Consider the following 144179-nt stretch of genomic DNA (forward strand, 5'->3'; position numbering starts at 1 on the left):
ACTCTGTCATTGAACGGGATACTACTTGATGTTTCAATTTTCTACAGTTATGTAAGTAACTTTTAATGCAGCCTCACATTTCTTTTTTTCATTCTAATATTATGTGTGTTTATAATAAACCCCAGTTCCCTTGATCCATTCTTTCATTCATGGGGGTTACGGGTTCATGCCTTTCTGTCCTTTCGCTTCCCTTTGTCTACGCACGGATCCAGCTCCGAGCTGTTTTAGCTCGTTCCAGTCCATCCACGGCAATTTACGAAGAGAGGTAAGCGAGGTAAGTATCTGCGCGTAAATGTCGTGTACTGTGTTGATGTGTAATGGTAGCAGGGTATGGGGGAGGTGGAGGGCTGATCTGGAAAAGGACGAAAGACAATACTTTGGTTATGCCCGCATTACACGTGAAACATTTCTATATAAAATGTACAATATTAGTTAAAGAAACGTTTCACCTGGAAACGTCTCACTGTAATTTTGAGGCAAACAATGCTAATTTTGAAATGGCAAGCTGGACAATTTCTCCCCCTTATATTTACCTTTTTCAATTTTAACATTAATTTCCTAATTCCCGCCCTGGCAATGGATATTCTCTTATCCGATCGTATGTTTTGTAACAGTCCGCCTCTGTGGTGTAGTGGTTAGCGTGATTAGCTGCCACTCTCGGAGGCCCGTGTTCGATTCCCGGCTCTGCCACGAATGAAATAATAGTATGAGGGCTGGAACGGGGTCCACTCAGCCTCGAGAGCTCAACCGAGTACAGGTGGGTTCGGTTCCCACCTCAGCCATCCTCGAAGTGTTTCTCCGTGGTTTCCTACTATTTCTCCAGGCAAGTGAGAAATTAGAAAACATACATCGATGGATATATTCAGTTTCGGCCACGGCCGCATCCTTGTCTGTCCCTACCAATCTTCCCATCCCTCCACAAAGCCCCTGTTCAGCATAGCAGGTGGGGCAGCCTGGTCCTCTTCCCCAATTGTATCCCCAGACCCAATGTCTCGCGCTCCTTGAGGCGGTACAGTTAAGATCCTTGGGACAGGCCAACCATGGAGTTTAAACGGATTCAGAAAGTGAGGAAGATATTTTGTAACAGCGAGATTCTCTCGTCAGTGCCATGAAGCCATAGCACACGGGAGTGTCGCTGTCAACTCTCAGATATGAGAAACTGCATCTTTATTTTCTATAATTCAAACACTGGAGGCAATGATTTATTATATACGGCACTTTTAGGACATATTTTACAAAAAAAGAATCAGACGTAGGTATGAAGTGATCGGACGGCAAAGTATAAATTTTGCTAGAGATTTTTAATAAGTATATTCGTGTCCTCATCCTGAGGTGGTGCAGCTCTTTTCAGGCACATCCCCATTGGAGGTGAGCTGCATGTACCATTTCAACCGCATACCAGCACTCCTGCCATTCTTAAATTTCTAGCTGTACCGCGAATCGAATCCAGGCCACCGAGGACGACAGGTAACCGTTACGCTACGGAGACAGACAAATTTTTAAATGAAAATTACACTTTGAACTTGTAAATAATCTTCAGATACAAAAATCAAGTAAAGTGGTATAAAATGAATAACTATATAACATTTACCTGCTCACCCATTTCTCTAGCCACCTCATTCCATAACAACTTTCGCACATCCCACAGGTGGTAATGAGACTATCGCCGGTCCCACAAATACTTCCCATCTTATACCGGAAGTATGATGACAAAACGCAGCTCTTCGGCCGAAAAGTCATAACCAATCTGGATAGTTCGCAGGTGTTCGTGAGTTCACTGACGAACAGCGCCGGTTCCAATGGGCGTAGTCCCGCTTGAGTTCAGCGGTTCGGTTCGTTCATCTCCGTGCGTTTTCGTACGAATTCTTTATCGCAGCTTTTCGCTGGTTTCCGTTTCCAATAGACGAGAGGCCTAGCCCGCTCTACACACACAACAACCTTCCTATCGGATGTATCAGCAATTACTGTAGCTTGTCCGGATCCATGGCTAAATGGTTAGCGTGCTGGACTTTGGTCACAGGGATCTCGGGTTCGATTCCCGGCAGGGTCGGGAATTTTAACCATTACTGGTTAATTTCTCTGGCACGGGTGCTGGGTGTATGTGTTGTCTTCATCATCATGACGCGCAGGTCACCTACGCGAGCCGTACCTGTCCTCGGATACTCCCGGCACTGCCTCGTAGCGATGATTACTTACCGCTCTCTTTTCTTACTTCAGGATTGCATTCGCCTTCTCAGGGTGCATAAGGGAACATAGTCTGCGGGCTATGCTACTTGAAATAATACCAACCAGACTGGTTTAAATAACTAATTTATTAACAAAGGCGAAATATAATATAACTGAATCAAATAAAAACATAAAAAACTGAAATAATCGAAATTAATTCAAAGAATTGAAAAAATTAATTACAATGAAAATTACTTAGACACAAAATGTTAAAACACTACAAAATAGTGTAATAAAGAAATCAAAGTATTAACTCTTTGAGCGCCAAGGTAACTCGCCTGAAGTACCAGGAATGATATATCATCCCTCGTGCAGACTTGTTTAGACACCGTAGTAGTTCTTTCTTTTCCGGTAGATGGTAGCACATACCAGTATATTATTATCAAGGAAGGTGTGTAGTTTCCGAATTTATCACTAGGAGTTTCCTAACATAGTTTGTTTTCGTGTGGCGAATATTTAAACATGTGAAGGTCATGCACATATCTCAAGCTCATGCCAACAGTGATGGCTGGCTTACGCGACGACGTGTTTGCAACCGATGCTGAAACAGTTGATTATAGTTTAGGGAATGACGATGATTATGAACAGGAACTTCGTAGTAGTGTAGATTTTTCTGGTGAGGTTTTAGTCAGTGAGAGTGATTCTGAAAATGATTTCATAAATGGAACACCGCAAATTGCTGTAATTAGTGATAGTTCGGAAAGTGACGAATATTTCAACTATAATATCGGTTTTAACACTAATACAAACGCATTGCCATGATTCAGTGAAGTTACCCCTGGTAGTGATTTACAATAACAACCGTATCACGCTTTCCTTGAGTGACCTTGACTGAAGCATGAGGCTGAACCTATAGCTTATTATTCCCTATTCTTCACCATCACACTGTGGAATCTCATGGCAACAGAAACGAACAGATATGCATACCAGTTCTTTTCAAAATTACAACCATCGCGACATCCCAGACCTGTGAGATTAAGAGAAATGAGGGCTCTTGTGGCTGTCTTACCCGCAGACCTATCATTTTTGTTATTGGACTAAAACCTCAAGGCAAATCCCCTGGTTCTCTACAATGTTCTCCAGAAACATATTTCAACTGATTCTTAAGTTTTTTCACCTGGCGACCCACAATACGACCCATGTACAAGATCTGATCCAGCTGCCCAACATGCAAATTTATTATACCGAAATAATTACATCCCATACCAGCACCTCATCATTGGTCAGTCAATAGTTGGAACCAAATGTCATTCCACACTGATGCAATGTTTACCAAAGAAGAAGCATCACAAGTGGGGTATTAAATTTTGGATTATGTTCGATTCAGTTGTACATTATTGTCTGGGTTCTATTTGCTACCGTGAGGCTAGAAATAGCACAATACGGACTTGCTCATGTTGCGACAAAGTTTTTAATGATAGGCGATTATCTAGGGAAAGGTTACAATGTCATCACTGATAACTTCTTCACAAGTATTCCTCAGGCTAGAACAAGGCACTGACCTTACTGGAACCCTATGAAGAAATAGGAAGGAAATCCCTTTGCCACTGAAAGGGAAGTTTGGTGTGAGGGACATAAAGTATTTCAGAGACACGGAAGTTCTAGTATGTGGTTACAGGGAGAAGAAAACCCAGAAAAATCCAGTTTTACTTCTGTCAACACACACACACACACACACACACACACAGAAGCAAAAAAATAAAACTACTGCCAAAAACACAAGAATACAGCCTCATGAAGTCACTAAGCCTACTATAGTTCACAATTACAACAAAGGGCACTAGGAAAGTTTTGCAATGTGAGTGAACGCTTTAGACTTCTTCCAAATAATTTCCACCTCACTCAATAAATTTCTCTATACGTCGAAACCAGTCACTGAAGCAAATCTGCCACTTTTCTTTGGTTACATTTTCACACTCTAGATCCCATGCTGCCAGAAGCTCCTCGTCGGATGCAAAACGCCGCCCTTTCAGCTTCATCTTCACTTCTGGGAAGAGTGCGAAGTCACATGGGGCAAGATCAAGACTGTGTTGAAAGTGATCGAGCACAGTCAACCCTGAACTGACAAGAAAATCCATTGTTACACTAGCACGATATGCTGCAGCATTGTCGTGATGCATGAGCCAAGTGCTGAGCCGTGACTTTGGACGGATCTGCTTCAAAGCATGGACGACCTGAGGCAGACAGGTCTCACTGTACAACTTCGCAGTAACTGTCCATTTTGTATCTAGCAAAACCCGAGTCAGGATGCCCCGTTTAGTAAAGAATAAAACAAGCATCCTTTTTTCAGTGACCTTGACTTTCGCAGAGTCACAGGAGCACCCTCATCTTCAAACAGCCACACCTTGTTCTGGGATTTTGTTGGGACATCGTAATAACAAAGCCAAGTTTTACCACCTGTAGCGATGCTATTGACGTTACGCGAAGTCCCATTTACAAACTGTTTTAGCATTTTTCGGCACCATTTCACTCGATGTGCCCTTTGTTCCGCTGAAAGTGAATGGGACACCCAAAGGGAACAAACCTTTTTAATATGGAGATGGTCGTGTAGAATTGAATGAATAGCTGGTGCAGGGATGTGGAGGGTCTCTTCTACCTGCCGACATGTCAGTCGCCTCTCTTGCCGCAACATTTTCCTCACAGCTTCAATGTTTTCCTCAGTCACTGATTCAGCCAGTCGTCCAGAATAAGGATCGCCTTCGACCCCAAAAATTTCCCCTCTGAAACTCTTTGTACCAGCGGAAAATTTTTGTCCAATGTGGACAGTCTTTCCCCAGCTCAGGAGTCATTTCCTCCAGGCACTGGTCAACAGTTGATCCACGAGCGAAATTCTAGCGGATAATTACGCGATATTCACCTTTAGACCACACTGACATCTTAAATTTCTTGCAATCCCACTGCTTGGTAACAACAGGTGTGAAGATCGTGCATTGCTGTCTTCTAGACCGGTTTTCACACCTCTTTTCATCCCTCACAATAACAGAGGTGTCCATCCGACCCTTTTTGCGTATTGCAACTCTTTCCTAGTGCCCTTTGTACATGGGTGGGTTAGATGCATCAGACATGATGCTCTATACTTAAGTTACTTAGATAAAAGGAGAACATTAAAATTCTGGAAGAAGGTAGTATTCAGTACCTTTGCAAGGATGGTACTAGATTCATGTATAATTTACAAAGAAGATGGTAGAAAAAATCCACGATGAGACCAAAATTTACCTCTTGTACCATAGAAGCAGTAGAAAGAGAATGGCTATGTGAAAACCATACAACAGCCAGTACAATTTCATATCACACTATACTGGAAAGGGAAGTACTGAAGAATCGTAACCTGAAACGTTGTGCAGTTTGCAGCAGAAAGTATCTCACACTCAATGTGTAAAATGTGACAAGGGACTACATGGAATATGTCTTGGATTCCGTAAGTGCCAAGACTGAAGTGTAAATTTAGTATTGAAGTGAATGGTTAATTTAGGTTTGAAGATGCGTGCAGTAATATTATATTTTGAACTTTTTGACATATTATCATTCTAAATAACTTCATTTTACCCAAAATGACAGTTAATAAGGTTCTACACGAAATACAAACTGATGGTGTGTTAATCTTATTTTCAGAACAACATATTTGTCTTAAAAAGTGGATTTTCATTAATTGAATCTTTAATTTTTTAAATCTTGAATTATTTTAATTTTAAGGTGACACTATAATGAAATTTCATAGTTTTCGAGGAAAATATCGAAATTGGGTTTAGAACTCTAAAAACTACCCTGATGTGTGTTCTTTCGAAAAATGCTTTCATTTTTTAAATGCTGCCATTTTTAAAGCCCACAGCACCTCCTTTAAGCGGTGCTGCGCTAGTAATTAACTGTCCCATGCTCTACTGAACACGATCTTCCAGTTGCTGCTAAGAAAACCTCCCTTTCTCACATCTCTCTCATTTTGATTTCAAATGTAATCTAAGAATTGAGTAGCAGATGTGGTATTGTATATGATGTAGTTTTAAAAATAATGCAGTAGATGCACTGCTACAAAGGTGCACAAAAGGGATGACACAAAATCTGAATGAGAGCCTTCACAGTGTTCTTTGGAATAATTGTCCAAAAGAAGTATTTGTTACTACGAATAAACTTCAGCTTGGTATTGTAAGTGCTGTGAGTTCAATATGGGGTGTGTTAGAAAACTTTAAGTCCTTCAACCCATCAGATGGAAGCCAGTACCAACTTCTGCTGTGGACATCAGTCACCAGCGAGACCAAATGCGCATATACAGCAAAGCAGGTAGAGGAGCTCAGGTGAAAGCAAAGAGCTAAGGAAAAAGAATAAGGTGATGAAAATATCGCTGGAGGAGAGAAGAAAGAAGTCTGAAAGGCATACTTATTGTGCAGGACAGTTCTAAAGTGAGTAAAGTTGCATCAATTTTTATATTGCATTTTATGGCTTAGCAAAATTTTCATGATTTCTTTCAGAAAAATAATCCCTTACCATGCAATTTTTGTCTTATGTAGGTGAAAGTTTAAACAGTATTAGTTAGACAGTTGGTCCATAAATATCAGTGTGCATTTTGCTGTTTAAGGTGATTCAATTTTTTTACCTTCAAAATGTTATGTGTATACACATTTTTATAAAAAATTTCAACATTAAAATTTAAAAAAATCTACAGGCCAATATATTTCTCAAACAACTCTGATGCTGATGTTTGTTGGCATAACTATACAGCATATTTGTGAAAAATTTGGTGCCAAATGGAAATATATTGTGATACAAGAGACTTTTTTAATGATGCTGGTAAAAGGAAAGTGAAAAATTCCTATTCAAAAAGTTGTATAGGTACAGTATTGAAAGTTGGTTGCATTACTATATCTGAGGAGTTACACCTCAGAAAAAATAATGGTAAAAATTCATTGAAAAATATAGAAGTTAGAAATTTCACTACAGTGTCCCCTTAACTATAAATGTCTTTAGATATAAAGTGTCATTCCTCTTATATAAAATAAAAAAAATCACTGAAATTGTGTATAAATTGAAAGACGAATGAACTTTTATCTAGAGAGTTGCATATCGGACAAAAGGTGTGCGGCACTTTTAGCTAGTACCTTAGAAATACGCGACGCACTGACAGGGTTAAAATTATATGACACATTGTAGTGCCTCTGTTATAAACTCAAATTATTCACATTTAAATCTTGAGCCATTTTACTTAATCAAACTTGGTAATTTCTAAAAATGTACAATGATCGACAACTAGATAATTCACAACAAAGTATTTATTTTCCACCTAGTCGTACAATGATTGCCTAAGGCAATTTAATGGTTAAAAGTGGTACATGTTTCGTATATTATCAACATCTTCAGCCACATAACTCTGTTTAGATGAAAAATACATAAATTGACAAAGTAATGCTTTGGAGGAAGTGTCCTTAAAATTAACATAAGATTGACAAACAATCATTCAATAAATACGCCGACAGGCATAGAAACACGATCGGGGGAGAGAAGTTCCCCCATCTTGATAAGCAGAAGGGCAAGAAAACTGAATAACAACGCGTTTAAGCAATGAAATCTCTTGCGGTTTACAGAATGTATGCAGTTTGAGACACTCCAACTATAACCTGCATCATGCAACTTATTGAAATTACTTCTTTAGACAATCGTACTGTCAGTAAAGACGTAAATTTCTCTTTATCAAGAACTATAAAAAGAAGCATTACTCACTGTAGAAGTGCATGCTGGAATAGGGCTGAAGTTACTAATTGAAAATCATAAATGTCTGAATACTAAGGTAATTAGCCTAGTTTAAAACAGATATATTCTATTCAGACATCACGACTAAACAAAAGCTCTTGTGGACAGCAACAATATCAGGCCTCCTTTTTCAAGCAGTGATTTATCCAAATAAATAACTAACTGAAATTGCATCAATTACTGTTGAATAGGAAAACTTTAACAGCTACTACCGACTTATTCAAAACACGACTTGAAAACCTCGCACACAAGGAAAAGTTAACATTTGGAATTGCATTATAGACAGCAAATAATTACATACAGTACTTATTTGTCTACGTAATAACTTGTCGCACCGTAACTGCAATTGACCGTATGAAACATGCAGCGGTAGCTCTGTTTTCTAACAACCAGGTGTAAACAAGTGATAGATCATTTTATTCATTCCCACGAAACCTCTCATGTTCTTTCCTTCAACAACAGACTACACTTCCAACAGTTGTCAGCTTGCTTGTTAAACAAAGCACTGAAGCTTAACACAAACTCCTATATGAGAAACATCAAGGAGCCTACGTTCAGTCGGGTAATCAAATCTCCTCGCACATGTTTGCAGGAGTACACACTATATTTCTGAGTAGAGTCGCCAGCTGTGAGGATTTGATCCTGAGTTTGCAGGTTTGGTTTCCAATTCCAGGTTCAACTACAATTTATCTGGGTAAAATATTTAACAATAATGTTATTGACATCGCATAGTCCGCCTGGTAGCCATGATCGTTAAGGCGTTGAAGTCTGAACGGTCTGACACCGTGGTTATCCAGTTAGAGTCCCGTTGGTAGAAAAAATTTCACCATCAGTACGTTGATGCACAGATTGCGTGCAAAAAGCCTGGATTAAATTCCAAAACTCTCCGCAGAGCTCATATGGTGCGAGGGATATGACGCTGTTAATGGTGATCCAACCGTCGGATGAAAATGTTAAGCCATGAGCAGAACCATTGGTGTAATTCGACAGGAGTAGCCTACGTGCCAGTACCGGGTATCACCCGCTCCCTTCCTACTATCATATATCACGTCATTCACTTCATCTCATTAACTCCTCTGATGAAGTTGATGTCAGGACGGGCATCCGGTCATGAAATCTTGCCACGACATATTCAGCTCACCTCATACCCAACCCGTAGAGAAACGGGATAAGAGCTGCACAAACAAAGCAAAATTACTCACTTTACGTCCCACTAACTACTTCTTAGGTTTTCGGAAACGCAGTTGCGCCAGAATTTAGTCCCGCAGAAGTTATTTTATGTGCCAGTGCTACCAACAGGAGTCTGACGTACTTGGGCACCTTGAAATTCCACCGAACTGAGCCAGGATACAACCTGCCACGTTGGGGTCAGTCTGAGCCACAGAGCCCGGCAAAATACTGATTAGTGTTGAAAGGAAAATACATACATTTATTTTCGTCTGTTATTGTGAGATGATGTAATCTACGTGTGTTTTTTTACCTGATTTGTTGGAATTAAAACAATTATAAACACGTAATGATAGGTTTATAATCAACAACTAGTGCTACGCCATTCTAAGTAGTAAAGTTTAAAACACAGAAGGTAGATATCATGTCTCTTATGAGAACAAATCAGGCAAAATTCCTACTTCAATAAAAAACATTCGATCTATTGTATCGTATTCAACGTTCAATTCATCGTCATCGCTGAGGAACGAGCGAAAACAGTACGTCCTCTAATTTGAATATTACTCGTGTGGCGACAAATAAGCTTGTAAAGATTAGGCAGTAAAAACAAATACCTTCACTGCAAAATATCGAAGGTGCAACAACCCATCCTCTGTTAATCATAACTTGACCGGATATCATAGCATTCCAGGATAACTGTGACTTGGGTGTTCCACGACAAGTGTAGGGAACTCCGCACACTGCCCTAGAGAAGAATTCCAAGTACAAGAAGTGGCTCGATAATGTACACCTATATTTTATTCTTACGGATCTTCTTCATACAATCCTCGAATTCATGTCGGTGTCACTACAATCTTCTCCATCATAGTGAGGAATTACGATGTATAACTACGTATATAGGTACATTATCGGAGAAAATCCCTGTGTTATCTGCAAGATTAGATACATACCATGATTAACTTTACGTAAGCGAAAGGTTCAACAATGTTACATGGTTGTAATAATCTGAAAAAGTGTTACAACTAATAATGCATGCCTTTCAATTTAAGAAAAGCGACGAATGGCAGAAAAATGAAAACCATTTGTTTTTTCTTTGACCACATTGCACAACACTTCAAAAAATTGTCACCTGCGGTGTTGGGTTACTTTTTCACTACTTCCCCAATTATGGTAATTGGAAGTTGAGACGATTCCATTGCATAGTTTTTATGCTACTTTGCATTACGTCGCACCGAGTCAGATAGGTTTTATGGCGACGATGGGATAGGAAAGGCCTAGTAATGGGAAGGAAGCGGCCGTGGCCTGAATTAACGTACAGCCGCAGCATTTGCCTGGTGTGAAAATGGAAAACCACGGAAAACCATCTTCAGGGCTGCCGACAGTGGGGTTCGAGCCTACTATGTCCCGGATGCGAGCTCAAAGTTGCACGCTTCTAACGCACGGCCAACTCGCCCGGTCCATTGCATAGGACCTTGTAGGAAAATTTCCATAATGTTTCTTTGTCTTGTGGATGGTCTGAACTCAGCACTTGTACAACTGTAAATGTAGCCGAATCTTCAGAATTTAATGAATAAATGCCTTGCATGGTTTCACTTTAATATTCTGTGGAATAAAGATCAGCGTTAGCTCATTTGCCTCGTCTAGTATTTGCAAGCTGAGCTGGGTAAGGAATATGCTGTTCAATTTTCTTACAAATCAATATTCCTGCTTGAATTTTCATGTCATCTCTAATTATGGCCATCATATTACCACAAGAAACAGGTATTATTGATAGGCCTGGAATTGAACTCAGGGATTATGAAACTGGAATTGCAGCTGAATCTTCAGCATTTAATGTATAAATAATTTGTGAGATTTCACTGTGATGTTCTGTGTATTACAAATCAGCTTTAAATAAAGTGCCTAATCTTGTAGCTACAGAGGAAAATAACGTAAGATCTACAAAAGTTTAAAATAAGGAGTAATCAAAATATTTCCGTTCGACGGCCATACAGTCCTGAATTCTGATGTCAATCGAGAAAGAACGCCGTGAGCACTGAGGTACTCAATCCATTCGACGCACCACATTGAAGATTACCATACAGTTAAACACTTTGTCCTGCTGCATGAAGTAGACCGTAAGCGCCTCCTGTAATACCCGTCCGACAGTAAGCGCCGACCTTTCAAGACCTTCTTGAGGGGAATGAAGGTGTAATAATCGCATGGTTTATAATGATACTAATATTATTATTATTGGCTTTACGTTACACTAACTACATTTAGGGTTTTCTGAGATACCAAAGTACCAGAATGTAATCCCGCAGGACTTCTTGTAGGTACCACTAAATCTACCTACATGTCTAATATATCGATTACCTTCAAAACACTTGACTGAGTCAGGATCGCACATGGCACGTTAGGGTCAGGAAGCCTGCACATCTACCGTTATGTTTAAGAAAGGACATATTCGAAAACATGACACTGCATACATGAGAAAAGTGCGGCCTTGCACGTGAATTAGAAGACTGGTAACACCAACGATTGTACTACTGAGAAAATTTACCACTGTATATATAACTATGGATTGACATTAGCGCAGAACGAGTTAACAGTCATCACGCAAGATGAGACTTCAGACCTTAACATATTTGCACATTGAACACAAGGGTGCAACCATTCTATTATAATCCCTTTTAAGATTAGGAATTTCTGAAAATAACACTGAAAACATGATGGGCGTTATTGGTATTGTATAAACGTATGTTCCTCGGGAGAGTAGTTCGAAATGGAAGTAATCAGATTGAGACACCACTCTGTTGGAAGATGAGACGTGGGGGAAAACGTTTTATAATTCATGTACTAAAATGGTGGGTTGGTTCCGCAGTGTTAGTGACTACGAATTTGCTATGAATACTAAGAAAATGTACCACCCCACTCCTTACACAAAAGTAGTTATAACCAGGGAGTGAGAGAGCGGATATTAAATGGAATTAACTTACAATAAACCTTCTACCACATTTGTTACACCAGTGCATGAGAAATTTTTACCATCTTGGTGTGAGGAACTATTAGCAAATTCGGAACGACAGTGTGAGAAAGATTGACCAAATCCGTGTAGGGAATATCCCCTTTCTACAGAAAGAGTCAGCATATGTAATTTAATACCTGGTTGAGAAAATTTATCTTCACACGAATATCTACAGCTTAGTCATAGTATGGAATAACAGGCCCGGCATTTCAACTTTAAACTTGTACCTCATTTGTACCAACCGTGAGCATCTTCCAGGATAAGTAAGCAGGTATATTTGAAAGCTAGATTTTTGATGAAAAGTTACTACCACATTCATTTACAAATTTGGGCGCTATCAAGTGTGCGTGAACATGTCCTTTCGAAGATTATAGTTAAGAGAAAATGCACGTCAACAATCATGACATGCGAGTGAATACTCTCCAGTATATGCAAAAAGTTATTTATTTACCATGCTCCAATTACAAAATATTTTACCACAATAATATCAACACACTCCAAGTATGAGTGATTAGTGGTCTTTCAAGATTACACTTACGGGAAAACGTACTACCATTCATCAGTTCGCAAACTCTTCGGTGAGTGAATGCAGGTGTTTATAAAGCGCACCCTTCCAACGAAGCAGTTTACCACAATGGTTACATTGTGCGGTCGTTTATCAGTACGAGTAAAGATGTGTTCACCTAGCCTGGCTTTTAGGGCTTTACCTCCTACCACGTTTGTAACAATCATGTAGTCGCACTTAACTATGAATGAGCATATGTTTACGTAGTGTCTTCGCAGAGCGGTATCTCTTACCACAATCCTTACAACCATGCAGCCGTTCTTCACTATGAGTGAGCATGTGTGATTTAAGGCCTCTATTCTTGCGAAACCCCTTACCGCACAAGCTGCAACAAAGTGGCGGATGAAGAGTGTGAGTGAGTAGGTGTTTTCGAAGATGCGATTTGTGTGAAAACTTCCTACCACATTCATTACAATAGGGGACCAACTGTATAACAGAATGGTTTGGACTTTCCCCCGACTGCAATAATTGCAGTACGTCACCTACATTATGATGTGGCAAATCACACAACAGATCACTTCCTTTTGCCAATATCTTGGAGCTACTATCACCTGTATCCACCGGAACACTAGAACAAAGAAAACTAAAAAGTAATACCTTTTAAAGAGTAAGATAATAACATCAAATGCAGAATCCAAAAACAAACTCCAAATGGATACCAAAATTATGCTCTTCAAATTACAAAACAACTGTCACAGAGAATCTAATAAGCCTTACACCACCATGGGTAGACAGACTCACATAAAAATGAGGTTGTCTTGAAAGCATAACTTCGGATATGTAAAAAGCTAGGATGTTTACCCACAGTGAGAAATGTTACCCAAGGCAAAGCTCAAAGGAAAAACTGATACTTCGTACAGTCACGAGTTGGCAGGGTGGTAGGTAAATAAATACTGGACTGGTAACTTCTATCTAAGATTTATTATCTAGTTGCTTATTCTGCACAATAACACAGACTTACCGAGAACACACACCAAAAGAACATGACGCACAGATAAACAGATACACTTGCTAGGGCTCTCCACTTCTGCATGTCCCCTCTACAATGTATTCAATGTATTGCCGCATAGTTTACAGATACCATGCATCAAAACTCAGACTTACATGCTCATGCAAGGTGGTCCAATTGAATCATGTCAAAATTACGTTATTTGCAAATGAGGTGTCTACCTCGGTGGCCAATGATACAAAGAATACATTATAATCAAGCATTTATTTTTAAATTAAAAAAGACAATTCCTGAAAATATAGTAGCATACAAGTTACAGTAATACTTTTTCTATTAAACACACAGCTCATTCTTAAAAATTGATATTATTTACAAAATTCTGCTCATAATACCTATGGACAGTCTCCTATTGCTGCTGTTCAATCTCCGTAGACAAAGGAATGGAAAAATAATATATTCACTAAAATTCGTTATACACAATAACATGCAACCAGCTGGATGCCCTCAAATATTTCATCTCATTTCTCTGTTGCAGTTTATTCTTTTCTTGAATATCTCTAAAGATAATGGAAAACAATGGAACATTTACCCTGGTAAACTGTTCCACACATTCAAACCCTTCCCAGTCAAGGAAAAATTACTTCAAACACTTGTGCTGAAACCCGTTGTAGTCTTATACTTGCCAGCCATGCCAACATAACTATTTTCCAAATGATGACTCTCTCAGATATCACCTCCCACCCCTACCTCAGGTCCTTTCCTATATAGGCTCTATATAATTTTATAAGATTAGTTCTCTCTCTTCTCTTACTTAAGGCTTCCCACAAAGTTTATCTAATATTTCTGATACATTACTTTTTCTCTTGAAATCCGCTGTTACAAATCTTGCTGCCTTTCTCTGCACACAATCTATTTCTTTTATTAGGTATTCGTGGTGTGTATACCAAACAATGCTTGCATATTCCAACAATGGATGATCCATACGTATGGAAATTCACCTGCAGCTCCATTCCATTCAACTTGAAGCAAGTTTAGATCTCCCCCAATTAATACCATATCATTATTAATGTTTTAATTTGTATAAGCTATTACTTTCTCAAATATTTCAATGTCCCTTTCCTCTCTTCCTGGCCTATATGTTTCAATAAATCCCACCTCCTGAAAATTATCACAAACTAATCTTATCCTTAATATTTCATCCCTCTTATCAGTAAATCAATCAATAAGCAATAAGTCCCCTCTGACAGAATAAACATCCCCGTACAATATCTTATATCCCCAGTCTCTGTGATAGAGAGTACAACCTTCTGGAAATTCCTCTGTAATTTCAGTATGTCTATTGGGAACTACATCACTATCAGTAAAATAATCATCTTGAACATGCTCCATATGTCTCCCAAGAAGATCTCACTTACATGGAAGATTCAATAACACTCAATAACACACTGCTTCAAGATACAAGGTTCCCCAAGACTCCTGGCTTATCAATCAATCAATCAATCAATCAATCAATCAATCAATCAAGATATGCATTTAATGCAGTCGCCATCATAGCAGATTCCCTACCTCGTGTGAGCATTGTGTCTGTCTGCTGCAAGCATGGATGTGGGATGCATACTGTATTTATACCATGTCATGAATGCACCTGATACAATGAAACCTGGCTGAATTCAATTATACACTGCGTTTAATACCCAGGATCAATTTTTTTCCTGAAACACCTTCATCTACTTATATTTAATTATGTGATTGTCCTCAAGCCTTGTCGCTGTAAGTTATGACATGTGCCTTGGAATTCCTGCTACATCTCCAAGACTAAGTTTTGACAATTGTGATTTTGTTTTGGAAACACCTCCGTTATACAGCTACTTTTATTTCTACAAAGTTTTATCAACCGTCAGAAAAGTGCTGTGCATGTGATATTCCAAAAATTTTAATATAAATATGTGGATAACACAATCTGAGAGCTCGCATTAGTGGACTATTAATATTAATTGTTTAGCAATTCATGTACAAATTGTAAAATTATAATAATAATATTATTAATAAAGTAATTGTAAATTATCTACCCCTGTGCTTTATATTGGTAAATGGCAGGTTATTAAGCGAGGCAGTTTTCAGAGAGATTTATGTGTTTGAAGTTTCATGAACTCTCTTATTTAATTTGCTTTTCCCCTTTATTTTTAGAGGACTTGCTTTTCTGATTTTCTTTTGCTCCTAATCTGTTTGCATTATTGCACTTCTGCTTGGGGAGTGGCCCAGCCCTTTCCAAAGTGGGCATGCTTGTTGTTGTCATTGATTACTATTAATTTTCGAATGGTAATCTGTTTAATGCTGGTTGAAGATCGAACTTACTAAATTTACTGAAAGTAATTTCAGTATGATTGTGTTATAAACATTCAATCCCCATAATTCACTTCTGATATTGGTCAACTATTGTATGATTTAATTCCTTTTACATAATTGGATTATGTTATTTTATTCTTCTGGGGAATGTGTGTTAATTTTCCTTGTGAGAACTCCTCAGTCTACCTAAAGTCTTAAATTTGGTTTATAACAAAATTTTCAAGGGTACGAAACTGTCATTTAGTACAGAATTTCAAGTGAATGGTTTAGCAAATTGGATGTTAAGACTAAATTAAATTGACACAAAAGGTACTGTGGCCGTAAGCATGAGTTTTTTAAGTTTTATTAATCCATAAATTAAAAGCAGTATGGTCCCAATTTATTAACACATTCGCGGCCGATGACGACACGTATGCGCCATGATTCCATTTTCACTCAGTGCCGATGATGACACACGTGACACACTCCGCATCAAATATTAAAGCTAGTATTTCCGCACATATGTATGTAAACATACATCATTAACGTGTTATTAATCATATGTGCAATTCCGGGCATGAGATCTGTTACCGAGTTTTCGTGGATGTGCAGAGGTGAAAGAAGGAAGGTGCGGGGGTGAACAGGTCTCAAACTACGAAATTAAAGTGAAGATAAAATTTAACAAGGTTATATTTTCTTATCAAGATCAAGAAATAACGAGAATAACAGAAACACAGTTGAATATCAATAATTTAAGAATGTACAATTACAGTTTTTACAGAATTTGGGCTTCGAGTCCCGGACTAACAATTCTTGAGCAATTAGCCCAACTTTACCTACAAGGTTCGACAAAGGGGCAGAAAACCCCAATTATACCTAGGAGCACTTGCTCCCAATTACAAATTAAAGCCTCCTAGAGGCACGCAGAAACGAATTTTAAGAAATAGCAACCCGCTCTTACGTTCAAGCCTATCAAAGGCCACACCAAACTCCACGTTCAAGCTGTCCTCCAAGGACATAGACACAGGGGTAAAAATACCCAACCTACTTAGGCCTATTTAGTGAAGAAATAGAAATATTACATTGCCTCGACAAAACCAACTTGAGAGGAGGCAAAACTGCACTCCTAATATACTTCTTTATTAAAACCTAATCTGGCACTAGGCCGCTAATGCAAGGGCTAATCCCATACTAAAGAGGTGACTTATATAAGCAGACAATTTACATTACGTTAAGGAAGAAACGGTTGAGAAAATAAGTTCACCTCGAAGCAATATGAGTGGGAGCTCGAGAGGGATAAGCACTCTCTATCCCAATTTGTAGTTTAAACAGAAAGAATTGATACCGAGAGTCTTTACATTTTAGAGGAAAGTTACATGGAAAAGGCTTCGGACCTGCCCCGAGAGTTAACCTGCTGAGCTAGCAAGAAAAGAAGTTATTAAAAGGCCATTACCTTGTGGTTGAACTGCTGCCCGAAGAAAGAGGCGCTTCCCGCCCTCTGCTACGTACTTTACACACTGATAGCTGTTACTGAAGTGGCACGGAGACCCAAAAATCAGCAGTTTATATACCCTCGTGGAAAGTTCGAGGCGTTTAAGGAATGAGAACACCTGCCCACAATCATTTTATTGGTTAATAACGAAAACCCCTGCACTAGCTGAAGAAGAAACACATTATTGGTGGAAAATTAATTATAGAAATTCTTGATTGGTCAAATTCAAAACAAGGGGAAAGAAAGGGTTAATATTGCCAACATAAACAATGACTGAAAGAAATTTAACAAAGAGCAAACTTTTGAACCCAAAATTTCTCCAAAAAAAAAGTTCTTTCACTTCGCACTAGGGTGCACAATTGTAATTCTTCATTAGTGTCCTCTAGAAGAGAATGTTCACACTTCTTACTACAGGCAAAACAAAAATACATCGAAAATGACATAGTTCAGAAACTTCAAAATTTACGAGTAGGGACATCTTCTGAGAAATTTGTAAATTAACACTGTAGATAAAGTTCAGGTTTCCTCCAGTAGGGGAGTTTCAACTGGCGCAAAGTTTGAATTAGCAGCGTGGAGGTGTACCACCCGGTACAGGCCTCCCCCCCACAAAAAACCCTCCAAGGGGTAACACAGAAGAACAAACTTTTGTTTCAAAACAAGTTATGATGTTGATATAGAAGTTAATTGCAGAAGTATTTACAAACAAGTTTTCTTCAAGTGATTGGATCCAGTTTCAAAATTCTTGTAGTAACTTTTGAAGTAATGTCTTTATGTTTGTAGAAGTTGAATTCAGAAGGAAACTTTTAGTTTTCAAAGTTAAGGAAAAATTTTCTAAGTCCACCAGATATTGCAGTAAAATCCAAAAAAAGGTAGTAATTGTTGAATTGGAATGTCCATATAGCTGAATAAGTACTTTAAACGTTGATAAGTTTGACGGCCAGACCAGCCGCCGCTGCTTGAATTCAGATGAGGCCGCTCGGACCCCTCAAGTACCCTAAGATACCGCTCGCCCGCACTATGAGAGGAGTAGTGGAGATGAAGCACGCCGCGCCCGCGGCGAACATGCAGGTCGCGGGCAAGTTGCAGGTTGTGCGCCGCACATCAGCCTTGGCCGGGAGGAGGGCTCCGGCTCGCCGTACACGGGTTGGCCTCACTGAAGAGGAGCGGGCCCATACCCCACCTCAGTGGCGGTACAGCGCCGCGCTGCTGCGGGGGCACTGAAACATTAAGATCTCGGCGGCAGAATTTGTTGGACCATCATTCTTTTAGGGCACAGGCTTTGAGGAGAGGTTGAGGGACCAGCGGCGTGGAGATATTCATTTCATATACAAGCCACTGTGTGTTGTTTAGCAGGAGACAGGAGCGTGGTAATGGCCGTGGTAAGGACAGGATGGCAGTTTAACTGGTCGGGGAAGGTTTACAATAAGTGCTTAAATATAAAAACATTATTGAAGGGGCAGAAGGCCTTGAAAGTGAAACCCCTCAAAAAAATATAACCTTCCTATTTCTTTCAAAATTATATGAAGCAAGTTAGCACAGAAATTATACAGGTTTCACCTGCGACAGGTGAACCCTAAATATCCTCTCGGTGGCTGGATTGCTTAGCAATAAGGTAACGGGTGTAAGGAAATCGAGAATAGTACACGGCCCATAAAATCTGGGGGCAAGCTTGCCCGCGGGAACAAAATTCTTGACCATCACCTGGTCCCCTACCTTCAAATTGGTGGGTCTCCGTCCACGATCATATCTTTCCCTAACTTTTTCATGAGACACTTTAAGATTGGCTTTAGCCTTCTTCCAAAGATCTTTAATATTATCTGGATCTATTGTCTCGGGTAGAATGTCATTCAGAGACCAGAGGTTAGAGAGCGGCGTGTTGGGAACAAACTTGAACATCAACGAAGCTGGAGTACATTTATGAGATTCATGAACCGCCGAATTCAAAGCAAAAACTAACCAATGCAGGGACGTGTCCCACCGGGAATGATCTTCATGATGATAGGCAATAAGGGCCGACCTGAGATTACGATTAACCCGTTCAGCCAGAGATGGTTGAGGATAAGCAGAAGTTGTCACATGAGAAATGGACAGGTCAAAACAGAATTTACGAAATAGATTAGATGTGAAAGCCTTAGCATTATCAGACACAACTTATTGACACGGACCAAAAGAAGCAAAGATAGAATTTAGGCAAGTAATGGTGGACTGAGCGGTAGCCAGCTTAGTCGGAAATAACCAGGAAAATCTTGTAAAACCATCTACACATACAAAGATGAACTTGTTGGCATTCCCCTTTGACTGGGGGAAGGGTCCTACATAATCAATACACAGGCGTTCCATAGGGCGCGACGCTTGATGAGAAGACAAAAGGCCTACCTTGGTAGACATGGTGGGTTTACTAAGCAAGCAAGATTTACAAGCCTTTACTAGTTCACGGATTTCACCGTCCATACCCTTCCAGATGAACCTTTCACGAATCTTTTCACGAGTTTTAAAGATGCCTAGATGCCCCCCTAATGGGGTCTCATGATAGTACTTGAAGATCATAGGTACAAGAACAGCTGGGACGACAACTTTCATCGTCTTATCATGCCTCGAAGGGCAACATAGAACACCATTCCTCAAGACATAAGGGACAACATGTTCCCCGGAAGAAAGAGTTTCCATTATCGGAGCCAGCGTCGGATCTTCACGTTGGTATTTCTCAATGTCCCTAAAGAACATGGGAGCATCTGTTAAGATGGCATTAACCTCCGGTAGTATGGATTCGGGAGGTGATGAACTATCGACCGGTTCATGGGTCTCGACGTCGTTGGAAAACATACGGCTGAGTCCGTCTGCGACAACATTTTCAGTACCTCTGATATGCCTGACATCAAATTCGAAGGCAGAAATTCGAATGGCCCAACGGGCTATACGACCAGTGCGACGCGGCCTACCTATGACCCAGCTTAAGGCTTGATTATCCGTCTCCAGGTCGAATTTGACATGTTCCAGATAGAGACGGAACTTTTCTAAGGCAAATAAGACTGCCAAACCTTCGAACTCATAAATGGAATACTTGGCTTCTTGAGCCGATAGAGTCCTAGATGCATAGGCGATGGGTCGCCTCCCTAGTTCCGTCTCTTGAAGAAGGACTGAAGCTACCGCCGACGACGACGCGTCGGTTTGGACGATGAATTTCTTCGAGAAATCAGGCATAGCAAGGACAGGGGCATTACAGAGAGCTAATTTAAGATCTTCAAAAGCGGCTTGTTGAGAAGGTCCCCACTCAAATTTGATGCCTTTCCTACGAAGAAGGTTCAAGGACGCCGCTCTATTAGCGAAGTTAGGAATAAACTTCCTGAAGAAATTCACCATACCAATGAACCTGGCGATACCTTTGATGTCCTTGGGAGGTTTAAAATCACGGATGGCCTGTGTTCTAGAATGATCGACTGCAACACCATCAGGCGACACAATATGCCCTAGGAATGACATGGAGGGCTTAGCAAAGGCCACCTTGGATAACTTCACAGTTAACCCAGCCTTACGAAGGCGATTGAGAACTTCTCGCAGATGATCTAGATGTTCTTCGAAAGTCTCCGAAAATACGACGACATCATCAAGATAGTGATACAAGTACTCGAATTTGATGTCGGAGAAGACCCTATCTAGCAGTCTAGTGAGTACAGCTGCTCCCGTGGGGAGCCCGAAAGGCACGCGGTTGTATTCATACAAATTCCAATCCGTGGCAAACGCTGTAAGGTGTTTAAGACTCTTCCGCTAGGGGAATTTGATTTTAGGCCTGATTCAGGTTCAAGATGGTAAAGAATTTAGCTTTACGAAACCATGAAAAACAAGAATGAAGGTCAGGAAGGGGCACAGATTGTAACACCACCTTCCGATTGAGAGCCCTATAATCAATGACAGGCCTGAAGCCACCTTGGGGTTTCGGGACTAGAAAAATAGGTGAAGAATACGCCGACTTAGAGGGCCTAATAATACCATCCTTTAACATTTGATCAATGATTTCTTTCAGAGCCTTCATTTTAGGTAGGGATAGCCTATAAGGAGGAAAACGGACAGGAATCGAATCCGTGACCTCAATTTTGTATTCGATCAGGTCAGTAACACCAAGAGTATCAGAGAACACCTCTGGAAACGACTGACACAACTTGCGAATACTATCAGCCTGCTCCTCAGGTAGATGTCTAAGGTCTAACAACATCTCATCCTGGGTAGGCGAAATAGATGAACATGATGCAGGATTACATTTCAATAATGGGATTTTACAATTAGATGCAAATTTGAAAGTGCACGACCTACTCTGAAGATCGAGCACAAGACCAGTGTGAGAAATGAAGTCAGCTCCCAATATTATGGGGCAAGACAAGTGCTTGGCCACAAACAATTTAACTTTCCACGTAAATTTGAAAATACGAATTTTGACATTTAAAGAACCTAGAATTTCTAATGCAGATGAATTAGCCGAAACATATTGGACCGAAGACGAACAATAGTCAGGAAGCTTACAAACAGATTTCAATTTTGAATACCATTCAGCCGAAATAATAGAACAAACACTGCCTGAATCTAATAGAGCTGTTATAGGCTCATTATTTAACTCAATTTTGAGAAAAGGCACAGGTACGGGGGTATCCGCCGCAATCCTAAGACATTCTTTGGGGCACTCAAAAGATAAATTAGAATACTGAATATTCCCTGAATTTTCGACCTGTTTACCAGGGGCTGAGCCTCGGGAAGATGGATTAGTCGACTCAGCCGAAGCCACTAGTCACTTATTCTTATTGGCATTGGTGGAAGTTGCACCAGAAGTTGAGCAGGAGGGGGTGCTATTCAAATTTGGGCAATTCTTGGCGATATGTGAGAAAGCCCCACATTTAAAACAGCCTTGTGATGAACCAGCTCCATTATTTGCCCTACTAGATTTGATCAATGGACACTTATTGCGAAGATGGTCAGACGACCCGCAAGCATAACACTTACGGAGTGTGACTTTTCGGCGAGGTGGAGGCCGAGGATTACTAAAAGAAGGAGGGGGTTCTTTCGCGACACGCAAGGAATCGGCGTATCTAACTCCTTCCGCTGAGACGGCCAATGCTTCAAGTTCAGAGAAGGTTTGCGGGCACGCCGCGAAACACAAATATGACCTATAGGATGGTGAAATACCTTCCACAATAGCCTGTACAATCTGATCTTCAGGGAAGTGAAGAGCAAACACCCTAGTATAGAACTTAATATCTTGGATGAAATCCGCCAAGTTTTCATCCAACCGCTGTACACGATAATAGTACTTCTGAATAAGTGAGGACCTTGCCCTAGCCGGAATGAAGTTAGCTAGCAAGTGGGCGTGGAAGTCTTCAATAGATGATTGCTCGGCAATGGCTCTTACTATTTTGTCTGAGAGAATACCAATTGCATAGGGATAGATGATTTGCAAAATCTGACATGGAGAAAGAGAAAAAACAAGGGCATGATCCTAAATTCAACTAAAAACCTTATGAATGAAATAACTTCACTGGTAGTGTTAACAGAAAACTTAGAAATACCTCTGAGCAACATTGCTAATGGATGGGGTAAACTGCTGAACCCCGGAGACGTAGTAGGAAGGGGCCTACGTGGCGGAGAAGTAGATTCGGAAGGAGCATTATTTAACACAAAGGGAGGAATGGACTTGCGACGATCTGACATAGTTTCTAATGGGGCAGATGTACGTTGGGTAGTCGCCTCAGTACTACTTCCTTCCTCTTTCGAGGAGTCCTCCCCACTAACAGTATTTACTACCATAGGTTGGTCGACTTTAGGGATGGCAGATCCAGATAACAACTGACTAACCTTACTAGACATTTGGGACAAGTTTTCGGCAAGGACGCTAGCTTCCTTACCCTGAACGTCATTTAACTTCAGAGACAATAGATCACATACCCTATTATAAAAGTGGTACAACCTAGCCTGTACTCTTTTGAGTTGATTAGGAGATGGATCACTTACTTCAAAAAAACTAACTACAGATGCTAGCACAGTAGTATTGTTATTGATCGTGGAGAGAGCATCGTCAATCTCTTTCTCTCCCAAAGTCGGGATGGAAATAGGCAAATCAAGGGAATCTTTTAGTTTATTGGAGTCGATTGCAACCGTGCCTCCAGATTGAACATTTCTGAGAGATAGTTCGTAAATTAATTCCTCTTTACGCAAATAGAAAGGATGAAGAACCTCGCGAGGGCCGAACATGATGACAGAACAATTTTGAAAAAGGAAAAAACAAAAATTCCAGCAACTGAGAAAATTGTTAGAGTTCGAATCAAAGCAATGTTTAGCCGTCAAAAGGGGCTAATTGAGACCCATTCAACCACGCTCTGCTACCACTTGTTACCGAGTTTTCGTGGATGTGCAGAGGTGAAGGAAGGTGCGGGGGTGAACAGGTCTCAAACTACGAAATTAAAGTTAAGATAAAATTTAACAAGGTTATATTTTCTTATCAAGATCAAGAAATAACGAGAATAACAGAAACACAGTTGAATATCAATAATTTAAGAATGTACAATTACAGTTTTTACAGAATTTGGGTTTCGAGCCCCGGACTCACAATTCTTGAGCAATTAGCCCAACTTTACCTACAAGGTTCGACAAAGGGGCAGAAAACCCCAATTATACCTAGGAGCACTTGCTCCCAATTACACATTAAAGCCTCCTAGAGGCACGCAGAAACGAATTTTAAGAAAGAGCAACCCGCTCTTACGTTCAAGCCTATCAAAGGCCACACCAAACTCCACGTTCAAGCTGTCCTCCAAGGACATAGACACAGGGGTAAAAATACCCAACCTACTGAGGCCTATTTAGTGAAGAAATAGAAATATTACATTGCCTCGACAAAACCAACTTGAGAGGAGGCAAAACTGCACTCCTAATATACTTCTTTATTAAAACCTAATCTGGCACTAGGCCCCTAATGCAAGGGCTAATCCCATACTGAAGAGGTGACTTATATAAGCAGACAATTTACATTACGTTAAGGAAGAAACGGTTGAGAAAATAAGTTCACCTCGAAGCAATATGAGTGGGAGCTCGAGAGGAATAAGCACTCTCTATCCCAATTTGTAGTTTAAACAGAAAGAATTGATACCGAGAGTCTTTACATTTTAGAGGAAAGTTACATGGAAAAGGCTTCGGACCTGCCCCGAGAGTTAACCTGCTGAGCTAGCAAGAAAAGAAGTTATTAAAAAGCCATTACCTTGTGGTTGAACTGCTGCCCGAAGAAAGAGGCGCTTCCCGCCCCCTGCTACGTACTTTACACACCGATAGCTGTTACTGAAGTGGCACGGAGACCCAAAAAACAGCAGTTTATATACCCTCGTGGAAAGTTCGAGGCGTTTAAGGAATGAGAACACCTGCCCACAATCATTTTATTGGTTAATAACGAAAACCCCTACACTAGCTGAAGAAGAAACACATTATTGGTGGAAAATTAATTATAGAAATTCTTGATTGGTCAAATTCAAAACAAGGGGAAAGAAAGGGTTAATATTGCCAACATAAACAATGACTGAAAGAAATTTAACAAAGAACAAACTTTTGAACCCAAAATTTCTCCAAAAAAAAGTTCTTTCACTTCGCACTAGGGTGCACAATTGTAATTCTTCAGTAGTGTCCTCTAGAAGAGAATGTTCACACTTCTTACTACAGGCAAAACAAAAATACATCGAAAACGACATAGTTCAGAAACTTCAAAATTTACGAGTAGGGACATCTTCTGAGAAATTTGAAAATTAACACTGTAGATAAAGTTCAGGTTTCCTCCCGTAGGGGAGTTTCAACTGGCGCAAAGTTTGAATTAGCGGCATGGAGGTGTACCACCCAGTACAAGATCAATTGTTAGTTACAATCTTTGTAGCAATTACAAGTCGGCATATATTTCTGCGATGCCAAGAGAGAACAGTGAAGTCTCAGAACCTTCTCACTACAAGAAAACCCGTTAGCAGGATTAACAGGCGATTTGCAATTAATGATGGTAGTCCGGAAGCTCTCCTGAACGCTAGTGACAGTGACAGCGTTGATAGTGACCACAGTGATGACAAGGATGACAGTGTGAAAAGTGACTGTAGCCACCTGAGTGAGAATTTTAATTACGGATGTGTGTGTCGATTCTCACATTACAGAAGATGAGGAAGACATAAGTAATATCTCATCTACAAATCGCCTGCCACATAACATTGGCAATATTTCAGGGGTCATTTCTTGGAGTTAAGATTTGTCCTCAATGATACAAAGAAACTTTATTGGTTGGCCGGGAATGAAGTTTCCACTGCCAAGTGACGCAAAACCAATTATTATTGCTTGCTTGCAGATGACAACTTGCCGAATAACACTGTCACTGAATCTAACGCATTTGCAGAAGAGTTACTTCTGTGAGGAAATGTCACTGAAAAGTCAAGGATTACGGACCGGTACGATGTCACCGTGGCCAAGTTCCGTGTACTTTTAGGACTTCACATAGGTATTGTGCAAGTGTCTCGTATTAGGGATTACTGGAAAATGCACCGGTTAATTAACATTCCATGTTTTAGAAACTACATGAATAGACATAAATTTGTACTTCTACTGAAATGCCTCCATTTTGCAAGAAACCCAGCTGTGGGAGATAAAAAACTGACAGATCATTGGTATAAAATACGACCAATGATTGAGTACTTCAATGAAAAAATGAAAGAGATATATGTACCTAGTAGGGCACTGTGTATTGATGAATCCATGATGTTGTGGCATGGTAGGCTTATGTTTCGTCGATACACGAAAAATAAGAGACATATACAGTATATGGCATCAAGCTCTAAATGCTCATGGAGCCGGTTGTAATGGTTATAAATTTTACTGTATACACTGGGATAACAGGTGACATAGGTGGGAAAGGCCATGCTGCAAATATAGTGCTCAATCTTATGCAAGGCCGGCTAAATTTGGGACATGCACTCTATATGGGCAATTTCTATAATAGCTGTTCTTTATTTACTACTCATCTCAGTAATGGGACATATTCTACTGGTACGCTCAGAGCTGGCAGGCAGGAAACACCAGCCAGTGTAGTTCAGAGCAAACTATAAGTTGGCAAAGTTGTCTGTTTTTATGCTAACAGCATAGCCGTGGGAAAGTCGCGGGATAAGCGCGAGGTACAATTCATTTCCACAGAATATGAGCTTGACATGGTGTTCAGCAACAAGAGAGAGGCCAAAAAACTGAAGCCTAAAGCGATAGTAGAGTATAATAGTCATATGTCAGGCACAGATCGCCATGACCAAATGATTTCCTGCTACCCTTTCACAAGAAAAGCTAAGAAGTGATATTGAGAACTAGGCATTGATGTGGTTGAAATGATATTATACAATTCCTACATGCTGCACAAGTTCTCTGTAAAGAAGGTATCACTGTACGACTTTTGACTGGCGATAATTGAGGAGTTATCACCAGCTGACTACAGGCCACCGTTTCGTAGCCTCCCATAATTTCTCACACCGCTTACAAGTACTCATGATGCCAGTAACTGTGCAGCTAAGGAGAATGGATATAGACTGAGGAAACGGTACAAACAGTGTTACAAAGAAGGGCGGTGCATGGACAGCATCTTCTACCGTAACGAGTGTGCAGGACAGCCAGGCTTGTGCCTTGTGAAATGTTCCATGGAATTCCACAAGAGACAGAAATAACTGACCACAAACAATGGCATGTCTACCTGTGTTTGTTGTAGCACACTGTATTGAATAGTTACATTGTACAGCTTATGGAGTGATGTAAGTATACATTGTTCACACAGCAATAGATTCTACAGCAGAGTATTTTTGTGTGAAATGTTCAAAAACTTATTTTTCTGTTCTAAAGAAGTTCTACAATTGAACAAAACATTATTTTCCTCATTTCAATTCATTACCAGTCATGACGCACATGCTACATCATACCAATATAAATGGTCCGTTATTGGACATTATAAATTTTCCAGCTAACTCATTCCTGGTTGCCAGTGTTTCGCCCTCGTGTGCTAGGTTGGGCTCATTAGTTGGTACCTAGCACACCTATGTCATAGAAAGAAAGAGATCCACCTTATCAATACTAAATTTATTAATGTTTTTATAACAGGACCGGTTTCGACTTTTCACAAGTCATCCTCAGCTGTCATATACATACACATTAGAATACATGTTTTAACAGTTGTATCTTACAAATAAATATGTCATATTTGATAGACATTAGGTAGTATGTCTAGAAGTGAAATTCTGCTTCTTACGTCTAAGTTTTAGAGGATCAAGAATATATTAAAAAGATATCTATCTTTAACATATTAAAAGAATTGCAACACATGATAAAATTAGTTGTTTACACCTGACCTTGAATATAGCATTAACGTTCAAGTTTTACCAGTAAAAGTTCTTTAAAAAGACTTTCATATTGCGTTGTTTTTAGTCGACTAAATATGCTTAAATGTAGCTGTATGTGCTTATGCAGTACACTTTTTATTAGGCTTAAACTTTGTCAAAATGAGTAATGTGAATCTGAATTTGAAATTACGATGACAAAGTGAAATGCATTTTGAAATAACAGTAATCTAGGTAATTGAAACCTGTGTTGAATGACTCCTTCAATTATATGCTATTTAAAATATATTACATGCAAATAAGACAATAGCACAATTCAATATGTAAAAGTTAAAAGATATAAGACAACTTTGTCAACTTTCACATTATTTATTTTGACAAAGTTTATATAAAATATACTACCCCATTTGAACTTGACACATACGCATGAAGAAAGAACAATACTTCATATGAATTTCACAAAACTTACATGATTGTCTTATATCTTTTAACTTTTACATATTGAAGTGTGCTATTGTCTTATTTGCATGTAATGTATTTTAAATAGCATATAATTGAAGGAGTCATTCAACACAAGTTTCAATTACCTAGCTTACTGTTATTTCAAAATGCATTTCACTTTGTCATCATAATTTCAAATTCAGATTCACATTACTCATTTTGACAAAGTTTAAGCCTAATAAAAAGTGTACTGTGTAAGTACATGCAGCTACATTTAAGCATATTTAGTCGACTAAAAACAACGCAATATGAAAGTCTTTTTAAAGAACTTTTACTGGTAAAACTTGAACGTTAATGCTATATTCAAGGTCAGGTGAAACAACTAATTATATCATGTGTTGTAATTATTTTAATATGTTAAAGATAGGTATCTTTTTAATATATTCTTGATCTTCTAAAACTTAGACTAAGAAGCAGAATTTCACTTCTAGACATCCTACCTAATGTCTATCAAATATGACATATTTATTTGTAAGATACAACTGTTAAAACATGTATTCTAATGTGTATTTAAAGTTAAAAACTTCATTATTGTTCCGTATTGAATAGAGAAATAAAATGTACAATATTTTAGGGCAGGATCCACCTTTCAATACTCCGTAATAAGATGGTAAAAAGTAGTTACAACCTGTTTATTGGGACCGGTTTCAACACATTTCAAGTGTCATCATCAGCCAATTAGCGAAGATCTTAAAACAAATAGCACATTGAATACAGGCAAAAAATTAACATTGTATCATAACGTAGCAATTCAGTAAATGTTCAAAACACAATAATCACAGTCAAGAGAGTAAACAGATCATCACTATCTTGCGCCGAAAACAAATATAGCTGAAGTTCATAAGCAGGTCAAGTATGCGCTTATGTAAAGTCGTTGCTAGGCAGGTCTTGTAGGCATTTGTTTCTCCGGCCGAAGAGCAAAAGGTGACGTGAGTGAAGTCCTAGGAAAACAGTGTAGGATTTAATTTCGTCAAATTCAAAGTGGATATAAAGGTTTTTAAAATAATTTAAAACGTTAAAAAAGAATAAAGCCAAATAAAAATATATTTAAAAAATAGGAAGAAATAATGAAAGAAATACGAGGTTCAACTCGAAACAACTTGCCGTAGTAATTGATAAAGAAATGATAAATAGAGAAAGGGGAGGGGGGGGACGTTAATTAGAGGGTGGTGATGGTGGTGGTGGTGGTTATTGTTATTAGAGGAAATACAATTGGGCAACCGATATCTTCATTTTTCGAAGTGTCGGTTCTCTTTCTTTTTTCTTCGAATTATTGTTATATTAAGGATTGTTGCCCAATTGTATTTCCTCTAATAACAATAACCACCACCACCACCATCACCACCCTCTAATTAACGTCCCCCCCCTCCCCTTTCTCTATTTATCATTTCTTTATCAATTACTACGGCAAGTTGTTTCGAGTTGAACCTCGTATTTCTTTCATTATTTCTTCCTATTTTTTAAATATATTTTTATTTGGCTTTATTCTTTTTTAACGTTTTAAATTATTTTAAAAACCTTTATATCCACTTTGAATTTGACGAAATTAAATCCTACACTGTTTTCCTAGGACTTCACTCACGTCACCTTTTGCTCTTCGGCCGGAGAAACAAATGCCTACAAGACCTGCCTAGCAACGACTTTACATAAGCGCATACTTGACCTGCTTATGAACTTCAGCTATATTTGTTTTCGGCGCAAGATAGTGATGTTCTGTTTACTCTCTTGACTGTGATTATTGTGTTTTGAACATTTACTGAATTGCTACGTTATGATACAATGTTAATTTTTTGCCTGTATTCAATGTGCTATTTGTTTTAAGATCTTCGCTAATTGGCTGATGATGACACTTGAAATGTGTTGAAACCGGTCCCAATAAACAGGTTGTAACTACTTTTTACCATCTTATTACGGAGTATTGAAAGGTGGATCCTGCCCTAAAATATTGTACATTTTATTCTAATGTGTATGTATATGACAGCTGAGGATGACTTGTGAAAAGTCAAAACCGGTCCTGTTTTAAAAACATTAATAAATTTAGTATTGATAAGGTGGATCCCTTTCTTTCTATGGCATACTATAGATATCAATACGGAACATCATGAAATTTATTAATCAAGACCTAGCACACCTACCAAGACGCTGGCTAGTACATACTGTGGAGGCCACTGCATAGGCCACTTGGAGCCACCGGCAGTGCCAATGCACTATGAGAGACTTTGTCTCATTACCAAAAATTGATGCCTGCTTGGCCATCAGATGATATAGATGTTGATTCCCATAGGGAATAGCACACGAGGGCGAATCGCTGGCAACCAGGAATGAGTTAGCTGGAAAATTTTTAATGTCCAATAGCGGACCATTTATATTGGTATTATAAATTTACTCATTCGGGACAAATGTTTCCGATTCCCTATGGGAATCAACATCTATATCACATGCTACATCAAACGGAACCAAAGGCGAAAAGCTCATCAGTAGTGCCGCTGATGCAGCGTGTGCATCATGGCTCGTATGCAGATAATTAATATTAAAATAATTAAAATAATAATGTAAAATGCAAAAGGACACAGAAATGAACTCCTTCAAACAAAAAAGTATTACGGTACCACGGTAATGGTTGCCGATATCCGAGCGGCCGCGAACGTGTTAATCAGGATCGGCTGATCACTAGAACAGATCTGTTAGTTTAACATTATTCTTTTCTTTGTGTCTTGAAGTTTTCCACTAATATTTCTAATAATATTTTAAAATAAAAATTGCCTAATTTTTTTAGAAAAGAAACATGGTGTTGTCTTTCTTGTTAATTTCATAAAATTCCATACAGTGACGCATTTAATTTTTCTTCCACGGTTTGTGGTCACCTGCATAGTTTAGAGTAAGTAACTGCTGTTTTCCTTGTGTTACGCATTTTAAAGGTGGCATTCGCTTCCACTTGTTTGTTCCTGCCCTTACTTCTTGTAAGGTCCATATTATTTATGCTGGCAGTGTGGGCAATTTGGGGGATGTTGTCTGACTGTTGCAGTGAGTTGTAGAATAGCTTAAGTTGATTCAATGCTTATGTTCAGTGTCTCATTTTTATTTTTTCATGTTTTTGAAATCAGTTGCTGTGAACGTTAGCAGAGCCATGTTTATTGTGTTTCTTATGCTCATAGCTGACTGTTTATTTAATTGCAACCCCCTCCTTGACATGGTCACTGCATGATTTTGAGTGGCTTAACAGTTCAAAGAAAGACAAGTAGAGTACTACTACAAAACATTACTGTAACAGGAAGTGCCTTTATTTTAAGTAATCTCTTGATTTTGTTGTTACATGTCTACTGCGATGTCCCGTGTGGTGATCTTCCAACATCAGCTTTGTAAAGCGGAGCTTGAGTATGAGCTCCAAATCCGTGGAGTTAAACCAGCTAAGTACGTTGCTGAGTGTGCCAATCTCCTGTCCACTAATTCTCAGGTGCCTATTAACCCTTCTCTCATCTTACCGTGCGATGTTAGTGAGTGTTTGAACCTCATTACAAATTCATTAACTGAATTAGATATCATCCAAGAAGAATTTCTTGCCCAACCTCCCTCCAAGAGTCAAATAAATTGACTGAAAGCTAGGGTGAATCACTACATAGGGCGAAAGCGGGACTTATTGTCAATCCACCCTGAGGCAGAATTTGTCTCAGAATCTGTTAAATTGTTGAGCGTTCATCTCCAACGAACTTGACGTAATGATAGCAAGTAGGGGTATAGAAAATTTATCGACTACTCCTGAAGCTTCCCCTAGTCAGGTCGTTTTCTCTTGCAATCAACAGTCCTTACGTTGTACTACCTACCCTGTCTTAGAAAACCTGGTATGATGGTTGAATTCTACACTCTCTTATAACCCATTAAAGGACCTTTTTCTTGGAGTGAAGAACTTTTCTGTGAATTCAATTGAGGAGAGTGTAAAATTTCTGCGTTTCTTAGTCGAGTTGACCAAATCTGGTAATGTCTATTCTGTGGATGATCTGGGTACACTTCAAGCTCTCTTCCCCCATAGTGAGGAAATTTTGAAAACAGAGATCTTGGAAGCTATTACTACGAATCTGAAAATTAATGATTTGCACGAAATGGTTCTCAATAAAAACATTCTGTCTTTAGCTCTCCAGAGCTTAACTCCCAAACATTTCTTTAGAACTCAATTCCTGCTTCAAAATCTGTTGAGCTGTCTGGGACCTTAAGTTCTATTGAAAAGTTTAAAAAATTTCAGTGCCTGAGGAAAAGATGGTGGCTAGAAACTTGAAACGAATTTCACCTGCGTATAGGTCCTACCTACACCAGAATCAGACAGTTTAGACTCACCTATGCAAATTAATAATTTTCTCAAATAATAGTTTTCTGTGTGATTATAAGTGGCACTTTAGTTCTGTTACTTATGTATGGATGCTTTCAGTACTTTCATAAAGCAATTTCAGTGCATTTTGCAAAATTTTACTTTGTCTTTCCAAAGAAGTTGACAGATTTACGGTCCCCAGCTCTTACTGCCTGCTTCTACCTGGATATCTTCCGGCCATTTCCCAGGTAATAAACATAACTCTCTCACGTGATTACTTGGATAACTTCTATCCCTTTTCCAAGTAATAAACATGCCTCTCTCACGTGATTACTTGTCCTTCCTGATTCCTCGCTGTCTTGGAAGTCGACAGCCTACAGAAGTTATCCTGAGCAGTTGTATGTTGTTCTCTTACCAGCTTGTTTCTTTTCTACATTGTTGTTATCTGGGCTCAACTACAGTAACAAAACCCATAAATCGAATATGGGGAAGAAGGTTAATATCACCCAAGAAAATACAGCCAAGTTTTGTGCGTATAAAGAAATTGGGTGGTCGAAGTGAAAAATTGCGGAAAAATTGAAAATTTCAGAGTGCAGCATTTGCAGAGCAGTGAAACGCAGAGAGTAAATGGGTAGTCTTGAGGATCAACCACACAGTGGAGGTCCAAGGAGGACTTCAACAATTGAAGATAACTGTACTTTAATCCTCAGCAAGTGTGACAGAATGCGTATAGCAGTAGATATTTGCTCAGAGACAAGTAATACAAGGGAAGAACATGTGTCTGTGACAACAGTGAAAAATCGTCTGCTTGAGGCGGGATTGTTAGGTCGCGTAGGAGCACGGAAACCTTTGTTAAAAGCTGTTGACAAGCAGAAAAGGCTAGTATTGGCCAAAATGCATGCTAACTGGACCGCTGAACAATGGAAAAGGGTGCTTTGGATAGATGAATCTAAATTTGAAAAATTCGGTTCCTGTTGTCGCCACCTCGGCAAAAGGGTTACGGAATTCTGCATAATTCGGTCTGTGAAGCATGGTGCAGGAAATGTGATGATGTGGGGATGATTTGGAAATAATCAGGTTGGTAATTTGGTGAAAATAGAGGGAATGCTGAAGAAGAAATAATATCACTATATCCTTTCGCGCAATGCCGTGCCATCTGGAATGAAGCTGATTTGTGAAGGATTTGTTCTACAGTAGGACAATGATGATAAACAAATCTCTCATTTGCATAAGCAGTATCTGGAAAAGAAACATTCTGAAGGAAAATTGCAATTAATGGTCTGGCCTCCTCAATCTCCTGATCTGTCACCTATTGAACTTTCGTGTGAAGAACTTGACAGCAAAGTCTAAGAAAAAGCACCAGGCAGTGTGGATGGGTTGTGGGAATGTCTGTTAGAACCCTGGGTATGTATAAATACCAAGACTTTGTAAAACTTAACAGCTAGAATGCCATGCATCTGTAAAGCAGTAATCAAATCAAAGGGTGGACACACTGATGAAGAACAGGCCGTGTGATTGCTTAAGATGATGTGATAGTGTTTGTAGCTCCCTGTGCATGATCAGTATAAAGGAAAATCTAGTGAAATGTGTAATAAAACAAGTTAATTCTAAAAACATAGGTATTTCCATGTTGATTTTCAACAAATAGCCTCTATCTGACATGGTAAGTGAAAATTCATGGGTGAGTCTAAACTTTCTGACACTACTGTATCTTTGACTAAGTGCTAACAAATTTCCATGAATTAGACACTGCGTGTTCGCTCGCGAAGAATATTAAACACGGAGATGCATCCAGACTAACTCACCATCCCCCTCCTGCCAACCCTGTATATCCTGTTCCCCATGAATTACCTAAAAATTGTAATAATAAAAAGTGCTTCAACTGCGGAGCCAAAGATCACCTGAGGAATGCTTGCCCTTCTGTAAGGTGGAACACGGTTATTTACTGTTATCTATGTGGATCGAGGCAACACTCCACAAATAATTGCCCCTCATCCTTTCGCAACAGTGGCCAATGATTAAACACTACAGTTGAACGATATGAATTTAGAGACGCTGAACATTTTAGTAATTGTAACACTGTAGTATGTCCACAAGGATGTGACAGAATCGCTGGGAATGTTATGTCCAATGGGACCTTCGTCCATGTTGAGGTAAAAATGAACAATTGGTTGCACTAATAGATTTGGACAGTGTTGTATATGTCACTGATACTAATTGGCGCTATCAAATGAGTTCCCCCTGTACACTACCTCATTTGCAAAATATTGAAATCAAGTATGTTACGGCTAATAGAAAGAAAATGGAAATTTTAGGTGTTATTACGGTAAAACTTAGAATTGGTAGTTTTCCTTGGAACATTTCATGTCTTGTTTCCCCTAAACATTTGTGTAGCCTGATTTTAGGTACTGACTTCTTGTCTAGTGTGGGGCTGGTTTCGGTTCTAAGAGATAGAAATTATTTCTTTAAATGTTCCCCACATTATAAATTTGATTTAATTGATGCCCCCTTCAAGGTCACTAATGTTTTTGATGTTGCTAACCTTACCCAAGAAGAGACTAGTGATGTTGACCAACTAAATCTCAATCCTTTAAGTGAGGAAAAGGCTGAGCAAATCTGTGCTCTCTGTAAGCAAATTTCCTGAAGTGTTCATCAGTAAACTGGATTTGACTGATGTTTTGGAATATGAAATTTAGCTGTCTGACAACCCCCTTTCGAGTCTCCCCACCATGCATGCTTGAGTAAAAAAAGATCATTGAACAGATGCTGAGTGAGGGTGTCATTAGACCTTGTACCTCACCATACAACCCTCCTGTATTCCTGGTGCCTAAGCACTCTAGTGGCTTCAGAGCAGTTGTTGATTACCATGCTCTGAACTGCAAGGTCATTTTGCAATCCATCCCCTTACCGGACTTGCACACTTGTTTTGGGTGGTTTCCTGGGGCAAAAGTCAACCAGGCCTACTATCACGTGCTGCTGTCAAAGTTATCTATTCCCCTTACTGCTTTCATCACAGTTGGAACCTCTACGAATTTTTAAGGATGCCTTTCGGTCCATCATGTGGGGCTGCTGTTCTTACTGGGTGGTTGAATTCTATCCCTTTGAATATTATATTCAATTTCATCTTCAATTATTTAGACGATTTAATTATTTTCTCCAACACCTTTGAAGAGCAAGTGAATAGTGTATGGGTAGTTTTGGAACATCTGAAAAAGCTGGCCTTCCAGTCAAATTATCTAGAGTTGCATTCGCTAAGCCAATATATCCTTTTTTGGGCATATTATGTCATCCAATGCGGTCTCAGTAGACCATTCTAGAACAAAGGCCATCAGAGACTTTCAATCCCCTAGGGATGTTAAAGGTGTTGCCTGCTCCATCGGTGTGGTGAATTTTTTCTGAAATTCATTCCCAACTTTGCTGAAATTGCTGCTCCTCTGAATTATCTCAGATGTAAAGATGTCAAGTTTTCATGGGATAGTCTTCAACAAGAATCCTTCGACTCACTGAAACTTGCTCTCATTCATGCCCCAATCTTAGCCATCCCAGATTTCAATCGCCATTTCATTGTCCAGACTGATGCCTCAGGCAAGGCTATCGCTGGATTTCTACTTCAAGAATAGGATGGTCGTAAAGCTGTGGCCTATGTGTTGAGGATTCTCACCAGCCTAGAAAGTAAATACTCTGTATATGAGCTGGAGTGTCTTGCAGTTCTGTTTACACTTGATAAATTTAGGCCTTTCTCGAGCATGTCAATTTGGACCTAGAAACTGATACTCAAGCTCTCTCATAGGTATTAAATCATCCCAAGAGAACAGGAAGGCTCACTAGATGGGCTCTTCAAACTTTTGCTTTCAAAAGTTTGCCGTATCAGGGGAACTGAGAATGCCATCGCCGACAGCCTAAGTCAGAATATCCATGGTGATAATATGACTGAGGAAAAATCTGATTCTGGGAATCGTGAAGTAATTAATATGATTGGTGTTAGTGCCATTCTTTCAGACCTTCCGTTGCTATACCATAACTGAGTGATCATCAAAAATCAGGCCCCTAATTGAACAAAATTATTAATAAAATTAATGATGGAACTGAGGTAAAACCTGACTTTATATCTAAGGGTGTACTTTGTTGTAAAAGTCAGAATGACCATAATATCAAAACTGTTGTCCCTAAGGTCCTCGTGCTGGTCATATTTAAGTATTACCACTGTTCTCCTACCGGTGGTCATTTTGGTATATTCAAAACCAGGCAGAAAATCAAACAAGTCTTTATCTGGAAGAAGATGACAACAATATCAGAACTATCGTTAAATCTTGTAAAACTTGTGCAGTTAGTAAAGGTAACCTGAACAACCGTGTAGTGTTATTGTCATCTTTGCAAGCCTCTAGCACTAGGGAAAGGCTATTTGTTGAGTATGTCGGTAACATGCCTACTTCCTCATTGGGGAATACTCAGATCTTTGTAGCTATTGGAGCGTCTTGTTTATGCTGGATTTTGCCTACTAGATCTACCAATTCTCAAATCACTATCAGTTACCTGAATTCTTTGCATTTTTTGGTCTGCTCACGTACTTAGTTTCTGATAATGACAGTGCATTCAATAGCCTTTCATTTAAGAAGTATCTGTTTGAACTCTGCATCTCGCATGTCACCATTACTCCCTATTATCCCAACTCTTCCTATGCTGAGAGAATGAACTGCAATCTGAAGTCTGCACTGATCGCAGATCATCATGATAATCAGACAAAATGGGACTCTTGCTTTAACTGGTCACCCTATGCTTTCAATTCTGCGGTGCATGAATCTGACTGTAAAACTCCTATGTCCCTCATGTTCTGCTATATCCCATATACTCAGATGTCCAATGTTCTTCATATTGAGGATCTTCTACCTGCTCTAACTACACCTAATGATGTTCGTAGGATTTGGGATGAAGGTAAGAAGAAATTGGCTGTATCATATGAGAAGGTCAAGAATACGTATAAGAAAGGTAGAAAATAAACTAGGTTGAAAGTTGGAGATCAAGTCTTTGTCAAGTGTTACCCCATCAGTAAGGCTGTCAATAAGTTTTCAGCTATGCTTGCCCTAGATATCAAGGCCCCTTTACTGTATTACAGTTTTTATCTCCAGTACCTGTGTGGGTGAATGATCCCATTGCCAAACAGATCAGAAGAGTTCATATGTCCCAAATTAAGCCTAGTTAATGAGTGTCGTCTGTTATGTTCAATGAAGTCTTGCCTCTGTTTGCTTGTCTGATGCTGGTATAGAGTTATAATCGTAATTGGGGATGGTTTGGTTGTACCAGTCTTATATTGCAGGGGGGTTGCACTCCTTTATTATTCATGTTATTGTTGCAAGTTGGTGTCTGGCTTGTGCCTGTTCTTAGACTTGGGTATTCGGGCCACCATCTCAGATATCTAATTAACTAGGCGTAGCTAAGTGATGCTATTCTATCTTTCCTTACGTACAAAGTTTGTTTGTTAAACATTATCAAATGTGATGTCCAAAGTTATATGAATTTTCTATGTGATTATTTGTCCTAATAAAATGCATCAGTTCTCTGTCTTCTAATACTATTTCTCAGGTATTGTGCTTCTGTAGTCTGTATGCTACCTTTGGGTTATGTTCCTTGTGTAATATTTAACCTGTTATTCATCCCTTAAAAAAGATTTCTGGTTTAGATTTTGAAAACCACAGTAACAAACATGCTAGATTAACACACATCTACAACACCTAAAACAGGAAATTATAGTTACATAAGCAGTACCGTTGTAAATTGAAAGCCTGTGTTTCTTAAGTTTTATTAATCAGTAAATTAAAAGCAATTGGGACCCAGTTTATTAATCAGGATTGGCCGATCACTAGAATAGATCTGTTGATGTGCTCAACATTATTCTTTTTTCCTCGTGTCTAGAAGTTGTCCAGTAATTAATTGTTCTAATAATATTTTAAATTTAAAATTGCCTAATTCTTTTAGAAAAGAAACAGTGCTTTCTTTCTTGTTAATGTTTTAAAATTCCATTCAGTGATGTATTTAATTTTTCTTCCTCAGTTTGTGGTCACCTGCATAGTTTAGGGTAACTAACTTCTGATTTTCTTGTGTTGTGCATTTTTAAGGCGACGTTCGCTTTCACATGCTGTTTGTTCCTACCCTTACTTCTTGTAAGGTAGGTATTATTTATGCTGGCAGTGTGGGCAATTAGAGGATGTTGTCCGATTGTTGCAGAGCGTGAGGGGCCAACGATTCTGTACCTGGTTTCTACCTATACATTCAATGAGAACATATTCTGAGCGTGACTGAACATGATGAGGATTTTCATCACTCCAAATATCAGTGATAAGAAAAATGCAAATTCTATAATGTGTGCAACATGATTCATCAGCAGGAATTATTCTTGGGAGAAAATCCACTTGTCTCTTCAAAAACCATTGACAAAACCAACTGATATCACAGAATGAAGATATCTGCGAAATGTCACTAGTAAAAGAAAATATAGTTCGATAGAAGAATGCAGAGACGTACACAAATATGAAAGGACACAGAATCACGTGTCTAAATCATGGCAGGTTGATTCACTGGACTGGTCATGTTGTAAGAATGGCCAAAAGCAAGGTCATGGTCAACCAGACACATCCCCTGGAAATCACTTAATACAATATGGAGAACAGAACTGAGATCGTAATTTTAATAATCTTTTTACCGACTCAGCTACCAAGTGGTGACATCTAGGCAGCCAGCTAATCATTAGATACTAGGGGTAGAGTTATTTTAATTTTGCGGGATTTCTATCACACCACAATCCAAGTGGATGGACCTGTGCTGGCTTTGAACCCTCGATATTGGCTTCTCGAGTTCTTCAGTCGACCACTTGTCCGAAGGTGAAGCTACTGAAAATGTAAATAGCAAATTTCATGTAGTCAAGTGTTAGGGGTGTAATATTGAATTAAGCTAAACTGCACTTACATGTCTTCTTTGAGACAAGCAACCAGCTGACCAACTGCGAGTTCATCTACACATATTTCATCCTTAATATGGGTAGAAGGCTGTAAGGGACAAATATGCAACGCAAGGTAAGAAATGTAGAGTAAACAGATAACTAGAGTAAATGTTTTTAAATATACATGATCTACCTAACAATTTAAATTTCATATTTGCACAATAAAAACATAAATATATTCTCCCGATGTAAAAATGAACAACATATGTCAAGTCATAATTATATGAAGAACAGGAGGAAGAAAAGGAGCTCATAATAGGATAAAGAGGACAACTCTACAAGAGGGAGTAATAGAAGAACACAAACTACAAGGATAAGTATAATCCCCATATCTCTTTTTCTCTCTTCCAACATCCTGTCATTGTGTCCATCCTATTTAATCTTCTTAAATGACTTATCATTTGTTTGTGCCTTGTGTTCCCACAGATAACTCATTGTCAAAGAAACATACATTGGATCTCAACCTTCTTGCCTACCATGTCCAGTTTCGCTTAACAAATTGTCAGTTGTTGGACTAAATACTGTAGAACCCTATATATTTCATTACCCAGAGAAGAGGGAATCTAAACATTCACGATGTGGATACAACAGTAAATGTTATAAATCTTTTTTTTTTTTTTTTTTTTTTTTTGCAAATTGCTTTACTTCAAACCAAGAGGGATAGGTTTTGGGGAGACGATGGGGCTGGAAAGGACTAGGAGTGGAAAGAAACAGGTGTGGCCTTAATTACAGTACAGCCCCTATATTTGACTGGTGTAACAATGGAAAACCCTATTCAGGGCTGCCAACAGTGGGGTTTAAACCCACTGCTCTTGTGGTTGAGGCATAATAAAAAAAGAGAAGTACTCCACACAAAGAACTGTCGATCTGAACTCATCAAGACAATTAAAATGAGGAGGCTGAAATATATGGGTCACAATATGAGGACTCCTGAAAAGTACAAGTAATACAAGGTGTCAGGTTAGAGGTATAATAATATAAAATTTAATAACTTCAGAAATAATGGAGATATTTATTGACGACTTTTTCTACGACTAGGGTAACTCAAAATATTTTCTGTGTTCACTTGCGGTAGCAGTGGTACCACATGCGCATAACTGCATTGTTCATGAGAAGCACGCCAGTAAACATGTGGACTCCACAGCAAAAGGTGTTCTGTGTGCTTTCGCTCGTGGAGTTAAAATCTATTGCAATAGTACAGGGATGGCGAACCTATGCCATGCGTGTCACTGGATGACACGCGAACATGATTTCGGTGGCACGCCACATCAACGTGTTTTTATATACGTCTTGTACTACAGACAATACATATTGAACCTATGACCTTTGTGCCCTAAGAATTTTAAGTATGAAAAGTTACTACATTTCTGAACATTTCTTGACATTACGGGAGTGACACGTGGCAACGGGGTAGCTACTTTCCGTCCCACGCTCTGGGATACGTGACGATACCTGCACGTGTCGTATGTGGAGGGATACAGAAGAAGGTTTATGTTGAATAAATATAATTAAATGAAAGAATTAGTGGTGAACGCAATATATTGAGAGTCCTGTATTCATCTATGAGACAACTGGTCTTCAGCAAGCCAGATTTGAGACTGCTAAGCCATTTTGGTGGATTGTTTCAGAAGGCCGCGTGTGTCTAGCGTCCCCACGCAAAGTCGACAGAAAAGTATAGCTACAGTGGAAATTCTGATTAAAGTTCTATATAGTGGTATTTAGTTTACAGAATGTCAGCTCATGGTTAGCGAATACGATCGAGATCTTCATGGTTTGACACAGGTATTTTACCAGTTCCCTGCTTAATATAAATTATGCCATCCTTCGACCACACGTTCTGCACACTGAATTTACTTATAGCGTCCTGCAGAAGCCGCAGTCTGTCTGGTGTTAGGTCCTCTGTAATTGTTTTATTTGTACCTTTGAGTTTCTTTTTGTTTATAAACATCGCATTTCTTTTCTGGTATGAAACAAACTTCACAATTATGGGTCTTGGACGGCCAGTTTGACTTTTCCCAACCCTATGCGATCTCTCTGTTTCGCCCACTGAGAGTTCCACCCCAATTTCACGAGCTATATCAATGACAATATTGCCCGTGTTTTCTCCTGCAGCTTCTTCCACACTAAACACACGCAAGCACTGTCTTCTTTGGTACTGCTCTAAACTGTCTGTTTTAATCTGCAGCTCCCTGTTTAATTCCCTTATGGTCGTGTCTCTTTCTTCCAGTGTACGCTTTAGTTCCTTGATCACACTCCTATTGAAATTTATGGTTTCTTTCAGTTGCTCTACAACTGTCTTCGTCACCTGATCTTCGATGAGGTTGGCAAGCATGTTGAGAGTTTCCTTACTGCTCAGCGCTTCCTGCACTGCTTGCTTCACAATGGCTTCCATTGGCACCTCTTTAACTTTGGGGGCTATGGTTGTTTTTGTAGATATTTCGCTTCAAGTTTCACTGAACACTTCACGAACACTCTGACGTAAATTACTGTACAAGTTAGCGGCTGTCAAACTGCTAAAATTCACCTCCTAATGCCGCACAAACAACGAGCCTCGTATTTCGTGACTATACACTATCCGCCATTATCTTAAGACAGGAGGCAGTTACAGTCACCTCGTCCAAGAGTACACAATGTCGTCCACAAAAGGTTGAGCCTATGGGCATACAAACTGCAGATTCATCAGCAAATCAAACCTCAGGACAGGCCGCTATAGAAGGCATTCACGGAAACAAATCTGGCAAAAATTGATGGAAACAAGGCATTCCTCAATTCGGTGTGATTCTTGGACGAGGTCACATTCCATATTTCCAGCATGGTAAACAAGCACAATTGACGCATATGGGGATCTGAACCTCGCCACTTAGTGACAGAGTTGGAACGGGACTCCGAAAGTGAATGTGTGGTGTGGACTGTTGAAGGACAGGCTTATTGGTCCATTCTTCTTCACGGAGTCTACAGATAATGGAACACATTACTTAGACATGTTGGAGCAGTATGCTGTGCCACAACTTTCTCATGACGTGATCTTTCAGGAAGATGGCGCACCATGCTGTTATGCGGAAGTTTTGAGGAATTTCTTGAATCATGAGTTCCCAGATCCCTGGATTGAGAGAGGTAGTCCATCAATTGCTTGGCCCCCCCAGAAGCCCCGACATTATGCCACATGATTTTTTCCTGTGGGGGTTTGTCAAAAATAAAGTGTACCAGACACCAGTTTGTGATCTACCAGATCTGCGTCATCACATTTGTGCAGCTATCGCAAATGTTACGCCTACAATGCTGCAGAACACTTGGGGTGAAGTGGAATACCAATTAGATGTCTGTCGTGCCACTAATGGTGCGCATATTGAGGTTTATTGGGTACGTAAACAAACACTTTGAGTTACCCTACTTCTAGAAATAAACCGCAAGTAAATATCTCCACTACTTCTCAAGTTATTAACTTTTATATTATTATACCTTTAACCTGGACACCTTGTATTGCGAGAAAAATGTTTAGGCAAAAGAGGACCTGGCAGATGATGGATGGACATTTTAAAGAAATGGGTTCCAGCTCTTCAACACATGACAATAGGAAGATAGCCATGCTTGTAGCCTAAATCCAGTAAGGATAAGGAAGCAGTAGCAGTGATTAAACCAGCTGCCAGATACCATGCAGTGAAGGGGCATTACCTACCATTAAATTTTGAACTACATGAAGAAAATTAAAGGAGGTCATCAAAATATTAGATTACTTCAAATTTGTTTACCTGTGTTTGTCCTGGCTCTAAAAACTCTGACTTGGTTTCTTCTTTCAAATGCATCTCCTCTGATGTAAGTTCATAACTGTCCTGTGGGAAAGTTAATATATTAGGCATATTCTTTAGACACATCTGGCAATTTATCTTCAGTGGGCTTTACAATTCATTACTTTCTAATAAATAAGCCACCATCAAATGTTCATTGTTGTTTTTCAGAAAATTTCAATACTGAGCATCGTTAAAATCATAAAACCAAAGAGACCTACATGAGTGGAAAGCATCCTGTTTGAATGATCATGGATATTTTTGATATGAGGAGCAATTATACTACATAAAACCTAAAATAAAACAGAATGATCAGGAAAATGAAAAATATTCTGTTCATCATAAACAATCAAATTCTTAAATATTCAGAAATTAAAATTTTTCACTGTTATCTTTCACATCCTGTACTGGAAAATAGAGCTCAACACGAAATACGTACTATACATACTTCGTGCTATGTGTGAAATGCTATCCCCAACAGCTATATCATCAGCTGCCATAGAGAGTTAGGTATGACTGAGAAGGCAAATTAAGGAAATGAACAGTGAGGTAGTTTTGCCTGATTTTCCTCTCCTAGCCAGACAGTGCTGTTACATACCAGTCTCGTAAGTTCAATGAAATGTACAAACAGACCTACCATGTGAATGTCAATTCCACACCCTTTCCTACTGGATCTGAGTTTATTAGGAATCAGTAACTTTCATACTGTAGAGTTAAGGATGGGACTGAGACACAATATACAGGTTACAAATTTATTCAGGGCAAATCCAGAAGACCTCAGAGGCATTCAGCACACAGTATCTCACCAGAAATGGATAGGGTAGGCCACCTCATATGAAATTTGGAAAGGAAGAATATAGAGGGCTGTATGCCTGACAACAATGCTCCTTGTAAAGGCAATCAATTTTTGAGTTGGCATGAGAACATATGATCAGCTGAGAGGGAGATTGTGCATGGTGCCTGGGCTTCGTACATTGCCTTCAGGAATGCCAGTGCTATGTTCAGCATACAGCTGCATTTAACAGTTTAACTAAACCCAGGGTACATTTTTTAAGGTAAGACTTACTGAATTACAATGCAGGTTTGTTTTTTTAACTTCTGTTTGTAATTAAATCCATTTAAATGTTTACACAGAGAAAGTACAGGAGTCACGGTAATTATTTATTTGATTATGTTTCTGATTTCCTATAAAAAACAAGGAATTTACTCAACAATGTGTTTTGAGCATGAAAAGAGTCAAATGGAATTCCAAATAGACTCTCCCTTCTAACTACATGCACATGTGAACTGGCAAAAGGAGCACAGCCTCGTTCTAGTTCAAGATCTAACGTAGTCTTGTCACGATGTTCTTGAAACACGAACAATAGAGCTGGATAAAGACTGATTATGAACGAGGTCATACAGCATGACAGTGACATCAAGGTCTTCAACAGGCTTGTGCAGAATTTGCATTCCTTTACATGACAGTAGCATGGTGGTAACAATTTTCAACGCATGCCTCTTCGGAGGCAGCCCTACCCAGGGAGTGGCGCCCCTGCCTATGTGAGTCCCAGAGCACACTGACCCGGTGTGTAACATCTGGTATATGTCCCAGTTCCGGGTTACGAGTGAAGACCTCAACGGCATCTACGGCGGAGAAGGTGGACTTCGGTACGGCGGAGATGGTGGAAGGAGCATACCCGTAGCATCTGTACTCCAGAGGAGCGGCTACGAAAGGCGTCTGTCTCCATGTTAGGGGCGTCCTAATTTTGAACCTGGCAGTAGGTATAAAATGCCTTTGGGTGTGGCGAGCCCATCGTAACAATAGCCTATATGGACAAAGCAGGCAAAGGATACTATGTACAAGATGTATTACGTACCCATAACAACTTACGGAGCAGAAACTTGGACAATGACAAAGAAGGATGAGAGTCGAATACAGGCAGCCGAAACGAAATTCTTGAGGAGTATGATACAGAAGAGTAGAAGAGACAAAATAAGGAATGAGAAAATCCGGGAAAAAATTGGAGTGGAAAAAATGAATGATAGAATAGAGAAGAGCCGACTAAGATGGTTTGGGCACATAAAGCGAATGAGCGACGAAAGAATGCCAAAAAAGGTGATGGAAATGCAAATCCAAAGAAGGAGAGGTCGTGGACGACCATGATTGAGATGGCAGGATACCATCCAACGCAGCATTATAGAAAGAAACCTGGACTGAGACACAGTATTGGAGGAGGAGTGGTGGAAAGACCGAAGAAAGTAGAGAGGAACCATATTTGCCCCTACCCGGCTACAGCTGGATAAAGGGAAATGATGATGATGATGAATGCCAAAATGTGGCAGACATGCGTCAGACAGGTCGTATTAGTGCCAGTGAAGAAGCCATACGATCCGTGAGCTAGCCCGAGACTCCGGGTTAGGGTATATAATGGGGCGTAACAACTGAAGGAACACTTGGGCATGAGAAAAATTGCATCATGATGGATTCATAGTGATTTGACTGAAATGTAGAAAATGTTACAATTAAACACAGCTCGTAACTACTTGGAGTGCTCTACGTGTGAAGCGGATGCTTCCTAATGCCATCATTACGCTGGATGAGATATGGGGTAAATAGTTTGATAAACAACTGACATGCCAATCGATTGAATGGCATCATAATGGGTAACCACAAAGGTTGAAATTTCATCAGAACCCCAGCCATTCTCGGGTAGGACTGTAGTGGTGTTACCCTGACGCATTATGTTCCTCCACAGAAGACTATCAATGTGCAGTATTACTGTTCATTTTAGGAAAAAAAATTGCAACCTGTTTTGAGAAAGAAGTGGCAACTGTTTCTGCAGGACCAATGCAACATTTTGCATGACAAGACTCACAGTAAGAAAAGTGCAAACTGTGGCTGATTTGTTTGGTCAATGGGGCTGGGAATTGCTGTACCATCCAACATAATTCAAGGATATAATCCCATGTGACTCTCACCTGATTCCTAAGATGACTGAAGCACTTTGGGCCCTTTGCTTCAGGACTGTTCAAAAGATTCGTCAGCAGTAGATCACTATGAACAAAAAAAGGTGCTGCTATAGGTACCCGACGACCCCAACATCACTGGCAACTGGTAGTACACAACCGGTGATTAGCGTGAAGGACAGAAAATCTTGGTATAACATGTATCTTCTTTGTATGACCAGTAACTAAATAGATCCAATTCACACAGTTCCAAACCCGGTATTCATTCAAGAATTTTCTTTTTACGAGTTGCTTTACAGCGCTCCGACAGATAGGTCTTTTGGTGATGATGGGATAGGATAGGAGTGGGAAGGAAGCAGCCTTGGCATTAATTAAGGTGCAGCTCCAGCATTTGCCAGGAATAAGAATGAAAACCTTGAAACACCTTCCTCAGGGCAGTTGACAGTGGGGTAAAATCCCAATGATTTTGTGGATGGAGCATAATAAATATAGGAAAGTACACGACACAAAGAACTGTCAACCAGAGCTCATCAAGACAATTAAAATGCAGTGGCTGGAATATGTATGTCACATTATGAGGACTAATGAAATGAACAATTTGCAACAAGTAATATTTCAAGGATAAATATTTAGGGAAAAGAAGATCTGGCAAAGTTATCAACATCAAGGATTGTCATTTGGAGTAAATAGGCTGGAGCTCTTCGACAAATGACAAAGGGAAGATAGCTATGCTCGTAGCCTAAATGTGGTTAGCATAAGGTGGCAGTAGCAGTGATTAGGGGCTTTGAACTATAAAATTTGCTGTACATTACCTAGCATTAAATGGAAAATGTCTGCTGTTTAAGGTGAATCAGCAGCTTGGTCATGGGCCCGTAATGGTACAAGGTGAACAAAATGAAAATTATAACTTCAAAATGTATCCACTGACTAGAATCTAAAAAAATTATGATGAAAAAATGATAGTGAAACAAAATCTAACAGTGGATCCCATTCACAATGCCTCATGTAGTTGGACGTTACTTATCTAAAGGGGTCCAAATATATATCACTGGCCCCTCACAATTGTACTAATCACTGGTAAAGGAAAACCATGGTGTTAATCATAGGTAAGGTAGATCATGGTTTTTTCTCATGATGGTACTAATCACAGGTAATGAAAACCCCTGGTAGTCACACACAATGGCACCATTCACGGGCAACACAAACCCATTGTGTTTCACATGTGGGGGTACTACTCACAAGCATGCCTACCCATAGTGTTCCTCACATAGTTGGATTAAACATGGGCGCCAGCCAAACTTGTGCTGTTTCTCACATTGTGGTACTAATCACAAGCCCGATGATGATGCTTGTTATTTAAAGGGGCCTAACATCTTAGGTCATCCATCGGCCCCTAATGGTACAAGATGGGCAACATTATATGATAAAATTTTAAAATGTATCCACTGACTACAATTTAAAACAATTGAATATGAACAATGATGGTGAATATAAAATAATCAGTGGCTCTAATTTGCAATGCCTTATTTTTGGTAAAATGAAAGATGACAGGTAATGATAGAATAAGACATTGCCTTAAAATTCAATAATATACCATGAAAATGAATATTTTAAAAAAAAGCATTAAAATAAACAAAAACAGAGTCAAATTAATAAAATGATGGTGAACAATAATATTGAGACTAATATGAAACAATACATTTGTATATGATAAAACAAACTACTCTCCCTCATAAAACAGATGACGAGGTCAAATGACTGCTTGTCACCTCGTTGTACGAGGAAGATGGCAATCAGGAGTTTTAGACTACGGCGCAGATTTACCAGGTCCACGCACTCTGTAAGGACGTGTATCATGGTAAGGTGATCACGGCAAGTACACACCGGATGGGGTTCTCCTTTCAATAAATAACAGTGCATTATTATCCAGGGGCCAATCCGAAGACAACATAACACCACTGCTTCCCTCCGAGAAGCCCGAAGGGAAGTCCTCCATACCCTCGTTGTACCTTTTATCGCTCTCAGTTTATTTGGAAGTGGAGTGGCCTGACACTCCTTATCCCAATGGGACATAACCAAATGTCTCAGCTGAGAGTGAATAACACTTGCTGGAACCTTGTAAGGCAACAGGGGGAATGTAACTGCCTCCTTGACAGCCTTACCTGCTAACATGCTTCCCTTTATGCCCATGTGGCTTGGGAGCCACATAAAAGTGATTATGGTGCCGGCAACCAAACACCCGGCCAGCAGATCCTGGATCTGCTGCACCAGAGGGTGCCGAGGATGACAGGTATCAATAGACTCTAGTGAGCTCAAGGTGTTAGTACACAGCATAAAGTGTCAACGCTCATCGGACAGTGTATACCACAGAGCTTCAGAGATAGCATACAGCTCTGCTGTGTACACACTACAGGTTTTTGGGACAGCAAAAAGAAACCTATCATTGTCGACAAAGAATACACAGTCCACTTTCGTTTCAGCCCTCCAATCATCGGTGTAAATGAGGACTGAACCTGGATACCAGCCAATAATGGGCAGGAAGAACCTCCGATAAATCGAAGGGTCCATGGTTTCCTTCAGGCCAGTGTGCAGATCCAGGATTATTTCAGGCCATCATATTATCCACGATGGTACCCCACTTAGCTGTCTGACAAGGCAGGGAAACGAAGGTACTTCAAACAATCTGTGAGTGCTATCCAAGCGTATTCCAACCGGCTGCGTTTCTCGAGGATAAAGTGTACAGCCGACGGTTTCCATTGTAGAATACATTGGATAGCCTGGGTGAAGTGGCATCTGTAGCAAATTTGCAGTATACGACAGAAGCATTTGCTGGTGCCTCAGGTGTAAAGGCGGCACACCAGATTCAGTGAGCAGGCTAGCAATGGGGCTTGTAAGAAAAGCTCTCATTGCCAAACTAACCCCGCTGTGGTGGATGCTATTCAGCTTCGCCGGGACGCATTGCTCTAGTCTAACCAGGATAAAATATGTACCCTATAGAATCATAGGAGCACCATGTGGTCAGACCCCCCCATTATTACTGCTAAGAAACTTCAAAATATTCAACTTAGTGCCTTGCACTTTTGAGTACCATACATGTGCCACCCATGATAATTTGCTATCGAAAGAAGGCCGATAAATCAGCAAGTATCAACTACGGGAAAAGCAGCATTTCCTAAATAAGGTTCAGGATGTGAGTGAAGAGTGTGCTTCCGGCAAAAGTGCACAACAGAGGTCTTTATGGTTGAAAACCAAAAGCCATGTTCTAAAGTCCACTGTTCCACTCTCCTAATAGCTTGCTGTAATGGTCGCTCTGCGACTGCCATATTATGCAAGCTAAAATGTAGAGCAAAATCATCCACATATAGCGATGGTATTACTGCTAAACCAGCGGAAGCGACAATACAATTTATGACAATTGCAAACTGAGTGACACTAACAGATGATCCGAATGGGACTCATGGTATTGCGAATATGCGCTCGGTACTCGGATATGGAATAGATGGAGGGACAAAATTTCACAATAAATACAGGCAAGTTACCTCTGAATCTCCAGTGATGCAGGACTGAAAGGATACCATATCGCCATGTAGTGTCATAGGCCTTTTCTAAGGCCACGAAAACAGCCACCAAATGCTCTTTCCACAGAAATGCATTCTGTGTAGAACTCTCCAGGTGTACCAAGTGGTCAGTGGTCCAGCGGCTCAAAAACCACATTTTTACTTGGATAAGAGTGCTTGTTTCTCCAGACACCATACAAGTCAGCAATTTACCATCTTTCCAAATAGCTTACACAAATAGTTAGTAAGATAAACAGGTCTGTAACTTCCGGCATACTTAGGATTTTTGTCAAGCTTGAGAACAGGAATTACTATCTCACCACTGAGATGGAAACTCACCCCCTATCCAGATTCGGTTGAAGATACGGATATGTTTTAACATCTGGTTATGGACATTGTCTGGTTCAGGAGACATGTCCTTGCGAAGCACCAAGGCGCTGCAGAGGTCCCACTCCGTAAAGAGCACGTTATAGTCCTCTGAAGCTTGAGTGGCAAAATTGAGGAGATGATGTTCTTCGATAGCTGCTGCAATTTCTTCGTTCCAACAAGAAACGAGTTTTCGGCTAGGAGTCCCTGAAAATGATAGAATGGACTCCACAGCAGCAGCAAGAATAACTTGTGGTAAGTAATTGATATCACTGTCTACACTCCACCTGGTCACATCGTTGAAGACAGCTAGTGATGTGAACTTTGGCCAATTAGCATGTTCAAGTATCCATCAAGAAGGAGCCTCGAGAAATTTCTGTTTCAACAAAATAAGAACAATGGGAAAATGGTCACTGTCACAGAGATCATCATGTGTATTCCACCAAAAACAGGGGAACTAGCGTTCGGCTGCATAGACTGATGTCTATGTGAGAGTATGTGCCATAACGTACACTGAAATGAGTTAGTTCACCTGTATTCTAAATACATAAATTCAGCTCTCTTACTAATGTTTCCAACTCCCTTCCCCTGGGAAAAGGTGTTTCAGAGACTAATATAGGGTGATGGGCATTAAAATCGCCCATTAGGGGGATTGGAGGTGGAAGCTGATCTATAAGATCAGTTACACGATTAATATAAGAGGCAGGCCTGGTGAAAAATGAACATATCACACTGTTGTTATGACAGGCAGCGGAACGTGAACTGCTACAGCCTCCAGCGGAGTTCTTAGTGGAACCTCTTCACTACATGTATCAGAACGGACAAAAAAGCCACCGCCTCTGGAAGACTGGTTAGCATAATATTGATCTGTCGAGTATAGTCGGAAATTTCTTAAGACCGTACAATGACAAGGTCTGAGATTAGTTTCCTGAACGCAGATTATACGCGTCGAATACTCACTAATTAGCTGGCGCAGCATAGCAAGATGCCTTATATAACCATTACAATTCCACAGTAACAGTGATATAGTGTGGACTAAGAGAGGATTAGTGTTAGGTTAAACTAAATCCTAAGCACCAACATGTAGATGAAAGATCGATGTCCACCCCGTCGTTGGACGAGGGGCTGACACCCAGAACTTTGATGCTTTTGGGGGAAGGATGTCCTCCTATGAGGGGAGCGTGCAGGTTTTGGAGCGGGCATATCTGCTGATTTCCCTTTTACAGGGAAAGTGCGAGAGCACCTGTTAAGGCCTCTCCTCTTCTCAGCCTTCTTTTCTTCTTCAGACAGGCTGGGAGATAATTTCCCAGCCCTGAAGGCCAGTGGGCTTCCCCACTGATGTGCCAGCTTAGGAGTCCCAGCAGGCACAGACTTGTTTGTGGTCGAAGGTGGGGTGGTCCCTCCTACAAGTTTTTACACTTTGCAGCTTTGCTCACAGGAGCAACAGCTGCCTTGGGCAAAGCGATCATAACAGGTTGAGAAGATGTAAATGGCAGACCTGGAAAACTCTGTGCTATCTTCATGTAGTCTAGTGTATTGGCGGGAGCATTCATAGAATTGAACATGTGGCGTGCTTCCTGGTAGGAAAGACTATCCAGAGTCTTGATCTCCTGGATCTTCTCTCACCGAGATATACCGAACAGTTCCAATCTCAGGGTGAATGAAGACGAGGGCAATTAGTGCATCGTAAGGAGTTGTTTCACTCTTCCGCGCCGTGAGCTCCTTTGCTACGTGTACCACATACAGACGGATTAGAGCAATGAAATACCATGACCAAACCTCTGACATTGATAGCAGCACATGGGAGGCCGGATGTACAGCCTGACATCACAGCGATAGATTGTTTTCTTGACTTTTCTGGTAACACTGACAATCTGAAGGAGACAATGACTGCATGCGTGCCAACTTTTTCACTGTTTACTTTCCGCGTAATGCGCCGGACGTGTGTAACACCATGGTGCTTCATGTCTTCCATCAACTCGTCAGTGTTCAAGATGAGATCTCGGTCTTTAGCAACAAACTATGGTTGCGCATTTTTTTCAGATCTTCCAGTTTGCCATAGACACTTTCTATGAACCTACTAAACCAAACAGACATTACCAGCTTGAAGTCACTCCAATCAGTTCTGGTAGCAATCAGAAAACTAGGGAAGCTGCATCCCATTCTTTCACGCTGCGCTTGTTTCCAGGGGGCTGAACCCCTCAAGGAATCAAACATTGGAAGATTTCGGTGAGGGATCACTCTGGCAGGCTGAAGACATTTCGAAGCCATGCCCGAAATCATCCTCCCTGAATGCAACCCGCTCCGATCAGGGGTCTCTGTAGCCAATTCAAGCAGCCAAGGCAATACCCACCTGGTCGTAACTGGTATTGCCCAGGGTCCGATGTCGAATGATGCCTAATACGGAATGATTGAAGCAATGAGCACTAGGACTCCCTTTCTCCAATCACCCGCAATAGCATGTACCCCATAGCATGTACAGAGCACTAAATATAGAGAAAAAACAAAAAACAATTAATATGCCCTTCTGGCATTTGGCTGTGTGGGGACCTGTGTTGTCAGGCTGATCTTACTCCACAGGTACATGACGCTCCCACCCGCAGGATTAATGGGTGGTCACGAGCGGGGTTTTTGGGCATGATCACATATGTAGGAGGCTCATCTCCGAGCAGCACATACATCAAGAATTTTGAATCTGTCTACAACGAACCCTTAAAATAAAAAATAACAAAGAGGGGACTGATGGCCACATGACCCTTTCAGTCGCCTTCTACGACAGGCATGGCTTACCTGTGAATATAATGAGCCCCTCCCATCCACAGGGGGTCCAACATATAATAATAAACCGCAATCAATGTCTGCACCTAGGTGGCCCCTTTTTGTCGCCTCTTACAACAAACACAGGGGATAACAAGGGTGTATTCTACATCTGTGTCCCCCACTTGCAGGGGGTGTTACCCTCTTATTCGACTCTTACGACAGGCAGGGGATACCATGGGTGTACTCTTTGTCTAGGTCCCCCACCCACAGGGGGTTCAACACAGACCCACGGTGTGTCACCCATTATAATAATGCCCACATGCAGCACCAATTCATGGTGTTCCTCACATAATGGTATTATTCTCAGGTACTGCACACTCATGGTTTTCCTCACATAATGCTACTAATCACAGGCGGCAGCCAAACCTGTGGTGTTTCTCACATAGTGATACTAATCTAAGACAGTGTAGACCCATGGTGTTGTCACAAAGTGGTACTACACATATGTAACACCGTGGAACCCTCCGGTTGAATGTAAATTATTACACTTATCACAAACAATGCCCATAATCGTAGTGTTCATCACATAAATTTACTGTTCCTATGTAATTAAGACCCATGGTTTTCCTATCAATGTGGTACAAGTCACAAGTGGTGTTCCGTCGGTAATGGTACTAATCATAAGTAGTCTCACGCTTCCAATTTCATCATCCTTTTGTAGCCCCTTTCCATTACCTGTCATTACAGGCAGGTAATGTGGGTGTAGTCTTCGTCTGTGTCCCCCAACCACAGAAGGTAGAAGAGAGTGAACACAGAAAGAAGGGATTGAACGCTAAGATAAATGGAGTACCAGACAAAGAAGGACAAGGGCCATAAAGGGTGTGAACATAAGACTTGGTAGGCATCGAATCCTCTAATACCGTCAGGTTGGAAAAAACCAAGAGTTTACCAAGGGAGGTTAGACAGGATAGGTGAAAGTGAGAGGTTGACAGAAGTAAGTGGAAGCAACGCAAGGACTCAGCAAAAGGCCCCATGGTTGCCAACCCACGCTCTCAAGTTGAGAGCTCCTGGGACTCGTTTTAGTGACCTCTTATCACTGTCACGGGATACCATGGGTGTATTTTTGATCTGCATCCCATACCCACAGAGAGTAGCATAAAGTTTTGAACTACATGAAGATACGTAAATATTATTTCAAAAGATTGGCAATCTCACTATATACCAAATTTCCCCTTTAAAATGAGGAGTAATTTATTGAAATCTATTCAGCAGATTACTCACAATTTGCATAACCAGAAAGAAAGATCATAAAAATACAGTCGAAATGGGTTGAGACGTCCTTCTCTAGTGTGTTTCCCCAGTTATTACACCATTATTCCGAAGTCCCAGGATGTGTCTTATTAAATACATGCTAAAGAAAGCTGGATAACACATTTACGTGACTCTTTAGTATGTTCGTAACTCCCACTACAAGCAATTTCAATTAACATTCCCGGCCACATTGTGTGCACGACAGACCAAAGCCAACTGGCCTGGGTAAGGATTTGGTAATTCCATGGCCGTGGAGTGCGGTTGCGTGTCAACCTACACCTGCAGGTGGCGTCAGCCCCAATCCAGTCTTATTCTCTTTGTGTCTGACATGTTGGTGCTTAATTTTACGTTCGTGAGGCCTCTTTGTGAGGGCAAGGGGTTTGACCCACTACCATGCTTAGCCACTGGCCAACCTAGGCATAACTAAGAACTGATTGTTCAAATAGAATCTTTCAGATGATGTGGAAGCGGAGAGTAATAGTGGATGGAAGAAATGTTTGAGTTGGCAGTCCGTGGTGAGTCTTGATCCCACACCCACAGTTACTTCTTATTGGACATCAGTGTTTAGGCATGTCGTCATATACAACGGATCGACCGAGCTCACAACATCAGTACAGAACCCGACAGTGTACCTATAAGAAAGCAGAAATGGATTTAGATGACAAACAAAAGTAGGCCCATTCTCACCCATTTGATATACAGTATTTATTTCTCATTTTCAATTTAAAAGTTGTTCGTGTTTTTCTGTTTGATGTACAGCGTTTGTGGTGGAACCTGAAATATTCATTGAGGACTTAATAACTTTGTCGGAAATACCAGTGGTCTCGTGTTCGGAAAAATGTGATAGTATTTAGACCCGTTACTGAGAGGGTATCGTCAAAATTGTACCCATCTTCTTCTCTAACAAAATATGAAAGGCACAACGTGTATGAAATTTTCTTGTATTTTCTCAAGTGTAAACGAGGACTATAATAGTCCATATTACTTACTACACTGAGAAGACTGTGAAAATGATCTGCTGGGATATGCGGGGAGTTTTGCACCAATCGGCCCGTTGTGTATGCAAGAGTCAGTGCAAGTGGGTGCTCCCACTCATTCACAAAGGCGCGTTTTAATCCCACACTGTCTGAAAGAGGGCTGAGTGACTTATGTACGTAAATTAGGCCTACTGTACTTACGTATACAGCTCACATGCTGATGTTTACTTTCATGTTCGTAAATCAACTGTGTAACAATATATATAAATTAGGCCTACTGTACAAACACACAGTGGTTTGCAGGAGATTAAGTTGTGGAGAAGAAGAAAGCTGGACAGTTTAGGGACGATGAAAAATTGAAGCTTTTGAGAAAGAGGATGCTAAACCACACACATAACATGTGCATATCGGCCAGATGTTGAACTTTCCAGCGACAACTTTAAACATAATTGTAAGCGATGTATATAGTTAGCGTTTGTAAGAACATTTTTCCTTGAAGTTTCTCTATGGTGGTGATCTAATATGTTTTTTATTTATTTATTTTATTAATTATAATTGTAAACACTTGTTTGTTTTTATTGTAATATTTTTACACTCAAACCTAACCTCAAATTTAACAGCAAAATTGTTTTCCCTATTTTTAGCACATTCCTTCTTTCTGACTTTCTTTTGTTCCCCACAAAAAGGTCTTAACCAGTTTTGGCTGTATCAGATTACCTCAAACATGTTCACCTGTGTCTGTCCTGGCTCTGGCAACTCTCGTTTGGTTTCTTCTTTCAAATGCAACTCATCTGATGTAAGTACGTAGTTGTCCTGCGGAAGAGATAATATATTAGGCACATTCTTCATACACACTGCAAAATTTAGATACATTTAAGTGAGCTTAACAACTCACAATTTCCTAGGAAATGAGTCAGTTTCAGTTTCAAATCTCCATTATCGTTTTTTCAGAAATTTCCCATGTTGAGGATCCTTAATAACATACCAAAAAGACCTCCAGGAATGGAAAAATGTCTGTTTGAATGCTCAGGGATATTTTTGAAGTGTGGAGCAGTTATATAATATAAACACTTCCAAAATAATACTTAACAATCTGGAAAATGTACAGACATACTGAGAAATATTCTGCTCATCATAAAGAAATCAATTCTGAAATATTCGGAACTTCAAAATTTATCACTGTCATCTTTCACCTGTTATACTACTCTACCAAGGAATTGTTACCACTAGACATGGAGTGGGGCTGTTGTGTATACATTACGTCAGCTCGCCACGGTATGGCTGGCGCGGACGGGAGAGGGGCAAGAGGGGGAATGCATGTACAGTCATACAATGAGAACAGTACCACTAACCTGCTTGAAGTTACATTGTACCAGACAATGAAGGTCCTGCACACAAAGGTTCTTCATCAGCTGTGTCGGTCTCACCATTCTCACTATTGTCCGTACCAGGTTCACTTGCAGTATCAGTATCCATATCACTTTGTTCAGTGTTGTCACGACACTCATTTTAATTTGTATTTTCATCATCACTATCGTCACTGTCAAGGCCAACATTTATGATGATATTTTCTATGGCTTCCTCCATTAACCTATCCCTGTACCAATAACTTTCCTCAATTGTAAGTACTTTTTCGCAAGCTTTTGCCCAGTCCTGTTGAGTGATTTCATGTAAAGAAGTGTTGGTCAGTTCCTTTAGGGTTTTTAAGCTAACAGCAGAGACATTTTTAGCAGCAATATTTTGTTTTAACAAATTCCAAATAAGTTCAATTGGATTAAGGTCACAATGGTATGGAGAGAGCCTTAAGACAGTAAACCCCTTTTGTTCTAACACTGTATCTACTCTATATGCTGGTTTTGGCTTATTACATGTTATAAGCTTCTAAAGTTCATCTCGTCTCCAAGTGGGATCACAATATATGTTATGCTAAGTAAGCCAGTCTACCATTTCAGCCTTACAAGATGCATTAGTGGGGGCTTTTTGACTTGCACAGTATGAGAGGGTGCGTTATCGATAACAACTATGCTCTCGTGTGGAATATTTGGATTAAGTTTATCTTCTACCCATTTCTGATAATTGCAGCTATTCATTTCAACATGGTAATCTTGTGATTTGGATTCTGAGTCATAAATTAAATCTGCTCCTTCTATGAAACCCATTTTCCCTCCCGTATGGACAACAATAGCTCGTTGTCCTGGACTGTGATTCGTCATAACCCCTGCGACGTCTTCATGTTGCCAACATTTTTTTACAGTGTAGTGTGTATGAACCCACGTTTCATCCGTGTACACTACTGGTTTATTTGGACCCTTTGCGTTATTTCTTATAGCTCGTAAGTACTTCGCATGTCTACCAACAATGTCTGACCTTTCCGCAAGGATAGTTCGTTTATTGTTACACTTCCAGAAATAAAACCCCATTTCTTTTACAATTTTCCGGAAAGTTTCCTTTCCTCCCTTCAACTGTATTTCATGTTTCGCAAATACAACCAGTTTCCGCAGTGTTGGAATTTCTTCTTTTGTTCATAATACTCTAGGAATTTTCTAAGAATACAACATTTATCAAAGTCGTCTATAGAAATCACTTTTCTTTCAGACCGTTTTTTCGTGGTGTTGTAACCTTTTCGCCGGTTTGCTTCGCCTTTTCAATGTCTTTCAAATTATTTCTTACGTTTTTTTTCGGACTTACCAACCATATGTGCCGCCCTTAAAATTGCTTTTTGAAGAGGTATAATTACTTTGTTCTCTTTTCTCTTGCTTACAAAAATGCACGACATTGTACATCATTTTCTTCTCCGCGGAATGAGTCCACTTCCCCCTTTTTCTGTTTCTGCGTTTCCATTATTATTATTATTATTAGTATTCGTACTATGTACTATATGTTAAAGTACATCTACTCCCCTGCTCAACGAACAATACAGTCTATTAACTGTTTTCACTTATGTACGTACTTACTTACGTACACGGGTTCACTAATCTACAACGCACAATGCACGACCCAGCACGAATAATTCACTCACACAACATGCGATGAGGTTTCGCTGGCGACAACTGCACTTCTATCGCAGGCGTGTAGCTGGGCGGAGCGCAAAAGTTCCGATTTCTGCCACCGGCAACAATTAGCTGGCTGGGTTATACCTGCAAATACAGCTCAGCATGAAATATGTATCATCCATATCTCCTGCTGTCAGTGAATTGCTCAGCCTGAAGGTAGAGAGAATCCTCAACAGTTCTATCATCAGCTACCATAGAGAGCTAGCTGTCACTGAGGAGGCAAACTAAGGAAATGAAGAGTGTGGTAGTTTTCTATTGCTTTCCTCTCCAAGCCAGACAGTGCTGTTTCATACTAGTCTCTCATGTTCACTGAAATTTACCCACAGACCAACCTTATGAACATCAATTTCATACCCTTTCTTACAGGATGTGGCTGTATATCGTGTTACTAGCACTGCTCATATCTCAGTCACCTTTATATTGTCAGAGTCAAGGATAAGACAGACATAAAGTACAAGTGACGAACTTGTTCTGAGCCAATCCAGAAGGCATCGGGCATTAAGCAAGCAGTATCTCACCAGAGATGGATTAGGGCAGGCAGTCTCATCTGAAATCTGGAAAGGAAGTCATCAAGGACATAAGCCCTAAACGACAAGAACCATACAAACAATTACTCCTATAGGTTGTCTGAACCACACCGAGCTACAAACCATAGAGGGGCTGTATGCCTGACATCAGCGGTCCTTATGGAGGAATGAGAACATAATTATGATCAGCTGACAGGGAGACTGTGCATGGTGACTGGTTCATATGTTTTGTGGTGTTGGTTTGTTTTTTGTTTTTTTGCTATTTGCTTCACGTCGCACCGACACAGATATGTCTTATGGCGACAATGGAATGGGAAAGGGCTAGGAATGGGAAGGAAGTGGCCGTGGCCTTAATTAAGGGACAGCCCTAGTATTTGCCTGGTGTGAAAATTGGAAAACATGGAAAACCATCTTCAGGGCTGCCGACAGTGGGGTTTAAACCCACTATCTCCCAATTACTGGATACTGGCCGCACTTAAGCTTCATATGTTTTAAGAAGTGAAAAGTTTGATTGTCACCTTCAAGAATGCCAGCCCTATGTTCAGCATAAGGTGCAATAATCAGTGTAACTAGACCAAGGATACATTTTTTAAGTAAATATTACTGAATCATAACCGAGTTTCCTTTAGTAATTCAGGTTTCTAATTAAATCCACTTTAAGGTTTATTTCAGGTCAGGTCATGTACATCCTGCTTCCGTACGCAACAGTAGACAGTATAACCTGCAACTGTCTGGCTGAGGGTTGTGCGGACATTACCAAACCTGGCAAACTAACGTAGACCCAATGGCTATGGGCAGAGGAGTTCACCCTTAAGGGGCTTGTTGAAACCATTGTGTATGAAATGACACATAAATTCAACTCAAAGCTGCTGCCTTGCAGATGTGGCAGGGATATAACCCTGACGGAATATCTTCCCTAACGTTAGGCCAAGCAAGTGAACTGGAGAGTAACTGCAATAGCTTCCCACACTTATACGAGCCTCAGATGTAAACAAAGAACATAAAGTAGATGACAGCACCTGCAGACCCACGCCAGGTATGATGGCTTACAGCAACAATACTGGAGAAGACAACACACTCGAATATGTACTGACTTTGACTACAGAATTTTAGTGGACATCATGGAGAGAAGGAAATTATCAATCCTAGGACTGAGTGAAAGTAAATGGAAACGTAAAGGCAAGAAAGATTTGAGAAAAATCTCTATCCTCTACTGTAATGGTAACAACAGAGAAATGAGAAATGGAGAAGGATTGATATTGGCAAAAATGTTAGATGGATTACAGAGACCCAGTACATTAATGAAAGAATTATAAAGGCAACAGTTCCCTTGGGAAAGAGAAGCTCACACTGGTGGAAGTGTATGTCCCTCAGACGGGTCGCAGTCAAGATGGAAAGAACAAATTTCACAAAGACCTAGAAGAGACCACCAGTGAAGAGAGGGAAACCATCATCAGGACCTCAATGCACAGCTCAGAACAGACAGGAATGGCTATGTGAATGTGATGGGACCACATGGCTATGCGAGAAGGAATTCAAAAGGTAAACATCTCCTGGACTTCTGCATAAGAAACAGTTTGGTAGTAAAAAAACAGTTGGTTCAAAAAAAGGGTCACTAACAAGATTACCCATTACAGCTGGAATGGAAGGAGCAAGATGATCTTGACTATGTCATTACAGATAAAGGAGGAAGTAGACTTGTGACTGGTGTCAAGGAGATTCAAAGTGAGAAACTCAATAGCGACCACAGGTTATTAGTAGCAGATCTGAAAGACATTAACGTCTCACCACCAAACAACACTTAACACAGTGACAGCAGTTCACACGACCAGAGATCCATAAACATGAAAACAATAACATAATATTTCAGAAAGACTTACCAGTTCATGATCCCCAAAGAAAAGGTCGTCGCATGATGTGGACGGCTGGACACAAGAGGTCGAGCGGAACGAGGTACACATTACCTTATTATTATTATTATTATTATTATTATTATTAGTATTATTCTGACTGAAATAATGAGACTTACTCCAATAAGAGAATTCTTTAATAAACATAAATTACCTCAAACTCCGACAACAACGAATAATTGAAATTAAAAGTGATCAAATTATGGATTATCTAAATCCTTGAAATTAATTAGTATGAACAATAATAAAACCCTTGGGTTTGGTTATGAAGATAATTTAATAATTATGAAAAATAGGATCCTTTTAAAAACGTATCATGACCTTAATTCATTAATAATTAACCTTACATAACAACCATCAGTTGTTACAAGAAGCGATAATTAGGCAATTAAAGTAAAAACAATTCCCAACGACTACCAGAGTAACCCAAAATTAAAATGACACAAGGATACAGGCGGAAACAAAGGTTAAATAACCATGGAGAGGCAAGTAAAATCTTGAGAAATATAGAGATAACATGCGCCGGGTAATAATTGAATAATCATATAATTACAAAATCAAAAAACTCCCAGAACAGTATGTAAATTAAATACAATCAACCGAAATCAAGGCGCCTGACTGTAACCAGAAGAATCAATCATAATAATACACGGTGAACTTCAACTGTCACCTTCAACAACGAACGCAACACTCAAATGTCAAAATCAACAGGGCATACGCCCACAAAATATTTACACTAAGTTACCATGGCAACAACTCACGTGACAAACCAACATACTGGCAGCCATTAAAAAACTTCAGTAGTCATTAGAAAATGCCTTCACTTTAGCATTTTATGCAAGACCTAGGTGGTTGTGAGATAAACAGAACCAATACAAATAATTAGAATTAATTAAGAAGAAATACACTTGAACCACAAGATAATTCCACTATATGATTTTTAATGTAGAAGTTAGGAGCTACTAAACGTTACCCAAAAATTCCACCCAAAACCTTGGAAGTTATTTTAAGGTAAATATTCAATTTACTCACCACCTTACAATTTCATATATGCCCCATATTAACTATCAATGCATTACACAATTATGGTTTGACCTGAATTTCCGTACATTACTGTTAAGTCCAGTTTTCTACAATTTTGAATAAACGGTAACCCTTTAACATTCATAAAGCCAGACGTGTTCTGGTTGCACTTCCATTGTATCTTTCCTAGTTGAATCCAATGGTTACTCCGGTCTCGAAGAAATACAAATTATAAGCCAAGGCTATTTACAGTTGTCGGCGAGGTTATTTGAAATAAAGCTTCACCAGCAGCAGTATATGATATACTTCTTTCTTTTACTCGACATACCCAAAAAACAACCGACACACACGAAGCATTGTTTCCTCAGATTAACTGACGATCAAGTTCGTTTCATCGGATACCGCAAGATGGCATCAGCGTACAGTCGGCCACTCAGACAAGTACGTACCTAGCGGCACGGATGAGTTCTCAAGGTAAACACAGGAAGGGGTGACATATTAATAACTCTCAGTCAACTACCCAAATCTCGCAACTGCATTACGCGGAGATACTTAAGAGTTCATGGGTCGAGTAGAATAATTAAAACTCCCCCCCTCCCCAAAAGGACCAACATGGGGTTGGGCATAACAGGCGAGAACCGAAGAAAAATAATCTTCATTATATTGTTACTTAATGATGTTGCAACTAACAAGTTTTGAGGCCAGGCAAGATTTTCCTAGGATTCAGAAGAAGGAGCAATAACAACAGTTTCTCAGGTCATTAATGTCCATCTAAGTCCACGAACCAAGTCCACACATCACGTGAATACATATATCTCTACACGAGATTCATCTCTTAACACTTGAAAGTTAATTTCGAATAAGTAGCACAGGGTTTTTCCACAATATAAAGCAATATTTCTTTTAGAGACATCCTACATTAAGGAAAAACAGGTCACATATTACTTGAAACGTAGGAAGGATAGTTTCATTAAAATAATTCTGGGGCTTCAATTTTAGAGAAAGGCACTATTTCATTGGCAGTAGCAAATTTACAGAGAAGACACAGAATGAAAGAAAAGGGAAGAAGGAAATAGCAAAGAAACATGAGTATCTTCAAGTAATGACTCAGGATTGGGACTGGTACCCATAGGAATGAAATTTGTTGGACTGAACTCCCAGTGTTGTTTTCCTGATCCAGCAGACTGAGCAAAAGGGATTTGATTTCCTTGATGCTGCCCACATTATAAAAATTGCAAGGTATTTGCGAGCAGAAAATCAGGTTCTCACAGATGGTAGTGCTCCAGACCAAGAAAATATAACTGAGGTGAAATATCTTGAAAAAACATTTAAATTTACAGGAAGTGAAAGACCTTCACACTGGCAATAGATTAAGGAGAAAAATTCAGAATGGGTGAGACAGATGATGAACATCTCCTTAGCTACATAAAACTTCAGTAATTCTGTGGCTAATGACACTGAATTTTGCAGAGATCTGGGTCTTGAATTATTTGCTGATTGTAAAAGTACCATTCAGTTTGTAATGTTACTAATCTAGGATTAGATGTAATAAATTCATGCCATCCTATGGTAAGCAAACCAAGACCACAAACAGGTATTTCCACAAAGCCAAAATCTGAACTCATATTATAAAATGCATAAATAATCTAAAAATATTAGTTTTAACTGAGTCCTCGCCACTCTGTAACAAAAAATAATCTGAAATGAATGGTATCGTTTTTCATTTGTTAAGTGTGCAAGGTCTTGCAGAAACATATGTCCGGTGAGATGATTTAGTAATAAAATACCTCCTTGCATGCAGATCAAGCCAGGATCACCTGAAATTCTTCTTCTCATGTGTGAGGAACAGAGCAGAAATTAAAATGATGCTCAAATCAAAGCTGCATACAGGAAGTGTCCCAATGGTCAGATCGACCCACCTTGTAATTCTAATATGTTCTTTGAAAGACTGTTTTGTTGAACCCTGATCTTGTACAGACAATTCCACAAGAAATTAATTTTACCAGATTTGATCATGATTATATTACCAATTATAAAGCCCTTTCTTTGTATAGTGAATACACTCATTATATTGCAGGCAGTGTGTTAAAATGTCAATTAAATGTGAGCAGTATTTGCAGTGCATGAGCACTGATAAAACATGTGAATTAGTGCAGTATAATGAAATATATCCTTCTCTACTTTGGACCACAGTAAACAATTGACTCGCTGGCTGGGCCTTTTTCTTCTCCCAGAACTTCATCATTTCACTGTGGTTCCTCATCCTCTCCCCTGACCACATGATTTTAGACTTTGCTTTTCCTGGAACCCCTTGAATTTACCTATTTTAGCTTGAAACATATCTCTATTAAAGGTATTCTTTTTGACTGATGCCAACTTCTGCCATATCTTTTCTTGTTTCCTCTGCATATTTACAAGTTGAATTTAATTTAATGATGTAGTTAAAGATTTTCTTTGTTAGTTGACTATCGTTCATTCTTGTGAGGTGTCGATAAAACTTCAGTCTCCTCTTATGATGGTATCTGTAACCTTCTCTGTCTGTATAGATAGTCATTTCTCCTATTCCTCCATGTAAGACTATTTCTTTCTTTCTTCGGGTCCTGAGATCAAATTATTTTTCTAAATGGCTAAATTTAGACGAGAAGGAACATTACTTGATGCTTGTTCTAGTAGCAAGACACTTTCTTAATGGGACTGATTGATCAAAAATCACCATCACAGAAGTGATCTAATAGTGAACCTTTTTTTTTTTTTTGCTAGGGGCTTTACGTCGCGCCGACACAGATAGGTCTTATGGCGACGATGGGATAGGAAAGGCCTAGGAGTTGGAAGGAAGCGGCCGTGGCCTTAATTAAGGTACAGCCCCAGCATTTGCCTGGTGTGAAAATGGGAAACCACGGAAAACCATTTTCAGGGCTGCCGATAGTGGGATTCGAACCTACTATCTCCCGGATGCAAGCTCACAGCCGCGCGAATAGTGAACCAACACACAAACAAGATACTTGCATTTTTGTATATCATGTAATAAAGGCAGAGTATTATGTACTGCATCAAGAATGAAGTTATCTTCCGAATCACTTCAGGGCATGCTGCCAATATTGGCTCACACGGGCAACGCACTAATGCAATTGTTATCTATGAGCACGTTAAGAAATTTCCTGTTAGAGGAACCCATATATACCCATATTGTCACTATAGGCTGTATTTCTTTTCCATTCTCAGTCTGCAAACCTCTGTGAATTAAGCAATCACCACCAAAATATCTTATTTCGAACTAATTCTGTGGCCTTGTTTAGTTCTATATCCCTTATCTATAAATAGTTAGAAACCAAGTCTAAACATCGACGCCTTGGTCTGCCTATACTCCTGTTACCCTCCATAACAGAGTCTATAATACATACTACCAGGTACCCTATCCTAATCCATTTGCCTTACATGACCCCATTACCAATTCCAAATCATTCTTACAGCACCATGCATCGAGTTCAAACCTAACATAGCATTAATTTTCTCATTCTAAGTACCCTCCTGCCATTGTTCCCACACATGTGTATCAGCAACTATTTCCACAAATGTCATGTCGGTTACTTCTAACCTATGAATAAGATTTACTGAGTCCACCCACCTTCCACTCCGTAAAGCAAAGTTGGTCTGAAAACAGACCAATGTGAAGATAGTTTCATCTGCAAGCTGACTTTCTTCTTACAAATTACTGTTGATTGCAATTGCAAGCCAATTATTAGCTTTACTGCAGTTTGATTCAAGTTCACTTACTATACTACCAGCCTGGAAAAACACGCACCCTAAATTTTTGAAATTATCTACCTGTTCCAACTTTGCATCACCAATCTGCTGACATTTAATTCTATTGGATTTCTTACCTACTGACTTCAATTTAGCCTTAGAAAGCCTAATTTTCGTAGCATACACAATGCACCTACTTTCAAGTTCCGACATAATTGACTGCAGGATTTTGGCAAAATCTACCATTAAAACAAAGTTGTCAGCATAGGCCAGATTGCTTACTACATTTCCACATGACTGAATCCTTCCCTGGCTCTTTATACTTTTCAGCAGATGAACCATGTATTCTATGAACAACAAAGGTGAAAGATTACAGCCTTGTCTATCCCCAACAAGTACACTGAACCAAGAACTCTTTCAACTATCAATTCTTACTGCAGGCGAATTGCCAGTATAAAGGACTTTATTTGCTTTTAATAATCTACCCTTAAACTTACACTTGAACCACCTGCATACGCAGAAACTTATCAGGAAGGAGGAGAAGAATCACATAGTGCAACAGTATGGAGAACAACTTTTTGCTTGGTAATATTTCATATGGCTTTTCTAGATCTACAAAGCATCATAACTGTCTATTCTTCCTGTAGATTTAATTACCTGGAGCCTACTGAAAATCTGATCCTGACAGCCATTTTGCAATCTCAAATCACAATGAGTTTCACCCAACTTCCTCTCAACCACCCATCTCACCCTCCTTTCTAAGATGCCAGGGAACAATTTGCCTGGTATACTGATCAATGAGATTCTTCAAAATTTATTGCAATTCTTCCCATCCCTTGCTTATAGATATGTGCAATTACAGTTTTGGCCAATCTGAAGGTACCTTATTAACACTCCATGATAATCTTCTTAAATTATGAAGCCATTTTATCCATACCACCTCATTATACTTCAATATTTTGGATGTAATTTATCTATTCCTGCTGTTGTATGATAATGGACTTTATTTACCATCCTTTCTGCTTCCTTAAACGTAATTTCACCAACATCATTGTTCTCCTCCACATGTGTTCAGTTGTTCGCGACCAAGTTCGACAGCTGCAGTCGCTTAAGTGTGGCCAGTATCCAGTATTCGGGAGATAGTGGGTTCGAACCCCACTGTCGGCAGCCCTGAAGATGGTTTTCCGTGGTTTCCTATTTTCACACCAAGCAAATGCTGGGGCTGTACCTTAATTAAGGCCACAGATGCTTCCTTCCCACTCCCAGCCCTTTCCTGTCCCATCGTTGCCGTAAGACCTGTGTGTGTCGGTGCGACGTAAAGCAACTTGCAAAAAAAAAATTTAAAAAGTTATTTGCGATATTAATAAGATTTTCAAAAGATTCCTCCCACCAGTCCAGTGATTCTTTCTGATCTATTATGAGTTCACACTGTTCATTTTCTTTTCTTCCCTTTCTATAACTACTTATTGCTATCCAGAAAGATTTCTCTGCTGCTTTCACCTAGCCATTCCAGATTATTACCAAAATCTCCCCACAAATTACTTTGGATTCAACACCTATTTGATTTGTTCTGTTTCTTTCATCTATGTACAGTTCCCTGTCTCTATCAATCCCTGATTGAAGCCATTTCTTATGCTTTCTTTATGTTTACTAACAGTCTCACTTATCAATCCACCAAGATGTTTGTTTTTTCTCATTTTCACACACATTAGTTCCTAAGCATTCCCTTGCTGTTTCTACCACAGCATCCCTGTATGCCTCCCATTCACTTACTGTCCACTGAATGGAAATTTTTACTAATCGTATCCATGTATGTCTGTCAAATTTCCTAATCCTGGAGATTTTATTGCCTGCAGTTGCACTTTCTTTATTCTAGCGTAGAGATACTTAGTACACAACACATCAGATAGTGGTCCGTATCATCAAAAAAATCCCTCAAATACCTGCAAACTCCTAACAGATATCCTGAATTCAGGGTCGGCTACGATTCTGTCCAGGGTTGCTCAATGTATGGCCCGCATGCAAAGGCTGCGGGGGCTGCAAAGGCATTTTATGTGGCCCTGGCCAAGTTTTTATAATTTATGTTTTTTGTAGGTACTGAAAAAACTAGACAATTAAAACTTTATTGTAATTTATGGTGAAAGGGGCTAAAACCATAAGAAAAGTCTCTGAATTACTCATACTTCTTTCCTGACATGGTGATTTTTTACTGGGCTGTCGAAAAGTTTTAAGATGCATAATTATTCCCATCTTAAACCCAGGTAAGGGAAAGCTCGTCCGTTCATTTCTTGGAATTACAGCTGCACACTTGCATAGTGAGTGAAGGCCTGAATTCTACGGGGGATTAAATAGGTACAGTTATCTTGGGACTTCCATAGGAAATGGCCAGTTTATACCCGGAAAGTGCTTTTGAGAGGTTCATTGCGGTTTACTTCTTTACTGTTAACTATCGTTCCTTCGAACTGCTGATATTCAAAGCAGTTTTAATGATTTAATTTTGAACAAACATGTCCCTTTCCAAACATAGAAAAGTGGACATGGAGTGCCTGTTTTTAAAGAAAAATGAAGTGATTACTATTTTTGTACTGAGAATAGTGGGAAAGTAATGTGTCTGATATCCAAGGAAAATATCTCAGGTTTAAAGAATACAACATCAGGCAACATTATGATTTGAAGCACAAATCTGTATATAATAAATACAACGGGGTATTAGGAAAGGAATAGATTTCAAATTTAATGAAAGGTTTCACCACTAAAAAACAGAAGTTCACGAAACACATCGAGGAATATACAGCTGCAGTCCATGCTAGTTATAAAGTTGCTCATTCATCAGCTGCAAAAGGGAAACCATTTTCTGATGGGGAATATGTGAGGAAATGTGTCCTGAAAAGAAACAGCTGATAAAATCAGTCAGCTTTTTGCGGAACACAATGACAAGAAGAACAGAAGAACTCGGGGCTAATTTGAGCTCACAACAACGCAAAAAATCTAAATCATTCAAGTGCTTTTCGTTGGCTTTGGATGAAAGTAATGACATCTGTGATACGGCACAAGGGATTGACAAAGCATGTGAAATAAGTGAGGAGTGGCATCTTTAAGTAGCATCCATGGAAATAAAACAGGTGAGGATTTGTTTCTGCAACTGAGTGAAACATTGAATGATCTCAATTTAGGATGGGATGAATTGGCAGCTATAACAAATGATGGAACAAGGAATTTGAGCTGTAAAATAACTGGATCGATTGGAAGAATAAAAAATGAATTTACTAACAGAAATACTGATATGCCTCTTGAAATACACTGACTGAGCAAATGTCATGGGATAGCAGAACACTGATGCGCAGGTGTGTTGTCTGCGCACCACACGCCCCTATGCCAGCAGCAGTTGTATAGGAAACCTTGTGAGCAGTGGCTGTGCATGTGACAGGTGTAACATGGAATGTTGTCATGAGCTGACACCGCTCGAACGGGGTATGGTGGTCGGTGCCCAACGGATGGGAAGTGCGCTTTCGGAAGTAGTGCAGGAATTCGGCTTCACACAGTCAACCGTGTCCAGGGTGTATCGTGAATGGTTGAATTCGGGTGTCACCGTCCACAACAAATGAACGACTGACCATCCAGCCACTCTCGATGACCGTGACCGGCGACATCTGAGACGGATAGTCAATAGTGACAGACGGGCAACCGTGCAACAAATCAGGGCTCAATTCAACACAGGCCATGCTAGACACGTCTCCCAGTGGATAATCCATACGAACATGAGTTCTATGGGGTATGGGAGCCGGCGCCGCACACGGGTGCCACTGTTAACCCAACATCATCGGGCACAACGACGCGAATTTGTTGCCAGTCACCAGGGATGGACGCTGGAACAATGGCGTAACGTGATATGGTTGGACGAATCACGATTTCATCTGCACCATACCGATGGGAGGCACCGTGTATGGCGCAGACCACATGAAGCGATGGATTCCGCCTGCCTTGAAGGTGTGGTCCAGGGCATTGGTGTGTCTTATGTTCATGGATGCATTTTTCTAGTATGGAATGGGCCCCCTAGTTGTTCTGGAGGAGACTTTGAATGGTACGCAGTATGTTGAGCTGCTCGGAGACCATCTGCATCTATTTTTAGCCTTCCAGCACCCAGGCGGTTCTGCGGTGTTTCAAGATGATAACGCGCCGCCCCATCGCTCCCGCGTCGCCCGGGAATGGTTCCAGGAACATGCAGCGGAGGTCCAACAACTGCCATAGCCACCCAGGAGCCCCGATATGAACCCTATCGAACATATCTAGGATGTTCTGGAACGCAGGCTCCGTGCCATGGATCCAGCACCCAGAAACAGACCAGCATTGGCGGCCGCTCTGCAACCGATTTGGTGTCAGCTGCGTCCAGAGGACTACCAGGAACATGTCGACTCACTTCCACGGCGTCTCACTACAGTTCGCAGGGCCAGAGGAGGCCCCACATTCTATTAGGCGACTATCCCATGACATTTGCTAAGTCAGTGTACATTGCAATATTCATCAAGTGCTATTAAATTTACAACATGCAATGGACACAGTGACATCTACAATTAATTATATTTCATAGCATGAATTCAATCATTGGCAGTTCCAGTCATTTCTGGCGGAAATTGATTGTAATTACGGCGATGTAATTTATCATAGCGATGTACGCTGGCTTAGTCGTGGAAATATTTTGAAACACTTCTTTCATCTTCGTGAAGAAATAAGCACATTTATGAACATGAAAGAGAAAAAAGACAGAATTTAGGGATGAAAACCAGATGTGCAATTTAGCAACACTCACAGATATAATGGAACATTGAAATATTTTGAATTACGGACTACAAGGGAAAGGCATGCTTTTAAATGAAGTGTATCGTTAAGTGTAAGCATTCAAAATAAATTGAAATTATTCCGACAGCAATTGGAGTAGGGCACGTTATCACACTTTTCATGTTGTACTGAGCTTCAAGAAGGAACTTAAACAGTTCAGTGCCACATGATCAGTTTATTAAGTTGATTGTCTCAGTTTGTTTTGTATTGTGCTTCAGGTTATTGTTTATGTTGCTGAACAGCCATGTAAGAGTTTGGTTGGTTAATTGGTCGGTGACTGATGAAGGGGACACCTGAGTGTGGGGATATATTTGTGTTAGGGAAGGTCGGAGGGCAGGGGAAGGGACAATGTGGCTCCCGGTACGTCAGGAATCTGACAAATTAATTTCAGCAACCCTGATTTAGTTTATTATGGATCTGGTGCCCCTGCCTTCTCATTTGTAAAAGTAAATATCCTTATGATGCTTCTAATTCCTATCAACTTCCATATCCTTTGCACACTTACCAATCAGCCTATTGTGTCCTTCACTTTGATTTCCAACTCACACATTGAAATTGCCCTTTACAACTACCCATTCCTTGCTATTGACCCTGGGTATGATGTTACTCAATGCTTTATGAAAGTTGTCACGTTCATCCTCACCTGCTGAGTACACACAGACAATTCTCATCCTAATTCTTTGCAACTGCCACATCTACTCACATCATTTGCTCATTTATATGCCCAACAGAAACTATTTTGCGTGCAGTAGTAGAAAGAAAGTAGATCTGGCTAAGTCAGCAAAAAGGATGCGTCTGGATGTTTTAGGAGTTAAAGATATTTGGGTAAGGGGAGAAAATGAGGAAGGGGTAGAATATTATAAAGAAACTTGATGGGTTTTAAAAAGGAAAAGGCAGAGTCTTCCATAAGCCTCATTAATACAGAAGGTTGCCCCAGTTGATACTGGAAGTGTGCTTTAGAGAAATGCTGCATAAAGCCATATCATACTAATGTTGCCTCAGAACCTTCTGAATTGCAGATATATGGCAAGGACACATTTCTGGCTTTTCCCATACTAATTTCTCATTATGGAGGATTGTACAACATTGTGAAAAGTGAGGCCACAACACTTGTAAGACCTCTGTAGGTAATGCTATAGAACTGCATCTGAATGGTTTCCCGCCAGAAACAACAACGAGTAAACTACTGCGGAAGAGAGTTTGACATTCCAGGATTCCGAACATCATTAAAAAGGTAAAGATTGCTGTCCCGAAGGAAAATCCACTAACTCAATGAAACCTTGCCAGCCACACAAGCACATCTGCCATATAATTCAAGAAGATCTGAACGTAGTAAGCAGCATACGGCCCATTGACATGCTTTAAAAGCAAGGCAACTTAAAGAGCGGTTCCCTAATGCCAGAAAATTATACGAAAACTACCTAGCAGGGGATAAATGGCAGTCGGTTATTACCCTGGATGAAGCTTTGGTTTATTAGTATGACCCGTACAAGCCCCAGGCAATTTCCTATCACCAAAAGGCCAAAAGGGGCACTCATACTTTGTCAAGGAAAACAAAGGAAGGTTTGCTAGGGGATTCAGGGTAGCACCAGGATATTGTGCTTGGGGTAAACTCAAAATTCTCAAGCTGCCAAAAAATGTGAAGATCAATGCTACGTTCTTCCTGAAGAATGTCATGGACCCCAATTTCAACTAAGATATCCCTCAGCTGTACAGTGAGGATGCTTCAAGTGTCCAGATCCACATGAATAAAGCACCCAGTCATCATCATCACCAGTCACCTACTATGAGAGTAAAGAAGCAGAGACAGGTGTCCGTGTCATAGATAGATAGATAAAGAATGGATGAAGCCTGCCTACGCAGGGCTCCACACGTAGGTCTGGGAAGACCCTTTGTGTCCCTTAAACGGGTTTGCCTAGTCCAGCCCTAGTGCTCCTATAAAGGATACCAGTGTCCGGATGTTGGCATTCCTGATGTCTTCCAGGCTCACGAAATGTGAGCGAAGGTATCGATGTCTAGTGCTTGCAAGAGCCTCGCACTGACATAACACATGCGTGGAGGTCTCCTCCTCCCTATCGCATCTTCTACACATCGAATCCTGACTGATTTTCATGATGTGTAGGTCTCTGTCAGGTATTGTGGCCTGTCAACAGTCCAACTACCATTCGCATTCTGGTCCTATTCAAATTTATCAGGACCTTTTATTAACTTTGGCTAGGCCCTTTGATAAGTTCATGTGCTATAGTTAACCTCTTCCAAATGTCTAAGTGAGACTGGTTTGTCCACTGGGATATTACCAGTTTCACGCTTCGGAGTGACACTCCCAGGAAGGGCTCTGGTCCTATGAAAGGACCTTTTGAGCCTTGTTTCGCTAGTTTATCAGCTTCTTCATTTCCACTGACGCCTGTGTGCCCAGGGACCCATAATAGGGTAACTGAGCTAAGTTCACACAGCTGGTCTAACATCCTTTGGCATTCCCATACCATTTTTGATGTTGTTTTAACTGCACATAGTGCTTTTAACGCTGCCTGGCTATCGCTGCAAATGGTGATGCATCTTCTGTGTCCAGGCATGTTCCATATATATACAGTACAGGCCAGTACTGCGTATACTTCGGCCTGGAAAACAGTAGCGTATTTACCCATAGGTAGGGAGAGCCTTGTCTTAGGCCCCCAGACCCCGGCGCCTGTGCCCGTCTCTGTCCGCGAGCCATCTGTGTACCATGTACAGCCCCCGGACCTAAGACGGTCCCCAGCATCTGCGGCCCACTCCTCCTTTGTGGGTATCACCACTGTGAATTTATAGTTCAAATTAAAACTAGGCTTCATTAGATCCCCGATCATCGTCGTAGGACAGGTCTGGTGAAGCCTTGTGAGAATAGAGGCATGACCTCTATTCGGATTCTTGAAGAACCATCCTCCGAGTGACCAGAGGCGGTAGGCACTCATTCCCGCTATTTCCTTAACATATAAATGTAAGGGGGGAAGACCTAGGATGGCCTCCATTGCACATAATGGTGTAGTATCCAGTGCCCTTGTCCGTGTCATACCATTTAGTGACATCCCTGTCAAATCCCCAGATGCCTCGCTGATGGATTTTTGTGCCTTTGATATCCTGACAAGAGGGCTCTCTTCTAAATGTCCCGCCACTGTTGGGGGTCTTTGGAAAGTATGCAAGCAGGTATGGGACAATATTCCTCTTCCTGTACTCCATCAAATTCTTCTACAATGGAAATTGAGATACAGGGCAATAGTCCATGCCCATAGGTATCACATCAAGCACGACTGGGTCTGGAGAAAAGGAATCCCCTAAGGACAAAAGGTACGTCAATATCATCCAAACTTAACCGCCGTAACTCTCCATACAGACATCTTCTCATGATATTCGACTTCATTTGCCAAGTTGCTTCCAAGGAGCATGCTCATAATTTCAATGATCCAGCAAGTTGGGACTCCATTGTACCAATGAATAGATGTCGTATTGCTACCTGGATGAGTAACCCTCTGGATGCTGGACTGGACTGAGTACTGAGAATGACCTGGTGGTGTTAACAAATCCTTCTAGGTTGCATAGCTTTTTCTATTGTGGCGATATATTTAAGGCATTCTTTAAAAAACACTACCGTGTACTTACAATTGTAAGGACACTAATTTCAAAAATTGCTCCAACTGCTCCATCCAGGAGTGCCATCAGCGTTGCCAACTAGCTATGATCTTCCTGAGCAAGCCATAGGTTGATCAACTAGAAGAGTACAAATAATCAACATCCCCTTCCTAGAGTTCTCTCTAAAGTTTGTTTTTCAGTAGCTTGAACAACTGCCGTTCTTTCTGGCTGTTTTCATGAAAATAAATCACAAAAACTAAACAGAATTATTCAGAGTTAGCTTAATGTAGATCTGACCTTGAAGATGTCTGTACATCTTCCACCTGCCAGTACAAACATTCAAACCATTAAGTAAAGATATTCATAAATAAATTAGAGATATCTTAAAAAAGGAGAAAATCCATAACCTTGGAACTTGATGGGATAGAGTGGTTAGCTCTATGCCTGGCCACCTTTTCCCCCAGGAATTAACCTGGTACTCATTTTTGGTGTAGGCTGAGTGAACTTCAGGGCCATGCACACCTGCAGAAGTGGAAATCTTGTTTCTTAAATTTTACAACTTCCTGATGGGGAATCAAATCCATGTCCTTCCGAGTGAACCAAGCATGCCTTTACTGCCTCCGCCAGGCAGCCCCTAAACTGAGTGGTAGTGAAGGGAATACAACATGAGAAATTATACAAAAACAACTAAAAACTATTTTTTTTAAATTTCATCCATGACGACCCAGGCCCATATATAATGAATTGGAAGAAACAATTATACAAATGGACCATCAAAGTCATATAATTTAGTCAATCAAGAGTTAAAGGTGAGCACAAATCAATAATTAGAAAATTACCCATAAACACACCAATATAACCCGCAGCCAGTGAGAAAAGTAGCAGTACATCTGTTGATCTCAAAGAAGATAATATAGAATGAACAATAATGGATTCATTTCTTCCATTGCATGATTTTTGGCAACAAGGGCATGACCAGTTACCATAAAAAAATTTGTAATGTCACTGTCCGTAGCTCTACCAAATGAACATGATGTCCATGGCATTGAATGGATCCCGAATCAGCTCTTAGTTTCAGGTAATGATTATCTCAAATTCACTGGTCAGGTAATGATATCTCAACGACACTGGTCGGTAATGATATCTCAATGACACTGGTCGGTCACTGGGAATCTTACCAGGGCCCTGTAGGTAAGTTGAAGGCACTCATTCTCTGAAGCATAGGGAGTGTTCAGTTAATTACACTGTAAATAATTAGTGTTAAGTAAACGATCTTTAAACTATCCATGGGGAAAAATCATACATTTAAGGTTCTAGTGTCAGAAACTACCCACCATTTCTAATAACAATGAATGACATCCAGAATGCCATCACCACATATCTTATGACAATTTACATCTACAACATACTACCACATACCAGACTACCACCTAGATGTGTTGTGCAATGAAATATCTGACAAAGTTGCTTTTAAAATTTGGAGAGTTTATGTCTTTTGTTATGCACCAAACATTATTCCATATGACATATTTCATAACTTATAGGTCTGAAAATCTTTAGGAATATCAATTAAATTCCGATCCCTATAAAATAATCACAAATGATACTTACGAAGGATGAACTTGGTGTGCCTTCAAGCCAGACAGGCTCCTCCTTGACCACTACATTCTCGTCCATTTCACACAGCAACAGATGCCTTTAATGAAATTGAACCAAAAATTACTTACACTGAGATTTACTGGAAAAAAAAAGGTACAGAAAATATATAACAATTATTAGGGCCATCATTTATAGAGAAACCAAGTACATAAGCAGGCCTGTATTTCTCCATAATTGTCAACATTTTTATCACAGGCACACAGCTCAGTTTCCCATGGAAATCAAATCACAGGAACAAGGCTTTTATTTCAAACATCCCACATGCACTGGTTGGGACTGAACCATGGGCACTTTGGTGATAAGACAGTGACAATGCCATTTCACTATCAGTGGCCCCCCTAGGTCTGTACACTAGTTTGATACAGATCTCCATGTCATCATATCCTGCACTACCCTGCAGGTCTGCAGACTAGTTTAATGTACATCTCCACTATGCAGTAACCCTTTGCTTACCTACCCATTCCTACAGAACTATCACATCCTCCATCTATTCAGACCTGAACCATTTCCTGACTGATACCAAATTCCTACCATACATACATTCTTTCGAAATTAGCCAAACAAGTTCTGACATTCTCAACATGCATCCCATGAATCTAAAACTAAGGTCAACTTTTGCCAAACTGTTCTTCTCTTATCAACCTTAATCACAATCTCATTACTTGTGAACTAATCTATCCACCTGACTTAACATATTTGGGTAATTTCACAATCCAGAGGTTTCTATTCCTTCTTTTTGTGTCAGCTGTTATACATTTTTTACTTTGATAGTATGAATGCTTCTGTGGTTTCATAATATGAGTATACAAGTTGAGCACTGATATTCTACAATTATTACAGTAAAATTCTTCAATGTGGGGAAGTGACTGAAGCTAATAGGAATGGGAAGCATCTGCTGGACATCTGTGCTAGTTGGGATTAGCAGTTACAAATACATTCTTTAATGATAATGCTATACATCAGTGCACATAGAGGAATGAAGAAACAGGACGGTAAGAACGTGAAAATGAAGGACTAGGAAAACTAATACTGTTGGAGTCAGAAAAGAACAAGAGTTAACCAAAGGGGGTCAGTTAGCAAAGCTAAACATGAAAAGCATGACACAACTAAGTAGAAGTAAACCCAGACTTGGATAAGGATCACGTGGTAGCAACGCCACCTTGAAAGCCCCTGGATTCACTTTTAAATACCTCATACGCAGTCAGAAGATAATGAATGATGGTAATAATTTACCTACTGTTTGAAGATATTTTAATCTGATGCCACATAGGCTGCCCATGCATCAATTTTGAAACTCCGTTCTACTCTACCAGTTTACTGTTTACAAAATTCACCTAAGATTTTTCATGGTTTCAAGTCACAGCAGCACTGAGGTCTAACGGTAGTGAGTCTGCCACTTAACTGGAGACTTGGGTTCAATAACGGTCAGGCTGGTCCGGAATCCACTCAGCCTACATGAGAACAAATGAAGAGCTTTCTAAAGGTCAGATAACGCCCCAGTGTAAACAATAATGAAGGAGGAATTTGTCACGCTGAACACGCATCTCCTCGTTACCTGAAAGTTTAGGGCTGGGCAGCAGTCACTTGATAGGCCAAGACCCAACAGGGCTATAGCACCATAAAGTTTGTTTCAAAAGTCACACTTTGTTATAGCATGCAAGGATTATTTTCAAAGCACAAAATAACTGCCCTAATCACATGATTTTCATATTTCTTGTCCTTTTTTTTTTTTTTTTTTTGGATTCATCCCACTGCCAACTCAGTATTTAAAACATTTCAAACTTTGTGGCACATACGACCCAGTGCGGCATTTTCCCTGAAGCACATTTTGGGAAGTTCAGACCGTACATTTGTACTGTCATAATCAAACGAAACAGAACTTCCGCAATTTCTCCTTCCTTGTCACTGTGGTGAAATAGAGGCATTGTAAAAGATCAAGCAGGATCACAAGATGTTTACAGAACTGTGGTGTCAGCTGACAAGTGTACATGATACATATGAAGCGGAATGAGACATATCTAGTTAGCGGACAACGAGCTTTATTCAACTACATAGCGAGATCTATCTCACCAGTGACTTCAGTCTTAATCCTCCTTTGAGATATGCTTCATGAGATGCATCTCAGTTTTACTCACATAACCCAATGGATCAATTTGGAACTGTGGTGGCAAGTTATCTAGTGGACTACTGGTTCAGTTACTGTGCATTTGCAAGCAAATTGAAGGAAAGACTTCCTTCACTCTGGCAAAACTAAGCACAATACTTAGTTTATCTACCACATACTGAGGACTGTACATGACTAAAGGAAAAAAGTCATGCAAATTTTATGTATCACACAAGATAAAAAAATGGACAATTCACATAATGGATATTAACTACCTAAGTTACATAACCACGTGATGCGGTGTTACAGAAGAATGAAGAATGAGAGATGTGGTAGATATTATGACAAATGATGAGATAATGAATAAAAGTGAGGAGAGGAAAACAATTTGGTGAAATTCGATGAGAAGAATGTAAAATAACTATTACATTTTAGGAAAACTGGGATTTGTAAGAACGGTAGGGGTAGAATAAAAATGAACATGAAAAACAAATTAGAGTAGATTTAGAATGTAGTACTTACATAAAAAATATACATTAGCAGAGGACAGGGTGGCATAGAAGGCTGCATGAAACCAGTCTGAGGACTGATGACACAAGCAACTATTAATACCTACATGAAAACAATCCTTTAAACACAATCAGTAAGTGTTACATTCCCACATATTTTTATTAAATAATATCTAATATATCTGAAATAAACATACACATTCTGATTATTAGGTGCGTCGAGAATATCTTGTTTAGGGTATCTACCTATACATTGCGGCACAAAGTTAACTACACAACCGTCGGAATGTAGCCTGACGCACTACCTCATGTAAAATGACGTTGACAACTACAAGAAAGAGGCATTCAAGCACCTAAAATACAGTTAAATCAAATTCCTGCAAATGGTAGCAGAGAAGGTTTGAGGTTTGCAGTGAAAGGTTGGGGGAAAAAGGAAAAAACCCACCACAATTCCGTAATGAAACGAACCATACATGAAAAACAGGCTGATGGCAGTAAAAATGTATGAAGTATGGCGATACGGTACATACCAAAAATTCAATATTAAACAACAAGGATACCACTTCGAAACCGAACCGGATATACGTAATAGTCTTATTTGGAAATTTATAACTATTACAGTATGCTTGGGCCATACAGAACATACCCTCCGTACTAATTGCTTAAAGTAGTAATAATACTCAGTATGAAGTTGGGCTATGGTAAAGAAAACAGACGTTTCAGTACCGGTACCAAAATAAAGCATCACTGGAGCAGGACGAATAGAAGTACGTAGTGTGACGACTTCTGCTGTTTGATATGTTCCTACACTACGCGGCGCTGGTGTAGGTAAACAGGGATCAGCTGTCCTTGAACATGTGATTTTAAATGAGATCTGATGTGACTTAAGTCGGAATTTATCGTTTAAATAAATTATTGAAAACCGTGTATATATTATTGTTATGTTTCAGGAATGTGCATTCTCTGTACTGACCGATGACTGTGTTTCGTGCAAATTAAGATTATAGTGTTCCTTGTTTTGAAAGTAATATGTGACAAATTTGTAGAAAATATTTTACATTTAGTAATGATTTAATGACATTACTTCTGAAACTGTTTCGTCAGTGTCTTAACGAATATGTCAAACGGGTATGTGTGTATAGAGCTATTTCATTAGGCCCCTAATTCACCACAAAATCAAACTCAGTTGCAATTATCAGCTATAACCTTTAAAAAACACATGTTCGACTGTTAGTGTACATGCTGCGTAATATAAACGCATTAAAACTGCAGACACCCACATGATTGTTACGTACCGCCGTACCGGTATGTCATACATATGTAATTCCTGCATAACTACCGGTACTTAAGTTAAATTATATATTAACATGCTCAAATTAATGAATCTTATCAGCACTTCACCCCATCAGCCAGTTAACAGGACACCTTGGACATTTCCGTGTATGTTTTGCGGTCATACAAGCTTGCACTTCTTTCCGTACTTCTTTTGTTCGGAAATAAAATCGGCATCGTATGTAATGAAAAATTAATGTTCAGTACAGCACCCAAGTCTATAAGAAACAGTAATTGCAGGTAAACTATCCAGGCGTTCTTGAAATATTTCACCCCATATGCTTCTTGTACACTAATATTTCTCACAACAACTTCCTCTACATGAGAAAACATAAATAATAATTCACTCGATGGATAAATCAGATAGCTGGATGCGTTAAAATATTCTTCTAGACTTGTTAGGTCCTCCTCTGTATTGTTTTGCATAGAACCAATACATGCTGTACAGCCTATCACTTCGCTTGCATGTATAACAATATGCCCATAGAACAGATGAATGACATTAATTTTTGAACTGGTGAAAGGAGCTATTTGTTCATCTTCCCAACTTGATAATGGTAGACCGAGCTAGTTGGCCGTGCGGTTAGGGGCACGCGGCTGTGAGCTTGCATCCGGAAGATAGTGGGTTCGAATCCCACTGGCAGCAGCCCTGAATATGGTTTTCCGTGGTTTCCCATCTTCACACCAGGCAAATTCTGGGACTGTACCTTAATTAAGGCCACGGCCGCTTCCTTCCAACTCCTAGGCCTTTCCTATCCTATCATTGCTATAAGACCTATCTGTGTCGGTGCGACGTAAAGCAACTAGCAAAAAAAGAAAATTGTGGCTGATCAAAAGTAAGCGTGCTGTAATTTTTTTCCTGAGCTGTACTTGTGATTTTGGCATTCTCTTTGACAACAGCTTTTGCCATGGCTCTAATCTGACTGAAAAATTATGTTAAGGGTACTATCACTTTAAGGCAGATGTTGACGTGGGATAGCCTTCGACCACTTTGAGAACAGAGTAGGATCTTTTGGGGGTGAAATAAAAATGACGCTTATCATTCGAATGTTTATTGTAACCCGAATTACAACCCGGGACATTGCAAGTTGTAGGCATATTCACATGCGGTAGTAAATTGAAGCATATGTCAAAGTATACGTTCTACTTCTCAAATGCATAATCTTTTTCACTTTTCAGTTCATGAAAAGTTAATGCCAGCTATCTGCACTTATACAACTGGTGAATGTATAAAACTACTGAAAAACACCACAAACTGTTTGCACACTTCCACAGTAAGCCGACGAAAAGCGCGCGTACTTGGCCCTTTTATTGACAGCAGCGCTGCAGGTGGCGGAGAACATGTACACCATGTCCGTTAACATGTGATTCAGAGGGAGTCGTCACACTATTCATTTCTATTCGTCCTGACTGGAGTATAAATCACAGCACAATGTGTAACGACCAGTCAACCTATGGAAATAAATATTCTACACATTGAGAAACAGATCCAAGGTAATGCATGAAGCATTTCACTCGAGATAAAAGATCTGTGCCGTTAGTTTGAGGGGAAAATGCGATGAATTTTTAACACCAATGAAGCCTCTAAAACATCGCACTGCTAACAGTGTTCGAACACTAATTGCACCATAATTAATTAATGGTATTTATTTTCAGCTTACCGATCGACGATCGTGAAGAAATACTACCACTGTCCTCTAGGTTACCGTAAGACCAATCTGTGTCGCTGGGACGTAAAGCCGTTTTCTAGGTTATCCGAAGTTAGGAAATTTGTTTGGAATGGTAATAGAGAGGTACATTCAGGGAAACGGGATGGCCTAGGGAGCGGTGATAAGGGAACAGGGAACTGGAAATCAAGTAGGGATGACATAAAATTGTTAGTGTTGAACTGTAGAAGTATTGTAAAGAAAGGAATAGAATTAAATAATTTAATAGATATATATTTACCAGATATTGTAATAGGAAGTTGAATCATGGCTGAGAAATGATATAATGGATGCAGAAATGTTCTCACGGCACTGGGGTGTGTATCGTAGAGATAGGATAGGAAAGGTGGGAGGGGGAGTTTTCATTCTGGTGAAAGAAGAATTTGTAAGCTACGAAAAAGTTAAAGATGAGACACATGAAATTCTAGGTGTAAGGCTCATTTCTAAAGATAATAGGCAACTTGATATATTTGGAGTGTACAGATCGGGAAAGGGTAGCACTGATGCGGATTCGGAATTATTTGATAGGATAGTCAGCTATGTGGGAAACGACATGGAAAGAAATGTGATTGTAGCGGGAGATCTGAATTTGCCAGATGTCAATTGGAAAGGAAATGCGAACGACAGGAAGCATGACCAACAAATGGCAAATAAGTTAATATGGGAAGGAGAGCTTATTCAGAAAGTGATGGAACCAACCAGAGGGAAAAATATTTTGGATGTGGTGCTGATAAAACCAGATGAGCTCTATAGGGAAACTGAAGTAATAGATGGTATTAGTGATCATGAAGCTGTTTTTGTGGTAGTTAAAAATAAATGTGATAGAAAGGAAGGTCTTAAAAGTAGGACTGTTAGGCAGTACCATATGGCTGATAAAGCAGGTATGAGGCAGTTTCTAAAAAGTAACTATGATCGGCGGAAAACGGTAAATAAAAATGTAAACAGACTCTGGGATGGGTTTAAAGAAATTGTTCAGGAATGCGAAAACAGGTTTGTACCTTTAAGGGTGGTAAGGAATGGTAAAGACCCACCTTATTATAATAGAGAAATAAAGAGACTAAGAAGGAGGTGCAGACTGGAAAGAAATAGAGTTAGAAATGGCTGTGGAAGTAAGGAGAAATTGAAGGAACTTACTAGAAAATTGAATCTAGCAAAGAAGGCAGCTAAGGATAACATGATGGCAAGTATAATTGGCAGTCATACAAATTTTAGTGAAAAATGGAAGGGTATGTATAGGTATTTTAAGGCAGAAACAGGTTCCAAGAAGGACATTCCAGGAATAATTAATGAACAAGGGGAGTGTGTATGTGAGGATCTTCAAAAGGCAGAAGTATTCAGTCAGCAGTATGTAAAGATTGTTGGTTACAAGGATAATGTCGAGATAGAGGAAGAGACTAAGGCCAAACACGTAATAAAATTTACATATGATAACAATGACATTTACAATAAGATACAAAAGTTGAAAACTAGAAAAGCGGCTGGAATTGATCAGATTTCTGGGGATATACTAAAGACAACGGGTTGGGATATAGTACCATATCTGAAGTACTTATTTGATTATTGTCTGGCCGAAGGAGCTATACCAGAATGAATGGAGAGTTGCTATAGTAGCCCCTGTGTATAAAGGAAAGGTTGATAGACATAAAGCTGAAAATTACAGGCCAGTAAGTTTGACATGCATTGTATGTAAGCTTTGGGAAGGCATTCTTTCTGATTGTATTAGACATGTTTGTGAAATTAATAACTGGTTCGATAGAAGGCAATTCGGTTTTAGGAAAGGTTATTCCACTGAAGCTCAACTTGTAGGATTCCAGCAAGATATAGCAGATATCTTGGATTCTGGAGGTCAAATGGACTGTATCGCGATTGACATGTCTAAAGCATTTGATAGGGTGGATCATGGGAGACTACTGGCAAAAATGAGTGCAATTGGACTAGACAAAAGGGTGACTGAATGGGTTGCTATATTTCTAGAAAATAGATCTCAGAGAGTTAGAGTAGGTGAAGCTTTGTCTGACCCTGTAATAGTTGAGAGGGGAGTTCCTCAGGGCAGTGTTATCGGACCTTTATGTTTTCTTATATATATAAATGATATGAGTAAAGGAGTGGAATCGGAGGTAAGGCTTTTTGCGGATGATGTTATTCTCTATAGAGTGATAAATAAGTTACAAGATTGTGAGCAATTGCAACGTGACGTCGAAAATATTGTGAGATGGACAGCAGGCAATGGTATGTTGATAAACGGGGCTAAAAGTCAGGTTGTGAGTTTCACAAATAGGAAAAGTCCTCTCAGTTTTAATTACTGCGTTGATGGGGTGAAAGTTCCTTTTGGGGATCATTGTAAGTATCTAGGTGTTAATATAAGGAAAGATCTTCACTGGGGTAATCACATAAATAGGATTGTAAGTAAAGGGTACCGATCTCTGCACATGGTTATGAGGGTGTTTAGGGGTTGTAGTAAGGATGTAAAGGAGAGTGCATATAAGTCTCTGGTAAGACTCCAACTAGAGTATGGTTCCACTGTATTGGACCCTCACCAGGATTACCTGATTCAAGAACTGGAAAAAATCCAAAGAAAAGCAGCTCGATTTGTTCTGGGTGATTTCCGACAAAAGAGTAGCGTTACAAAAATGTTGCAATGTTTGGGTTGGGAAGAATTGAGAGAAAGAAGAAGAGCTGCTCGACTAAGTGGTATGTTCCGAGCTGTCAGCGGAGAGATGGCGTGGAATGACATTAGTAGACGAATAGGTTTGAATGGCGTCTATAAAAGTAGGAAAGATCACAATATGAAGATAAAGTTGGAATTCAAGAGGACAAACTGGGGCAAATATTCATTTATAGGAAGGGTAGTTAGGGATTGGAATAACTTACCAAGGGAGATGTTCAATAAATTTCCAATTTCTTTGAAATCATTTCGGAAAAGGCTAGGAAAGCAACAGATAGGGAATCTGCCACCTGGGCGACTGCCCTAAATGCAGATCAGTATTGATTGATTGATTGATTGATTGATTGATTGATTGATTGATTGATTGATTGATTGATTGAAGTTCTAACAACTGTTTAGTACACGGCAGTGTTGCCAACTGTACATCCTAAAACAGTAGCGGCGACTGGCAATTATAAGTGGGGCAACACCGGTGTTGAGTGGGGGGGGCAAACATATACAGACAACAAAAGTAGCCGGGTTGAAGGATATAGCGGCGGTGGGGGGATCGGGGAGAGGGGGTTATACACATCAAAACTGAACAAAAAAACAAAATTGTGTTTTTGATGCTCTTTGAGCGAATTTCGACAGAGAGGTAAAGGTTGACAGTTTACTAACTTAATTGTGGCAATAATAGTTTTTTTAGATTTTGAATCAATACTATACTTTCACCAAAGAAACAATATTACACACGTATTACAATTAAATAGAAGTACGGCGTGATTATGAAATTTAAAAAATCATTTAGTAGGCTATTTGACTGCACTCTAAGACAATATTAAAGAGACTGCCAGACTGACGAGGGGCCGAAGACATTCGATGTTAGGCCCCTTAAAACAACAAGCATCATCATCATCATCACCAGACTGACGAATGCACACGGCAAGCAGGTGAATCATCCCACAGGGTCCACAACCTTGGAGAAAAATATACCCCCGTTACCCTTCCTCATAGCATTTGCGAAGTCTCCACTACTTGCTGTGGCACTATACAAATCGGCCAGCCGCGACGAACGACATTTTGTGCGTATTTTCGATAATAACTTTGTTAATAATTAAAAATTTGCACATTGTTTTTTAAATAATTCCTATAGATCCTCGTTTCAGCCGGCTAAAATGGAATAAAAATGTAATGTTTTCTCTACAAATTGGGGGGGAAGACGCCCCCTTAGTCGCCGCTACTGTCTTAAAATATCGCTAAATGCGTTGATGAAAATCTCTAAAAAATAGCCCATTTTTTGACAAATTCGCTAAGAAAAGTTGCTAACATAAAATTACCACTAAACAGAATGAAATGGACATACCTATGCATAAAAAAATATTCCATCTTGTTGAATAAGCATTTTCAGTTCCTATCTTCCTGACGACCTTCTCTGGAATTTCGTAGGAATGGCAGGTTTTTCCTAGGCACTTAAGCACATTCCTGATGTGCAAGATGGATGCTGCTGTTTCGACTTTCATTCTGTTTCTCACTTTAGATTTCACAATACTAAGTGTACTAAAGAACCTTTCTACTTCGGCTTTTGAACGCGGGAGAGCCAAAATTTTCATAGCAAACGTAGCTAGTTCCCTGAAGGGATTTTGTCCAGCCGAATCACTATACTGTAACACCTCTACCCAGAAATCTGTGGTATTTGAAACTTGACTCCATTTTATTGCGTTTAAATTACGCCACTGATTCTCAATGTGATCTATATCTGAGACACTACAACCCATATCTTCCGCTAACTCAAATATTGAGTTTTTGACAACATTGAGACAGTTTTTAATAGAAAGGAGAGCCATTTTACTTAGGTTTTGAAAATTATTCGGTAGCCTATTTTTTAGTTCTGTCATTAGCATTTTTGTGAAGTTAATTCAGCGGCCCCTAACCACTTCTACCTTTTCTACTGATGGAGTTTCTGCCACTTTTTCGAACTCATAACCCAGATAGGGTTTGGGATCCACGTAACTATCAATCTTAGTTGATGGAGAAAATTGGATCAAATCGAGCAGTTGGGTTTAGGATTTTCCTTCCTAAAAACCAGTGGCGTATGCTGGTATCAAGACTTGGGCTACCACTAGACTTAAGCTACCCCTTTTCGATAGTTGGTTTAGGGAACATCAAGCCTTAAGCATTTTGAGCTGCAGCCAACGGAGTTGCCCGCTGTGTTGTCAAGGCTGCTTCACAAGCTACTGCCCGGGCCTCCGCCACCGTCAATACTCAACACCTGATCAATCGAGTTGGTAGCCTAAGGTTTAGCAAACTGAAGTCCAGCTTTGAGGCTAAATGGATAGAATGCTTGTCTTTGGTCCGACGGCCCCGGTTCAATTTTCAGAATCAACCCCCTCATAGTGTTAATTCCCCTGACTTGGGAACTGGGTGTTTATGACGTCTTCGCCATTCATTTTATCCTTATTAGGTCACCACTAAGCCCATGTAGATGCCATGCACCATTATTATTATTATTATTATTATTATTATTATTATTAATATTATTATTATTAACATCATAATCATAATCGTTAAATAACAATGTTGAATTTTACAGCTGTCGTACCCATCGTTCAATGGTTAATTATCTTCCTCGGAAGATCAGTGGTGGTGTCAGACCCATGAACACGGGTTCGATTCCAACCAACAAAAGAGAACACTAAACCTGAAATATTGCGTTTCATTTTAGCAGATCTACCAATAAAAAGAAAACTATATTACTCCTATAACAGCAGCCCTGCAGTGTCTTCCTACAAGGATGTACAAGTAAACGGGAGTGAAATACCACCACTCTGGTATCTATATAAGTCAGAAGTATGAGGTGAGGAAGTACATACGATGAGTAACGCATGGTGATAGTTAGCAGTGGCGATCTGACGGACCGAAGCCTAGCACACCTATCCTCCGCCGGTCCCCGCACCTGTAGGCAGACAGCAGCAAGCCGCTTGAGGGGAGTCGATGGGAAGGGGCGAGAGTCTGGGCTGCAATATCAGTCTCCTAAGCCTTGTTCTCAGAAATACGTGCGACGTGTTTCTCATTGCTTTCATGTTTTGCAAATGGAACAATGTGTCAGATACTTACAATATAATGTGCTTTAGAGTTCCATCGCTCGCATTTGAGGTTTCGGCTTTACTGATAGCCTTGGTAGCCCTCAGTATACGCCACTGCTGAAAACTCTATAAGATTGATGAGATCAAGTAAACGAGTGGGGTCTGCTTTTTCAGATTCAAATACTTTAATTACTTTTTGGACCTCGTGCACAATACTTTTTAGATAAGTCATGAACAATCTGTTTGATAAATCAGAGTACATTTGGAATAACATCTCTGAAGTATACGGTAACACTTTTCCTGTGTCCTTACCATATCGAAGTGTAATTTGAGCTCATCCCACTGTTCAACAATTCGCGGAACAGCAGGTTCAATGGATAACCATCTTGTTCAGTGGCGTATCCTGAATCTCCACTGAGGCATGCAACTAGTAACACAACGTATTAAGAATATTTAAATTCTACTCAGCCTAAATAAATGTAGGTGAACTCGACCCTGCGATTCCTTTTACGAAATTCCTCGGTGACGTCACTGTATAAGTCCTGACGTGTTTTCACCTTAACAAGAAGATCTTTCTCTACAGACATCATTCCTAATGCAAAGAGACGATTTTGACTTTGAGAATTGCGGAGGAAAGATTTTATTCGCTTTAGGGCCGAGAAAGAGCGTTCTACAGATGATGATGTAGCGGGAATAGTAGTAATCAATGTGCACAACTTATAAAACTCGGGAAGACCGCTGTTGAGACCACTGGTCAATAGGAATTTCTGGATTTGAGCCACAGTCTTATCTTTGAAGTGTTCAGAAGCGAGCATTGCCCTCAATTCGGATTTAAGTCGTACTATATCAAGATATTTTCCATAAACTTCAATCAATTTACTGAATTGCTCTTCAGGAAAATCGCCAGAAAAAAATGAAAATTTCTTACAATCAAGCATTTCAATGAAGGACAGATCTCCCAATGAACAGAAGTGATATTTTAACTGTGCTGGAATAATATAATGTATTTCCAGATAAACCCCCCTATACTCATCTTTAACCGAAAATGAAGTTTCTTCCTTTCTACTCTTCCTTGGTGGATCAAATTTCTCTTCTGTTCTGTCCCAGATGTTAGCAAATCCACTGTTTCGTTTCACATTATAGGTACTTTAGTTTCTAAAGAACTCACTTCTCTGGCGCAATATGCAATGTCTACGGTCTTAGATTGAAGGATGATACATGTAACATGTCAATGAAAATATTTCATTAAAAACGTTCAGAAGAAAATTGAACTGAAATTCTATTAACTTCGCGAGAAACACGCTTGCCTCATTAATTGTATTGTTATCCCAGTTCCCAGGTTCCTCCAAAATACTTTCGTAAAGCTCTTGGAGAGGAGCACGATATTCCGCGATGGTCTGTACTGAACGGCTGGAATAGTTCCATCTTGTTGGAGCTAGTTTAGGAAACCTTTTCTTGAGGATAATGTCCAGCAGGTTAGTTCTCTTAGAAGAATTGCTAAAAAATGTCGCAAAGCCACTCATCGTTGCAAAGAAAGAATGTACGACATTCTTTTGTCATGAAACAACTTGAGAGAGGATTAAATTAAGCTTGTGAGCGTAGCAGTGGGTGAATACAGCCTCAGGAACTACTTTTCATTTAGCTTGCACACCATTCAGCTGACCTGCAAGCACCGCCCCTCCATCGAAAGTCTGTGCAACTAATTTTTCGCGGCAGTCAAAGTTATCCAGACAATCAATCGCAAGTCTCACCAATGCATTCGCTGTCCTATCAGAACTCACATTATAGAAACCAACAAATCTTTCAACAACATCACCATCATGAACGTATCTGAAGACAATAGATAACTGTAAAATATTCGAAACATCAGGAGTCTCATCGATCATAATTCCTACGAATTCAGCTTCCCAACCTGAATCTTTATTTCAGCGGTCATTACGATGCAGATGCTTTGAATTAAATCGTTCTGAAATGAAATGGCGTATGGCTTTTAGTGCCGGGAGTGTCCTAGGACAAGTTCGGCTCGCCAAGTGCAGGTCTTTTGAATTGACACCCGTAGGCGACCTGCGTGTCTTGATGAGGATTAAATACACCCAGCCCTCGTGCCAGCGAAATTAACCAATTATGGTTAAAATTCCCGACTCTGCCGGGAATAGAACCCGGGACCTCTGTGGCCAAAGTCCAGCACGCTAACCATTTAGCTATGGAGCCGGACAAATCGTTCTGAATGAGTGCAAACAGTCCTGTAAATGCACTCGCTTTTGTGAATTGACTCTAATTTTTCATCAAACTCGACTAATAAATTTAATTAGTTCTATATAATTCCATGTGTTGTTTGATTCACTAGCCTCATTGTGCCCACGGAATGGTAACTCTTGCTTCCACAAAAAACATGTCACCGCAATCAGCCGTTTCAGAATTTTCCCGTTTTTCTTAACGGCTTCGTTGTGCCTTAGAATATTTTCCTGCTTCTGCTTATCCAACTGCAAATCTATCCTAGTTTTACCAAAGGTACCTAAGTATATCCATGCGTGGATATGATAGTCGTTTCTTGCTGTTCCAAGGGGATTTTCAGCAACAAACAATAAGCAAGGCCAAAAGAATAATTTGTTTAGTGACTCAGAGCCAGAGAGCCAAATAATTTTACTGTAAGTTTCTGGATTGAACGTGTGAGCACAATTCCTGTTTTCTGTTTTTAATTTTTTATTTAAATTTGCGAGGGAAGGGACAGATATCCCGGCTTTAACTGTTTGAATATTTTCATCAAACGAACGGCCAGTAAATTACTTTTCAAACAGATTTACAATTATGTCCTTTTTAGACTCATCCGTCGTTAATACCACACATGCAGAGAATATAAAAAACACCAAAAACTACGAATAGCACAGGGACAGCACACATAGAATGTACTCACTACTCAGCCACAACTCAAGCACTGGACATAAGTCACCCCAATAGCATTTGCCAGTTTCGTCAGGTTGGGTTCTCGCTAGGGGGTAATCCGTGGGTCCCGTTCGCAGTTAACTTGGACATGCCGACCTCCAAATTGCTAACAGATGGCAGAGGGTAGCACGTGTATAGGGTGACAAAGAATGACCAAGTTTCAATTGCAGCGACATCATTCGGAGGGTTTCAGAACTACGTCTGCCACCGAATGCAATTTTAAGATTGAATGCCTTACATCCTTAACTCCTCCATTTGCTGTCTCTTTCTTTCAAGAGTAGAATAGATGGCGAGACTACACCAGCACCACACGTAGTCAAGCAACGGAACTAGTACAGTTGCGCGGAACTTTTGAACTTCTGAAAGATGAAACCGTTAAAACTTGACTTGAAACAACCTAAAATCATACTTCAGACAGTCTTTTTGCGTTATCGTAACGCATGCAATGCATGCCTTGCATTCAAGGAAAATACGCCCCTGATTTTGTTCCACAAACTTTTAGAAGTTTGAGAGGCTCTTCACTATTTATTGCATTGTAAATCCCCTGTATCTTGCTGGAATGAGCAAACCAAAGGTAACTTTCATGGACAATGAAGCAAACATTACGCGGCAAAGTGTCTTCGTAGCATGAGAAACAGCCAGCTGTATGGAATGACACACGCACCTAATCATTTTCATAAGTTCATATACCCCATTGTTCAGCCCAGTGTTCTCGGAAGCGTTGTCTACACCTATACCTAATAAACTAGCAGGCTTCATTTGCAGTTGCTGTAAGAGTATTTCTATTGCGTTAACAATTGCTGGTGCTGTGCCATTTGGTAAGTCTACCAAACCTAAAAATCTTGATACTATCATTTTCATACTGTCGCTGAAGTAACGAATTATGTCACCCAACAACTTAGTAACGGATATATCTGTCGCCTCATCTATTACTAAACTGTAACCCTGATCGCCAATATCAGAAACCATGTCCTCAACAAAATGTGGTGCTAGTACATGTTTTATTACTTCAGTACATTTTGTTCTGTGTAAACGGAGATCCGCTGCTTTAGAACTATCGCCAAAATGTTTAACACACAGTTCTGACAAGTGATCTACAGCCAACAATGAGCAGTGCTCTGCAATAAACAATGCCAAATTTCCTTCAGTCATAGTAGTACTTATGTTTACTTTTGTAAACGGTATTTTTTTCTGCAGTGGTGAGGTAAACGGCCCTGATCACATTTTATTTTTCTGAGTTTCAGAATGTTTCTTCAAATCATTACATTTAGCATACGGTACAGTTAACCATTTAATCTGATGTTCCCAGTCTTTACGGTAGTTTTGCTGACACTTTGGCTTACCATGGTGTTGAACAAAAAACAAAAACACAGTTCACAACCAAGAAAATACGAAAATGAATACAGTGAAACCTCGGAATGCGAGTAACTTGGTCTACGAGTCTTTTGCAAGGTGAGCAAATATTTTAAATAAATTGAAACTTGATAAGCGAGTGAGGTTCCGCAATGCGAGCGTCACGTGTGCCTACGTTTTCCCCTCCCCTGTACTTTTGTTGAATAAATGAACGAGGTCTTTGGTCTTGTAATGAAGAAATACCTTTCAGAACATAATCTGCCGCTGGAAGTCTTGCTGGTTATGGACAATGTTCCCGCTCATCCACCAGGCCTTGAGGCCTTGAGGACGACTTACAGGAGGAATTCAAGTTTGTTAAGATTAAGTTTCTTTTCTCCCAACACTACACCAGCCTATGGATCAGCAAGTCATTTCGAACCAAAGCACGAATTCAGCGATGCTTTGCAGTGACCGAAAGGCAAACCTTACCCTCGGAGAGTTTGGAAGAAATCATCTCCACATCGTGAACTGCCTGAAGATCATCGATGAAGCCTGGGATGGAGTCACCAAGAGAACTCTCACTTACGCTTGGGGAAAGCTGTGGCCTGACTGTGTACTTAGACATGAGTTTGAGGGGATTGTTTGTGACAATGAGCTGCCGATTGTCGATGAAATTGTGTCCTTAGGGAAGACTATGGGGCTGGAGATGAATGACGTGGACATTGAAGAGCTGGTGGAAGAACATAGCCAGGAACTGACCACCAACGAACAGATTGACCTGCATCGCAAACAACAGGAGGAAGTTATGGAGATCTCGTCCGAGGAAGAGGAAGATGAAAAGTCAGTGGAATCTCTCACTTCAACTGAGATTCGGGAGAAGTGCAAAATGTGGGAAACGGTGCAAAATTTTGTAGAAAAACACCACCTGAATAAGGCTGTAGCAGTGCAAGCGATGAATCAGTTCAATGACAATGCAATGTCACATTTTCGTGAAATCCTCAAAAACAGGCAAAAGCAACAGTCATTAGACAGGTTCCTCGTTAAAGTAGCACGAAAAGAAAACAATTCCAGTGAGCCAACAGATAGCAGTGATTCCGTTAGTGAAATTCGTACTACACAGTAACTCTTCTCATGTCATCTCTCGTCTCCCTCACACCAACAATGATTCTATTGTAAGGAAAAATGCATTTTAATTTATTTTACGTTATATTTTGTTTTAGAAATGCTATGTGTATAAATATTTTTTTTGTTGAGGACGAATCTTCCGCGTTTCAATTGTTTCATATGGGAAAACTTGCTATGATATACGAGCACTTTGCATTAAAAGCATGTTGCCGGAACGAATTATGCTCGCAATCCAAGGTTCCACTGTATTTGAAATCGCACGTATAAATTTGCGTAAATGCACCTAACAAACCATGAATGACTTCAAGAAAAAACACAGATGACAACAGAACTTATTATTACACTGATAGCTGCGAAGACATCGATTAATTTTCTTGGCACGCGCGCCTGAATCACCTCCGTCCGCTGTGTAATGTTACGCGTAACAAAGAGGAAAAAATAAAAAATCGAATAACTGAATATTCTACTGCGTTAATACTGTATTAACGCTGTCTGTGCAACTCCCAGCGCCTGCGCATGATGTAATTCAGCAGATAAGAAGAGGAATTGCCGAATGATGTCATAATGTGATGATATACAAGGAAGTCCGATCATAAACATTCACGTACTGTACTGCAGCTTATACCGTTGTGGCGGCCTCTAGTATTAATATATGTGTATAAACTGCGTATGTTTTATAAACTCCTTGAACTTTGTTTATGTTTCGAAGACTTTTATATATTGATGTTCTGTGCTTCTAATATTATCTTTATTCTCTCTGATTATTATTCATGTTTTTACTTTCGTCCCCACTATAGTTGGAGTGTTAATTAAACACATTAATACACCATCCCTGTTCTATTATTCAAGTACATAACCATCATCAATAACTACATTGGTGACTCCCGACGTGATATTAAAATACGGCGCGGAACACATTTTGTGGTTAGTCAAGTGTGAAAATGACCGATGCCAGCAACGAAACAAATCCACCGCCAACAACAGTATGGAATGAAGCGGGTATTGCTCGCATTTCAGTGAAGATTCCGCCCATCTGGAAGAAAAACATAAAGGTATGGTTTCTTCAAGTTGAAACACAGTTTACTATGTTGGGTATCACTAACGAAACCACGAAATTTAATCATGTTGTTGCGTCATTAGAAGCGGATATTGTAGAATTAATTTCCGACTTTTTATCTCGACCACTATCTACCACTCCGTTCACAGAGCTTAAAGCACGACTAATTCAGGAATTTGAAGAGTCAGAGAATAGGAAAGTGACGAAATTATTAACAGAATTAGAATTAGGTGATAAGAAGCCAACTCAACTCTTGCGTGAGATGCGAACTTTAGCGGGTACGCAAGTCAAGGACGATTTCTTAAAAACCATATTTATGCAGCGGCTTCCTGTTACCGCACGTTCTATATTAGCTACGAGTAAAGATAATCTGGACACCATAGCCACTATGGCTGACAAAATTGTTGAAATTTCACAACCGGGATTAAATGTTTGTGATCAAACCGCGCAGGCACCATCCAACATTGCAGTCGATAAAATAAATGATGTCAGTAACGATCGTATCTCAAGACTAGAAATGCAGATCGCTGAATTAACACTGAAAATCAATGAATTGAAAACGTTGTCACGTTCTTCAAGAAGTAGCTCACGATCATCTCGTTCCTCACCAAGAAGGTCACGAGACAGGTCCCGATCAGCCCACTCTTTTAATCCTAATGGAGCACTATGTTGGTATCACTTTAAATATCGCAGCAGGGCAAAGAAATGTCAAAGCCCATGCTCATATCAACCACCTTCCGCTCAGAATTCTAACATGCAGTCAAACTAAAACGCTCCACACTAGCGGCGGCAGGTGATCGGAGTCATTTTTCACGCCGCCTATTTCTCACAGACAGAAGTAGCGGAAGTCGTTTCCTGGTCGATACCGGAGCTGATATTTCTGTGATTCCGCCTTCGGATAGTGATCGCCCAAAAAAGACAGATCGTAAACTTTATGCAGCAAACGGCACTGGTATTAACATTTACGGAGAGCGTCTACTAGTACTCAGTTTGGGTTTACGGCGCAATTTCACATGGAAGTTCGTAATTGCAGATGTGCAATCACCGATTATCGGAGCCGACTTCATTCACCATTACAACCTTATAGTAGATTTAAAGAACAGGCGACTCATTGACCCATTAACATCAGCAGAGACACCTGGCACATTGATTAAAGTCTCGGGCATAGAAACAGTTTATCTAATGCCACCAGATCAAAAACATGCTGACATTCTAAAGAAATTTCCCAACTTGCTCCATGAAAACGTCCATTTCGACATCCCAGATACCTCTGTTTATCATACCATTGTCAGAGAAGGACATCCTGTAGCAGCAAAGGCACGACGACTACCACCAGATAAACTCAAAGCAGCTAAAGCAGAGTTCCAACAAATGATCGATATGAAAATCTGCCAGCCATCAAAGAGCGCCTGGGTAAGTCCCCTCCACTTAGTTCCCAAGAAAGACGGATCCTGGAGACCTTGCGGAGACTACCGTGCTCTCAACAACATCACCAAGCCTGACAGGTATCCTATTCCTAACCTTCAAGATTTTAACAGCCAACTACATGGAAAACGAATATTTTCAAAAATAGATCTGATCAGAGCTTATCATCACATCCCTGTACATCCGGACGATGTACCTAAGACAGCAGTGATAACTCCATTTGGTTTGTTCGAATTTTTGCGCACCCCATTTGGACTCCGTAATGCGGCTCAAACTTTTCAAAGATATATCGACAGTATACTCAGAGACCTCGATTTCGTGTACTGTTATATAGATGACATCCTAGTGGCATCACAAGATCAAGAAGAGCACAAGAAGCATCTTCAAATGCTTTTCGAACGACTCAGTACGTTCAACATCAGAATCAATCTGAACAAGTGCATTTTCAGCTCAACAGAAGTACCTTTCCTGGGATATGTGATATCTGCAGAAGGAATCAGACCACTACCAGAGCGAGTGCAAACCATTGTTGACTATCCGTTACCTACAACAGTAAAAGAACTGCGCCGGTTTCTTGGCCTCATTAACTTTTACCGAAGAGCACTGCCAAATTCAGCCAGTAAACAAGCAGAGCTTTTGAACCTTCTCCACGGGACTAAGAAAAATGACAACAGAAAAATTAATTGGACAGAAAATCTTCGACAAGCCTTTAATGATCTAAAAAGTAGCTTGGCCGATTCAGCACTTCTAGCTCATCCATCTTCAAATTTACCACTAATGTTAATGGTAGATGCCTCAGATTATGCTATTGGTGCATCCTTGCAACAAATCAAGGACAATAATCTGCAACCATTAGCATTCTTCTCCAAGAAACTGACAAATGCAGAGAGGAATTACTCGACCTACGACAGAGAACTCCTCGCTGCATACTCAGCTGTGAAGTACTTTCAGTACATGCTTGAAGGACGTGATTTTCCGATTTACACCGACCACAAGCCACTCACTTTCATGTTCAAGCAACGTTCAGACAAAGCTTCTCCACGTCAGATACGACACATTAGTTTCATCGGACAGTTCACCACAGACATACGTTACACTACTGGAAAGGAGAACATCGCAGCTGATGTTTGTTCACGAATTGCTTCAATCACTATACCTCCAACTGTTACCATGGAAGAAATAGCAGAAATCCAACAATGTGACGAAGAACTTCCACACATTAAGAATACGTCACTTGCACTTCGAACAATAATGTTGCCCAATGGTAAAGAACTCGTTTGCGACATGACTGAAGATATGATTCGCCCATATGTACCTCGACAACTACGACAGGCAATTTTCAACTCGCTACACAATCTAGCTCACCCTGGTGTTCAAGCAACCGTTAATTTAGTAAAAAAGCACTTCATTTGGCCATCACTAAGAAAGGACGTAAAGACCTGGACATCAGCATGTATTTCTTGCCAACGAAGTAAAGTCTGGAGACACACCAACAGTGCAGTGGGACAGTATCCTCCAACGACAGCAAGATTCAGTCACATTAACGTGGACATAGTTGGACCACTACCTCCATCACAAGGATATCGCTATTTACTAACAATTATTGATCGTTTCTCCCGATGGCCAGAAGCAGTTCCATTAGCTGACATCACAGCAGAAGCAGTTTCATTTGCCATAGTCTCAACATGGATATCTCGTTTTGGCGTGCCTCATATCATAACTACTGACCGCGGAAGGCAGTTTGAATGTCAACTTTTCAAATGCCTCACAAGCACACTGGGCATCGTCCACATTAAAACGACAGCATATCATCCGGCAGCAAATGGAAAAATTGAACGATGGCAGCGTCAATTAAAATCTGCTTTGAAGGCACAGATGTCTGATGATTGGGTTTCGAAGCTTCCCTTGGTCTTGTTAGGACTTCGTTCCTACATAATTCCGCAAGTCAACACCTCGCCAGTGGAAATGACTTACGGCTCAACAATTAGGCTACCAGGAGTATTTCTCAACGAACAGAAACTAGTAACTGACATCCCAACCTTCGTTTTCAAATTGAAGGAACAGTTGAGGAACCTAAGACCAGTCCCAACAGAACATCACGACCGCAAAAAGATCTTCATTCATCCACGGCTGATGACGAGCAAGTTCGTTTTCGTTCGACACGATGCGGTCAGAACACCTCTTAAATCACCATATGACGGGCCATATCCAGTCCTGTCTCGCAGTGACAAACACTTCGAGGTGGAGATGCCAACAGGGAAACAAACTATTAGCATTGACAGATTGAAACCTGCCTTCCTTCTATCAGACCAATCATCGGAAAACAAGGAAGACATATCTGGAGAAACTACTCTGGACATTCCGTCGAGTTCCATTCCAAAGACTGTCAACCTTCAGATGAAGGCAGGCAGCACTCAACCCAATACACCCGTACCACGGATCACCAGATCAGGTCGAAGGGTCACCTTCCCTCGAAAATACATGGACGCTGTCACTGCGGAGGGAGTGTGTGGCGGCCTCTAGTATTAATATATGTGTATAAACTGCGTATGTTTTATAAACTCCTTGAACTTTGTTTATGTTTCGAAGACTTTTATATATTGATGTTCTGTGCTTCTAATATTATCTTTATTCTCTCTGATTATTATTCATGTTTTTACTTTCGTCCCCACTATAGTTGGAGTGTTAATTAAACACATTAATATACCATCCCTGTTCTATTATTCAAGTACATAACCATCATCAATAACTACACCGTTAATTGACCAGTTTTCCCTCTAAAGTGCTTGAATAATCCCCAGAAAATCCGCTAATCGGAAAAATAAAATTTTGTCGCTAACAAGGTTCCCGAATTCCCTAGATTTAGCGACTTGTCGCTGAAGTTGGCAACACTGGTACACGGTCACAGTGTATGGCGGACGCATTCGCCAAGGCGTAGGTTCGCGGAGGAAGTATATCATAACGTACTACATTATACAAAGCTGTAGGAGGAGCCAGATTAAACCTACCCCAGTGCATTGCTTACTTTTGTCGCTTAAATTGCAGTCGTATTCTGTCATTAACACAGATGTATTGAATTAGGTATTTCCACCTGGTCGAAAAATTACGAGCATATAATAATAATCACAGCTCACTGGTCTAATTGAACCTACATCATAACAATTACGTTGGACTACAGAAAGTCATCCTCCTTAAGCACGTGTCACATGGTGAGAAAGTTTCTTGAAACGACTTTCCCTCTCCAGTTTCGGTGCTACTGAAGGGTAGATTCCCAAAACGGTGAGATGAAAAGTTGTTTAGGGACATACTACGTGCACATTTATTATATACACTAGCTGTAGTACCCGGCGTTGTCCGGGTAGCTTTTGAATGTTTACCGTTAGTATTTGTATTACCAGTTAGTTCAGTGTGAAGTGGATCCTTATTGATTTATTTTTGAGATGTTGATTTTACGACCTATTATGTAGTTTTAGAGTTATTTAGGTGTATCTAATTTCAAGTTTTTGATCATTTAATTTTCGGGTAAAACCTTGTCTTTGTGGAAGCTAGAAATGACTGGGAAGTATTTGATTATTTCCAAAAAATAAAAGTAATATTTATATGAATTTGCCGGTCGTATCGTACATAATGATGTACACGATTTCAGCAGTCATTGAGACCGTCACAATCACCCTAGTGGCCCCAAGAGCAGTGTATTCAACACTAATCTCGGTCATTTTGTACTATATACTTTTAAGCCCTTCTCATCTCCTGCCTCAATGGATACTGAACGTGGACTTAAACGGTATCAAGAGCTTCAGAGTTCGTATAAGAGACACATAAAGAATGGATTTCGAATTTAATGTCGGTTATTTTCTATCATTTTTGCTCGTCAGCCCCTCTCATTCCCCACCCCCAGCGGAGGCTGTGATTTTTCATCTCCATAGTATTTTTTCTAAGATGGTAAGTCATAAGTGTACCAAGTTTCGTTGAGAGCAATTCTGGAACATACCCACATACAGTACATCCGTAATATCCGTTATATTTACATTCGTTTTCATCCCCTCTCAACCTCCATACTGATTGCAGCTGAAGTATGACTTAACCATCCAGAGTGTCACAGATCAACTCTCTAACCTCGTAAAGAACGTATTCGACATTAATATCAGTAAAAATTGGTTTTGTTTTTATATTTCACCATCTCCTGTAGGTGTGCTAGGGGTGTTTTACCCCAACAGTATTTTTTTCAGATAGTAAGTCATACGTGGCTATGCTGGATGAAAAATACATCAGTACTTTTGGTCATTTCGAATATTTTCTTTTCCACCCCTTCTAATATCCATTGCTATAGGGGCTGAACAACGACAACCCGAGTGTCATTATTCATTTCAGCGACCCCGAAAAGAATGGATTCGACACTATTTTCGATTATTTCTACATCTCACCCCCTCGTGGGTGTGCTAGCGTTGTCATACCTCCACGCACTTTGTTTCCTAATAATAAATCATAAGTGACTTTGTTTGATATCACCTCCGTAGTCCGAAAAGTATGGATTCAACAGTAATATTGTTATATTTCGTCCCCTTGTCTAAGGCTTCAAGGAGTGTCTTTCCCCCACCGTATTTTTTTTCTAGATAGTAGGTAATATTTGTACCAAGTTTAGCTGACAATTATATTGGAACGTACACACAAACATCCTTAAACTCGGTCATTTGGATATATTCTTTTCTTCACTTCTTCTCACCCGCCGGCCAATTGGGGATCAACTTGGACTTAAACGACAACAGGGTGTCACTATTCATTTCAGCGACCCCGAAAACAATTTTGATGTGACGCTATTTTCGATTATTTTTATATGTCATCCTTTCCAACATCTACCCCTAGGGGTGCTAATTTGTCATAACCCGACCCAATTTATCTCCTGGTACTAATTCGTAAGTGTACCAGTTTTATTTAATCGCTCCAGTAGTCCGAAAATGTGCTATTGTTCGCTTTGAGTTACGTATATAAATCACCCCTCCTCTAGAGGTTCCAGGGGTGTCTTATCGTAAATAGTACTTTCTCCAGATAGTAAGTCGTACTTGTATCAATTTTGGTTGAAAGCTACGCTGTAACATACATAGGCTACGGTACGTCCATTATTTCATTATTTATTATATTTATTATTATTATTATTGTTACCGTGTTTTTGTGGTAGGTAGGCGTGAAAGAAGGTGCTGGGTGGTGAATGGATCTCAAGCTACTAAAGAGAAATTAATTTTAAAATTTAACAAGGTTATATTTTCTTTTCAAAATTAGATAACAACAAATAGAACAGGTACTTAGTAGCTGACACACGATTTGGAAGGAACACTTTACACAGTTACCCCCTTAGGGGCTTCAAGAATCAGACAAGGTTATATTTTCTTTTCAAAATTAGATAACAACAAATAGAACAGGTACTTAGTAGCTGACACACGATTTGGAAGGAACACTTTACACAGTTACCCCCTTAGGGGCTTCAAGAATCAGATACATCAGTCTTGAGCAATGAGCCCAACTTTACAAATATAAGCTATTCAACAAAGGGGCCGAAAACCCCCAAACATGCCAGAAACATTTGCTTCCAATTACATATAAAAGCCTCCTTGAGGCAGAAAGCCACGATTTTCAAAGGGGCTACTTGCCCTAAAATGAAAGCCTATCTTAGGCCACTCCTAATTCAACCATTAAGCCGGCCTCCAAAGTCATATACACAGGGGTAAAATACCCAACCTACTGAGGTCTATTAAATGAAAGAAGGTTGATTACAAGACCTCTAAAATCACAATTTGAGAGGAGGCGAACTTGCACTCCTAAGACATTTTGTTTTTAAGACCTACTTTGGCTCTTAGGCCGCTGATGCAAGGGCTAATCCCATCCTACAGAGGTGACTTAAGAAAGAACAATTTACATTATATTACGGAAGAATTGGTTGAGAAAATAAGTTCACCTCAAGACAATGTGAGTGGGAGCTCGAGAGGGTTAGCACTCTCTATCCCAGTATGTAGTTTTACACGAGAATAGAAGAAAAGAGAAGTTACATCTTAGGAAAAGGTTACATAGTGGAACGCTTAGAACCCTCCCCGAAAGTTAAACTGCTGAGCAAGCAAAGAAGGAAGTTATTACTTGGCCATTACCTTGTTGTAGACGCCGCCGAAGAAAGAGGCGCTTCCCGCCTCCTGCTATGTACTTTATACACTGAGAGATGGAACAAAAGTGGCCCGGAGACCCTAAAATCAGCAGTTTAAATACCCTCGCGGAAGATTCTAGTCGTTAGGGGAATGAACACACCCTCCCTCAAACTTTTTATTGGATAGGATCCCGCAGCAGAATCAAGTTGGGGGAAGATACACAAGATTGGACAGAAATTACTCAAAGAAATTCGGGATTGGATAAATCTAAAACAAGGGGAAAGAGAGGGGTATACAGCCAACTTAAACGATAACAGAAAGAAATTTAACAAAGAACAAACATTTGAAATAAAAATTTCTCCAAAAAAAATAGTTCTTTGACTCCGCGCTAGGTCGCACTATTGTTGATCTTCAGTAGTGTCCTCTAGAAGAGAAAGTTCGCACTTCTTACTTCAAGCGAAACAAAAACACATCAAAAATGACACAGTTCAAAAACTCAAAGTTTTCCACGTGGTGACATCTTCTGAGAAAGTAGAGAATTAATAGGGTAATTAAGGTTCAGACTTCCTCCAGCAGAGGAGTTTCAACTGGCGCAACTTTTAAATAAACAGAGTAGAGGTGTACCGCCCGGTACAGGCCTCCCCCCACAAAAGTTCCTCCAGGGGTGACACATGAAATCAGTTTGAAACAAGTTCCAAGTTATAAAGTGAATATGAAGATAGATTACAAGATTTTCAGAATGTTGTGTGATTCAGTTTCACAATTTGTTGTTGCAGGTGAAGCAAAGTCTTTCTGTTTGTAGAAGTTGAATTTCTGAAGATAAACTTTTAATACTTGAAAGTGAAGGAAAAATTTGCAACGTCCACCAAATATTGCTGTAGAATTCCCAAGTGTAGTTATTGCTTATAGTGACTGTCCATGTAGTTGATGTAGGTTAAGTTGGATGGCCAGACTGGCTGTTGCAGCTTGCGTCCAAAGGAGGCCGCTCGGACCCCTCAAGTACCCTGAGATACCGCTCGCCCGCACTATGAGGGGAGCAGAGGTGTTGAAACACGCCGCTCCCGCGGTGAACATATACAGGCTGCGGGCAAGTAGCAGGTCGTGCGCCGCACATCAGCCTTGGCCGGGAGGAGAGCTCCGGCTCGCCGGGCACATGTCGTCTTCGCTGGAGAGGAGGGGGCCCATCCCCCTCCCCAGTTGCTGCACGGCGCTGCGCGGCTGCGGGGGCACTGAAACATTAAAGCTAAGCGGCAGAATTGTGTTGGACCATCGTCTTTTTGAAGGCACAGGCATTATGGAGAGGTTGAGGGGCCAGCGGCGTGTAGATATCCATGGCATTTAATATTATGAAGCCACAGTGTAAGGTGGAGCAGGAGACGGGAGCGTGGTAATGGCCGTGGCAAGAACAGGATGGCAGTTTAACGGATCGGGGCAGGTTTTACAAAGGGCTTACATCTAAAACCAAAATATTATGGAAGGGGCAGAATGCCATAAAAGGGAAACTCAAAAAAAAATATAACCTTCATATCCTTTCAAAATAATATGAAGCAAGTTAACACAAAATTACACCGGTTTCACCTGGGACAGGTGAACTCTAAATATCCTCTCGGTGGCTGGATTACTTAACAATAAGGTAACCGGCGTAAGAAAATCGAGAATGATACAAGGCCCATGAAATCTGGGGGCAAGCTTGCCCGCGGGAACAAAATTTTTGACCATAACCTGGTCACCTACCTTCAAAGGGGTGGGTCTCCGTCCACGATCGTACCTTTCCCTAACCTTTTCATGAGACACTTTAAGATTGGCTTTAGCCTTCTTCCAAAGATCTTTAATGTTGTCCGGATCTATTGTCTCGGGTAGAATGTCACTCAGAGACCAGAGGTTAGAGAGCGGCGTGTTGGGAACGAACTTAAACATCAAAGAAGCTGGAGTAAACTTGTGAGATTCATGAACCGCCGAATTCAAAGCAAAAGCTATCCAATGCAGGGACGTGTCCCACCTGGAAGGATCTTCATGATGATAGGCAATGAGTGCGGACCTGAGATTACGGTTAACCCGTTCAGCCAGGGATGGTTGAGGGTAATAAGCCGAAGTAGTTACATGAGATATGGACAAGTCAAAACAGAATTTACGAAACAGATTTGATGTGAACGCCTTAGCATTATCAGATACAATATATTGGCACGGACCAAAAGAAGCAAAAATAGAATTTAAACAAGTAATGGTGGACTGAGCGGTAGCCAGCTTAGTCGGAAATAACCAAGAAAATCTTGTAAAACCATCTACACATACAAAGATGAACTTATTAGCATTACCCTTTGACTGGGGGAAGGGTCCTACATAATCGATATACAGGCGTTCCATGGGGCGCGACGCTTGATGCGAAGACAAAAGGCCTACCTTGGTGGACATGGTGGGTTTACTAAGCAAACAAGATTTACAAGCTTTTACAAGTTCACGGATTTCACCGTCCATACCTTTCCAGATGAACATTTCGCGAATCTTTTCACGAGTTTTAAAGATACCCAGATGCCCTCCTAATGGGGTCTCATGATAATACTTGAAGATCATAGGTACCAGAACAGCTGGAACGACAACTTTCATCATCTTGTCATGCCTCGAAGGGCAACATAAAACACCATTCCTCAGAACATAAGGGACAACATGTTCCCCAGAAGAAAGGGTTTCCATTATCGGAGCCAGCGTCGGATCTTCACGTTGGTATTTCTCAATATCTCTAAAAAGCATGGGAGCATCTGTTAAGATGGCATTAACACCAGATAGTATGGACTCGGGAGGTGATGAACTGTCGGCCGGTTCCTGGGTCTCGACTTCGTTAGAAAACATACGGCTGAGTCCATCAGCCACAACATTTTCAGTACCTCTGATATGCCGTACATCGAATTGGAAGGCAGAAATACGGATGGCCCAACGGGCTATACGACCTGTACGACGCGGCCTACCTAAGACCCAGCTTAAGGCTTGATTATCTGTCTCCAGGTCGAATTTGACATGTTCCAGATAGAGACGGAACTTTTCTAAGGCAAATAAGACTGCCAACCCTTCGAGCTCATAGATGGAATACTTGGCTTCTTGAGCCGATAGAGTCCTAGATGCATAGGCGATGGGTCGCCTCCCTAGTTCAGTCTCTTGAAGAAGGACTGCCGCTACCGCCGACGACGACGCGTCGGTTTGGACGATGAATTTCTTCGAGAAATCAGGCATAGCAAGTACAGGGGCATTACAGAGAGCTAATTTAAGGTCTTCAAAAGCGGCTTGTTGAGAAGGTCCCAACTCGAATTTGATGCCTTTCCTACGAAGAAGGTTTAAGGGCGCCGCTCTATTAGCAAAGTTAGGAATGAACTTCCTGAAGAAATTCACCATACCAATGAACCTGGCGATACCTTTAACGTCCTTGGGAGGTTTAAAATCACGGACGGCCTGTGTTCTAGAATGATCGACTGCTACACCATCAGGTGACACAATATGCCCTAGGAATGACATAGAGGGTTTAGCGAAGGCAACCTTGGACAACTTAACAGTTAACCCAGCCTTACGAAGGCGATTGAGAACTTTTCGCAGATGATCTAGATGTTCTTCAAAAGTTTCGGAAAATACGACGACATCATCCAAGTAGTGATATAAGTACTCGAATTTGATGTCGGAGAAGACCCTATCTAGCAGCCTAGTGAGTACAGCTGCTCCCGTAGGGAGCCCGAAAGGCACGCGGTTGTATTCATATAAATTCCAGTCCGTGGCAAACGCTGTAAGATGTTTAGACTCTTCGGCAAGGGGAATTTGATTATAGGCCTGATTTAAGTCCAAGATGGTGAAGAACTTGGCCTTACGAAACCATGAAAAACAAGAATGAAGGTCGGGAAGGGGCACAGATTGCAACACCACCTTCCGATTGAGAGCCCTGTAATCAATGACAGGCCTGAAGCCTCCTTGGGGTTTCGGAACTAGAAAAATAGGCGAAGAATACGCTGACTTAGAGGGCCTAATAATACCGTCCTTCAACATCTGATCGATAATTTCTTTCAGAGCCTTCATTTTCGGAGGAGACAGCCTATACGGTGGAAAACGAACAGGAATCGAATCCGTGACCTCAATTTTGTATTCGATAAGATCAGTAACACCAAGAGTATCAGAGAACACCTCGGGAAACGACTGACACAATTCGCGAATACTATCAGCCTGCTCCTCAGGTAGATGTCTAAGGTCTAACAACATCTCATCCTGGGTAGGCGAAATCGATGAACATGACACAGAATTACACTTTAATAGAGGGATTTTACAATTAGAGGCAAATTTGAATGTGCACGACTTACTCTGAAGATCGAGCACAAGACCGGTGTGAGACATGAAGTCCGCTCCCAGTATAATGGGGCAAGACAAATGCTTGGCCACAAACAATTTGATTTTCCATGTAAATTTAAAAACACGGATTTTGACATGTAAGGAACCTAGAATTTCTAATGGAGATGAATTAGCCGAAACATATTTAACAGGAGAAGAGTCATAGACAGATAGTTTACAAACAGATTTCAATTTAGAATACCATTCAGCCGAAATAATCGAACAAACACTGCCTGAATCTAAGAGAGCAGTTATAGGCTCGTTATATAACTCAATCTTAAGAAAAGGAACAGGTGCGGGGGTATCCGCCGCAATCCTAAGACATTCTTTAGGGCATTCAAAAGATGAATTTGAAGGCTGATCGTTCTCCGCATTTACAACCTGTTTACTAGGGGCTGAGTCTCGGGAAGATGGATGAGTCGGCTCAGCCGACGCCACTAGTCACTTTTTATTATTGGCATAGCTGGAATTTGCACCAGAAGTTGAGCAGGAGGGGGTGCTATTTGAGTTTGGGCAATTCTTGGCGATATGTGAGAAGGCCCCACACTTAAAACAGCCTTGTGATGACCCGGCTCCATTCCTTGTCCCACTTGACTTGATCAGTGGACACTTGTCGCGCAGATGGTCAGGCGACCCGCAAGCATAACATTTACGGGGATTGACTGGTCGGCGAGGTGGAGGCCGAGTGTTACTAAAGGAAGGCGGGGGTTCCTTCGCGACACGCAAAGAATCAGCGTATCTAACTCCTTCCGCTGAGACGGCCAATGCTTCAAGTTCCGAGAAGGTTTGCGGGCACGTCGCGAAACACAAATATGACCTATAGGATGGTGAAATACCTTCCACAATAGCTTGTACAATTTGATCCTCAGGGAAGTGAAGAGCAAACACCCTAGTATAAAACTTAATGTCCTGTATGAAATCAGCCAAGTTTTCGTCCAAACGCTGTACACGATAATAGTACTTCTGAATCAGAGATGACCTCGCGCGGGCAGGAATAAAATTTGCAAGCAAATGTGCATGGAAATCTTCAATAGATGACTGTTCAGCTATGGCTCTTACTATTTTATCAGAAAGAATACCAACTGCATAGGGGTAGATGATTTGCAAAATCTGACAAGGGGAAAGAGAAAACACAAGGGCATGATCCTGAAATTCCACTAGAAATCTTAAAAATGAAATTACGTCACTGGTGGTATTAACGGAAAACTTGGATATACCTCTGAGCAACATTGCCAATGGATGAGGCAAGCTGCTAAACCCGGGCGACATAGTAGGTAAAGGTTTCAATGGCAAGGAAGTTAATTCAGAGCGGATGTTACTCAATGACGCACGGCGTTCAGATTCGTTGTTCGATGGGGCAGAGATAGTTTGAGCAGCAACGGTTATTCTATTGACTTCTCCCTTGGGAGGCGCTTCCTCACTCCCTGCATTCACTATGGTGGGTTGATCAGTTTTGGGAGGAACTTCGCCGGTTAGCAATTGAGTGACCTTATTAGACAATTCAGAAATAGTTTCAAGGAGCGTATTAGCGTCCTTCCTCTGAACGTCATTCACCTTTAGAGACAACAGATCATTAACTCTATTTGCAAAGTGATGCAGCCTGCCTTGCACACGCTTAATTTGATTAGGAGACGGATCGTTTTCATCAAAAAAGCTGACTACAGATGCTAGCCCAGTAATATTCTCGACGATCGTGGAAAGAGAGTCATCAATTTCTTTCTCTCCCAAATTGGGGATGGAAATGGGCAAATCAAGAGACTCTCTAAGCTTGTTAGTGTCGATAGCAACCGTGCCTCCAGATTGCACGTTTCTGATAGTTAACTCGTATATCAACTCCTCTTTGCGCAAATAGTTAAGGAGGAGAACATCGCGAGGGCCGGGCATGATGACAGAACAATTTTGAAAAACTCAAAAAAATTCCAGCAACTGAGAAAATTGTTAGAGTTCGAATCAAAGCAATGTTTAGCCGTCAAAAGGGGCTAAATTGAGACCCATTCAACCACGCTCTGCTACCACTTGTTACCGTGTTTTTGTGGTAGGTAGGCGTGAAAGAAGGTGCTGGGTGGTGAATGGATCTCAAGCTACTAAAGAGAAATTAATTTTAAAATTTAACAAGGTTATATTTTCTTTTCAAAATTAGATAACAACAAATAGAACAGGTACTTAGTAGCTGACACACGATTTGGAAGGAACACTTTACACAGTTACCCCCTTAGGGGCTTCAAGAATCAGACAAGGTTATATTTTCTTTTCAAAATTAGATAACAACAAATAGAACAGGTACTTAGTAGCTGACACACGATTTGGAAGGAACACTTTACACAGTTACCCCCTTAGGGGCTTCAAGAATCAGATACATCAGTCTTGAGCAATGAGCCCAACTTTACAAATATAAGCTATTCAACAAAGGGGCCGAAAACCCCCAAACATGCCAGAAACATTTGCTTCCAATTACATATAAAAGCCTCCTTGAGGCAGAAAGCCACGATTTTCAAAGGGGCTACTTGCCCTAAAATGAAAGCCTATCTTAGGCCACTCCTAATTCAACCTTTAAGCCGGCCTCCAAAGTCATATACACAGGGGTAAAATACCCAACCTACTGAGGTCTATTAAATGAAAGAAGGTTGATTACAAGACCTCTAAAATCACAATTTGAGAGGAGGCGAACTTGCACTCCTAAGACATTTTGTTTTTAAGACCTACTTTGGCTCTTAGGCCGCTGATGCAAGGGCTAATCCCATCCTACAGAGGTGACTTAAGAAAGAACAATTTACATTATATTACGGAAGAATTGGTTGAGAAAATAAGTTCACCTCAAGACAATGTGAGTGGGAGCTCGAGAGGGTTAGCACTTTCTATCCCAGTATGTAGTTTTACACGAGAATAGAAGAAAAGAGAAGTTACATCTTAGGAAAAGGTTACATAGTGGAACGCTTAGAACCCTCCCCGAAAGTTAAACTGCTGAGCAAGCAAAGAAGGAAGTTATTACTTGGCCATTACCTTGTTGTAGACGCCGCCGAAGAAAGAGGCGCTTCCCGCCTCCTGCTATGTACTTTATACACTGAGAGATGGAACAAAAGTGGCCCGGAGGCCCTAAAATCAGCAGTTTAAATACCCTCGCGGAAGATTCTAGTCGTTAGGGGAATGAAAACACCCTCCCTCAAACTTTTTATTGGATAGGATCCCGCAGCAGAATCAAGTTGGGGGAAGATACACAAGATTGGACAGAAATTACTCAAAGAAATTCGGGATTGGATAAATCTAAAACAAGGGGAAAGAGAGGGGTATACAGCCAACTTAAACGATAACAGAAAGAAATTTAACAAAGAACAAACATTTGAAATAAAAATTTCTCCAAAAAAAATAGTTCTTTGACTCCGCGCTAGGTCGCACTATTGTTGATCTTCAGTAGTGTCCTCTAGAAGAGAAAGTTCGCACTTCTTACTTCAAGCGAAACAAAAACACATCAAAAATGACACAGTTCAAAAACTCAAAGTTTTCCACGTGGTGACATCTTCTGAGAAAGTAGAGAATTAATAGGGTAATTAAGGTTCAGACTTCCTCCAGCAGAGGAGTTTCAACTGGCGCAACTTTTAAATAAACAGAGTAGAGGTGTACCGCCCGGTACAATTATTATTATTATTATTATTATTATTATTATTATTATTATTATTATTATTATTATTATTATTATTATTATTTCATTATTTATTATATCACTCTCCCCTCTTCCCCACCTCGAAGGGGATGAACTTGGACTTGAAAAAATCCGGAGTGCCACTAATCATCTGAGCGACCACGAAAACTGTGGATTCGACACTATTTTCGGTTATTTTTGTATAGCTCTCCTCCCTCGCCCCTCCCCCCGAAGGGGCTGAACTTGGTTTATAAAGTTCTGGAATCTCACTGTTCATAACAGCGACCCCAAAAAGTATGGATTCGTCAATACTTTCGATAATTTTTATATCTCACCCCCTGTCCACCGCCACCCGTAAGGATGCCGCGGGTGTCTTACCCCCACGTGATTTGTCTCATGATACTAAAAATCCGGAGTGCCGCTATTCATCTCAGCGACCCCGAAAACTGTCGATTCGACTTTTTTTACCACTACTCCCTCGCCCCTACCCTAAAGGGGGCTGAACATGCACTCATACAAATCCGGGGTATCACTATTCATCTCAGCCACACCGAAATGTATGGATTCGACACAATTTTCGATTAATTTTTATATCAGTCCCCCATCGTTCCCCCACCCCGAAGGGGGCTAAAATTGGACATTAAAAATTTCCGGACTGTCACTATTCATCTCAGCGACAGCGAAATGTATGGATTCAACACTACTTTCGATGATTTTTATATCTCACCCCCTCGCCCCCCACCACTAAGGGTAGCTGGGGTGTCTAACCCCCACGTGGTTTGTCTCATGTTACTAAAAATTCTGAGTGCCGCTAATCATCTCACTGACTCCGAAAAATTTGGATTCGACATTATTTTCGACTATTTCTTGTATCATTCCCCCCTCGCCCCCACCCCAAAGGAGTTGAATTTGGACTTACAAAAAATCCGGAGACCTGCTATTCATCTCAGCGACCCCGAAAACTATGGATTCGACACTATTTTCGATTACTAATTTCGATTTTCGATTTCGGTCATTTTGATATATCACTCCCCCGCCCCCACCCCAAAGGGGGCTGAACTTGGAATTTAAAAATTCCAGAGTGTCACTATTCATCTCAGCGAGCTCGAAAAGTATGGATTCGACACTTTTTCGAATATTTTATATGTCACCCGCTCGCCTCCCCCCCGCGCCACTTTAAAAAATCTGGAATGTAAATATTCATCTCAGCGATCATAAAAGGAATGGATTCGATACTATTTTCGAATATTTTATATATCACCCCCCTTGCGCTCCCCGCCCCTATGGGCACATGGGGTGTCGTACCCCCACGCGGTTTGTCAAAACAAATGCGAAGTGTCACTGTTCATCTCAGCGACCCCGAAAAGGATGGATTCGACACTATTTCCTATTACTTTGATATATCACTCCGCCCTCGCTCCCCACCCTAAAGGGGGCTGAATTTGGACTTTAGAAAATTCCGGGGTATCACTGTTCATTTCAGCGAATCCGAAAACTATGGATTCGACACTATTTTCGTACATTTTTATATGTGACCCCCCTCGCCACCAATTAAAAGGGGGCTGAAGTTCGTCTTGAAAAATTTTCGGAATGTCCTTATTTATCTCGGCGACCATAAAAAGGATGGATTCGACACTTTTTCGAATATTTTATATGTCACCCCCTCGCGCCCCCTCCCCCGCCCCTAAGGGTACATGGGGTGTCTTACCTCACGCGGTTTGTCAAAAGAAATCTGGAGTGTCACTATTCATCTCAGCGCCCCCCACCCAAAAGGGGGCTGAATTTGGACATGGAAAATTTCCGGAATATCACTATTCATCTCAGTGAATCAAAAAATGATGGATTCGACACTATTTTCGTATATTTTATGTGACCCCCTCGCCCCCCGCCCCCAAGTGTACTTGGGGTTTCTTACCCCACGCGGTTTGTCTCCTGATACTAAGTCGTAAGTGTACCAAGTTTGGTGTATATCGCTCCAGTGGTTTAGGAGGAGATGTAATACATACATACATACATACATACATACATACATACATACATACATACATACATACATACATACATACATACATACATACATACATACATACATACATACATACATACATACATACATACTACAATGACATTTATATATATACTAGCTGTAGTATCCGGCGTTGTCCGGATAGCTTTTGAATGTTTACCTTTAGTATTTGTATTACCAATAGATGCTTATTGATTTATTATTATGTAGTTTTAGAGTTATTTAGATGCATCTGATTTCAAGTTTAAATTATTTTATTCTTGCGTAAATCCTCGTCCCCGTTGAAGCTAGGAATGACTAGGAAGTATTTGATTCTTTCAGAAAAAAAGTAATAATTATATGTATTTGCCAGTCGCACCGTACATAATGATGTACACGATTTCAGCAGTCATTGAGACCGTCACAATCACCCTAGTGACTTGAAAAGCAGTGTATTCAACAACCACAGGGGCGCTCAGTTCGATGGCTGTAGGCTTATAAAAATAAATGAATGTGGCAGTATTAACATAGGGTTCATCGAATAAGTATGTTCAAGGTATAGAACAAATATGACACGTTATCTCAAACACGAGGTACAAGTAGAAGTTCTATTTCAAGGAAAATATTGAAAACATTGACAAAATATCCCTTCATTAAATCCATCGGACATAAATTAACTCATATTCGTAACGAAATTCACTCAATAAGCAAGGATGGTTTCGATAACACATGGATAACTCTATCAGTACGCTCGCTGTCAAATTCATGGCCACATGGTCATTAAGCAATCACATGTGGTAATTTTACGACATATCCGAGCGAAAGATACAACCATAAAATGTGTCAAAATAAATTACTAAGAAGAAAGAAAGAATAGAACAAAACTACATAGAACAGATATAAATGAGACGTAATCGACTTAACTTAAGGAGATATCTTCACGTCTGGAAGTCTGGATTCTCAATCAGCCATGCTAGGATGAAAGAATCTGCACCCCGACGCCGCCGACGGTGGTCGATGGTTTAAAACTTCATGGTGAAGCACAGGTAATCCATAACACGAAGTTCCGTCCTCTTCTGGAAATGATCACGTCCAGGTCCTCCACGTTCACTCGTGAGAAAGCTGAAACTTACACAAAGTTCTTTAGAATAAACTCCAAACACACACGTAACTGTATTTTGGAAATGACACGTACTTAAGGGATTAATATCTCCACATTCGACGTCTGATCACAGCACTGTTCCACGTTGTAGACAATTATCAGAAGTGTAGAGCACAGGAGCGAAGCCACTATTCCTGACGACAGTATTCACGATGTTCTACGTTGAAAATCTTGCTGGCAAGGACTCTGAGCGACTGAAGATGATAGTTCGGGAACACGTCAGTATGTTAGAGTGAGTACTCTTATCACATGACTTAAATAACGTGTCTGGCGCTCATGCACGGAAGTAAAGTCAATTTAGATACTGAATTCTTCTACCGGATGAGTATGTAATTTTATCACCATTTTCGCCAAAAGGTCGTGTAAATTAGTTCAAAAATTTTAGTTTTTAATTTATATCATCTAAATGTGCAATTATTCATCCAGTTTATTTTAATTTAATCCATGAGCATTCCGTAATTATGCATGTCACGCCACCAAAGATATTATAAATATATTATTCATTTCGTTCCTCGCAATTACAAGTGACACGCACTAGCAACTCTTTTCTCTCGCCAAACTTCATCTTTTTATTTTATTTTGTTGGTCGACCAGCCACCCTCTTCACGTCAAAAAAAAACTTGTTCTCGTCCTCGATCCAAGGTCGCGCGCACTCCCTCTCGCCGACAAGCGAACACAAGCCACACACCAACACCTGTACTGTCAGCTGTGACCTAATTACGGCCACAATACTTTTAAACCCTTCTCAACTCCTGTCTCAATGAATACTGAACGTGAAACTTAAATGGTATCAAGAGCGTCACAGTTCGTATAAGAGACACGTAAAGAATGGCTTTCGACTTTAATATCGGTTATTTTCCATCATTTTTGCACGTCATCCCCTCTCATTCCCCACCCCCAGCGAAAGCTGTGCTTTTTCATCTCCATAGTATTTTTTCTAAGATGGTAAGTCATATGTGTACCAAGTTTCGTAGAGAGCAATTCTGGGACATACCCACATACAGCACATCCATAATATCCGTTATATTTACATTCATCCCTCCCCCCTCCCCCACTTAACCAACATATTGATTGCGGCTGAAGTATGACTTAACCATCCAGAGTGTCACAGATCAACTCTGTGACCTCGTAAAGAACGTATTCGACATTAATATCAGTAAAAAACCGTTTATTTTTATATTTCTCCACTTCCCGTAGGTGTGCTAGGGGTGTTGTACCCCAACAGTACTTTTTTCAGATAGTAAGTCATTCGTGTACAAATTTTATAAGAGGGCTATGCTGGACGAAATATACATCCGTATTTTTGGTCATTTTGAACATTTTCCATTCCACCCCTTATAATATCCGTGCCTATAGGGGCTGAACGACAACCGGAGTGTGATTATTCATCTCGGCGAGCTCGAAATGTATGGCTGTACCTTAATTAAGGCCACGGCCTCTTCCTTCCATTTCATAGGCCTTTCCTATCCCATCGTCGCCGTAAGCCATATCTGTGTCGGTACGACGTAGAACAAATTAGCCTAAATAAAAAGAAAATAGAAATGTATGGATTCGACACAATTTTCGATTTTTTTATATATCATTGCCCCGTCGTTCCCCCACCCCGAAGGAGGCTAAAATTGGACATTAAAAATTTCCGGCGTGTCACTATTCATTTCAGCGACAGCGAAAAGTGTGGATTCAACACTATTTTTGATGACTTTTATATCTCACCCCCTCGCCCCTACCCCTAAGGGTAGGTGGAGTGTCTGATTCCCACGTGGTTTGTCTCATGATGCTAAAAATTCGGAGTGCCGCTATTCATCTCAGCGACCCCGAAAAAAGTGGATTCGACATTATTTTCCACAATTTTTATGTATCACCACCCCTCGCCCCCACCCCAGAGGAGCTGAATTTGGACTTATAAAAAATCCGGAGTCTCACTATTCATCTCAACAACCACGAAAAGTATGGATTCGACAGTATTTTCGGTCATTAATATATATCACTCCCCCTCGCCCCCCACCCCAGAGGGGGCTGAACTTGATTTTAAAAAATTCTGGAGTGCCAAAATTCACCTTGGCGACCCCGAAAACTATGTATTCGACACTATTTTCGATTAAATTCATATTACACTCCCCCCGCCTCCACCCCAAAGGGGGATGAACATGGACGTTAAAAATATTCAGATTTTCTCTATTAATCTCAGAGACCACGAAAAGTATGGATTGGACACTATTTTCGAATATTTTATATATCACCCCCTCGCCCCCGCTCCCCAATGGGTACAGGGGGCGTCCTACCCCCAAGTGGTTTGTCAAAACAAATCTGGAGTGTTACCATTCACCTCAGCGACCCCGAAAAGGGTGGATTCGACGCTATTTTCGGTCATTTTGATATATCACTCAACCCTCGCCCCCACCCCAAAGGGGGCTGAACATGTACTTTCAAAAACCGCAGTGACACTATTAATCTTGGCGACCGCGAAAAGTATGGATTCGACACTATCGATAATTTTCTTATACCACTCCCCACCCGCGCCTCTACCCCAAAGGGTGCTGAACTTGGACTTCAAAATCTTCCAGAGTGTCACTATTCACCTCAGCGACCACGAAAAGTATGGATTCGACACTTTTTCAAAAATTTAAATGTCAACCCCTAGCCCCCCGCCTCAATGGTTACGTGGTGGTGTCTTACCCCCACGCGGTTTGTCAGAAGAAATCCGTAGTGTCAATATTCATTTCAGCGACCCCGAAAAGGATGGATTCGACCCCATTTTGAGTTATTTTGATTTATCACTCCCCCCTCGCCCCCCAAAGGGGGCATAACTTCGACTTTAAAAAATTCCGGAATGTCACTATTCATCTCAGTGACCGTAAAAAGTATGGATTCGACACTATTTTCGAATATTTTATGTGTCACCCCCTTGCGTCCCCCGCCCCTATGGGTACAAGGGGTGACTTACCCCCACGCGGTTTGTCAAAAGAAATCCGGAGTGTCACTATTCATCTCAGCGACTCCGAAACGGATGGATTCGACACTATTTCCTATTACATTGATATACAGCTCCCTCCTCGCCCCCCACCCAAAAGGGGGCTGGTTTGGACTTTAGAAATTTCCGGAGTATCACTATTCATCTCAGCGAATCCGAAAACGATGGATTCGACACTATTTTCGTATATTTTCACATGTGACCCCACTCGCCCCCTCGCCCCCACCCCTATAGGGACATGAGGTGTCTTACCCCCACGGTTTGTCAAACGAAATCCAGAGTGTCACTATTCATTTCAACGACCCCAAAAAGGATGGATTCGACACTATTTCCTATTACTTTGATGTAACCAAAAGGGTCCTGAATTTGGACTTGGACTTATTTTGGAGTATCACTATTTATCCCAGCGAATCCGAAAACGATGGACTCGACACTATTTTCGTATATTTTTATATGTGACCCCCTCGCCCCCTGCCCCTAAGGGTACATGAGGTGTCTTACCCCACGCGGTTTGGACTTAAAAATATTCCGGAGTGTCAGTATTCATCTCAGCGACCCCGAAAAGTATATATTCGACAACATTTTGGAATATTTTCAAAGGTGACTGCCCTCGCCCCCCCCCCCCCCGTCCCCTAAGGAACATGGCGTGTCTTACCTCTACGCGGTTTGTCAAAAGAAATCCGGAGTGTCAGTATTCATCTCAGCGACCCCGAAAAGGATGGATTCGACACCATTTCCTATTACTTTGATATATCACACCCCCTCGCACTCACAAAAAAGAGGGGTGAATTTGGACTTGGAAAAATTCGGGAGTATCACTATTCATCTCAATGAATCAAATAATGATGATTTCGACACTATTTTCATATTTTTTATATGTGAATCCCCTTGTCCCCCCCGCCCCCGACCCCAAAGGGGGCAGAAGTTGGACTTCAAAAAATTCCGGAAAGTTACTATTTATCTCAGCGACCATATAAAGTATGGATTCGACAATATTTTCGAATATTTTATATGTCACCCCCTTGCGCCCCCTCCGCCCCTAATGGTACATGGGGTGTCTTACCTCCACTCTGTTTGTCAAAAGAAATCCGAAGTGTCACTATTCATCTCAGCGTCCCGAAAAGGATGAATTCGACACCATTTCCTATTACTTTGATATATCACGCCCCCTCGCCCCCCACCCAAAACGGGGCTAAATTTGGACTTGGAAAAATTCGGGAGTATCACTATTCATCTCGGTGAATCCAAATATGATGGATACGACTTTATTTTTGTATATTTTTATAGGTGAACCCCCTCGCCCCCCGCCCCCCGAGGGTACTTGGGGTGTCTTACCCCCATGCGGTTTGTCTCCCGATACTAAGTCTTATGTGTACCAAGTTTGGTGTAAATCGTTCCAGTGGTTTAGGAGGAGATGTAATACATACATACATACATACATACATACATACATACATACGTACATACATACATACATACATACATACATACATACATACATACATACATACATACATACAATGACATTTATATATATACTAGCTGTAGTACCCGGCGTAGCTTTTGAATGTTTACCTTTAGTATTTGTATTACCAGTTAGTAAAGTGGAAAGTGGATGTTTAATGTTTTGTTTTTGAGATATTGATTTTACGACTTATTATGTAGTTTCAGAGTTGTTTAGATGTATGTGATTTCAAGTTTTAGATTTTTTAATTTTAATTTTCGAGTAAAACCTTGTCCTTGTGGAAGCTAGAAATGGCTGGGAAGCATTTGATTCTTTCCAAAAAAGAAAGTAATAATTATGTGTATTTACCAGTCTTACCGTACATAATTATGTACACGATTTCAGCAGTCATTGAGACCGTGACCCCAAAAGCAGTGTATTCAACACTAATCTCGGTCATTTTATACTGTATACTTTTAAGGCCTTCTCAGCTCCTGTCTCAATGGATACTGAACGTGGACCTAAAACGGTATCAAGAGCGTCACAGTTCGTATAAGGGACACATAAAGAATGGCTTTCGATATTAATATCTGTTATTTTCCATCATTGCTGCACGTCAGCCCCTCTCATTCCCCACCCCCAGCGGAGGCTGTAATTATTTTTCATCTCCATAGTATTTTTCTAAGATAGTAAGTCATCTGTGTACCAGGTTTCGTTGAGTCAATTCTGGAACATACCCACATACAGTACATCCATAACATCCCTTATATTTACATTCATTTTCACCCCCTCTCAAGTGATTGCGGCTGCCAGAGTGTCACAGATCAACTCTGTGACCTCGTAAAGAACGTATTCGACATTAATATCAGTAGAAAATCGTTTTTGTTATATTTCACCATTTCCCGTAGGTGTGCTAGAGGTGTCTTACCCCAACAGTACTTTTTTCAGATAGCAGGTCATACGTGTACCAATTTTATTTGAGGGCTATGGTGGATGAAAAATACATCCGCATTTTTGGTCGTTTTGAACATTTTCCTTTCCACCCCTTCTAATATCCATGCCGATAGGGGCTGAACAACGACAACTGGAGTGTGATTATTCATTTCAGCGACATCGAAAGGTATGGCTGTACATTAATTAAGGCACGGCCGCTTTCTACCAATTCCTAGGCCCTTCCTATTTCAACGTCGCCGTAAAACATATCTGTGTCGGTACGACGTAAACCAAATTAGCAAGAAAAAGAAAATATAAATGTATGGATTCGACACAATTTTCGATTATTTTTATATATCATTCCCCCATCGTTCCCCCACCGCGAAAGAGGCTAAAATCGGACATAAAAAAATTTCCGGCGTGTCACAGTTCATCTCAGCGACAGCGAAAAGAATGGATTCAACACTACTTTTGATTATTTTTATATCTCGCCCCCTACCCCTAAGGGTAGGTAGGGTGTCTAACTCCCACGTGGTTTGTCTCATGATGCTAAAAATTCGGAGTGCCGCTAATCATCTCACTGACTCCGAAAAATGTGGATTCGACATTATTTTCGACTATTTCTTGTATCACTCCCCCCTCGCCCCCACCCCAAAGGAGCTGAATTTGGACTTATAAAAAATCCGGAGTCCCGCTATTCATCTCAGCGACCCCGAAAACTATGGATTCGACACTATTTTCGATTACTAATTTCGATTTTCGACTTCGGTCATTTTGATATATCACTCCCCCGCCCCCACCCCAAAGGGGGCTGAAATTGGACTTTAAAAACTTCCAGAGTGTCACTATTCATCTCAACGACCACGAAAAGGATGGATTCGACACTTTTTTCGAATATTTTCTATATCACCCCCTCGTCCCCCCCCCCCGACCACGCCTTGAATGGGTACGTGGGGTGTCTTACCCCCACGCGGTTAGTCAAAAGAAATCCGGATTGTCAATATTCATCTCAGCGATCCCGAAAAGTATGGATTCCACACCTTTTTCGGTTATTTTGATATATCACAACCCCCTCGACCCCCACCCCAAAGGGGGGAAGAACTCGGACTTTAAAGAAATTCGGAATATCGCTATTCATCTCAGTGACCATAAAAAGTATGGATTCGACACTATTTTCGAATATTTTATATGTCACCCCCTTGCGCTAATCATCTCACTGACTCCGAAAAATGTGGATTCGACATTATTTTCGACTATTTCTTGTATCACTCCCCTCTCGCCCCCACCCGCGGGGTGACTTACCACCACGCGGTTTCACAATGAAGTATTTATTTATTTTCCACCTAGTCGATACAATGATTGCCTAAGGCAATTTTTTTATTGGTCAAAAGTGGTACATGTTTCGTATATTATCAACATCTTCAGCCACATAACACTGTTTAGATGAAAAAATATATAAAGTTGACAAAGTAATGCTTTAGAGGAAGTGTCAACTTTATATAATTTTTCATCTAAACAGTGTTATGTGGCTGAAGATGTTGATAATATACGAAACATGTACCACTTTTGACCAATAAAAAAATTGCCTTAGGCAATCATTGTATCGACTAGGTGGAAAATAAATAAATACTTCATTGTGAATCTATTGAAGTGCGATACGGACCATGAAGCTGATTTTATGTAACCACGCGGTTTGTCAAAAGAAATACGGAGTGTCACTATTCATCCCAGCGACCCCGAAAAGGATGGATTCGACACCATTTCCTATTACTTTGATATATCACCCTCCCCTCGCCCCCCCCCCAGCCAAAAGGGGGCTGAATTTGTACTTGGAAAAATTCCGGAGTATCACTATTCATCCCAGCGAATCCGAAAACGATGGATTCGACACTATTTTCTTATGTTCTTATATGTCACCCCCTGGCCCCCCACCCAATCGGGGGCTGAACGTGGACTTGGAAAATTCCGGAGTATCACTATTCATCTCAGCGAATCCGTAAACGATGGATTCGACATTATTTTCATATATTTTATGTGAGCCCCTCGCCCCCCCCCCCGCCCATATGGTAGCGTGGTGTGCCTTACCCCCACGCAGTTTGTCAAAAGTAATCCGGAATGTCACTATTCATCCCTGCGACCCCGAAAAGGATGGATTCGACACTATTTCCTATTACTTTGATATATCACTCCCCATGGCCCCCCATCCAAAAATTTGGACTTGGAAAAATTCCGCAGTATAACTATTCGTCTCAGCGAATCCGAAAACGATGGAATCGACACTATTTTCGTATATTTTCATATGTGACCCACCTCGCCCCCACCCAAAAGGGGGCTGAATTTGGACTTGGAAAAATTCCGGAGTATCACTATTCATCCCAGCGAATCAGAAAACGATGGATTCGACACTATTTTCAATCCGGAGTGTCACTATTCATCCCAGCGACCCCGAAAAGGATGGATTCGACACTATTTCCTATTACTTTGATATATCACTCCTCCCTGGCCCTCCACCCAAATGGGGGATGAATTTGGTCTTGGAAAAATTCCGGAGTACCACTGTTCATCTCAGTGAATTCGAAAACGCTGGATTCGACACTATTTTCGTATAGTTTTACACGTGATCCCCCTCGGCCCCCCGCTCCTAAGGGTACTTGGTGTATCTTACCTCCACGCTCTTTGTCTCCTGATACTAAGTTGTAAGTGTACCGAGTTTGGTGTAAACCGCTCCAGTGGTTTAGGAGGAGATGTAATACATACATACATACATACATACATACATACATACATACATACATACATACATACATACATACATACATACATACATACATATATACATACATACATACATACAATGACATTTATTTAGATATAGATAGATATAGTAATCATTTCTGTTGTATATATTTGTAGATATTTGTACAATTTCATAAACAAGAATGTGGCTCCTTGCTTAGGCCGAATCAGCCCATTATACATGTTACCGGCACAAGCCGAGCCTTCCTAACAGATGTAACAATAATAATAGTAATAATTGATGCTGTATAGGCTTTTGGGCTTATGCCATATCAAGAAAATCAGACGAAGTTCTTTACGTTTCGTAGAGAACTCTGCCCTGCGTCCTCAGAAGAAATTTCGGCTGTCCACGAGAAAGGCATCCTAAACATTGTAAAGAATTGTAAAGAATTTCCACCTTATTTTCTTGACACGGCATAAGCCTAAAAGCCAATACAGCATCATGTCCATAAGTACGGGCCGTGAAAGCATCAATGGTAACAATAATAATAATAATTTATTTTCTCTGCTTTGGCCAACTTAGGACTCGTAAAATAACCGTCTCATGCTGATCAGTCGGTCACATTGCTTGCATGTTTAATAATATATCCACCAAAGTGATGAATTACACACATTTCTGAATTGCTCAAAGAAGCTTTTGGTTCATCTTCCCAACTGGATAATGGTGGCTAAACAAATGTCTGCTTATTTCCTGGGCCGTACCGCTACTAGTGACTTTGGAGAGTTGACTACTTCTATAGATCGCGCGCCTGTAGATCAACAGCAGTACCGTGCCTGTTAACAAGAGTCGTCACACTAGATATTTCTGTTCATCCTGCCCTTACTGCAGTCCGGCCATGAATCGGTACTTTCTAGTAATTGGTTATGCATCGCACGAAAATAGAAACGTGAAAAAAAATAAATTATGATGAGAATTTTAAGAGCCAGTTATTTTGTCTGTAAGGTAACTGGCCAATTATTTGAAGGGCTGCAAGTCAATAACAATAACAATGTAATGTGGGTATTGTGGGATTTCCGTGCCAGGTGCAGCTTGTACAGGGGAGGAGCTCTGAACTGAGTAGGGGATTTTCTGTACTCAAGGGAAGACGCGTCTGGATGGGAACGTCCTCAACCCCGACACGGCGCGTCCTAATGCCTGATAGGGGCTCCCGTGAGAGAGTGGTGCCAGCACCCGCGAATCAACTGAGGACATGATATAGAGGCAACAGCTATATCATTAACGCTGATAAGAAGACCGACACGTCGACCTATTATCAGCATACAGCTCCCTCGCATCCTGGCATCCTTGGATATTGGAATGTGAAGTTGTTACTGCGCATTGTGAAGGCAACGGGAAACCACCTCCATTAATTTTCCCTAGTAATCACTATGGCTGTGCTTGCTGGTAAATTAGTATCCGGAGTAAGCTCCTCGATCGAATCTCCAGGAGGGGCAGATACAAGCACAGCAATATAAGGACTGAAATGTCAAGATAGCGCCAAAATTGGAACTTGGAATGTGAAGACGATGAGCAAGGCGGGAAAGATCCACAATGCAAGAAAGGAGATGACAAGAATGAAAATAGATATTCTAGGAGTAAGCGAAATGCGATGGCCAGGATCTGGAATCATCAAGTGTAGACGAACACCGAGTCTACTACTCGGGTACAGACACTGGTATGCGTGAACATGGGGTAGGAATCATATATAACACAAGAATAGTCAAGTGTGTTGACAACGTAATCCTAGTCGTATCACATGTTATGTTAGTTCAGATCAAAGCAAGTCCAATTGATTAAATATTATTCAAGTCTACCCTCCTACTACAGACAAACCGGATGAGGAAGTCGAAAATTTCTATTACAGCATATACCATATCTAGAAAAAGATTAAAAGAGAAGAACTCAACATAGTCATGGGCGACTTTAATGCAAAACTTGCCGCAGGAACAACATCATACGCCGTCCGACCGTTTGGTCTAGGAGACAGGAACGCTTGACTTGGAAAATTTACAGAAACAAATCAGCTAGTGGTAATGAATACATGCTTTAAACTACCACCACGGAAGTTATACGCATGGAAATCGTCCATGGACAAAGCAGGAAACATTGCCAGAGATCAGATTGATTTCATAATGGTGAACAAGGGATACAGAAATGGTTGTACATCTGTCAGAACATATCCAGGAGCAGACATATAAACAGACCATGCCCCAGTGGTTGGAAATTTTAAGATCAGAATGAAATATGTTTTCCCCAAAACAGCACGGAAATACGACCTGAAGAAAATGGAAGGATGCTACCATGCAGCAGACAGTCAAGACAGCTCTAAACAATAAATTGATTGATAACGGCGACAATGCTAATGAAAAACTCACACACATACCAGAAGCGATAAAAAGGAGTAAAAGAAGAGTATTTGGGACCGGACCTCAGAAAGAGGAAAACGTGGATGACAAAATATATTATAGACCAAATGGGAGAATGAAGGAAGAGAAGCGGTTATTTGATGGAATACAGAGCTATTCAAAATATAATCAGAAGGAAAACCAGAGAAGCCAAAGAGAAATAAGAAACTGAATAATGTGCAGAAATAGACTTTTATCAGAGTAGATATGACGATTTTAATATGCACGGAAGGTCAGATAGCCAACAAACAAAACCGCAAATCAAAATGTGCGAAGCTAGTAGATAGTAGAGGTAACCTCATAATCGACAAAGAAGAAAGAACGAGGAAATTGGAGAAATGTGTAGAACATTAACTCCAAGATGACATGAGTAGACAGGAACCAGAGATAGCAGATACAACGGGACCAGACATCCTAGTAAGTGAAGTGGAAGCGGGCATACAACAAATGAAGAAAGGGAAAGCAACTGGGGTAGATGGCATACAAGCAGAATTTCTGCTCAGCGAAGAAAAAATAGAAATGATCACAAAAATATTCAACGATATTTACTCATCAGGCAAAATCCCTCCAGATAGGTAAAAATCAGAATTTATTACCTTACCTAAGAAATCAAACGCCAAAGAATGTAGGCACTACCGTACCATCAGTTTAATGGGCCATCTGCTAAAATTGTTTCTGGTACACAAACGGATACACAGTATTTGTGAAGAACAGATAGCGTCTTCGGGTTTTAAAGGCGTTGGCATAAGAAAAGCAATATTTAGTGTACAGATAATGTTCCAGAGATGTAGGGATATCAACTATAATGTATTTGCATGCCTCATTGATTATCAAAAGGCGTTTGATCGTGTGAATCATGAACACATGGGAGACGTACTCATGAAAACAGGAATTGATGGGAAAGATCTAAGAATAATAGCGAATTTATACTGGAACCAACCTGCAGTCATGAAAATAGATCAAGACCAATCCGAGCAAGTAAGAATACGCCGAGGGATAAGGCGAGGATGTAGATCACCGATACTCTTCAACCTTTATTCTGAACACGTATTCAAAGATGCCCTATTTGATGTGGAAGAAGGAATTTCAGCGAATGGCGTTAAACTCAACGATTTGCGCCATATAGATACGACGGAAGGGCTACAGGAGTTGGTGAACAAAATTTCTGACACAAGCAAGAGATATGGTCTGGACATCAACACTAATAAAACTAAATTTGTGATCATCGGTAAGAAGAACATCCGAGGCGTTAATCTGTTCCTCACTGGAGCGAGTATATAGAGAGTTTCACGGTATCCGTACCAGGGTACCATTATTAACGGAGCATAGGACAATTCGCAAGAGATAAAGTGTCGCATTAGAAAAGCGACGAGTATTTTCAACTCAATGAGCTCAACATTCAAGAATCACGAACTTACTATGGGTACCAAAATACGGCTCCTTAGGTGCTATGGTTTTTAGTTTTATTTTATGGTGTGGAAACATTGACCTTTAGAAAAGCCACCACTGATAGACTGGAAGCATTTGATCTCTGGATACAAAAAAGAATTTTGAAAATACCATGGACTCAGAAAGTTACAAACGTTGAGGTTCTACGCCGAGCTAACAAGAGCCCAGAGCTGATCATCACAATCAAGTGCCGTAAACTACAATATCTTGGACAATGAGGAATCATAAAATATGTCAGCTGCTTCAACTTATACTTCGATGAGAAATAGAAGGAAAAACATCTCAAGGGTGAAGAAGAATTTTCTGGGTTGACAGCCTTAAAACCTGGTTCAACAAGACATCTGCAGGACAGTTCCGAATTGCAATGAATAAAGCCAGAATAGCCATCTTGATCGCCAACGTCCTACCGCAATAGATCGGAAAATATTTACACATTTCAGCTGTAAGCCGACAAAACGCGCGCCTGCTTGCCTTTAGATCGACAGCAGCGCTGCAGGTGGCGGAGTACGTTCTCGCCGCGCCTGTTAACACGTGATACTGAAAGGGTCGTCACACTAGGCATTTCTATTCGTCCTGGCCTTAGTGTAGTCCGGCCATGAATCGTAACTGTTCAGTAATTGATTACACTTCGCACGGATGTTGTGAGAATTTTAAGAAGCAGTTAATTCGTCTGTAAAGTAACTCGCAAATTATTTGAAATGCCACAAATCAATAACAATAAGAGCGTAATGTGGTTATTGTATGAGAAACTGCGTGTTATTGTGTGAGTCACATTGTCCCTAAGACAAGGAAATTAACCATTCAAGTTTAAAAATGCCCAATCCGTTCGGGATCATTCAGCCAACCGGACATTGAAATTTATAGGATCTAATGCTAATTTCAAATGTTGCAGTCTATCACGTTTGGTCTCACATGTTAAAAGGGTAGTTATGACTGAATTTTAAAACTTGTGCAATTTACATACTTTTGGAACCAAATTTTATGTACACATGTATTGTAATTAGTCCCTGTAATAAATTTTATCTGTGTATGTACCTTGGTTCTGAAGTTATTACTTTTTTGTCATTTAAAATGCACTCATGCGGAAAAGTCCCTTGTGATGAAATTTTTATCTGATGAAGCTAAAAATTTGCTGAAATGTAGCTCCTGCATACAGAAACAGGTTATCCACGGTTTTATTATCAGAGTTCTGGTTTTACTTCCAGAAATTCTGAAATCTTCATTTAATTTTTTTAAATTCACAGCATGACCCAAATTATAAATCATGAAATCTATAGAAAAAACCAGTCCATGTCAAAACCTATGATAACTTCCTATTCTAGCACATATAAGAGTAGACTACCAAATTTCATTCATTTCAGGTCACAATTGTGCCGCAAGGAGCATGAGAAAAATACAAATACATGAGAAAAAACAAATGTGAGAAAAATGCATAAGAAAATCAACTCACTTCATAACTGTCCTGCAGCATACATCACACCTTCAGACTTCCTTAATCTTTCTTCTGTTGATTTTTTTTTACCAGTTTGTGATGTCTTCTCTCCTTTTTGTGTTGTTCACTGCTCCTCTTCCTGCCCCGAGCCCCACAACGGTTGTCTTGTGATTTACACAATGACTGGGTGGTTGAAGAAAAGTGAATTCCTGATGACATGAAGGGTCTCAGCTGTCTTGTAGTGTCCCATGTTGAACTCTGAAACTGCCCTGAGTACACCTAGTTAAAGTTTTGACTTGGAAATGAATACTTCCTTCGGACACTTAGACCAAACCATACTGTGAAGTGACTCGTTGGCATTCTGGGTCTTGCCAACTTAAAGAAGCACCAAGAATCGGCACCTTTGGGGCAAGTTATATGCTGAGGGTTGACATCTGTTGACATGCAATGTCTACGGGTAGAATAAATTTCCCTCTTCATTTTAGCCACATCTGGGATGTTGTTGACTATGGCATGTCTGAAATATGCCCAAGCTTGGTCATGGTGGTTTCCGTCAAGCTGCCCTCTTTACGCCCACCTAGTGTTTCACCCTTTGCCTTCCAATCTCTAACATTATTGCGAAGAGCAGTGCCAAGGCGTTTCGATACATGATTAATGCACTCTTCCTTTACTATAGTGATACCTGGTCCATAAACTTGAATCTGATTTAAATGAGCATGAGTCTTAGCATCTCCATCTGACAACACTATAGTGTAGCGGAACCCCTTGCCAAGTGATCTCCTCTACAGAATCTCTCCAATATCTTTTCCATAGCATTGGTGGAACAACAATAAATTTTTTCACACTCACTATAATTGTTATGACCTTCATATCGTATATCAAATTCTGAACTGTTTCCCCAAGTCCCTTTCAGCTACCACACACTTCTGACAGTACTTTGACAGCACATGGTAATCTAGCACATTACCAGTCTGAATGTCAATAGCAAACCCTACTCCATAGTTGGATGAGTGACCACGTTTATGCCAGCTGACATCATATGATACACAAATATCTAATATTTCACTGTCATTAGCTCCATGAGCACTGCGTACAACTTGTGCAGCCATATCAAGTACTTCTTTCCTCATTAATTTTCCCTCATCAATCAAAAGTTTCAGATGACCTGAAAAAGGCCTAGGTCCTAAATTGTTCATGCCCATACCAACTGAGAATTTTTACAACCCTCGTTGACCCTTACCTAGAGTGCTAAATGTCTCAACCATATCATTGTTCACATGGAAAGCAGGCCTTTGTGAATAATTATTTTTCACTCTGGGAGAACTATATACATTTGCAGAAACATAATTACAAGTTCTGCATTTAACAATAATTTTTGAGGAAAAATCATGGCTTTCTCTAAATTGAATGAAAATTGATTTGGTTCGACACTCACCACATAGTAGTTCTTTCACAAGTTCACTCCACACATCACCATGTACTAAGGTGTAATTTACAGGCGCAATATTAGAACATTTAGAGGTAGGGTAAGAATCAGAAAATGAGTCGATTTTTCTTTCTGAAACAGTAATAACTGGAGGTGGTAAGGTACTAGAATCAGGAACCTCCTCACTAGACCTAAATGGAGCTGTACCTGGCTTTACCTCCTGGCATTTCCTTGCTGATTATCTCAATTTTGCAGCCAGACTTCTCCTAGAAGGGCGTTTCTTTCCTGACCTGTAAGAAGTTCTGGGTCCTTTATCTGTCATAACACAGGATGTTTGCCTAACCTAACAATGCATATAACTACCAATATACTCGAAACAAAGCACTATCCCGTTATATACACTGAATTTAAAATATTCACACTATATATACAAAGTAAAATGAACTTTTTAGGGTACTGCTTTTCACTGGATAAATAATTTTATCACTCAGGAATAAGATTTCTCGTGCAAAATGTATACAAATTAAAACAGGGGCATGCTTCCACAACGCGACGTAAATAAATACTAAGTAAAAATGAAAAGAAGATAGAAGAGAAAATATGCAACGTTGAAAATGCACTTGTTTTGCAACGCATTTTTAGTTCCCTTTGTTGGACTAGTAAATTATTTCTCTTATTTTAGTATTTATTTTGACTACGTAGTAAACAATTGAAAGGAGACTGCGTAGCTGAGTGTCTGTCGTCCTCGGAGGGAAATTGTTCGGAGTTTTGAATATTGAGCGAAACAACAACTCAACAACAACGAAGACTGTGGCGTCTCAGTAGAAAGAGGGCGTGGACCGGACATTAAATCGCACGCGCTTTCCCTTTAAATAGCCGCTGGGAGGTTTAAAAATGGCGCTGGAAGGACATTTATAACATTTTCTGATAGAGAAAAGATGGAGCTATTTTTAAACACAAAACGCAAAAAGTGATTTTTCGACCCAAATTCCACAAATTTCAGTCATAACCTCCTTAATGATCTCTATGCTAAGAATAATATATTTTCCTTGCGAACTTTGGAATTATTACAGTCCCATGTCAGGAGCGTTCTCTAAAGTAATTGTACCTGAATAAGACATTTCTCAGATAACTGTAAGTCAGCCCGATTACCGCCCCTGCTATATCCGCTCCCTTTAGACTTTACATCAACTAATTGCCATTCTAAGGGGGCTGTCACACAGGCTCGATCGAACGACTGTGATCAACCGACTAAGAAAACTAACCTACAGAGGGCAGTGACACCAGTCACACAGCACCGATCGTCAGCGATCAACTACGAGCGATGAAGATCGACGGTTTGTGAAAACAAACGTGTCCGTTTTTCAGTCGCAGTCGTTCGATAATGGCGGACTCAACATTGTGATCTGTTGATGAAATCGGAACATTAATTTGCTTTGTGTGTGAAAACAAAGTGGTGTACAATCCTGGACTCCCTGGATATAGTAATAGGGAGACCGTGAATTTTGTATGGCATTCTATAGCGACGAGAATTGGGACAATAACTGGTAAGTAATTATTAGATTTATTACGATTATCTTATGAATAGTGTTATCTTAGATTAATTATTGATAAAATATATTATGCGGAATAGATTGGTAAAAAAAAGTTACACTAGGAGAAGTAGTAATTATCATGCTTGTAACTTAATTGAAGAAATGTTTGGAAAACATAAGTAATGCTTTCCTAACCTCCATCTCGTACCTAATGAAATGAATACCATTGTTCGCTTTAATGACAAATAAGTGTAGGCCTATGCCATAAGTAGGCCTACTACATGTATATTTTCTTTGTCACAATATTCTGATTCATTGTTTCAGGAAATAGTTGTGCCAAAACATGGCAAATTCTGAGGGCTGGATATCGAACTTGGAGAGATAACATCCTCCCTCTCCTCCCAGGTTCTGCTGTACAGAAAACATAAAATGGGTCTACTTCAATGTCCTCAACTTTCTGGAACTCTTCATTGCTGAAATATGGTACAATTCTGTAATATTTATTTTTTAAAATAGGCCTACACTACAGACCAGTGTTCTAATTGTGAAAGAGCAAGGGGAAGATTCAGTCTGTAGGCCATAAGTTTCACCCATCTGTTCATTAATTTATCAGATGTAACTGAAAGTAATATAATCTAACCTAACAATCATCTTACTAAAATAATTATTGAAAGTAACAATTTCTTAAACAGAAGGCTTGTGTCCAGACTAAAATGTAGCTCCAATTTAGAAGAGTTGCATTAATATGTTTTTTTTTTTTTAGTTCTATAACAAACACATCTATGGAAGTGGCACCTGGTGTATGGGAACCTTTTCACCAAGCTGAAATAGAGGAGGAGGAAGCAGAAATAATTTGTGTTGGTGGGGTCTAACTCCTGCAGTTCAGAAATTACTGAAGGGACTTCAACTTCCAGTCCAGTGGCTTCTGTTTCTACAAACAGCTCTGCAAGCAGTTAAAAATAAAAGAAACAGAAATGTGAAAGTGGCAGTGATGTGTTAAGTAAATATTTAGAAAAGATACTGAAAAGTGAAAAGAAAATATAATCCATGTTATTTTTAGTGTCTTCATGATGACATGGAAAGAATGAGTGAACTAGGTCGAAGGGTTTTAAAATTCAGGAACTGTTGTATACAGTGTTAGACAAAGAAAGAATCTAATAAAATTTATGTTCTTGAGAAATGTTCCACTTTTTATATTAAATCAGTTTTCGTTATACTTATCTATCAATATTTATTGGAGTCCTCAGTGAGTTGTTTGTATCAGCACCTGATGGGAAAGTAACCTTAACTCCAATTTTTATTAATTATTAGCATTATTACAACATCTTAATTTGTATATTTGATGTAGTAGAACATGTATGGTTTACAAGGAAAGGAGTATTTTGAAATACATGTAGTAGGTCCTTTCTGTGTGTATGTAGTAAGCAGTTGTACAGGACAGGTGGTCTGAAACCAGACTGGCGTATTGACAGTTCTGTCCAAGAGCTGACTTCCTTCTTACAGTATACTGTTGATCACAACTGCAAACTCATTGCACTAGGTTTGTACAGCACAGGTGGTCTGAAACCAGACCAGTGTAAAGACATGAGTAGTTTTGTCCAGGAGCTGACTACCTTCTTACAGAATACAGTTGATCGCAACTGCAAGCTCACTGCATTGGGTTTACTGCATCTATATTCAATGTTGATTACTATACTGCCATCCTAGGAGAATACACATCTTAAATACCTATTCGAAATTATCAACCTGTTCCAGTTTTGTATTCTCAACCTGACATTCAGTTCTCTTTTAGGTGTCTTCCCTACTGCCATCACTTTAGTCTTGAAACGACTAATTTTCATGTCATATTCGTTGCATCCTTTTTGAAGTTGCAAGATATTAGATTGCACAGTTTCAATAGACCAAGTCATTCCCATAGGACAAAATTCTTACTACAGTTATACCTGACAGAATCCCTCCCTGCCACATTATACCTTTGTAACTTATATAGCCTTTATCTCCTCATTCCAAGTACTCTGCTGCCATTGGTACCTGTTTGCACCAGCAAACACTACTTTCATGTCTGTTGCCGTACTTATAATTTATTACATAACATATAGGCTTACTGAAGGCATCAAGGTAGACTCATTATTTTATTTCTTGTGCTGTAGATCCATGTAAGCAATGAAAAACAAAGGTGAAAAATTCATTTGTAACTATTTTGAGAGGTATTTCTACCAAAGTTTTGTAGATTTTAATCTACAAAATAAAAAAACTTCATTTTGTGTGATGTGATATCAAGGGGATATGATGGCAGAACATGTAAATATTTATAAAAATTATATTCATATGACAGTTACATGCTTGTAAGAAAAGGTTGAGTAGATTAATTATCCTGTAAGTCAATCCAAGACCTTACAAGACTCATACACCGTACTCTGTCAAACATTAATTTATATAATCAGTATTTACAACCAATTTTGACAGGCAATGTAAGATATAGCAAAATTAAATCATTTACCACCTGAGCAACAGGCCTAAATAACATTTTACTGTAGACAGCAATAATATTTAGTTGTTAGAAAGGCATACTCTTCACTTCTAAAAATAGAAGGCAAAGTGCTTGTTAATAGCACCTATTATTGTTTGCAGTGTTTGGTTCTCATTTTAGGTGAAATTGAAGGCAAAGTTTTCATTTTCCTTGAACTGATTCATAAGGAAAGTATTTCAGGATGGATAGATAGGCTTGGTACTGTTCATATCAGTAAAAAAGTTACATAAGAACAATACCCAGAAAGGCAAAATCAACATTGAGATAAGAAAGAGAGTCCTACCAGACCTTTGCAGAAAAAGTTGTTACTTTGTAACAAGGAGTTTACCAGCAACTTGGATGGAAGTGCAGGATTTATATTAATTGGTTTATTATTGCCAAGTGAGCAATTAGATCAGCTTGCCAGTGCAAAGTTTGGGGAGACAGTACTTTTTGCTTAGTGATGAGGGTAATAAACAAGACCTTGTGTGTAATTTACATGTAGTTGTGACAAGTAGGCCTATCAGTCTATTACACTGCCAACTTACTTATTAGAACAATATTCCAGAAGCTTTTCCTATAGTTATTAAGCTAGTGTACAGAGCACTAGCCTCATCTGAACTCCTCAAGAAAATGAATACACAGAACCATAAAGAGAATTTACTTTGGAAGAGATGTCCATAGACAACCTTTCTTTACAGCCATTTGGTAAAATTAGCTGCTTTTGAAGCTGCTGTAGTCTTCAATGATATAAATTAAGACAGGATTGTCATTCTTGTAAAGTTTGGATATGGACCTGGATTCTTTGCACAAAACACAGCAGGGCCTACAGAAGTTCAGCAACATGCTTGTCATGAAAGCAATGTGATACTATTCTGAACATGACACAATAACAAAGAAGAGGAGAGGCAACCAAGAGATTTGCAGAGGATCATGAGGCAGAGAAACAGTGTAAGGAACTCCATTGCTTTTCTCATTTTCACAATATTCAGAGCATATGTGCATTTTTCTTTCTTTCAAAATTGTGTACAGGATTGTAATTAAACTTGACACACTATTTCTACATTAGGTAATGTAAATTTTGACTGGAAGCATTTCTTGATATGTCTATTATTTTGGTAGGTGGGATCTCATCAAGTGGTATGAAAAAGAAAAAAAAAAGCTGTTAACCTCCATCTAATAAACACCTCAAAATATCATTTGAAAAGACAGTAATTATGCCCCAAGATCCAACATCATTAAAACAAATAAGCATAAATGGTATTAGTCTTATATTTGAAGTACAATGAACCACTGTTGTGAGGCTTTTGTTGGAATTTTCACCCTGTCAAGAATTCTGGCTGTAGTGCTCTACGAATGGCATCACATATAATAGGAACAAATCCACTGATGTATTGTGAGCAATCCTAAATCTGTATGAGTCACCAATGTCCAGAAACCTGTAGGCCTAAATAAATATATTTCCACTGTTGATTGTAGCACCTTCAAATTATGAATTCAAATTGATGTACATAACAGTTCAGTCCTTTTTGTCAATACTCTATTAGAATCCTGCAGAATGCAAAGAAATGTTCCTGCCACTCATCTTTTATTTGATATATTTTGCCACGGACATACAGTAGTTGTTTCGGAGGTGAACATCGCTTCTGACTTTAAACCTAAAAAAATCGTTGTGAATATTGAATTTAATGATAGTGTCAGCCTTTCCTCAGAACTTATATTTTCCTGTAACTTGTTTTCCTGATGTTTATTACTGACTTCATTTTTCCCTCTAATTCCTTATACCGTAATTATTGATGGGCATTCGGTACTAGTTCCTGAATTTTTTTTCGTCATTCCACAACGAAGGCACACTTTGGTGGAATTCTCCATGGCTCTTTATCTTGTCCACTGCGATCGTCTGGTTCTTTCCTTTCTCCTAATATATTCATAGGTTAGAATCATATTTCCATCCGAATTATCGCTTTCACAACACATTCTTTTTCTCTTGTGAATATGAATACGTCTGTAGCCTGTACGGTACTGGGCGAGAGAATCAGCTGTTTCTGTGCAGTCGATCCCTCTCGATCGATGAGCAGTGTGACAAGGTAAATGAATTTCGTCGTTAGTACGCGATGCCAGTTGGTCGCTCTTGATCGTTCGATGCTCTGTGTGACAGCGGGCTTACTGTTGTAAACAGGATTAAAGATTTGTTTCTTGAGTTTGGCATATCCATCCTCATCATGTGACCAAAGAAGTTAACTCTCCTCTTACTGATCATATCAGACATTCTTTCAGTTCCTTTAATTTTCTAGACGTGCTTCATTCTTCCTGTGTCGTAATGCCGCGTTTTCAGTCCTTAATGTGCCCCAGATTTGTTTTGAATCTTTCGTACCTTTTTCTCCAGTTCTTTTATTTCTGCTACTTTCATGAAGAGCACACTCTCTGCTTCAATTACCGTCATGTAATGCCTGATTTTAGTTTTGATGGAGATACCCTTCTTAATATGTATGTTTTACACTGGATTTATTGAACCATACAGGCCTTCGTCCAATACAGAGTTCAAATCCATAATAGCCTAAGCAAACAAAACCATATAAAAATTGAAAACAAATTGATATGAATTGAGGATAAATGGCCAACGTTCGACGCGCTAGCGGAGTGCCGTTGGCCCTGTGAAACAATCTAATCTACCGCTATAAATACTGTACAGACTATTGTCAGTGTAATTGACTCCTCACGCAGTGACCACCGCCCGGCGAGGCCCGATGCCGTGAGGCTGCTCACCGTAACAGAGTGGGTCCACCGCGCGCACGAATCTGCTGCTAACCCGGGCTCGCGAGGAGGCTCACGAGCCTATAATAATTATGGACTAAAAAGGATAGTATTGATAACTCCTCCCAGCAGTGCTGACGACTGGGGAAGCCTGATGGTGACCAGTTAACAGGAAAATGTTACGCAGCCTGCTTAGGTTATGTAACATATGGATATAAAATTGCACTCAGGTGCTTGGCTACTGCAGGCGACACCCGACCTTGTCCCAGATTTATTTTGCCTGGGTATGCCAGGCTGGCAATACAATACCACTCCTAGCAAACCCTGGCAAGATCACGTTTCCCACTGAGGGCACTGACTTAACTGCTTATTCAGGACAGTCCTCTTACCATTTAAATTACGTTCCATTGGCATATTACCTTCATATAAAGTCTTCACTACACTTACTCAATCTGCAGAGCTGTGCCTACGTTTCTTACTGTTCTACTTAAAGTTCCAATTCCACACTCACTTACGCAATAAGAAAAAACACCCAATACATAATTCACATTCACATCCTACACACCAATTAAATACTTTTCGATACAACTTGACCTCCACACTAAAATTCTACTTCTTGCCCTCTCACTTTACTATTATACTTTAACATAAAGACACATTCACTTAAACACTATATCCTTCTCTTGATCGTATCAAATCCTCACCTCCACTGTAACGTCTTTATTCTACACACTGTTCTATTTAAAGCTCCAACTCAACACTCCAATTCCATCCCATTTTAATCCTCTCTCTAACCATTACCAAGTAGTATTTCACAAGCGCTATGCATTTCATTTGCAATATCTATAATAATTAAACACACTGCATGCCAATTACAACTTACTCAAAATTAACCTTTACCCTAAAATTGTACTAATTTCTCTCAAGCATGCCTCCGCAACACACTTCACCATTAAATTCGCTATACAAACACATACCACCATGAACCAACAACTCCACCTTATTCTCATTTTCATTCTAACCTCTACCTAGTAAATTTTACAATCGCTGTACATTTCAGCTACAACATCAATAATAAATAAACACACCTCATTACCTATCATTACACCACTAATTCACTTTTCTCTACCTTATTCGTCGTAATTCTGACAGCTACTCACTTTCTTTACTTAGCTTCCTACTTCTCGTTATTACACCCTCTTCTTTCCTGTTCTTCTCTCTTTTAAATTCATGATTCTCCCTTTACTCAAAGTTTCTCCTTGGCTACGTGTCACTTTTAGCTCTTTGCTTTCGCGGTACTTCGTCATTCCGCATTCACCACCGAAAACGCCTCCTTATATGCTTCAATGGTAACAGTCCTGAGAGCTGTCCTCGGCGACATATTCATCATCATCCTCTATTTATCTCTGTTTCCGTCCACTCCATCACTGCCAACATCTGCCTTTCTTACCTCCTCACTCGTCACCTCCGGAGCATTAACTACGATCGCATTGGACATTGATACTTCCCTTTCGTCATGCATTGCCTCACCAGGAGTGTTGCCCTCATCACGCATTTCTCCTGTTTCATCTTTTCTTCTAGATCCAATAGTTTGGTCGCAGTCCAAATTCTTCTCCACCTGCCATTTGACACTACTGATTGCTGACCCCTGATAAAGGCTCTCAAAGCTTGGTGTCTACCCCTTACCAAATGTTTCATAGGAATTTTGTCATTCTTGATCCCTTCACGTCCAGTGTGTCTCTTAATCCATATTTTTTCACTCTGTATGTTACCCGCATTTTAAATCACTATTTCAGCCATCAAAGTGAATAACAGTTTCACTTCAATAGGCCTATTTCCTTTTACTTTACCTATTCTCTTCACATCGTCAGTATCTACTTCGCTAAAATGAATTTTCACTTCCCCTGGATTAGCTCCACCACTTTGTGAATTGGAAGCACTTCGTCCTCCCTCTTCTCCTCTGGCACACCATATATAAATGGGCATTTCTTTCTACAATTTTGACTTCTGGGTTCTACTTCTGCTTTACGCTTCAACACTTCCTCTTCTAAACTTCTTATTTTCTCCCTTAATGATGCTGCTTCTTCGGCGTTGTTTCTCACTTTGATGTTGTGTCGTCTGCCTATTCCTGGAACCATTTCTTCATTTCTTCGAACTCCTTGGTTTGCTCTTCTATCATGTTTTTCAGTTGCTCAAATGGGCACACTTCTTCAACCACCTCTTTTACTACCCTTCTGATTACTTCCACGTCATCCCATCTCATGCTTCCACTGGAGATCGGCCCGGGGGTCAGTTCAACTCCCCCGATCCATAGCATTACTATAATCACCGCCGCTGTCAGCATCATCTCTCCCCTCATTCCCAATTCCATTCTGCTTCCTACCACTTTCACTTCTTCTTTCTTCTTTCTCCCCTGCCATCTTCCTATAACTGCCCTGTATTGATACACACCAATCATTCTCTTTAAACTCTTCACTTCTTTCTTGCACTCCCCTCCATCACTCCCCTCTCTCACTACCGGGACACTCTGCTCAACACGACCGCTCTTGTCGCTCGCTCAGGCTATACTGTGGAACCTTATTAATACGGTACAGGTTTGCTTGGTCATTTGGTAAGCTTCTTCCAATTTCCTTGCTCTTGATTTATTTGCTTTTCATTTATATGCTTCTTAGTCTACACCATGGGTTGGAAAGCCGAGATCCGCAGAACTTACACAGTTGTCGTCATGACATACTGAATAAAACTACCCTTAACTTTACACTGAGTAAAACACTTCGGATGTTCTGCAATTGTTAGAGGATCATAGAAGAGGCCTCAACCTCCACCAAAGCTGTGGTGTGAAGTAAATCAAGATTTTATTACAAAATTCATTATTTACCAAGATAAAAATATGATAGATCAGCAGTGAGGAAGGAAATTGATGATTACTCTGGTGCGTATTTTCCTTTGTTAATAAGTACATGCAGGATAGTTCTCAAATTTGTGGAATGGGTACCAATGTCGCAGTGAATTGGCAGCAGCGCAGGTTTCTCTACCCACTTCCTGTAGTAAGGCCTGACATGTACCGACTATGGAGTGGGTATGTGGGAAACTGCGAGTGAAATTTCTAGATCCTAATGGGTGGGTAGGATATAGGGATCTGCGCTCAGATGGCCTCCAGTTAAACCGCAGTAGTAAGTATAAGTTAGGATATTTGTTTGGAAGGGTGATAGGGAGGTACATTCAGGGAAACGGGGTTGTCTAGGGAACGGTGATAAGGGAACAGAGATCTGTAAGTCAAGTAGGGATGTCATTAAAATGTTAGTGTTGAACGGTAGAAGTATTGTAAAGAAATTAATCGAATTAAGTAATTTAATAGATATATATTCACCAGATATTGTAATAGGAGTTGAATCATGGCTGAGAAATGATATGATGGATGCAGAAATTTTCTCACGGAACTAAAGGGTGTATCGCAGAGGTAGGATAGGAATGGTGGAAGGGGGAGTACCATTCTGGTGAAAGAAGAATTTGTAAACTACGAAACAGTTACAGATGAGAAACATGAAATTCTAGGTGTAAGGCTCATTTCTAAAGATAATAGACAATTTGATGGCTTTGGAGTGTACCGACCGGGAAAGGGTAGCTCTGACACGGATTCAGAATTATTCGATAAGATAATCAGCTATGTGGGAAACGACATGAAAAGGAATGTGATTGTAGTGGGAGATCTGAATTTACCAAATGTCAGCTGGGAAGGAAATGCGAACGACAGGAAGCATGACCAACAAATGGCAAATAAGCTAATATGGAAAGGACAGCTGATTCAGAAAATGACGGAACCACCTCGAGGGAAAAATATCCTGGACGTGGTGTTGATAAAACCAGATGAGCTCTAAAGAGAAACCGAAGTAATAGCTGGTATTAGAGATCACGAAGCTGTTTTTGTCGTAGTTAAAAATAAATGTGATAGAAAGAAAGGTTTTAAAGAGCTATCAGCGGAGAAATGGCGTGGAATGACATTAGTAGACGAATAAGTTTGAGTGGCGTCTTTAAATGCAGGAAAGATCACAATATGAAGGTAATGTTGGAATTCAAGAGGACAAATTGGGACAAATATTTATTTATAGGAAGGGGAGTTAGGGATTGGAATAACTTACCAAGGAGGATGTTCAAAAATTTCCCATTTCTTTGAAATCGTTTAAGAAAAGGCTAGGAAAACAACAGACAGGGAATCTGCCAGCTGGGCGACAGCCCTAAATGCCGATCAGTAGGGGTTGATTGATTGACAGTGTCAGGAGGCTGCGGGAAAGCAGCCGGTAATAAAATGCCACCCCTGACAGAAGTATGTAAGCCATGATTATTATTATTATTATTATTATTATTATTATTATTATTATTATTATTATCATTAACCCACCTTGTGACCAAGATCGTTAAGGCGTCAAAGCTGTATGGTCTGACACGGTTCGAGTCCCGTTGGTCGAATTAAATTCACATTCAGAATGTTGGCCAGCAGGGTAGGAGAGGTGGTGGTATTGCGTGCCTAAAGCCTGGATTAGTTCCAAACCTCTCTGCAGTGTTCACATGGAATGCTGGGCGGTACTTCACGACCTGTGTTTTTTCAGTGATATATAGAACTCACGGGTAACGACTCTTAATTTCTACCCTGTCACTGTGATCAGCAGTGTGCTGACGGAACGGTATTCAATGGAAGGCAAGAGGATCACCATGGTTGCCAACAGTAAGGATTTTTGTAGATATTTTAACCGAAACAAATTATTGTAAGTATAACTTTTGTGCACATTGATTCCGAACGTAAAAATAACCTAAAACTCGTCATCGCTAGTGTTAACAATTTTAGGATATTTTCATGTTGAGCAGCATTGAGTCCTACTAAGCAGGAATTGGAAAATGGCTCAAACACTTACTAGCACTAAAACACTATCAAATATTTTGATAACAGGTTCAAGGCACTCTCAAGGTCAGAATCAGCACGAGCGGTCCACTGGTTGTGATCACGTCACGGTTAAAAATCACTAACGTCAGAAAATCACAGTAGCTTAGAGCAGTAGGCATATGACGCTGTTGATCATGGCCACCAAATGAGGCGGATGAGGAAAAGTGCGCCGTCGGCAGATGTGGAAATAGCGACAGTCTAATATTTCAAAGTCACGAAGTTCGTCCAACTTTTTTCGTCCATGCAACTGCAGCGTTCCTTGTGGCCAGCAAGCGTGTAGTAATTGTATTATATATGAATGGTTTTCTGTTGATATAAATTAACTTGGTATTTAAGTTGAGTGTAGTACACATGCAGACGAAATATGGACATTCCGAAAGAAACAAAATATTGGGAAAGTTTGATATATGGTTGTGGGGAAGAATGAAATAAATAAAAGTGGACAGACAAAGTGAGAAATGAAGTGCTAAGACAAGTAGGTGTGAAGAAACACTTGACGGAAAATATAAGGAAGAGGAAAATATACTTCTTGGGTCACATACTACGTAGAAATTGTCTTCAACAGAGCGTGATTGAGGGAACATAGATGAAAGGAAAGGAAGAGAGAGAAGAAAGTTTGGAATGTTAACAGATGTCGAACAAGGGAGAAGCTATGAATAACTGAAGCACGATGCTCAGAACAGAGAGTCATGGAGGCTGTCCAGCTGATACCTGTCTCAAGACAGATTCAGAGAAGAAGAAGAAGGTATTTAAGAAAGGAGGCGTGTGCAGTGCAATATATTGCACAACTGCATTAAGACATAAAACGGGAATAATTCCTTCGGTTTCCTAAAGATCCTGAAGAGTAAAGCTTGAACTACTGTGTGCACTTCAGATACCGTAAGAGAACAAGTGCGAAAGTGTTGAAATATAACTTCAAACAAGTACGTGTTTCGTTTGTCGAAGATCCAGAAATTTAACTCAGTGGAAAATCTTACAAATTATGAAATATGACGTTTTAACACAATAGTTACATCTAACACGTAGCAGTGTTCTAGTTTTCAAGGTGTAGAAAAGGGCTTGCAATTAGTAGTACTTTAAGACGGCAGAGAAGAATAAATTAGTACGGAATGCGATTCCATTTCAAATAAACCTCGTCGGATTTCTTCAAGACGAAATTATTGCTTAGAGATGATCAACCCATGTCAAAGGAGCGGAAATTGTCTTGATGGAAGTCGAGAAGCATTGAGAGAACAGGGGCTGTTGTTAGTAGTTTCCAGTATTTTTAAGGAGATGCTCGCAAGTTTGGATTTGGTGGACTGTTAAAACAAAAATGGAAATACTGGACTTATCTGCATGAATTCTGTGACGCTACTAAGTCATTACTGTTGAAATTGTTTGTGAATGATTCTACTATATTGTCAAATTATGCAATGAAAGTTATCAGTACCATAGGAAAGAAACACGAAGTGCTTAAAAATCAGGCATTTCAATCCTGAGATTTTTTAAATATTATTTGAATACTTTTAGTTCATTACTTTTCTGCGTTGTGTGAAATTACCAATTTCTGTCCACTGGCTAAGAGAATGGAGTGATGAGTTTAGTCGTTCTTTCGAAAAATGAACTATTGTCGTTCTCCTTCGGTATTATTACCATACTGTTCTTTGTTTAAGAGTATGTTTTTTACAGGAATGCTGTAGTGTAATATTTATAGTGGGCTAATGCGTTCACAGACTGAAAAGCATTGAAGTGACATTTAAAGCTGCACTTGAAATAAAACACCATTCTCTCTCGTGTGATGTACTTATCACTCTGTAGTTTCTAGTTGATTTTAAGGATCTAAATACCGTATCTTGGGGGTAAGAAAACATGTGGGGAGAGTGTGTGGAGGAAAGTGAACCAGCGTAGAGTGTTATCCACGAATTAGGTTAGGCATGTGTTGAGGAAAGTAGAATAGAAAGGGGGTGTAAGGAGGAGGTGATAGTGTTTCAGGTTTGGAAGGGAAATAGGGAGGTACATTCAGGGAATCGGGGTAGTCTAGGGAGTGGAGATAAGGGTACATGGATCCGGAAGTCAAGTAGGGATGACATAAAAATGTTAGCGTTGAACTGTAAAAGTATTGTAAAGAAAGGAATAGAATTAGGTAATTAATAGATATATTATTTACAGATGCAACATGCAAACTCGTGTCCTCGTCCCAAGGTGGTGCAGCTATTTTCAGGCACACCCCCTATAGAGGTGAGCTGCATGTGCCATTTCAACTACATAACAGCACTCCTGCCATTCTTAAATTTATGGCAGTACCGGGAATCGAACCCAGGCCCCTGAGGATGGCAGTTACTAACACTAACCGTTACGCTTACAGATAAATTAACGGGAGTTGAATCATGGCTAAGAAATTATATAGAGGATGTAGAAATTTTCTCGCGGAACTGGAGTGTGTATCGTGGAGGTGGGAAAGAAATGGTAGGAGGGGGAGTATTCATTCTGGTGGAAGAAGAATTTGTAAGCTACGAAGAAGCTTAAGTTAACACACAAAACATTGTAGGTGTATGGCTCATTTCAAAAGATAATCGGCAACTTGATGTCTTTGAAGTGTACAGACCGGAAAAGGGTTGGGCTGTAGCTGATTCAGAATTATTTGATAAGATAATCAGCTATGTGGGAAACTATATGGAAAGGAACGTGATTGTAGCCGGAGATCTCAATTTACCAAATGTCAATTGGGAAGGTAATGTGAACGACAGGAAGCATGAACAACAAATAACAAATAACTGAATATGGGAAGGGCAGCTGAAGCAGAAAGTTATGGAACAAGTTGAGGGAAGGATATTCTGGACGTGGTGCTGGTAAAAACCGGATGAGCTCTATAGAAAAACCGAAGTAGTGATCGCGAAGCTGTTTTGTCGTAGTTAAAATTAATTGTGATAGAAAGGAAGGTCTTAATAGTAGGACTACTAGGCAGTACCATATGGCTAATAAAAGAGTCATGAGGGGGATTTTAAAAACTATGATCAGTGGGAAACAGCAAACAAAAATGTAAATACAATCTGGGGTGGTTTTAAAGCAATTGTTGAGAAATATGAAAACAGGTTTGTTAAAGTTGGTTTGGAATGGTAAAGACCTACTATATTGTAACAGAGAAGTAAAGAGACTGAGAAGTAGGTGCAGAATGGAATGAAATAGAGTTAGAAATGGCTGTGGCAGTAAGGAGAATTTGAAGGAACTTCTAGTAAATTCAATCTAGCAGGCAGAAACTTTAAGGCAGAAACAGGTTCCAATAAGGACATTCCAGGAATCATTAATGAACGAGGGGAGTGTGTATGTGAGGATCTTCAAAAGGCAGAGGTATTCAGTCAGCAGTATGTAAAGTCCAGAAATAGGAGGTGACTAATCCTAAAGAAGTATTAAAATTTACATATGATAAAGACGACATAAAAATAAGATACAAGAGTTAAGAACTAGAAAAGCGGCTGAAATTGATAAGATATCTGGGGATATACTAAAGATAATGGGTTGGGATATAGTACCATATCTGAAGTAATATTTGATTATTGTTTGCATGAAGGATCTATACCAAATGAATGAAGAGTTGCTATAAGTAGTAGAGCTAAGGCAGTTCAACTCCATAGCGGCAGCACTTTTTCTGCTCTGTCAGCAGGTTCACAAACTGTGACGTCACAGCTGAGTTAGCACTTAGTAGAGGGGCAATGAACGTTTCCAGCTGAGCTCATTGCCCCTAGTTGAGTAGCAGGGCAATGTACTGCCCCATTATTCCCGGTCGGCTCAGCCGGAGAGCGAGAGTCCCAGCCGTGGACCGTTCGCTGTCAGGCTTTGCTTATTTTGAAAGGGCAGGTAAGAGTTAAGGACTGACGACAATTGAAAAACAAGCATTTAAAACAATAGGTTTGACATTCATTACAACTAGCATTTCATATAACACAAATAACAAAATTTAATAATTTAATCTTGCTGATATTATTTCTGATTTCTTCTCCAAAGGTTGTCTGATACACTACAACTTCCTTCTCCAACCATAACGACGCCTGCATTTTACTTCAATGTAAATAAAATAACAATTAACCCACATCTGGGTTGAATGAGAATAAAAATAGATGTCGGAGAACCTCCTCCTAACACTGGTTGGATTATCAGCAAATTACAAACTTCAAGAACAATAATTCATCACATGTTATCACAAACTGTCCTAGGCCGTCGCGATAGCATTTACCATTACACAAGAAAATTAATAAATTCTAATTAAATGAAGAAAATTATTTGATAATGGCGTCATTAAACTTTGCAAATGTTATTAGAAATATTACATTACTATCTTTCTTCTTCCTGGATTAATTCCATTAATATAATTTCATCTTTATGGTGTAAATTTCACTGAACTATACTACTGAAAACATTTCCATTAACGTAATTTTATTTCATTATATCTATTCAAGACGTTACAAAATGAATTACGTCGTCAAGAATTATTATTTCCACGAAAATTCGTCTAAACTGCTTTGAATAATGTATAATAGTAATTAATTTATATTACTCGACGCCTAGCAGAAATTTATCACTTTACAATTTTGGTACTTTGCCCATACGATTTTGAAATAATACGCACCTATTCATTTTTGAATGGTACGTTAATGTCAACTTCCCCTAAAATTCCAATAAAATTTACTAAAGGTATTAATCCTATCAAAATAAGTCACCACAAACGACGCTGAAATAACCTGGGCCCAACATGATGAACACGTGGCCAGGTCAAAACCACACTTCAATAAATTACAGATAAATATCACTAACTACAGCACACATCCTCACATATTTTAAATCGGATTCTGGAGTTTAGGTTTAAGTTATGATTTTTATTTCCCTATCCCTGGAATATTCAGACGACGGTATCGGATAAACCGTTGCACTCGACACTCACAGAAGTGTGATTGAATCTGGGCAATCACTTGGAAAGAAGATAGCAGATTTATCTGAACATTGATCGTCTAGAAAATCAGCGATAAAAATTCAGAAGAATTCGTCGACAAACACCACGCACGTAAATATTGGTGAAACGTCAATATCATTGGACATGTGGTTCCTAAATATCCACATTATTCAACACGTGCTCCAAATTCACAGGAGGCATGGTTGCCAAGACGCATGCTTCTCCAAATTACAACTACAAAATTAATCACTCAGGATCCGCCGTATTCCAGGCTCATAATCCACCAATAGAGCACATAATATCAAACATAACACAATAATAGCAAATAACATTTACCACTCATGACCATTAAATTTCAGTTTAACCCGAACTTCAACTTTATTATTATTATTATTATTATTATTATTATTATTATTATTATTATTATTATTATTATTAT

The 144179-nt window shown here is 40.0% G+C and overlaps 1 protein-coding gene across 2 annotated transcripts; it reads right to left on the reverse strand.

Moving 5' to 3' along the window:
- Positions 1-12458: 12458 nt before the first annotated feature.
- LOC136884869 (zinc finger protein 782) lies at positions 12459-81397 on the reverse strand. 2 transcript variants are annotated; one of them, XM_068230100.1, is made up of 6 exons: positions 81296-81397; positions 75642-75726; positions 56067-56147; positions 43379-43459; positions 39596-39675; positions 12459-13272 (listed from the first exon to the last, which is right to left on the reverse strand). In XM_068230100.1, the coding sequence occupies exons 2-6, from the start codon at positions 75705-75707 to the stop codon at positions 12882-12884; spliced, it is 699 nt and encodes a 232-aa protein (XP_068086201.1). In that variant the 5' UTR covers positions 75708-75726; positions 81296-81397; the 3' UTR covers positions 12459-12881. The 2 variants fall into 2 exon arrangements, with proteins under 2 accessions (XP_068086201.1, XP_067013262.2); XM_067157161.2 differs by having other exon boundaries at positions 56052-56147.
- Positions 81398-144179: the final 62782 nt, after the last annotated feature.

Source organism: Anabrus simplex, chromosome 13 (assembly GCF_040414725.1).
Source record: "Anabrus simplex isolate iqAnaSimp1 chromosome 13, ASM4041472v1, whole genome shotgun sequence".
Classification (NCBI taxonomy): domain Eukaryota; kingdom Metazoa; phylum Arthropoda; class Insecta; order Orthoptera; family Tettigoniidae; genus Anabrus; species Anabrus simplex.

Bases quoted from the DNA above. Each gene is read 5' to 3' on its own strand.
- LOC136884869 (XM_067157161.2), bottom strand. From the start codon at position 75,707: ATGGACGAGAATGTAGTGGTCAAGGAGGAGCCTGTCTGGCTTGAAGGC. The intron at 56,148-75,641 runs GTAAGTATCATT...TCTCTTCCGCAG, and splicing joins GCACACCAAGTTCATCCTTC to GACAACTACGTACTTACATC. The intron at 13,273-39,595 runs GTAAGTGCAGTT...TCTTTGTTCTAG, and splicing joins GCTTGTCTCAAAGAAGACAT to TGTTCCGGTGGATACAGGTG.